This window comes from Balearica regulorum, chromosome 23 (genome assembly GCF_011004875.1).
Source record: "Balearica regulorum gibbericeps isolate bBalReg1 chromosome 23, bBalReg1.pri, whole genome shotgun sequence".
Taxonomy (NCBI): Eukaryota; Metazoa; Chordata; class Aves; order Gruiformes; family Gruidae; genus Balearica; species Balearica regulorum.
Window position 1 is genome coordinate 4,042,707 of NC_046206.1, and position 143,210 is coordinate 4,185,916.

Consider the following 143,210-nt stretch of genomic DNA (forward strand, 5'->3'; position numbering starts at 1 on the left):
CTCAAGGCAATAAAAGCAGGAGATGGATAAAAAATCCCTGGTCCTTAGGGAGTGCTCTGCAGCCCTAATGAATCCTCCCAGAGCCCCAAATCTCATGGCAGAGGTTTGAGGTGAGGTAGATACGGTGAAGGGTGAGAAAGTCCTTCCACAGCCTTCTGGACAAAATACAGAATCCTGTTCTCCTATAAACCAGCTGCTCTTTCTATTTTTAAATACTCTGGAGGGACTCAAATGTTGCGGTGATGAGAGAAGAGGAGGCTCACGTAAGTACCTAGGCAGATGGATGCTCAGCAAAGGAAGGAAACTGTCCCTGTGGGACAGAGCCACAAATAAATGCTCATTCCAGCTCCAGCATCGGAGCCCAAACAGGTAAAATATGTGGACAAAGGTGTTTTAGGCTTTAAGACTAAGCTGCTCTCAGGAATGCTGTTCTTCCGCTTTCCCCAAGGCTCAGCAGTTGTTCCAAACGCGCTCAGATGGGTGTTGGAACACAAAGCCCAAGCGGTCACAAAACACTGCCCACAGAGCAATTACCAGCTACTTCGGAAATGGGCCGAAGTTTGCTGAAGTTTCTTTGGTCTCAGCTTTGCGAAAACTCTGAGCAATAATTTTGACTCAATTTTCATGCTGTTTTGAATCAAGTGTGAGGCAGCTGTTCATTTTTCTCAGTGATAAATCACCGTTTCTTGACATTTGGAAACTCGGGAGACAAAAAAAAAAAGAGGAGAAAAAGTGCTGAGGGTGGACTCATATTTATTTTTAATTATTTAGCGCATGCAGATGCTCAGCCCCAAAGGCGTGTTGACACCACTTCAACATGCAGGCAAATAATCCAAGGATGGACTTGCCAAAGCGAGATAAGGGCTGTAGCCCTCCTTCCCCCCAGCTGCCGATGGGCCGTGTGGAATATCTGGGTATGTAAAATGGCTTAAGCACACAAATCGTTGCAAGATCAGGCTCAAAATCTAGGAAACGGTGATCTTGCCACATCCTTCGTTGTTCAGCTTTTACTCAATGTTTGCCTTGTGGCAGACGACTTTTCTTTTCCCTGGGAGCGGGAGGGAGAAGGCACGGTCCTTTTCCTTGCTGCTCCTACAAAGGAGGTGCTGGCCCAGGAGGAGCTCCACATCCTCTCCTTGTCCCTGTCCCTCCCTCCCTCCCTCCCCCGGGGCAGCGACGCAATTCAATCGGTAATAATTCAAAAGCAGAGTCTTGAACAAGGAGTTTCTGAAAGCATCTGTCCCTTTTTTTTTTTTTTTTTTTTTTTTAAGGAAGGGAAGTTAGGAAGGAGGAAAGCAAACCCCTCACTCTGTTTCCTGCTGTTGTGCTGTTTATTTCAGAATATTTCCATTGTCAGAGAGTAAACCCTTTGCACGCGAACGCGAGGAGGTAGCATCAGGCTGGGAAGACGGCTAAATTTGGCTCAAATTCCTTAGGAGCCTGACCTCTTCCTATTGAAGTATATAGCAACGCTCCCACTCACCGTCCAGTGTGGCATTTTTAAACACTCCCCCCCCTCCCCAATTAATTCTGTGTCGCCTTGAAGGAAGTGATATAAATAATCCCCTAAGAACGCATTTTCCTGTAGGTAAAGGGACAATATTTGAGTTTCACTCAGGAAAATAGTAGAAGAGGAACAGAGACAAGCCTGTTGCTGCAGGAACTCGCACACTTGCCTGGCTTCGGGCACCCGGAAGCTGTTGCAATGAAGTCAGGAAAATAATTAGCAGGAATAAGTTAAACCCACGTATAAATTTCTAGGATGAGGCCGGCAGAGGGAAGGCCACGTGAAAAAAACGAGAAAGGTTTTGTGTGCCAATCTGACGGCATTTTAAAATAAACCGCACAGCACGTGTTTCATACAGGCACAAGTTTTTCATATATTTCAATTTTTTTCACTAAAATTACTGTGAATTTGGGGGACTGAAACACAGTTTTCTGGGTGTTTGCTCTTTCAGAAATTTGCCGTCTACTTTTCTTTCCTTTTCCTATTTGATCACTAAGCTTTCATTTTCAGCTTTCAATCAAAGAAAAAAAAAAAAAAAGGTGGGAGGAAGCATTATTTCAAGGCACATATTTAATTGTTGGGGGAAGAAAAAGGCCTGCTTCCCAATCAAAGGATTTCAACGTAAAAAAGCACAGCCAGATCAAATACGGAGGCACTCACTAAAGTTACAAGGACATGAGGCAGGGCTTGAAAAAATCATTTCAAGCCAGTACGCAGCCGGTTTTACTGACGGACCACGAATTATACACTCAGCTAGCCTACATGTGTAAACATCCTATTTCTGCTCCTTCTTGTTTGTTGTAACATCGTCAATGCTTTCACGGAGTTAGTTGCAGCAATTCATCCAACCAACCAAACTTCAATATTATAATTTCTATAATGGAGTGTTGTTTTTTTTAATTGATCATGTGAATCTGTGACAGCTAGAGGAAAGGGATTCTCATCTGGGCAAAGTCCCTGGAAGCTACTTCCATAGCAAATTACATTTTTATTGTTATTTCCTGATTGAGTAATACAGCTGGAGCAAAAAAAAAACCAACCCAAACACCCCATGCATGAGTGAAGCATATCGAGTTAAGTCAAAACACAACAATCCTCGCAGATTTCTGTTGGCTGCCCATCCCCGTACGTTGATGAGATTCCCCCGGGAATTGCCTGCAGTGCTTGTTTGGGAGGTGGGAGGGTGGGGTCAGTGTTAATTTGGGATTTTCATCTTCCCCTTTCACAGGTCCAGGACTAGCCGTACCTTTGTGGTGCTCTCCTAGCATGACCCGGGTATGGCTTGGTCGGTGACAAACACTTCTGGAGGCTCTGGCAATACACGGTTCGGTGCAAATATTGTTATTAATAATCCTTAGCTCTCCTCCTCTGTTAAAATGGAATAGATTAGACGCCTGATCCTGATTTCATGGCTGCAAAATGTCTACCACGGCTGAAATCCATGACTAAACGCTTCTTGGTTTCCCCCACGGACTTTAATGAAGTTCTTGCCAATTATTAGTGGGGGTAAACGAAAGAATCAGTGCCTCAGCAACATCAAAGGAGTTAAAAGTGACTTCAAGAATGAACAAGTAGCGCTTTGTCCAACGTCCTTCTGGAGCTTTCATTTTCATGGCGTTTGTTAGCTCAGGCAGCGTGAGGATGACTTGCCGGCCTGTCGTCCCAGTGGGAACACAGACCCCAGTGTGGCACGGGAGTGCTGACTGCAGCGTGTGCCCGTTTCTCATCACGCCTTTGGATAAAGCGGCAGAAAATAAACTGGCACAGGAGGGGAACGAGCGGATAGCTGGGAGGGGATTTTTTTTGTTATTTTTTTTTTTTCCCTATCTCTGGCTTCATTGATACAACAAAATGGAAATGGGCTGTTTGTTTTCCCTAATGCTAATAATAACAACCGTAGTGATAGCTTTATCATTGCCAACATTGCCTTTCCTTCCCCAACATAAACTATTGTACTTTTAAAAAAATGCCTCTTAACGGTTCTTATTTATTTGCAAGATTGTAAGTTCACGCTGTTCCCCACAGTCCTGCGAGCTGGGCCCGCGCTGGGAAGATCAGCAGAGGTATCTGCTTGTCTTCAAAAGTGAAGGGGAAAGCAGGGAGGCTGTGGGGCGTGCGGCGGAGGAGGGAAGAAGGGGACAGGCGTCGGAAAAAAGACAAAGGAGGAGGATGCCTCTTGACACACGTAAACCCCTTGGTTTACATACCAAACTGAAATACAAACTGAAATACAACTAGGAAGAGAGCTGCAATATTTGTCCCACCCAGCCCACAGGCAGTTTTCGTGTGGGAGGGGAGCAGAGCTGTGTGTCACAGCGGTCCTCAGGCCGGGAAGGGCAGTCCCTGCCCGGGATCTGACATGCTCTGAGGCCATGTATTCCAAGCGGCGGCCTGGGGAGGGCTGGGAAGGATGCAGAAACACAGGATTGGGGGGGGGGGGGGGGAATTTAGGAGCGCAGCTCTTTTGCCTCTAACTACATCGACTTTAACCACTAGTGCTACCACATCAAAGCGGCGTCAAGCGGCGGACGGAGCCCCCGAAGCCCCAGTGTTTTCATGCAGAGCACCCTACCCTCCTGCAGAGCTAGGTCAATACCGCGCAGAGCTTCTCCTCCTCCCCCCCCCCAAAAAAAAACAACAAACCACCAAAAAACCCCCAAACACCCCCAAAACAATTGTTTGTGCACGTGCTTTTTTTTTTAAAGTAAGCCTTCATTCTCCTCTCTGCTCCAGCAGCGGCCCCGCTCAGCGCATCCCCCCGAGTAGCTCCCGCGGCGGGTGGGCGCCCCGACCCGACCCCCCCCCCCCCACACACACCCCCACCCACCCCCCTCCCTCCCTCCCACGCCCCGAGCCCCCGGGGACGGCGTGGGGCTGGGTGCCGGCTTGGGCTGCCGCTCCACGCCGGGGGCCGCACCCGCCCTCCCGGAGGCGGCTTTAAGAGCGGGGCGGGGGCGGGGGGGGACGGACGGGCTGCGCGGGGGCCGCGGCGCGGGTGGTTTCTCCTCGCCGCCCTCCGATCCTTTGCGAAGTCGCCGGTGGCGGCGTGGGCTTGCGTGGGGCTCGCACGTGTGACGGCTGCCGGAGCCGCGGGTGGGCGAACCGAGCGGCGGGCTGAGCTGGGCTGGGCTGGGCTGGGGGCGGAGGAGGAGGGCCCTGCCCCGGCCCCCCGGCGGGGCGCTGGGCGCTGCGGGGTGTGCATGGCCCTGCGCGGGCGGAGATGGCTGCGTGATGGCCCAGCGCGGGCAGCCCGCACCGCACGCCATGGCTGCCAAAGAGGAGCTGTACAGCAAAGTCATCCCCCGGCGGAACCGGCAGCACCGCGCGGGGACCATCAAACATGGCTCGTCGCTGGAGATCCTGCTGTCAATGGGCTTCCCCAAAGCCCGGGCGTAAGTCGCCGCACGGCCCCTTTTTCCCCGCGGCTCTTCTCCCCCCCACCCCCCTCCCCTTTCGTTTTACGGCGGCGAGAAGCGACGGGCGCCTTTCTGCTTCGCTGCTCCAGACCGCCACAGGCGGGCGGTGCGGCGCGGAGCCTGCGGGAGGGAGCTCCGGCCGCCGGGGGATGCCGGGCAGCGGCCGGGGGATTGGGGGGGGGGGGGGGGGGGGGGATGCGCTCCCGGAGCGGCCCGGGGATGCCTTCTCGGAGCGGCCAGGACAGCGGGGGATGCGGTCCCGGAGCGGTCCGGGATGCTGTACGGGCCGAGGGATGCGCCGGGTCGCATCTCCCGGCGGCCGCCGCAGCCAGACAGGAGCGCAGCCCCGGCTCCGGGAGGGGGAACGGGGACGGGACGGGAACCGGCTCCGGGGGCGGGGGGGGGGGGGAGGCAGGTGCCGTCCCGGGGTGCACCGCATCTCGTCCCCGTCGCCCGCGGGAGCCGGGGTGCTGAAGGGCCCGGAGCAGCCCGCCTGGAAAGTTTGGGATCGGCAGGGAGGCAATGTTTTGCATCCCCAGTTGAAATCAGAGCCCGTGGCTCCCTGTGCTTTGATAGGAAATAGTCCTTGGCGCAATTGCTTTGGCCGACTCGGTCGCCCGGGAGATTTTCTTTAATCCACGTAGAAGTCAACCAAAAAGGAACGGAGCGATAGAAGAAAATTTCCATAGTCCGAAGTGGTAGGGCTTTTTTGCCCAATTTAGCAATGCCCTGGTGTAATCTCCCTGCATGTGCTTATGCTTTAAATTAATTAGGCAGCAACCTAATGATAACTTCATAATGACTCTCCCAGTTTTAAATATAGTGACTCCTGAAGTGGGACTGCGCGCTTCAGGACGCAAATGAAACCAGCGGGGATTTGGATGATTCCTTGATCGGCTTAAGTTTTCCTTTTGTTGTAGATACCAAGCAGAACTCAGTGGTTTTGCAGCCTGTCTTTGTGCAGGTTTTTTATAAATATGGAGATATGCACTGCAGTTTTAGGGGTGTATATCATCTGTGGATGCATGAGATTACCGTGGATCCACTAGCACGTACGGAAAATCTAATGTGTGTTTTCCATTGTCCTACTTACGCTCCTTATGTCTGTCAGTGATCTATAGTTACCTATCAAAATCAACATACAGCATTTATATACAATGCCTGCAAACGCAGACAGTAGGAGACCGGTGACTTCATGCTCTGCTCGTTTGGAAAAACAGATGTGCATCTTTCAGTGTAGCTAGAGAAAAAAACCCAGCTTGATACTATGAATGAAACTAGTTATTACCTGTACAACAGTGCCATCAAGGCTGACGAGTTATCCCCAGCCTTACCTGTTAGCTGAGGAACTAGGTCTATGCTTCATATTCTTGCCCAAGAAAACGCTAACATTTGACAAAAATGGACCCAAAGCTTCCTCACACAAGCTAGGGAAGGTTAAACACAGAGAGCAAGCCAGAGAAAGGCGTAAAATATCCCCAACTGCAAAGCATGCTTATTGCGAATATAACCAGCCAGCCAGGTAAAACCGTCTCGATACTAAAATTCAAGATGCTGCGATATAACCCTGTTTGCCAGACAAGTCAGCTGTCTGCTGGGAGAGGGCCACTCTACCGATCTGAAGTAGCAATTAAGTGCCCCTATTCCAGCCTGCTGGAAATACTACAAATAATTAATCATTAAAATTCAGATAAGAAGCAAAAAGGAAATAAACCCAAATGACTAAGTACTGCCACCAAGGGCACACTATGAAACGGCACGCAGGTTCAGAGGCGTGGGAGACGGGACCGCGTGGCAAAAGGACATTCCCTAAAGGTCACTGCTTCCCAGAAGCTGTTTTTTCACCCACAGCATATTGCTCTGCAAGTGTGAATGAAAGAGATTTCTGAGTTGCCAAGGAGGTAAAAAACACACTGTCTCCCAAAGACGTTATTAAGAAGTAGCCTTAGAGTAAAGCCCTTTCGAGTCTTCTCCCAAAACTCTCCTGCTCCTGTTTTCTACCCCAAAGCCACAGTTACAAGAGGAGACAGAGAATTCAGCGAAACGGGGGAGTTCAGACCTGCGCCTGCGGATCCCGCGTACAAATACAAGCCAGACTGATACTTAGAAGTGGTGACCATCTGTTTGGATGGCTTAGGCAAAACAAAGCGCCAAGTTGTCAGACTAGTCTGTCAGGCACGTCACAAAATGCCATCGCTGTTGGCATCAGTGGCCTCACGGCTTCTTGTTAGAGCTGGGGAGGGGGGGCATTGATTGGGGCAGGGGACAGAGAGGACTGTTGAAGCCAGGGGAAGAGGCACGGGAGCTACCCGGAGATCACCAGAGTGCTGTTTTCAGATGTGGTATTGAGACAGTACTGAGATCTTTGGGGGTACTCGCATTGCCTAACTTCCAGCTTCTAATTCGGCTCAAGTAACTTCACCTACCTCGCACCCCTACCAATGGACAGGTCAGCTTTTGTCTCTTCAAAACCGAAACTGTTCATTATTTGATAATACTTCTCCAAGCTTACAGGTTATAACAGCAGTAAGAGCTCAGATGGCCAGGACGATCCTGGGCTCGCACTGCTTACAGGGGCTCAGGATTCTCATATTCATTTTATTTTCCTGGTTCCGGGTTACTTTGGGCAAGACACTTCCACTCTATGTATGCTAAAATAATCAAAGGTGAAAGATTAAATATGATTTCCAAGTATTACTGGATGGTTAGGACAGTTAGCTCAGTTAAGGGTAGAAAATTATACAAGCCGGGCTGAAACCAAGAAAGGATGTCATAGGCATTTACGCTTCAGGTGTCGAGGGCAAAACTGCCGTGGATCTTTTGTTCAAATCAAGGTGTTATTAAATGAGCCTTTATTTGTCCATCCTACATGTGGCTTATGGGGGACTGGGGATAAAGGGTCCGTCAGAGAAGGACATATCCTTCCTTTCTGAACTAAGATAAATTGAGAGCAGGTCTTGAAATTATCGGAGCTCCACTGATGTCAGTGTACCACAACGCAGACTGAGACGCTGGAGGTTTTCCCCAGGCCCCCACAAAGTCCTTGTCGGCCCAGGTAGAAGAGCAGAGATGTCCATCTGTCTCTTTTCCTCCTTCCCAGCAACAGCTTCAGTTCACCTGGGCTGCTCTGAATTACACGGTGATGCAGTGACGTACAAACCACCTTCGGATGCATTTACTTGTGGATGGCAATTGCTCAAACTACTGTAGTATGTCATCGCTTTGGACTATTACCGTGAACAGTTGTTCTATTTTGGGTTTGGTTGGTTGTTTTTTTTTTTGTCAGCACACAATCATTATTTTTTGATTTTGCAATTAGCCCATTATATTACGTACTGTCTGGTCGCACAGGAGGAGGCTGTCCCTATCCCAAGTTGTTTCTGATTTAAACAAGGAAGGCAAAGGTGATGTTACGATTGCCATTTTGCAATTTGGGCACTGAAACAAACATTTTACCCAGGGTCACACGAAAGTCTAACCAGATCCCCAGTGTCTCAAGACCCTAAATACAAGAACAAGCTTCCTCTAGAAAGAGATTTCACGGAACTGTTTTTTCCCAGTTGCCCCGAAATATCGTGTCTCCTCTTGTTATGGATCTGCTGTCAGTGATTGCACCCACAGATCTAATGTGAGTGCCAGCACCCCTCATCCTTGTGTAATAATCCCTATAAAGCTATTTACTCCTGACAGTAAATAGAGCGGGAAGCACAATGTAGTTTACACGCCATCGAAACCACAGGGGATCGCTTAAAACCGTTATACACGTACAAGCAATTAAAAAAATCTATGTGTAACATGAATATCTGTAAAATACTAAACATAAGAAAATTTAGTGAATGGACTGCTTGGTTTTTTCAGGATGGAAGGAGGCTTTTGACCAAACTTAAGTTATTGGAACTAATGCAGGGATAAGCAGTTGAAATCCTCTAGCCTGCATGGTGCAGAAATCAGTGTGGCTCCAGAATCTGTGAATTCAGTGATTCACAGTTTTAAAAGTTTCAAGTCAGAATTTAAACTCCTCCAAAACATCCTCAAAAAAACAGAAAGTTAAAATTCTAGTCTGAGAAAAAAATCCTGCTTTCTTTGTTTTAATTCTGGGTGCGCATGAATATATAAATATATAAAATTTAAAATGTTACTTGAGTTTCTGCATACAACTCTGAATTCAAGCCACAGCCCCGAGCTACTGTTTTAGAAGAGATCCAGACCTAGAAAAATGAAGATAATTCTCTGGCCCCTGTCATTACTCAAACTGGGTAAATCACTGTCCATAAGCAGAACACTTAAATTAAAGGCATCACGCTTTTTTTAGATGCCATGTTCTATGTTGTGATAAGCGTACGAGATGAGCGCTGGTCTTGACACAGGTGGCAAAGCTTTCCAAAACCAAACTGACGTTCCTTCCCATCATCTCACACTGAAAAAGGGGGACCATGTTCTACAGCCAGGTCCGTAACGTTGGTTCGACACGTAACACTGTGCTCCTGGGTGGATCTGCTGACGCTAGACATAATTGCAAACGCTTCCCCATCATAAAAATGGGATAGACAGGAATATTGTGCAGTTTACCGTGAATCAACTTCACTGCTTCCTCTATGCGACACATTTCCTCCTCCCTCCCACAAAAGACCACCTGGGTTTAACTCTGTGTTCGTGGGCATGAAGAGGAGTTAATTCACAAAGCTGTACCACATTTCCCCTGGTCCTGAATAGAACCAAGCCAGTCTGATTATGATTTGCTTTCTCAGCAACTATGAGAATTTAGGAGTATTAAGAGTTTCATTATTCTCAAAGAAAAGAAGCTCAGATCCAGTTTACAAACAGTAAAATCTTCTCTTGTGTTTTGAAAATGTTTTCTAGGCTGCTAAAACATGTTTTGCCTAGTAACAGACTTAGCAACATAGCAGTATTTCAGCACAGAAAGGCTGCGAAGTCTCTCATTCCTCTACGGTTTGAGCTGGATTTGGGAAAATACTACATGGACAAAAAGTGCTGCGGATAATCTTTTGATTTTGAAGTGGTTTTTGTTCCTCCACAGCCTTGCCTTCAGGGTACTAGATTTCTGCAAATACTCTGGGCTGAAATTCATGCTACCACGAAGGACCAGCCCACAGCGTAGGCATCCCCCAAGTCCCACTTAAGCCCAAGCTTTAGAAGGGTTTCCATGATTCACAGTGACTTGCGTTGGCCTGGGCTGTGAGGGAAACCCCATCCCAAGTGAAGAAGTTGATGGGTGGAAATGCTTCTAGAAGCAACAGTTCAGAAGGCTCCACTGAAAGTGGATTTCTAACTTTGTTAACAGCGCTGGAGGAAATCTTCAGCTACTGGAGAGAAAATCCAGGTGGTGTAGCCACAAGGGCTTAGGCAAAAGCTTCCCCTAATGTTCTGTCTGGGTCCGTCGTTCGAGACTTGTGGGCTTGGACAGAGCCACTGGACCACGCAGTAGAGAAACTGTCTAACCGAAATACTTCCATTTCCAGTACTGCGTATCAGCCATCAGACAGACGTTTTTAAGTCGGAGCTTCGTAGGAAGCGTGTGTGACCAGTTTACACTCTGCAAATAGTGCAAGAGGAAGAACATGCTGGAGGTGCACCCTTTGGTAGATCACTTGGACAAGATCTGCTTCCCCTGCCGTGACCCTCCCTTTCTATGCGCCCGTCGAAGCTTTTGTGAGAAGTTACGGGGCAGGCAGGTCTTTGGCCACCACAGGGTTTAACGGATGAGATTCTGTGTTGTAACTTGAGCAACAGTTTGAGTAATTAACTGGTCTAGTTCATGTATTGCAATTCCTAGGTTCAGCACTGAGGCCTCCGAACAATTTTGTACATCTGTGCTGGAAGGGATCCAACAGGTCTGCATTGCGCAGCGGAACATGGATACTGCGATCGAGTTAGCAGCTGCCAGGAAGGTGCACTGGAGAAAGGCTTGAGCAAACATACATTTGGGACCGAGTCCCATGGCTGCTCTGCATATGGATTTTTTTTAATTTTTTTTTTTTCCATTGGCTTTATTGCAGTTTTCTGCTGTGGGACTGAGCGATGATTACTGCAGTATTCAGACTGTTACGTGCCAGCAGCTCCATTGTGTTTAGTGTGGGGGAGATCTCTATCAAACAGCTCCTTACTTTAAAGATCTAAAGTGATAAAACATAGAGGGCTTTTTATTTTCACTGTATAGTCTGGAAACCGAGGCACAGAGACGCTTAGATATATATGTCAAATCCGTAGTTAGGCTGGCACTTGCACCTAAATCAGTAGCGTTTCAGTCAATTAGTTTAATCAGAAGACTGACTTAACTGGTCTAAGTAGAACATCTATTTCCACGGCATTGTATAAAGTTTTCAAATGGAGAGAGACCTTCTCTTACCAGAGGCTGAAGAAGTCATTCCTGTGATAAGATCACACTCTAAAATGATAATGGCAGCAGTAGCGCTCCATATTACCTCGGTGATTCAGGATACTGTATACGTAACTGCCATTAGCCATATCTGATAGTTGGGAGAAGTGGAACAATCAGATATTCAGGTCTGATATCGACAAAGAAAATGCTTCTGCCACAAACATTGAGAAAATTGTTGAAGGACAGAGCATCCCTAAGATTGCTCACAGTAGAGCCAAGGTCAGTGAGTCACTGCAATGCTAGCTGCCCAGAAAGCAAGCTTGCACGTGTGCAGGGGAGAAAAGAAAAACCCAACACCTTCATAGTACATTCACACGCTGTGCTTCATTGGGATCTCGTATTTAAATGTCTTAAGTAGCATCACCATACGCAGTGAGTTCCTGGTTCAGTGGCAAGTCAGCCAGAGGACAGCAATTCCTGGATTTCTGAGATGTGTTTTGCAGGGCTATCTAACTTTGACAAACACCGTAAGCGATGTCAGATAGCTTCCTGGTCCCCCGGTACTTGGCTCGTTTCGGTAGTAAAATGACATGGTGACAAGAAAACATTTGCTTGTGCCTCTGTCTCTCTGATGACTTTTGTGTCTTGGAGCAAAGGTCCTGAACTTGATCCTACCCTCTGCGCTAGGAAGGAGAGGAGCTTCAGAAAGCGCAACCCAGACCCCACATGTCACTGACAGAGCCTGAAAAACTGCTTTGTGCCTTCTGTGTCAAAACCCCACAGAGTTAATAACTCGATCCTTGGTGTGCAGTTCCCTTTCAAGCTACGTATCAGTTTCGAGTGATACAGATACCACTGTTATCTTCTCCCTTTCTGTCCCTTTTTCTCTTACTTCACAGACCTGATACTCCTGTCAGGAGCCGGTATAAATTTACTGAAGAGATTCTCAAGACAAAGACTCACTAGAGAAACTCCCGATTTCAGATATCCAGCATGGACTATTTGAATGGAGCCTTGTTTGCATAAAATGCTGATTCTTCTCCCCCCTTTGGAGGCTTGGTGGCAGTGGCAGCGTGTTGGCCATTTTTGCAGAATTCTGCAGCGCTTCCTTATAAAGCTCGCTGGAAGTCTACCCCGAGATTACTGCTGCCAATTTGCTATGCAAGAACCCATGCTTGAAGGGTGCTGCCAGCCCTTGGGACTTCCTGAATAAATTCACTGATAAATACACGGGGGGAATCCCGCTCTTTGAAAGATCATGAGCAAAAGTTTCCAAAAAAAAAAAAAAAAAAAATCGGTGCTTTTAAATGTCAAGTGCTAACCCTGCTGTCTCCTGATGAGACTTGCATTTTTAAGTCACCCTTTGAAAGTGAATCTTAGACTCCCAAGTCTTGCTCACACTTGAAAACGTTGCCCTAGGTTTTAACTGGCGCTCATAGTGGATTCACAGCATGCGCTCTGCAATTGCAAAAAGAATAGAGACATCCGTGTGTGTGTCTGTACTGCACCAGTCTAATTATCCTCAACAAGCAGAGTCATCAAAAGAGCTGTAGTTTAGCAGCTGACGGTGTTTTGGATTCCATCGCCAAGACTTGCTGCAGGCTTTGTGCGTTACAATGGGGTGCGACACAGCGCCTTTGTCTTACTCACCCCCTATATAAACAGACCTGAAAAGAATAGGCCTCGGCTTTGCTCGGCATTATTCTGTCCTCACCGTATCCTATGCCGCCCGGTCGTGCACAAAGACTGAATTTAGAGAGCAGCGTAAAGTGGAGGGGGAAAAAAAAAAAAAAGAGCAGCAAGAAATAATAGGATGGGTTGAGGGAATGGCTAAAGGCACCGCGGCAAAGCAGCTGACAACCGACGTAAACAGTGTTTTAGACACCTTGCACCTCTTGTCTATGTTCGTAAGCCACAGGCGCTGCCCTTTCAAGTCCACTCTCCCAATATTTCTCCTGAAGCTTTGACAAGACCCAGCAGCAAAAGGTGCTTTTTAAGGTATCTCTGAAATACCCACAACTCCCAGTGTGCACCTAAGAGGTGTCGATCTCGCACACCTAGGGAGCAGGAGTCATCACTCCTCCATTCCCCCTGGGAAGCCTCAGCCTTCCCTGTTTTGTTTCACTGGGTTTTTTTGTTTGTTTTTTTTTTCACAAGGATGCCCAAAAGAACAAAGATAGGCACGGAGAGCAGAGTTGCGTGTGCAGATATGACAATATCCTGACAGGTATTGTCAGGACCCGAGTGGTTTCTGTCACCCACCGAGCAGCACCATCAAATTGAAACAGAAAGCAAGCAATTATAAACTGGAACCTGGAACGAGCGACAGGAGACGCGTTTGATGTCTTTGCTTTCCCCAGACACCAAATTCAGGTCTTTGGGGCTGAAGCCTCCTGTCATTGCCAGCACGAATACCTCGCAGGCCGGCCCTGTCAGCAGGAGACGAGCGTGAAAACGCTAGCGAAAGGTTACGCACGTGACCGAGCAAACGGCAGCCCTGAGTAAACATTGGGGTATCTGTCTTGGGTGCTAGCAATGTAGAGGCGTACCCAAAGACAGGTAGCTCTGATCAACACCCTGGCCTTCCAGAGCCCGACATCGAAAGGGGTTTTAGCTGTATTTCGCTCGCACCCATCACCCCCCTGCCGTTATCGAATGCAAGGCAAGTGCCACTGTTTTCCCTTTTGCGTAGTATTAGCGAGGCTCTGCAGTTCATGATAGTGCAGAATTAATCATTTGTGGTTGGTGACTGTGAAATAATTGCCAGTGTAGAGGCGGGCGTGTTTCAGAGAGATTTTTCATCTCCTGATTTGTAAAAATGACTATTTTCTTTCTCCTCTACCTAATGAAATATAGCAAGTTCTTAAATGACATAAACCTCATTAATGGCCTGATTGAGCAAAGCCCTTGAGCACGTGCTTCTCTTGAATGGCTGAGATCGAGGTGTTCGATACATTCCTACCGAGCGTGAAGGGGGATGCGTTAAATGGCATTGGAAATACCTGAAATAGATAAAGTGGCACTGTTTTTCTTCTAAGCCGTTCCTCATTTTATTGAGAGCGATTGAATCAGTTCCATGACGCGAATTTCAAGCCCTGAGTTTGTGCCGACGTGAAACGCTAGTACTGTTTGTCCCTTGCATGGCACCGGCGAGTAGAAGCCTGATTTTTATGCACCGCAATCCTGTTGTGCTGGGGGCTGTACAAACAGAAAAGGAAAACATCAGCCCTGCTCCAAGAGCCGGCAATCTGAAAAAAAGCCAGCAAGAGCAAAATGTCTCTAGAGAGGAGGATAGGGAGAGGCCACACGAGGAAGCAGACAGTGTATCATCTCCTCTGACAGGCAGTGATCCCAGCATTGCCTCCAAAATCCTTTACTCCCAGTCGTTACCCATAGTTACGGCGAGTTAGATAGATGGATGAAACTCACAGCTGCATCAGAATGGCACTGTTATGAACAGCTACTTTGAAATAAGTACCGTTCCTATTTTACAGACAGAAAAATTTCACATGAGACGATACATCAAGTCGCTTGATGCCAGAGAGGGCACCTTAATTAACATTTGCCATCCAGTCGAGACAAAGGGCGCTCCAGAATTGCAGGCTGTAAATGGTGTCAATGATGTCCTGCTCCCTTGTTCTACTATTATATTGAATTTATTCTTCGCAATCAATATTTCTTAGAGTAGCTGCCAAGTCCTAGCAAGTGTCAAATCACAATATATTACTCATGGAGAAGTTGCAGTCAGTTCTCCCAGCCACCGTTCAAAGAAATCGCAAACTAAAGAAGAACTGGATCTGGTTCATAATCACACTGGTCCATGGGCAACAGAAACAAGCCTTGGAATAAACGTAAGCTGCACCTTACAAGACACATTTATATTCCCTTTACAGCCCCTGTGACCCCCTCCCATAGCGTAGGTGTATCATAAATACATTCATGTTCTAAAGGGCAAAGCCTCCGGCCGTGTAAATCAGCCCAGCACCATTGACTTTGCTGGAGCGACACTAATACGCACCAGCTGAGGATCTTACCCAGAAATAACTCGACTTTCATTGCTACGAAAGCTCCCTTTAGAGAAGCAGTTCGGGTAATGCAAAGAGCCTGTGTGTAAATAAGAATCGGCACCAAAGCCTCGGGGAGAAAAGTATAAACCTCAGGTGTTTCTCGCCTATTTATGGTGCGTTTATATGTTGGGGCCGCAGAGCCTTTTCTAAATAGCGACTCCAGCTTTGCACCGCAGCGCACCTACTCGCTGCCCAGCTGCTGTGTGCTCGGGGAGCACCGGGTGGGACCTCAGCGCACCCCAGAGCTGGTGCACGTAATAATAATAATAATAATAATAATAATAATATTTTCCCGAGCGGCGCAGGTGCAGCTGGTTTCCCAGGTACCCTGATTATTTGGGTCTGAAACACGTCACCCAAGCGCAGCAGGCTTGGGGAGAGGATGAGTCAGGATGGGTCCACAGAGACCCGAATCGTGCACACAGCAGGCAGATAGCTTGTGCTGCGACGGCACGGGACAGCTGATGCTGTTTCCTCCCAGTGTTAACGGCAATTACAGGTTCGCTGCTCCACCAGCATCCGTCCTCTATCCTGTTTCACCCTCTCTCTTCTCAGAGTTAGCCCTGATGCGTACAGGAGACCTCCTGTGTGGGGTGAGTGGCACAGCTGGGACCCCTTACCCAACCTGAAACCAGCTGTATGGGGGTATTTTAAGTCTCACTTTGATTTTAGAAAAATAGTGCAATTTGGGGGGGGGGGGGACGACACACGAACGACATGAACCACTCCCCCATGGTATTTCCTCTTTTCTCCCTAAGGTAAAACTTTCTAGCTGCAAATGGAAAGGTCAGTATTTATAAGAATTCTCCATTTCATCATCCAGCTTCCCAAAGACGTTCATCAGACGCCATCTCTGAGAGAGGAATTAACTTCCTATGAAGACCCTGACTTTGGGGGTCAATGTATCTTTCCAACTTCCGCCGCTTCCTGCCCCAAAGCTGCTGATCCTCATCGGGATCAAAGGGTTTGAAGCCCTTGGGAATTCTAAGGGAGAGGATGCTGTGCAGAAGCGCATGGTGTGACTGGGCTTTTGTTTGATTCCCTTATGGCTACCAACAACATTTGACGGCGGTCATTCACACCGCCTTTAACTCCTCGGAAAGTGCATCGCACGGAGGGAAATTCTGCTAGCGCATCGCCTTGGCTGTGTCTTCACAACTTGAGCGCCCAAGAAACGTGTCTCACCAGGCTTCTTGCGTGAGTCAGCCTCACCAAGGGCGCTGGGCAGCCTGCTGCGATCCTTTTCATGTTCTCCTAGGAAACTCCTGTGACCAGCTGCTGATTTTTTTTTTTTTTGCTTGTGCTGGGTGTTTAGATAGGCTCATCTGCTGCAAAGCGAACTTTAAAAGGGCAGAGCTGAGGCCACCCAGCTAAAGCGTGCCAACAGGCGGGAAAAAAATGAATAGGTCTTTTAGGATGATGCAGAAATGGGCTGCAAGAGCCTGAGGCCAGATTGACAGAACTACATGTGGATGTAGGTACCAGGATCCTCTGGGTTTAGAGATTGGTTAGCATGGGATTGCCATGTCTTAAAGATCTTTCTTCCCTCCATTCGCCCCACACCTCTGCTCCACCAGTCTGCCCGACAAACGGAGATAAAATTCTCCTGTTGTTGGTGCCGCTGCCTCTTTCCAGCCATAGGACTAGGAGCTTGCCGAGGTGTGATAGGATTTCCCTGGACGACAGCTTAAGAATTTTACATGCTTGCTGTCACCAGCTTGTTCTAGGGGAGAAGGACGGCAGAGACGTCATTTCAGTCCTTCCTGACAGCCAGCGGGGCCATGCAGATATGGGAAGGGATGAGGGCAGCGTATGCCAGAGCACGGCACCCAAGCCTAGCACCTAACACCCTCCCTTACTTCTGTGGGAGTGGGGGGCAGCGGGGAGGACACAGTCACTAGGGTCTGTTTATCATCCTTTCTGACAGCTAAAGGTCAGCGGGAAACTTCTGTCAGATCTAACAGGAAGCTCGAGCGAGCAACGCAGCGAGAGCCGCCGCAGAGCAGCCTGCCCAGCAGACCGGTAACTCCCCGTCTCACAGGCGTTTCAGAGGATAAATACTTTAAAGATTGGGAATATAAAGGTGCGAGCTGCGATAGCGATGGGGCACAGGGGTTGTATATGGACCATAAAAAGGGCATGACTCCCCCCTCAGATCACCAAAAGCCAAAAAAAAAAAAAAAAAAACCCAACCCCAAAAAACCATTACTTAGAACATGGGAGAAAGTTGTATTGCTGGGTTTTGTTTTGGTTGGGTTTTTTGTTTTTTTTTTTTCCTTGCAAATGAGAGTTGATTCACCAAAAGAAACTAACTGTGAAACCCAAGTGCTTTGCTGTGTCTGGAAACCAAGCCCCTTTCAGAGGTCCAAATTGGATTACCTAACGTCAGCAACCACTCTGGAAAATCTTGGCTAACTGATGCTCAGTGTCTCTGCAAATTAAACACCTCCCAACAAGCATGAAAGCATTATAAGGTATTTGCCTGAGGACAGAAACTCTCTTGCAAGAGAGAGTCTGGGTTTAGATCTCGGTAATTTGGATTTGCCATCAGGCCATAAATAACAAAAATGTACTGTTATGTGGCAATTAGATACTGTTCCAGGCATCTAGCTGAACTTTCCACCTACGAAATATTATTTCAATTTTGCTGCAGCATATCCCCAAGTCTTACAGGACCTTTGATGTGACTTTCATTTCAGTAATAGACATGAAATTTTGTGGTTTCATAGGTTGGGTGTAAGTAATGGTAAGGAAGGAATCCTTTTTCCATGCTGCTTTATCTTTCCCTTGCAACACATTAATTTTGAGTGTCAGGTACATGCAGTCAGTTTATTTGTGGAGTATCTTTCTAATCACAAAAGCATTTGAAGCAGTTGAACAATTTAGATGAGATTATGCAAATGGCACTGAATGTTGTGACTAGATAATTGTCCCTTTGCTTCGAGGTATGCGTCAAAGCAGAGACAAGTTTTCGGTTGGAATGCAAAATCCTGAAAACTAGGACTTTTCTGTTATTGCTATCAGTGGTCGGTGCGAAAACAATTGGAGAATCCTAGGAGCATCCCGTCTGTACGCCCTGCAAGGTCTGGGCAGAGTTGTTTCCACTGCCAAAGAGTAGTTTAAAGGTATGCCTAGTGTACAAACACGCCGGCGGCTTTTGAGGTTTAAGGCAAAGTCGAGCTTTGCAGCGGCACGCCAGGCAGAGGGAATGTCATCCTTTGAACAGCGCGCTCTGAGGAACCACGCAGGTTCCCACAGGCTCCCCCGCCGGACCCCACCTTCACAGAGGAAACCGGGATGAATTTAGGTGCCAGTCTGGCAAAGGATTCAAAAAAAAGTGTCGCTTGAGTTCAAACACATAAGTAATTCCATTGGTTTTAATTGAGATTACTCAGGCGGGTAAATGCACGGCTAGCTCGTGCCTTTGAAACAATTTTGGTTTTAAATACTGTGGCGCAGGGTGGAGCTTTGCTGATAGCCCTTTGCTGTTACCATTAGCTAACTGCCATCCCACATTAGAACTGCTCGATTTGGTTATCTGGATTAGCGTCTCTCTAATTTCATTTCCTCTTGCGTGTTAATCAAGAAGTTTTCTTTCTTTTATGTGTATACGTGCATCCTGTTTGTTCTGAAATGCGCAATTCCATTATTTGGCTCTAATTATCTCTGTACCCGCTGCCCATGCTGTTGCCCATGTCCCTGATCTGCAGCTTGTAAAGGAACAGGGTTTCAAGTACAGACATTGCCCCATAAAAACTGTGAATGTTCTGCCACCCACTGCAGTCTAAGGAAGGCAGAGAAATTTCCCGCAGCTTGCTTTGCCATCGGCAGGGTGATAAGTGTTATCGCCATCCCCATTTCACAGATACGGAAACTGCAAGTGCATAAGGATTAAGCTTCTGTTTTCAAAACTGGCTTTCAGTTTTTCAGTTTTGAACATGTAAAAACGGGCATGTGTGAGCGCTCACACATCCGATCCCAGATGCGTCACGCTCGCCGTCTTTGAAAATCCTTGCACAAGTGAAAAGGAAGCATTCAAAATCAACACCTGCTTTTGACAAACTGATTCTGTGCAATTTGTCCAAAGCTAAACTACCAGTCCAATTTGCATAGACAACCTGGCATGACATGTCTAACATAATCTATGAATTCAATTGCTATTTTCAAAGGTGATTTGGGGTTAGATTTTCAAAAGTATTTAGGCATCCAGACACACAACAATTCCACCTTGTTTTCAGCTGTCTTTTTTAGAAGAAACCTCAAGTACAGTCCTGCCCTGGTCCCCATGTGAAACCCAGGACCAGCCCAGGATGGGGTCAGCCATCACCTCCTTTTCGTTCTCAGCAATTCTCCCAGCACCATCTTGGCTGCTACCACGTACCATTCTGCACTTTCCTGCCTGCCAGATTTTGCTGTACATCTGAAATGGCTCCACTCGCACCTGGGGTGTTACATTGCATTAACGCGGCATGTAAGTCAGAAGAAAAAGAGGCTTATATTGTACCTTATTCAGGTTAACCTTTCTTTTTCAATACTAGTGCTTAAGATCTTCTAACCACACGGAGGAGGCAAGGGGATCTGAGATATAACAGAGAGCTTTCTTTAAAGATGTAGATTGCATTATAGGAAATGAGAAGCAATAATCAAAGGAAGTTCTTCATTCTCATTATCAGTTCTCACCGTCTCATTTCTCACAGTAGAGTACTTCTGTATATCCAGCACAGCCCCTCTCAATTGTCTTCATTAGAGACTGGAGCCTGCCTGCGTCTCATCATCGCAACCTCTGCACAGCCACAATCGCCTTCCCCAAGCCAGCATGGATTTTGCCTTTATTTTTAAACAACTCATTTTCAAGCCTAGCAAAAGAGGCAGCTCCTTTCCCTCAAAAATCAATCGCCGTCAAAGCTTGCTTTTGTCTAGCCTCATTCAGAGCACGCTGGCTCGAAGAGGAATCATTCCCTTGGATTCAGCAGCCTTTGAATCGGGTCGTAAGCATTGATTTTCCTCCCTCGCTTGTGTGCTAGTGATATCCGAGTCATCTATAAACTAGCTTCAGCCAGGAAATGTGATTAGCCTGGCCAGCGAGCTTGGCATGGCTTCAGCTGGTCAGAAGACCAGGCTGAGAAGAGAACACGTAAATGTTTGCAATAGTTGGTGACAATGAATCTTCTATGCTGATGGCTAAATGGGATCTATTAAGGAGGACATTTAGGTTCCCATTCAAGAGAGCCCTGAACACATGTTTACATCCCATTGATTGCAGCGAACGGGATGGACTGAGGTGGAAAAATATTTTGCTGTCTCGCTCCCTGCGCGAGCTAAGCACGGCGGGCAGCCTGTCAGCAGAGGAGTCGTTTCCCCACTTTGCATGTGTGCAAAATGGCTGCATAAAGCAAATGGCAGTAGGAAACCCAACCCTCTGGGTTTCAGAGAGCGGCGTGTTTTACCGATACTGGTTAAAGTTTTCAGAAGGCGCTGAAGTAACTAGAGGGCTTGACTTTGAGGAGGTTTCTGAGTCACTGTGAGCATCCAGCTCGGTGCCATTTTCGCCCCGCTGGGCTTTCAGTGCCAGCTGATGTGTTCGCAGAGGTGCGTCTCTGCGAGCGGCGTTTGGGGAAACAAGAAGAGCAGATGTGGAGAGGGCCATCGCCATCGTGACCTCCCCGTCCAGCTGCAAAGCGTATCCCTTGCCGCCTCCCCTCCCTGCAGAGGTTGTTCAGCGTTAGTGTAAATGTGTGGCAAACCTTTCCTCCCCGTCGTGCTAACACTTTCCAGGCACGCTCCATCGGCAGCTTTTGCCGGGGCTGTTGGGCGTATTTTTTCCCCTTCTCAGGGTCACCGCTTTTGCAGAATCTCGTATTCCCATGATGTGATAGCTCACGGCGAAGCAGCATTGAACGCGTCCCAGAAACGCAGTTCCTGGCTTCCTTTCCATCCCTTCCCTCTCCCAGGAGCGTGTTGGACAGAGCGCAGCACGCAACTGTCCTTGCTCTGGGCAGGAAACAAAGGTCAGAAATCTGTAAATGTGCTCAGAAATATACCCTGGTGAAAGGTGATTTCGCTGGCCCACCTTAGGTGAAATGTTGAAATACAGGATTTTTGTGTCTTCCTCTCCCCTCCTCTTTATGACGCATTCAAAGGAGAGAAACACTAATTCTGCCCCCCTGAACTCTGCAAGTTTTAAAACTGCTATGACTTTTTATAAGTCATATTCTTCTGGTTTCTTGCCAGGGCCAGTGCAGCCCCTGGAGCACTTCTGACTTTTACCCATCTCCCTAATCTTTACAAGCCCTAACACAGAGTATCTAGAAGATACTGGAGACCCCTTCCTCCACCCAAACACTGGTACCTGAGTTTTCTCCCCGCTCTGCCCCCCCCACCATCCTGGGGAACTTGTCATGACACAACACGGGCAGTTTGTCTCCTGTGTATTTCTGAATCTGGGAAGGAAAGGAAGGGGCTTCTTCCACCTCTGCAACCCTTCTGCAGCTATCTAGCTCACCCAAAACATCTTAAGGCAATTGCGTATCTATTCAAATACAACATATCCATAATGCTGAAAATCCCCGAGATTACTTAGGGCTGGTAGCTGTAGAAATACACAGCAATATACCTACTTACTATATATATACAGGCATATGCACACATTTATACAGACATACACAAGCATGTGTTCCTACAATATACACAATGAAGTATGCAGGGTGTGTACAGTTGAAGTTAGGCAGCAATTTGTGGCCAACGTGTGGGTTTCTTTTTTCTTTTTTTTTTCCTCTCTACACTACAAACCAAACCATCAGAATTAGCAGTAGAAGCCAGGAGAGCTTGTTGGTTCGGAGAAGAACCTGGAGACTGACGACAAACACCACTTAACAAAAGCCGAATGACACATCCCAACCAGCCAGCGAGCTATTGCGGAGGGTCTGCAGCGTTAAGCGATTCAGACCACAAGCAAACTACGTGCAAGGGCTGGCACTAGAAACACAAACCTGTCCTACAACATACTTGTTCTGATGAGGTATGTCTTCCTGACCACATTTGTAGGAACTCGATGCCTGATTAATAAAATCTTACGTTTGCACAATATATTGCGTTAGTATTTCACCCGTGCTTTGCAAGTTGTGGCCTGGAGTAACAGCGGGCTGTTGTCAAGCAATACATAGGACAGGGCTTAAAAAAGAACGGGACAGTCAGCAAATCACCCTCCGACCCTTAAGGAGATGAACAGTGCTTTGGGGAAAGTGGTGTGTATATATCGTCTTGCAAGGCCTCGTTTTCTGTGGTTTCATCTAAGAGATGCACACCATTGCATGGTTGAACATAGACAGGATGTGAGCCAGTGGTTTCAGGAAATGAATGGGCTTAATTCTGATCACGTTTGCACAAGTGATAAATGAGCAGCCCAAATCCCCTGCTTGCCAGTGGGGCTCTACCACGGTTATCACACTGAACTCAGCGATCAGTGCCGGCCTGCGAGGATACGAGAGATGTCAGAAATCATTCATCCATGCTATAAAGAATAACGGCTTGCCCTTCCTTTAATGTGCACGCATAAAAATATAAGACTTGCACGGCCCATTAGATGAAAGGTTCATTTAGCTTAATGTGCCGCTAAGCAGTTCTTCTGTTCTTAGTCTCTGCCAATCAACAGCTTGGAAATTTCCTGAGCCAAACGTTGCATTTGGCCCAAAATTCTTGAAAACCACCACTAAGCCAATCCTAATTTATATTTCCTTTTCTTAATGCATTTATACTTTGACCTCCACAACACTGTGCGCCAGTAATTTCCACCACTCGGTAACGCATTATCTTAAAAGTACTTGAGTTTGTTTGCTTATGGTTTTAAGCACAACAGACCTTGACTCTTTTAAGCTCAGATCTGTTCAGGTTGCCTGAATAACCATCTAGATCAACTCCAGAGGATGCCCAAGGCTCCTAAGCTTTTATTTTAGGTGGCTCAGTTAAACACACCTAGTTACGTGAAAAGCATCCAAACCTGAGTTTAGCAAACAAGATTCAGCAGAGAGGACTGAATTTTACTGGCAAAAAAAGGCAAACATCTGCTTTCCCACTTCTCCCCCAAAAATACCTAAGCCCTTTATTCCTCAGCCGCTTGTGGGGATGCTGCTTGTATATTTTTAAAATGGATAGACTTGGGAAAAAGCACGGACATGGCACGCCCTTAGTTCTTTTAAATACATTTGACAAAACTTAGTTATTGATCTTAGTAGAAGTTTTGACAGCCCAGAACGTTTTAGATCAGATACCTTTTAATCCTGGCCTTCAACGGGTATTAAGAAACCTATAGTTCATCTGGGCTGGGCATGTGTTTGCTGTAAATCCATCAAGCACTACGCTGAGGCCACGAGCATCTTCTGGAGAGGTTTCAAAGACAATGCCGCAAAGCCACGTGAAGATCGATGGGAGCACAGTTCTGACTTGTAATCAGATCATAGCGAATACAGTTTAGAAGTCCAATCTTATTGATTTTTGAAGGAAATGGAGAGAACCGAGGATGCAAGTTACTGCAAGAGTCCAGACAAACAGGGATCGGTGGCTATTATTTAGCTAAATTCTCTCCTAATGGGAAGCAGAAAGGCATTCAGTAGAAGTGGGAAATCCCCCTTCTCGCTTTTAGATTAAAAAAATGAGCTTAAAGTTTCAGCGTGAGAATCCTGTCTCCCGGCTGCTGCTCGGTATTCCCCTGTTCTCCAGTCTGCAACGAGGGCTGCGTGATGCTTCAGTGTTAAAGTATTCTGAACCCAGCCTAGGTTGAACACCCCCGAAATCAGTGAGCAAGAACAGGAGTGAGCCATTATCAGACAAAGCAGTCGTGTTTCTTCTCTGAGCCAGCTCTGGCCTGAACAGAATTATAAACCAGTTTACAGAACCACGTAAAAGCGTGATATAAGCAAATCCCAGTGCCTAATTCCTTTGATTCTTAGCTGAGTTTATTATTGGATGGATAACGGTTAATTGAACGGGGGGGGGGGGGATGCGACAATACAGGAATAGTTGGAAGCAAAGTCTTCCCCTTTGGTCTGCGTGGTTTATCCAGAAGAAAGTACCCCCATGTGAGCTTACATCTGCACAACCAAGAGACTGGAAGGACCTCAGAATTTGTCCTGCAGTTAACATAGTCTACAATCTGAACAAGAGCCAAATTGTGAAATCACTGGGATCCCTGCCATTCGATTTCCTTCGACCTGAATGGAAAGGTCACAGCCTCTACATTTTAAAAGTGACTAAGACTAATAAACAGCTGGGCTATCTTTTGGTAGCAGAAGAAGGTGTCATTGTATCTGCTATGTGGGTGGGAGAATTCCTTACTTCTATCTGGTGCCTCTTTTGTCCATTCATCCCGGACACCTTATCACGGAGCTTGCTCTAAAAGCTGTGGCTTGTCCCCTGAGCAGCAGGAAGCGTGCAGACCCTCAGCCGGGCGTGCAGGTGAGTGCAACGAAGGCCACAAGATCCCACTGTGACCACCAGTGACTTCGTGCTAGCTGCACTTCTACCCCTCTTTCCTCAGAGCAGGTCACTTCGATTGCAAGAGGATTTCTCCTGAGTATAGTTTGCAATCAGAAAAAAAAAGATGCTCCTTGGCTAAACAGGAGAGGCCAAAAGGTTGAGGGACAGTTGCAGGGCTACCGGGATAAGGACTCTTCCCAGAAGAGCGTGGATGGAAGCACTTTGACAGCGAAGACTTGAATTCTGCATGTGTAGCATGAATGAACCTTTATTCTGCAACCAAATGCGCGCCAGATGTTGGGATTAAAACTGAAACTTTTCCCTGTAGTCCTAGGAAGGCAGAATAAAATCTAAACACGGGCCACTTCAAAGCTCAACGGTGTTTGAAAGCTACTTTGCTGTGATCTCTGGTGGTTCTGCTCTTAGCAGGTGCGGTGGTTGTAGTTGACAGGAGATTCAGCTGCTGACGGGATGGAAAAAGCTTCACACAAACAGGTCACTTTTCAGTTTGGGAGCAAAGCTGAAAGTCATGTGAATGACCAAATATTGGGCAGTTTTACAACCACCGCCTCTCCCCCGCCACAATCACACATCCTGCACACGTCTTAGACCGGGGGGGGCGGGGGGGTTGCCAGAGTCTACAGGATTACAATTTGGGGAAATACTGAAGGGAGAGAATTAGTCCATTGGGTTCCATTACAGCCTGCAGCTAAAACCAGCATCACATAGCCCACATTCTTGGATGTTTGTGCAGAGAGATGATAAATCTCAGTATTTGCCATATAAAGCCCCTCTACCTATTAAGAGCGGTTCCACTGACACACAGTCTTTTATGCAAGAGCCTCAGGGCATTTTACGGTACCTTAAGACAGGGGTGTCGGGGGGCCACCCTATGCGTGCAGAGTGGGGTGTCCTGTGTGAAAGCTGCTTTCCGGACAGAGGAGTTGCCTCCCCCAAGACCCCGACTGCTGCCTGTCCATAAGAACGCTGCAAGCTCCTTTGTTCAAGCTTTGCTTTCAACTCCTTGCAGCAGCTTGAGCCATTACAGATTTACGTACGCGGCGATTCGTGGGGCAGCTGAACGCTGCCAGTATAGCCAAGGGCTGTGCTAGTTAATGTGGAAGGGGAATAACCCAAATGATAGCGCTACTGCAGAAATTACACTGCTTTGTAAAAGAAAAGCTTAGTAAAACAAGGGCTGAGACCTATGCAACACATCTGACCCGCTCCGAGGATGATAATACTGTTTACTCCAGTCTCTGTCTTCTCTGTTTAGGCTGCGAGTACTACTTCAGGGCAGGGATCGTGCTTTATCCTTTGAACAAACAGCACCTCCGGGCCTGAAGGAAGTTAAAGCATCTCGCTCAAGCTGCATATTTTAGCGTGCTTGGGGAGCCTGGCTGTGAAAGCCCTGGGGAACGGCACGCTGGGTTCAGCTCTTAAACTAACAGAATACACGAGATGGGAGAAAGTATAGTAAACAACGCCGGGTTATTACTCTTTATTTGATATGGGGTTTGGGGATGTAGGTGGTGTGATTCTTTTTTTTTTTTTTCCCCAGTCAAATCATAGTTTCTTGACTATTGGGTTGTGCCATGTTATAGTGAGAATTGAGAGTTTGTTCCTGTGGAAATAGATGGAGCATTCGAAGAAACAACACCCTATTAGTTATGAGCAGATTTAACACCCCTGCAAAGCTACCATCTGCCACCGAGAAAGCGAAATTAAAGCAAGATGCCTGAGATTCAGACGGCTGCCAGGGCTTGACTGCCTCCTTGTTTTCCGCTTTCCCTCTAAGCAGTGATTCGATCTGGGTAAGCATCAGCAGAAAAGAAAGAAGACACACAGTTCAGGTGCCGTGCCATTAAAAGAGCATTTCTATAACTTCTTGAAAATGACTGTTGGGTTTGTTTGGGGTTTTGTGTTTGTCACTGATAATTGTCAGCCTTGGGGCTATAATTAGCTTTTCTATACCATGTATTTATACAGGGGAAAACGGTGCTTTAAAGATCATGATTTTCCCTCTGTTAACAAAATGGTTGTACCACATGCTGTTTGCTCTTTGCTGAGTCTTTCAGGGCTCAGATGAATGCAAAACTAGCAGTACTGCTCATCTCGCCCCATCGGTAGCACAGGAAGTGGTTCTCTGAGTATTTCCTAGACAACTACAAGAAGGAAGTACTCACCAAGGCAAGACTCCCCAAATGTCACACTCTGGGTCCAGACCAAAAGTCCCCATTATATTCACATGGGGACACCCACAATATATCCCAGCCTACAGACAAGGGCAGCGCCTATTCCGTAAGGGTCTTACTCTAAGCGTGGAGGCAGAAGAGGGAGCAAGAACCAGGTGGCATTATGCGCATCACGTGAATCGATGGCTGGCAGAAGGAAGAGATACTTTGGTCTCCGTGAAGTCACACGAAGGGGCTGGTGTGAGCAGGGCAGCGTTTAGATAAAGGAGAGAGGAATTTCATAGGACTTGATGAGGAACTTTGCGTGTGTTTATAAATAGGTGTGAGTTTAGACGGTGAGGCTTTTCAGTATTTCCATAGAGAGCTGCCAAACTCCGGCCCTAGCTGGAGACTGAAGGACACATCTGTGGCACTGCACTGGGACGTTATCTCTGCTGCCGTACCTCTGCGGTGCCTCATTGCGCTGGAACGCAGCATCCTACCATGAGGGCGCTGAGCTCTTTCAGGGGGATGGGGAAAATGATGCCAGAAGCATACGCACCAGCTTTTTCTCCCTTTTCTGGGGGTGTACTGTCCCTAGCAAGCTGTAAGCACAGAAATGACCAACCAAGCTTGTTGGGTTTTTTTGGTTCTTTTTCTCTCTTCCAAATCGGTCAACGTAGTACGGTGAAAAAAGCAAGCGCACCAGAACTTGGTTTCGTCAGCTCTCCTGCCCATCGGCAAGGTCAAAACGACTGGGAGCCCACAAACCACACACACACACATTCAGGATTATTCCTGTGCTGATAAAACCGAAATTAATTTCTACAGATGTACTGATATACTCAACACATGAAAATGAGAATTTCCTGGAAATAGCTGGACCAAACCGTGACCATTATGAAGGCAATGGTCTTTACAGAAAAGGATAGACAATTTCAGAGACGTGAACTATTCACCATTATTAATAAAATTCATAACATGACTCGGTCAGATGTTTTCATCTCTAATGAGCTTAGATAATTCCAACATGAAATTTTACTGTATATGCTTCTGTTTTTTTCTTCCTTTATAAATTATGTCCTCCTCATTCTGCCACTAACAAATCTGCTAAACTTTCTGCCCTTAAGTCCCTGAATATATTATTATCTATAAAAAGACAATTCTTAAGACAACAAACAATAGGAGCAGAAAAAAGATGAGAGGGTTTTTTTTTTTCTTCTAATGTTCAGTGAGCGGGACAGGGGAATTATCTTTGTTCCTTGTTCTCTCACTGAATTACCGTGTTCTAAGTTTAGCTACTAAACCCTTTTGTGCCGCGGTTTTCTCTCTGTTAATAAGGGTAATGACTACCTGAGACAGCAGCGTAGAGTTTAATCCACTGAGCGTTGTAAAGCATTCTGAACTTCTCAGAGAACAGGTGTAGGAGTAATGCTTACCTTCAAATTACGGAAAATTCAAATTTATTCCTAAGTGAAATACTGTCCCTTTAAGTCATTAAATATCTAACTGCTATACAGACACAGTTAAATAAATTATTTAAAATATTTCTAGTTGTGTGTGGGAGGTGGGTGGGTGAAGTTGATATTTAGTGGTTAGAGCAGCCTTTAGCCTTTACATTTCTCCCCGCTTTTGCACAAGCATTTTTTTTTTGTCTTTTTAAATAGTCTGTCTGATGCAGACAATTGAGCTGGCTTTGATCAAACTTTTTGGGGGGTTTTGAGAGTTTATTCATGCAACCTTGAAAATGTCGGTTTGCAACAACAGAAAAGCAGCTTTGCACTGTCCCATCGGTGACATGATGAGAGGCCAGGAAGGACTCCTCATGCTTCGGAAGGTTTTTCAGACTCTTGGCTTCTATACTTTTTATTTAAGGATTAAAAAATATCATTTCCATGGGAGCCTAGTGGCTTTTTTCACAAAACTTCATCTGTCTATAACCAAAACTGAAAAATCATTCCTAAGCCTGAATTACAGCCCTGTGAATATTCCTTAACGAACTCAAAATCCAATGCCAATTTCTCTCCCCATCTATCACACGTCTAATCACTGCGGTACCCAGGTACAAACGTTCGCGCTGCAGGAGATGGAGCAAATTACATAAACCTCAGTACTGACTTCTCCCTCTTGCCGCACTCCTTTACCCTCTATTTCCTCTTATAAAAATTATTGGTTGGGAAAAATTGGTAACAGACAATTTGGCCTTTTTCTTTTTAACAAAAAGAAAATATGGACTTTAGCCAATGAATTTAGCATGAATAGGATTTAGTTTCAGAGAGAGGCAGGAAAATAGCAACGCTAGAAGATGAAAAGTGATGATTCTCTGAAAAAAAACTGATCAGAAAGGTTCTACAGGATCAAAAAACAGAGTTGCAGTTGACTTAGATGTGGATTGAGAAGGCACTACGCAGACTCATGCACTGAGGACAGATGCATACACCAGCACCTTGCAAGCTGACTATATAATTCCTGTAAATGGCTTTTAATGTGTATTTGTTTATGACTTGCTTCCCTGAAAGCTATATATGAGCCTAGCATACATTTTCTGTCTTCCTCCACAGCTGTAACCTGCTAGTCCCCATACAGCACGACCACAGTCAGATTTTGTTGACTGGACATAAAAATTGCTTATCATTTTAAAAACAATGAAACAATTTCTCAAGCTAATAAAAAAAATCTACTGAAGCTTTGAAAATGCCAGCATTTTTAAGGAGCTCTAGCTTAGACACAGCAAATACAAATGAAGCAGCTTGATCTATCCTCATAGACCTTGATATACCGTAGTACAAGGGAAGAAAATTCTGGTTCCTCGCAACTAGTTGTTACGATATTTGCATTAATAATGCATATGCTGGTCGAACCAAAAAGCCTCCTTCTGACATGAAGGTCACAAGCTAGTAAAGCACTCGTCTACTGATGCCCTTCACTACAAAAAGCTCCACCTAAGTAACGGAGAGGTAACATCGCGTGACTACAGGCAGGGACAACGCAAGGAAAGATGGGGACTGTAGCACGGGAGGAACGGCCCGTTTCATCCTCCTCCACAGGGACAGGCTTTGCGTTGCAAATGGGCGTGCAGGACTACAAATTGTCTACCCACAGAGCTTCCTAAAAGGACTGAAATGTTAGCCCTTGTGTGGTACCATGTATGTATAATTCTATTTATTTCCCTCTGCAAGTTACTGACCCCACACTGAGCTACGTTTCAGCATGCGCAGCATGGACGTTGTGGATGAGCTCTAACTTAGGAAGTCTTGCAGGGGTGGGGTTTTCAGAGGAGGCTAAAGTAGTTAAGCAATTTAGATCTTTGCCAAACAAGGTGATTCTTAAAACCAATGTTGTTTCGGGAAGCTCACACTTCAGCGTGCCAGAAAACATCCCAGCTCAGGTGCTCCAGAATGCACAGGAAAAAAAAAAATAATCAAAGACTGTTCTGCTGAAGTACCTACAGCAGAGAGCTATCGACAAAGCAACGAAAATCAGAGAAAAGCTGCAATGAATGAATGGAAGGAATAAAATGTACGTTGGCCGAGTGACGGGGATATGAATCTCATGCCCTTGCTGAGCATGGTGCGCTGGGGAAGCGGTTGGTACGTAGGACTGACAGCCCCGTGCTGTTACCAGTTAGTGGACACGTTCCCTTGATGTGAGTGCCAAAGCTCTGTGCTCTGGCTCTGAGGACCCTGGCTTCAAACCCTGCTTTCAATCCAGGCAAAAAAAGTCCTTCCCTAAGCAGCCAGAAGGGAATGCAATTAACGTTGCCTCATAAAGTTCATAAAGGCTAATGCATGAAAACGAGCAAAGACAAATTACAGTGGAATATTAGGAAGAACGTTTCTAATTGTAAGGTCGGCTGGCCTCATTCCTTGAGCCTCTGACTACGGAGCTGAAGAAAGCAAATGAGACCATGCTACCAGGAGCAATTCTGTGCCGTCTGGGAGACGGGCAGGATGAGTAACATGGAAACTCCTTCCCTACAATATAACACACTTTTTCAGCCTTTCTCTAGAAATCCAGCCACAGTTTCTGGCACTTATTTATTAACCTATGCCCTTCAGAAATGAAAACCTTTTTTGTTGTTGTTTTTGCCAAGCTGTTTTCTCTCCTCACTGGCATGTTTCCTTACCATAGGTTAGGATGTCAGCATGGGCTTTACTGATTCAGGAGAAAGAAACATCTCCTATCCTTAAACTCTCAGTCACTGCTGGAATTGGTCTCCAACCCATGTTAAAATATTTGGCTCTCTTTTTTTGGTTTGTTTTCAGAGTTTGGCTGTGACTTGAGCTTGAATTACAAAAATACCACATGCACACAGTAGGAAAAAATAAAAAAAAAAAAACCAACACTGTTCTCAATGTTTCCTGCCATTAAGAGCCAGATACTCTGCCTATTCTGGCCTCCTTTCCAAGCAACTCTCGTGGCTTGTGTGGTTCTTGTAGTTTATTTAAGGAGGGAAGCCTGGGAAACCATCACCTTGAATCTATCCCCAATCTTCTCACTGCTTAGGACCAGCCACTAACTTGTTTTACCCCTATGCCTGTTTCCCAAACTGTAAAATGGGAATATTCCATGAGTAACCCAGGCACTCTAGCAAAAACCAGCAAGCTTTTTCATGAGAGTGTAACTGTGGGAATTAGCCTATTTGTCACAAATGTACCAGTGATTAAAACTTTTTCAGGGTTCATTCATGCCTCAGTGGGGAATGTGAGATGAATATGAATATGCATGTACATTTTTAGTCTGCATCTCATATCTTCCAAGACAGCTGCAGAGTGGGGGGATGGACAAATAGTAGCATTATTCTGAAGTATGCATGTGTGTATATCTCACACGCTCGTGTACTGGGAAAAAAAAATCATAAGATAGTGGTTAAATAAGTCTTTGTGTAATTTTTATCTACGATTTTCCACTATGAGTCACCATAATTTACATGTTATCTAACATTGAGAGTCCCAAGTTTATGTTACTTTCTGTTCTATTCAATGCTCAGTGGGAGAAATCGAGTTCTTGAGGCTTATCCAGCTTGCTTGGAAGAGGTCCTCTGGGGCCGAAGGAGTTAACGGTTTGCTAGAATAACTGTCATCAGACAATTGTGTTATAAAGAGCAGCAGTTACCAAAATACATTTTAGCCTGCAGCATACAAGAACAATACAGCTATTGTATTGTAACCACAGAACTTGGCACACAGATAAGCTTGAAAGGGAATCATGTTTTGTTTATTACGGAAGTGATGGAATCCATTGAAAGGTTATTGTTTGACTGCTTTTGAAGCAAATTCCAGCCCCTTTGTGAAGGGTGTTTGCAATCTTTGGGTCAAAGGCAGAAGGGAGCTTATTCAGTGGTGTTACCTTTCTTCCACCAGAGATGGTCCGGAGGATAACAAAATCAACCTGCGGCCAGGTGACCCTTCAGAAACCCCTGCCAACCCATAATTTCTACCACAAAGGCATGGAAAGGCTGAAACGTTCAGTTAGAAGAGTTTATCAGAATTTTCTGTTTTCATCAGAAAACCCACTCCCTAAAACATAAACCCAAATTTGAAAGCAGAACATTTTCAGCTCTTTTCAGCAACAACAAATGCATGGTTTGTTGGCAAATGTACAGCTCTGAGGCAGGGAAAAAAAAGTTGATTTTCAGGCTACATAAAATGCTTACTGCTCATGGAAACAGACAAAGTATAAGGCTGTCACTTGGCTTTCACCCAGGATAACGTGTTCTGGTCTTAGTCAAGGTCCTCCATCACTTGATCTGTAGCTCCCTAGTGTATTATACTGACGGTCTGAGTTACCATTTTACGCGTTGCTTTGGCCACAAGCAACGTAAGAGCCTGCCCGGATCCTACAGTGGTGCGGGAGGCAAAAAAGCTTAAAACAAACTCAAGGAAGAACTTTTTTTCCCCGCAGCAAAATCTAGTGTGGAAGTCACAGAGGCAGGGTGTTGTAAAGGGGGTAAGTGAAGGTGGGTCCAGAGATCATCTATCAAATCGTTCACATGCGCTTTTTGGCTCAAGAAATACTTAAATTGCCAGTTGCTGAACACTGGGAAGGTGCAAAGGTATGGGCAGAGGAAGACAACTTCTGTGTGCCTGCTTTTATACTGGTTTTAAGTACCCAGCACTGGCCACGGAACAGGAAAAATTAGTCTGCGTGGGCCTTTTACATGATCTAATGTAACGCTTCTCAAATATCGCAAAGATCAAGCGGCAAATACTGCAATAAAAACAAAACAAAAAACCAACAGTGGATCAGAATGCTCTCAGAGAAGGTTTTTTCAGCAAGTACTTGCCTGTTCTGCATGAGTAATGTCTGAATTCTTTCAAGCCACCTCGATTTGAGGGAAGAGAGGAGGAAAATGATGGGGACTTTAATATAGTGAGTAGATTTTTAAACGGTGGTGGATTGCCCCAAAAAATGTTCTTGCAGGTCTCCCTGTAAATGGGATGGAGGAATAGAGAAAATTAGCCACATCCTCGCCTTAAACTGCCGTATATTTTTAATTCCTGTGAGGAACTGCCACAAAGTTTGAGGGATGGAAGAACTGGAGTTTCTGAGCCCGTTTTCTGTCCATCTTGCACCTTCTCCATTAGAGGACTGCAAAAATTAGGGTTTAGGACTAAGGACAGAACCTCATGAGACTGGCTTAAAGACAGTGAGCTTTAATAACCAGAACATTAAAACTTGAAAATTTTTTTCATCATGTTCTCTAAGGTTTTAGGATATACTTAAGTTGTTTTCTTAGGCTTTTCTACCCTGCCAGGAAGGATATGGATTGACTTTGCTTTTTCTAATGAAACTCATTGATTCTGAAATAATCACTTGATATTAGGAGCTGTGCCATTAAAAAAAAAAAAAAAAAGAAAAGAAAAGGAAGTAAAATTACAGGATTGAGGAACTCTAATAATATGAATATGAAAGGGCTTTTAAAATTCTTCAAAGGTTATTATGCCCTCAACACTTCGCTGATTTTTTAAAGTGCGTAATTTTATTTGAGTCACTTCCCCTATAAATTACATGCTTAAAAACCTGCTGATGTTGCCTCCAATAGTTAGAAAAACATCCCATTTTAGACTTTTTTTCCATCCCCCACTGTATCTCAGTTTTACTTCGATAGATATTGTCAGGCTTTTTTTTTTTTTTTTTTTTTTTTTACCTCAGGAGCAGCATAGATGAACTCAATCACAATTAGCTATAATGTACAATGCAGAGCCATCTTAAATCTTCTGTCCTTCTAATTGTTTTTCAACTGAAGGTTTATTTCCTGCGATTTTAATTCACTTTGGACTTGGTATTACTAATTTGAAGCCAAGTTCAGTAGGGACCAGTGGCATTTCATATATTGTGGGATCTAACCCAAAATGCCTACACCTTTAATTAGAAATTTTAAATCCAAAGACATTCAGGCTTGGGTTTGTTAAGTTAAGCAGCAACATCCGTATAAAGCAAAACAAAACCAACCTGGTTTGACAAAAACACTGAGTGCCTGCCGATCCTCAGAGCCACAGATTTTAACAACACATTTGGAAATCAAGGCAATTTACTTTAGGTTCCTATTGAGATGCCTGACCTCAGTGACTGACATTTGCCATTTGTGGCCCAAATAATCAAAATTCGCAGTGCCTTGTGCAGCCCCCAGCTTATAAAACCCTCCTCCATCTTACAGATGCTGAAACCAAACGCAGAGCAGGAGATCCCTCCCTCCCCGTAGCAGTGTTGAACTGGAACACACACACATAAAGCAATTCTTTCGCCTATCCTGAAAGAATCAGACCGTTTTATATAGATGACCCAAAGGCTTTTGTAAGCCACTGGGATTTTCTTCTGGGGACTTCAGCAGATTTTGGAAGAAATGTATGGTGACCTAAAGAATAGCAGCAGCAGCCAGAGACCTCACTACCTCTATTTTGGCCACAATATAAAATGTGCCCAGAAATAAATAGATTTGTCAACATCAACCAGCAAAAGAAAACCAAATCCAGCTACTCAAGTCCCCTCAGGACTTTTGTAGTCACATTTCTCCCTGAGTTTTGCTTGGCCTTCCTTTTCTGCAGTGAAGAAGCTCCTCCATTAGGAAAAAAAGCTACTTCTAATTTCTCTTCCACCCATAGTCCGTCCTTCCTTCCCTCCCTCCCTCCATCCATCCTTCTGGGTACCACAAAGAACTGTGATTTCATGACATGGATGATGTGCAGCAGGAATTCATGAGATCTCATTGGTATTGGTGAGTTATCAAACAATTAAGGTTCTATATTCATGTAAACACCCCAAAGAAAAAAAAAAGAAAAAGGGGGGGGGAACTCAGGAAAGTATAAATGTGTTTATATCCAGAACAGTCTCCACAAAGAATACTTTGTACAGTTTTATTATTGTTTTTTCCCAGAAGCACCAGCAGTTCCTTAGGCATGTAATTTATAAGAAGCTAAAATCTAAATTATGCATCAAAAAGGGAGAGATGCAACTTGAGGGTAATAACGCATTTCAAAAATAACTTCAAATGCGTAGTTCAGAGCAGCATCCTATAGCTGGAAATAAGTGCCCAGTCAGCAAAGGCAGCAGAGGAGTAAAAATGACTCTTCCCTACATGAAAAAACCTGGTAGGGATCATTATTTTTAAATCTGGCAGCAGCAGGGCTATATCCTGGAATCCTGAATCTATTTGAAGGAATTATCTGAGAGGGTGATCCTTCAGAAATACACTAAACAAAATAGACATGTCTTGCATGCGGGCAGCTGGGTTTGCAGTACTGAACTCTTCCGTCATACGTGACTGGATATCCGAAAAGGACACTGCAAATCAACAATGGAGGAACTATCTGAAATTATATTTCAAACCAAAAAGAAAAGAATCCCTTCTGTTTCACAGGCACACGGCTATAATATAGCCCGGGGCAGATGTTCCTACAGATTCCTACGAGTCCCAGAGCCGTCACTTTGAAATCTCAGAGAGCTCTGCAAGAGTACGATCCCTTTTAGTCCGCCGTGAGCTGTTGTACGCCAGTCTACAGCAGGGATATGACTTGCTGCTAAACTTCACTGAAGCCTAGAGATGGGTGATCTTTTACTAATAACGTCTGTCGGGCTTCTTACAAGGGGTGTTTAGTTGAGGATAAAGAAACTGTGAGTCATACGTAAAAGCTGCTTGCATGGCTTAAGGTAAAAGAACTTCCCCCTCAGCTCTTTTGATAGCGTAGAGACCACACTGTGAATAGTTTGTCTCTCTCAACTGATTATTTTTTTTTTCCTGTCTGTATGTACTAATTGGAAAGTGTTGTGCTGTTATTTTTGCGACGGTACTGCTGAAAGATCCCAAGATACCGTCACTCTGACGTCGTGCATTACGAGAGTTTACAGTGCCGAGGGGAATTCGCGATCTAAATATACAGGAGAAAAGGATAGAGCACACCAACAGGAGATGGAGAGCAGGCACAGAAAAAGAGAGGGCAGGAGTACTTTGACACAACCTTACGTGTCAGTAGGTGATGCCCGTGTCTGGACTAGACGTCTCACTCTTCTTCCAGGCAACGGGGAGAAACAGACACTTCTAGAGCGTGAGTCATCTGACCTATCTGAAATGCCTACCCTCGCCAAACGTAAACATGCCCTGCAAGTGCCTCCGCTGACTGTAAGGACAAGTCTAGATGCAGGTAACTACAGTATGAATAACTATATTTACAAGGAAGGATGCCGCCACCACCGCAAGATTCATTCCCTTCACTGAAACGAGCCCCAGGGTGAGCGACTGGTGCCACGGCTGGTGGTTTAACGGAGCAAAGCCCGTCCTTACACTGCTGCCGTATCGCGAGGCTTTTTAACTGCCCACGTTTACTGCCACAAAGGAACAGACTCAACCTGAAAGTCGACTAGACAAAGGAAAGGTGGAGAAATCTAGGCATAAAATGATAAAGAACCACCAGGATGGGATGATACGGATTCTCCTCCCACGTTGCCTTACTCCTTCCCACTAACAGCTGGCACTCAAAACATAAGCCAGATTCTGCTCCTGGCGACCCAGATGGAGTCCCTCCAGATCTGCTGTGAATCCAGCGCAGTTCTTGGGGATTCCTGCCAGGATAACTGAGAAGAGCACATCCTCCCCAGCTCCCTTCACACTGCACTGCAAGAGTAAAAGTGTGAAACACTTGTTTGGGAGGTGACAAAGCTCTGGGCCACCTCACGCTCTCTCGGCAGACCGAAAAAAAGGCCAATTTTTCATTTGGGAGTGCTAGATACAGGGCAACAGCAATAGGGATAGCAATAGCTCTGAGAGAGATGACTTTGGACATGCTATTTCTTATCTCTTGTGCTTTAGTTTCTCGTCAGGGCTGTGTTGCAAATGAACGCCTTGACTATCACAATGAGCAAATTTTTATCCTTTACCGATATCAGGGCTTCAGTTAGGTGTCAGGACCAGGGCTGGAGCTGGTAACAGATTTTTGCCTTCCTCTTTTAATGGAGTTTCTCATTTTCCTCCCGTGACTAGGTTTACTGCTCCCAGGGAACGCAGTCACATTGAAATACTACCTGAATATGTGATCGTAATGTAAGGAGATACAACAATAATCACTGATTAAAAAGGAAGAATGAAAAGAGTAAGAGCTGGTGGCAGAATTGCTAAATGCTGATCAGTGCTGTAAGACAGCCTTTGATTTTTTTAATTAATTATACATTCCCTCATACTTTGTACTGCTGTTGATTTAATTGGACTCCTTATTTTTAGACAACTACAGCAAGAGGAAGATAGCGTACAGCTTTCAGAACCTCAGCTCTAGCCTAATTCTGCCTCATTCAATACCACTGGGAGCAAAATTAGGCTAATGCTGAGCTCTTCTGAAAGTCTTGTGGTCTTGATACAGTTTAGCACACTGCATGTTTATCTGTCTTGCGGGATGCAGTAATTTCAATGCAGTTTAGTCGGTCCACACAGGAATCCAGGCAGAACTGGGCTTAGCATCCACAAACATCCCAAAACGGTCATGCAGGAAAGAGTAAGCGCTGAGCAGCAGAAAACGGTACCAAGGTCTGTCTCCTACCAACACAATTTGCCCTGATATTCTCTTCGGCCTCACCCCATGCAATGTATTTGCACCCTGTATAGAAAGCACGTCTGCCAACGTGCTTTGCGGAGATAAAGCATTAAATGTTAAACTGCAGAAGGAGCAAAGAGGAGTGCACTGAGAAAGGTCTGTTTTCAGCTGCAGTCTGAAATCATGTATTGCCAAAGCAAAGGGGACACGGGGCGGGGGGGAGAGAGAGAGGACCCCTGCACGTACACAGTAATTCATATTTCATGGAACGTCCTTATCTGTGCTTCCCAAGGGCGTTCTGTGAAATTGTAGAGAGTGGTAGGAGCAGCGAGAGGCTAGCAGAAGCAGGTCTGTTCAGAGAACAGGGAAGGACGGAGGAAAGGGTACGTTATCTCACGTGCCCGTACGCACTGGCCGCCAGCACTGGGAGCCCAGGAGCCTGCAGATCTCCAGCTGGGAGGCCATTACCCTGCAATATCGGTTGCCTTTCTCTAAGCCTCAGCTCCTGTAGCTGTGGGATCCCCCAGACACGTATGTCTTGTTGAAAAACACGTTCTGCTCTTCCGGCTTTCCCAGGATAGTAATTTCTGCAAAACTTGACCAATATATCTGCAACTGTGGCAGTATAGAAGTGCTTGCATTGGTACAGTGTATGCACTTTCAGATCTGAACTGCTGTACGGTCCTATTCTTGCTCAGGCTTTCACTGCCTGCACAAAAGCCCTGCCTACCCTGATGAATCTACGGCAGAAAAACGCGTAGAGCGTGCCGTAGCTGCCTTTGAACCTTCACTGTCTTTGAACAACCAGCTCCCGGAATGCCAGAACTCACAAAGCCTCGTTTTGTGCACATGTCTTTCTGATGGTGGATGCTTTTCTTATGACTGCAGCATTTCTTAGGGCTTGCTTCTGTGAGGATTCTCTGATGTCTAATAAGAAGTAAGCTCACCTCACAGTCTTTTCCAGCTGGTGCACTCCTGAGGTTACTTAGGGCTACCCAGGAACCTACTTTTACAGAAGCTGCAAGACATGAAATATCCCTGGTACCTCTATGTCTCTGTCACACTGGGTTTAAATACACTAGCAGGTTCAGAAGTTATTGTAGGAAGTTGGAGAGACTCGCAGACACACACATGGACACAGCACGGTCCTATAAGCCTCAGTTCCTTTGAGAACCAGACTAAAGAAAGATGTTGCTACAGAGAAAAGCTTGAAATGTGTTCCCAGGGTGCCCTCAAATTTAAAACCTAGAAAAAAATGCAAAAAGAAATCACTATGTCTTCCTTTTCAATATTTTTGAGAACTGGATTCCATTTTTTTTTAGGTCCTTCAATTTAAAATTTTGTGTTTTCTCTTTTTGCCTTAATCTGAGGATCTCTAAGCCTGTCTCCTGCCTTTGTGATGGCAAGCCTGCAGCTGACTTGGGCTGCAGACTGCAGGGCAGCGGCTCAAACGGGCATTTGCATCCAGAAGGCAGTGCGGGGCAGGGATAAAAGCAGGGTTGCAGTTTTCTGTTCCTGTGAAACCCACTGGAATGAGTTTGTCTCTTGGAAGAATGGGATTCTGGACTCCAGAAGGGCTCTCCCACCTCTCACAGCACACTTAACACGCACGATTCACCATTCATTCCTTGCTATTGGCCTCTGAAATTTACTGCAAATAATTATTCTTAACTGATACCTAGTATTCTCCTTTCTTGCCTACTTTTCACAAGGTAGCAATTAAATATTTACCAAGGAGGAAGCTCACGTCCGTCTAGATCCTCTACCACAATCACAGGAGCCTGCATAACAAAGTACTCTTTAAAAACCAAGAGGACTTTATAACCAATCCTTACCCACACTAAGCACATGTCATTAATTTAATTTATAGCTCTTTCTTATTTCATCTCCCAAGAGCCCACTCTGACAGGGTAGAGAGGGTGTCTTGCTGTAAAGCATAGCTATTATTTTCCAGTACCAACGTCGCAAGGTGCTCTTCTAGGGTACCGCCGCTGACGTGCCGCACTTGCTAATGCTGCTGTTAGTGACAGCTGCCCGGCTAGCAAAAGCTGAAGTGGGTCAGTGACATACAGCCCAGGACAGGCTACCTCGTCAGCGTGATGGAAAGAAAGGCTGCAATATTATCACCATTCCTTCTGCATTTAAGAAAAAAAAATTTGCACTTCTTAGTGTGCTTTCAAGATATCAGACACACATGCAAAATAGATAAGATGGGGATCAGTTGTAGAAGATTTGCATCATGAGTAATTTTAGAAATACACCCCCACATCGGTACTTACACTCCAGCGCGGGGGAGAGCTACGCTATGGAAATGAGGTGATGCTAGTGTGTATGTGTGTCTGTCTGTCTAACAGTACCTGCACGAAAAGATCAATCTGGATAACAAGGTCTTCAAGGCAAGCATCCAAGACCTGGCCACCTACACAACCCTGGCAATAAGATGAAGTGTGCCTCCACATGGGAGATGCTTCTGGTAAAGTGCTAAGGCGAAGTGCTAGCTGTCTTTGGTGACTGCCAAAGGAAAAAAATCATGAGGAGAAACACTTTGTACTCAGACAACACATCTCATCTAAGAATCCTTATGGTCAAAACGCTTAACTAAAGGGAAGCCCCAATTCTCCCACCATTTAGGTACCCAAGCAATCACAAAACATCATATTGACCAGGCATATGACTATTCAGACATAGGCCAGGCCAGATGATGTCTCTGATCTTCATACACGCACACACACTACAAACTTTTCTCAGGCAAAAGGAGCAAGGACTGTCTCCTTACTTATTCCCAGACCGTTGCTCCCAGTACTTGACTTCCTAGATGTCAGAAATTAAAATGATAATGCCAAGAGGAGGAGAAGGAAGGGCACATAACTAGACGGTGGGACCCGCTTCACATTGATTCTTGATGTGCAACACGTAGTACAGGAGTTGAGCATCTTTAAGGTCAGTGCTGTGAAGTTGGCAGGGTTTCAGCAGTGCTTAGCCCCTGGGAATTCCCATCCCTTGTGGTCTGATGAAACTGTGTGCTGAGCACTTTTAAGACCTAACGCTGCTTGCGTTTACTCAGATGGCTCAGAAGAGACTGAAATGATTGGGGGAGAGACCCGTTGAGCTGATAGTTTATGATCTATACTGTGGTTGTGCCCTACCGAGGTCTGTGAGCCCCGTTGTGCCAGGCACCGGGGAGCGCTGCAGGGACAGAGAGGATTTTACGATGTTAAACAGACGCCCTGGAGCCCAGAAAGGTGAAATTATTCCTCTACAAACATGAGAACTGAGTAACCAGCGCATCACGATACCTGCTAGATTTGGGAGCCTTTAATTGAGGGCTATGAACTGGGTCAAGGAGAGTCCCGTGGTGAGGGGACGGAGTGGGGCCATGCGGGGCGACGTGCCGTGCTGAAGGTCGCAACTGACCTTGGGTCAGGTATGCTGGTTTGGGCTGGTTTTGTGAGGGGATAAGGGTGTTACGTACAGTCCTGCTCCAGCAAATACACGTCTATTTGTTACTTGCTAGCATCACATCCCCAGGTTTTCAGTGAACTGAAAAAAAGATACTTTTATCATGGCAAACACTTAGAAATCCTTAGAAATTCTGCTGGAAGAAAGAATAGACCCAAAGCCTTGATTTGCAATAACCTTTCAGCACACGCTTTGCAGAAGAGCAGTTGGCATGCGCATATGCCTCGCTGAAGTCTCTAAGTACGTGCTTGAAGTTAAATATATGCATAAGTACTCTTTGGTGTAGGGATAATTACTAAATCCATGTCTCATTAAGGTCTTCCTTTTTTTTTTTTTTTCTTTTTTTTTTGTAATTCACTTATTTATTCTGCAAGAATATGATCAGATACAGGAATAAAGACTGTACAGTTAGAACCGACAGGCCATAAGAAAATCAGAAAAGTATGCAGGGAAATATTCCCAGTCTGTGGTAAAGTTTTCTCATTACATTCTCAGATCCTTCTTTATCTCATTGTTTCTCAGTTTATCACAATTCTTCATTTCCTGTTCCCTTTTAGACTTCAAACATATATATTTTTAATGTGGCTTTTTTTAACCCTTCCATAATTAGTATTTAAACTTTTCAGAGACTCTTGGCTAGACCTCATGTACAGATTCCAGATAACTTAACCTGACACTACAAGGACATTTTTAATGCATGATCTGGTATTAGAGTTTAAAGTCTGGCCAAGCGTTTATGACTTCTCATTGTTATTAATGTTATAATAGCAAAATAATTGTACTGTGCATTTTTACAGCTTCTGCCGCTTGAGGCTGGTAAAGGACAGATATTAACGCAGCAATACTTCATTCCAGTTTGGATATCTCACTTTACTTTAGCGCACAGGACTCTCAAAAGCATCCATGTTTGCCTAAATTTCCTCCTCTTGCAATGAGAAGAGGCAAGCCAAACCTGAGCTAACTTAAAAATCTCCACCAAAGTTTTTGTTGCAGCTTCATTTGACTCGAGTTTTCCTGATGTCCCGGTCTGCAGGATTACTTTAGAGAGTTCACCGCAACTAGCAAAGACTTGTGTCAGCTGAGGAGTACGGCACGATCTGAGCGAGACCAAATACAGTTACCCAAATTGAAATTCAGACCAGAGCTTGCAAACTAACTTTTATTTTTTCCCCTAATGGAAACTTTGACATTAGCTTTAGCTTACTGGTTTAACCACACACTTCAAAATCTCTGAGGCAAGAGGTTGAGACCTGTGTGTGATTTCTCACCCCAAGATGGAGCTTCTAGTACCATGGCACTCCCAACCCCAACACTGTTCGGGGGGGGTGTTTTAGCCTTGAGGCAGTGGCAAGTGTGTCTCATCATCTGATGAGATGAGAGATAACCCCACCGTTCCCCCATTTCCTACAGCACTTTGGGGTTCTTGCCCAGGTCTCTCATACAAATACTGACATAACTTGGACCTATCTAGATGGCAAGAAAGAGTAAGCGAGGAATAATATTTGAAATATTTTGAAAGGTTTGTGTTACTGAAAACAGCAAGGCTTCCAAAATTTCCTGAACAGAGCTGTCTAGAGCAGGAGGCTATTTTGAGTATCTCTTTTTGCCTTTAACCCAACTATCTCAGCACCCCACCCTTCTTCCTTCCACCTTCCTTAATTTCTTAGACTTCCTTCTTGTTGCTTTGCGTGAGTCTATTTTAGGTGTGAGATCGTGGTTAGCTGCTCGCTAGGCATCTACTTCCCATTTTCTGTCCCTGGGGTTTGCCTTTTCAGCAAAGTTGTGAGTCCATTAGTACATACAACATGTAAGATTCCTCACAGTAAACAGACATTGCCCATAAAGAGGAGAAAATATTCACTTGAGAAGAAAATAAGGTGTAGAATGAACACAGCTGGGCTCTTCCAAATGCGGGAAACAATGCAAAAACTGACTAGTGCAAAGAATACCAAATTAAAGTTGCCGAGTCCAGCTGTCAGGCCATGGGTGTCTTAACTCCTCCATCTCTGGCAAACAGATATTCAGACTAACCACAAAATATCATTGTTTTGATATTAACCATTGCGTTTCCTCTTGGTAGAAAGTTATTCCATCTCATGCGCTGACCAACTTCAACATTACATTCCAGACAGGCCCATGAAGCCTTACTGTGGAGCCCACAGTGGGATTTAATTGTGATTCCCTTCCCTCTACTAGATGGAAAGGGACTGAAACAGTGAATGGATTTGGCTATGCAAGCCCCACCCTGATGCTTCACCGCCTTTGAACAAAACTTTGGGGGGTGCTTGTTGTTTGCACGTAAGTGGGTGGTATAGTCCAAATCTCATTGCTGTCAGAGCAAGTTCAAACATTCAAACTCTCCGAGGATGCGCATGATACAAAGACCTGGACTCTAACCTAGAAGGAAGTTTGCATCACAAGTTTCATCACAAGATCCAAACCGAGTAGCTCAATGCTTTGTTTTCAGTCTTTAGCTATACCATGTTGACGTTGGTCTATGTTATCTCTACCCGCTTCCTCTCTGTTGGGCTGGGAAAACTTCCCCTTAGCTCTGGGGTTTACTTTGTCTCTGGAGAACGAGTCAACTCTCCACTGGCAGTCAAGAGGAGCTAAAACCACAAGGCTCCTACTAATAGGAGCAGCACATCAAAACCTCGCATCGCACCGAGAATTAGTCCCAGAAAATGAGGAGAGCCTTGGTGGCCTGCACGGCTCAAGTTCCTGGTACAGCCCAGTGTCACCGACTTCACAGAACAGCAGCTTTCTGGCAAATTGTGCAACTGCACCGCCCCCAAACTTCCTGTTTTGAAACCCCAAGAAGCTGGAAAATGTTAACACCGGCACTTTAAAGTGCTAGTTGTGGCTTTTTTTTTTTTCCTCTTCTTCCTAAAGATCTACAATGATACTAAAAAATTCTACATACAAAGGACTAAAGTGGGGCTGCCTTAAGGAACTGGGGGCAGAAAAGCAAGCGCACGTCTCTCCACGGAGCCCCAAGCCAGGCAGAGCACGGCACATCAGAGCATCCGTAACAAAACCATCCCCTCTTCCATGACCTGTGAGATGTTAGGTAGCTCACTGTCTCTCCACCTCCCATCTCGCCCTCTCCGAATGAGGCAGTATGGGTCGTGCTCCATCGCTGCGGCTATTGGTGAAGTTTTACGGTGGCGGGTCCTGGTGCTTCCAGCTGGAGCTGTGCTGGGCACTGCGGACACCTGCTGAAACGGCGGATGCCGAAGACGAGTTGTTCCACTTGGAATAAGCGGCGAGGTGACAGATGGAGAGGCAGGTGCTCGTGAAGTGGCAACAAGACAATTGCGATTCACGTGTCGAGCAGGGCTCACCGGGTACCACGTGCCATGAGCAGCCACCTGGCCCAGCTTCCCGCTCTGGCAAGGCGCGTGGCAGATCCATGCTCTGCCCAAAACCCACCCGTGATAGGAAAAAGAAGCCCTAGCGATAAAAGGACCTTGTTACTGAAAACGAGACATACAGCAAATCTCCGTTCCATCCCAGCTCATTTCTGTATAGGAAGAAGAGCAATTAGAAAGAAGAAAGCATCATGTTTGTCTTGAACGCTGCAAGGGAACTTATTTATTTCCAATCAGCATGACAACTGCTTCCTTTTCTGGCTATCACTGAAACTCCAGATGGTACATTTGAGCATACTTAAACCTCTAACTTGGCTCCTTGCAAAGACATTGTCTTCCTGGTTAGCTAAAAATGTATTAATAGTATTGGGATGGAAGCTCCTGCTCTCCTGCACTGCGCTATTTGAATAATGAAACCTTGGTCATTCTGCAGCATTCTGGCTAGAATTAAAATCAGGCGTTTGCAGGGGATGAGCATCTGCTGAATGTATTCTAGTTATAACCACCTTCTATTTGAATTTATTTGCATTATGTATATTTGACTATTTTGCTAATATTCAGAGTTCTGCAAACCCTTTAGCAGCAGCAGTTATTACCTGTCTCAACCCTGTCACCTTTTTCTAGCAGTTGCTCTGCATCGAAATTTCGAACCTTTCCGAATCAGCCAGCTGAGGTGCTGCCAGCTGTTATGGTTTTGTTAGGGAGTTCTGAGGCATCGTTTTCTTAAATCTCCAGCTTCAGGACTCCTGTTATTTTCAGACACTGCTGCTCTTTGTTTGAGATTCACAGGTAGGGAGAAAAGCTTAAGTGAGCTAGGAAGCCAGACAACAAATGTAATCCAAAACAAAAACTAAAAAGAAAAACAATATCACGATCGTAAGCAAACCTAATGACGAGGGTTTGCACCTGAAGTACAGAATAAAAGGACAGAAGGATGCTGATAATGTGGAAACAATTCAAATCGGCCAAAATGCCTGTGCCTCGTTCTCCTTTGTCACGCAGGGACCTGGTGCAGTGGCTGGCAACTGCGAGCTCAGGACTTTGACATCTAAGCCCATGCCTCATAAATGCCGGTATTGTTCTAAAGAAAATAATATCCTGTTTCCTTTTTAAACTGTGTATCTCTTTAAAAATGGTAAATGGCTGCTACATTCCTGCCTTTATCCCGGACACTTTTTATGAGGCTGTACTTCCCTTTTCTTTTGCTTTAACAAGCTGGCTAAGCAGAGGATTAGGGGAATGACTTTGTGCACGTGTGCTAAAGAAGGGGGGGAAAAAAATCCGCCTTCAAAATCTTACATAACCTAAAAAAAATAAACACATAAAACAGACACACACGCCTAGGCCCTCACTCTTTGCACTTAAAAATCATTATCATCATCATCATGTGGCCAGACTGCAGTTTGCCAGCTGGACCTTCCTCTGAAAAATGACCATTTTAAATTACGGAAACTAGAAACACATAGCAGCGCCTTTCCCAAACTTATTTCTGATGGCGTTTCCCATTTTTCTCTCTCTTTCCCATTACCAGAGCTTGGTATTCAATAGCTGGGAGTAAGCAGCCACCCCTCGGGAAGGAGGAGGAAGAGAACTACCGAGCCCTATCACGCTGTCAGGCACCTTCTATAAATATTTATGTGACCTACAGGATATAGCACGGTTTGAAATCTTGCAGCCTCCGTAGCCACCGTGCAGTCAGGCAGTTCCCCGTAGTCCTCTGAAAGTTCCTGTATTTCAGGCAAGACCTGGGTCTTTACGTAGCCATGATCTGCTTATTGCATCCGCTGACCTATACTGGGGACGTCGTACCGAACGGCGTGTTCCTAAGGGGATCGCGGCGTAAAGCAACGAACTCGCGTTTTTGTGGAGGATGTGGCTGCAATTAGAGTCGCTCGGTTAAACACGAGGAGGACTTTTATGTCCTCCGTCACGTGCAGACAGCAACAGAAAGATAAGCCAAGGTAATGCTTGAAGGATTGAGCTCGGTGAAGGGAAGAATAAGTAATTCTTCTGCCATGCACTCATGTTAGAGGGGTTTCTGTCTTGCGAAAACACCCAGGTTTTTTGGTTATTTTCTTAACCAACTGCATAAAAGGAACCTACCCAACCCCCTACCCTAAACAGGAACTCGATCCCTAGTGATATCTTACAGTCCTGTCCCTATTTATAGAAGTAAGGTCACCCAAATAAGAACCCAAAACGATGTCATGTGATTTTTGGTGACCAACTGAATTCTGCTTATTGAGAATTCAGAGGAACACATTTGAATAACCCACATCGAAAACCACTTGGAAAGAAGACCTCATTGTGGCCATTTTTCTGTGTAGAACAACTAAGCCATTTGCGAGACACGCGGTCAGTTATTTGGCATTTGAGTATCAAATAATCAAGCCATTAGATGGACAGAAATTTTGCTTGCAAAACTGTTCTTCAATGTGCAATTGTTTATTGAAAGCCTAAAATAGACATGTTTCCACTATCGTGCTGTTAATGGTATAAACAGTTGATGAAAACAGCAAAAATGAAGGAATTTGTAAAGGTCATTTGACGGCTAATTTGGAAACAAACACACACCCAAAAAAAAGCTGAGAATTTTACTCTTTGCAAAGAATTTATAACTCCTTCCCAGTATATATTGCTGTCAGCTGGGTTTGAATTCAGGACCTCGTGCACCAGGGCTGAGTTTCACAAGTAAGCTAAGGGGGGGGGGGCGGGGGAGTTCACTATTAGGCTTCTGACCTGTACCTGGACTCACAGGCGTGCTCCAAACAGCAACTGCAGCCACATCTAGAAAAGGCCTATTTTTTTGTCATTCCCTGGAGCCAGACAGCAATTTCGTTTTCTATTCTTTTGCTGCAAACCCAACATAGAGTGAAAAAAGTCAAGCTTTAAATAGATACGTATATACCTGCTTCAATATCTGTTTACATAAACACGCACTTTATACACACACACAAGCAAAAATAAAGGCGCCTATTTTATAATTCTAAGAAAAATATTTGGCAGCATTCTTCTTTCAAACTCAGTTGGCATAAATTATGATCCATAATTCCTATCTTATCACGTCAGGTAGTCCTTTGAACTGAACCTGATGATGAGGAGAGCCAAGTGCTTCCATCACGTTTAATGCAGTTTCCAAAAAAAATCTTTATTTACACAGCTAAATATTTTATGGGCCGAAGATGCAGGGCTCCTGGAGATGATGAATTCATCCCTCTGAGGGGTTTTTGTTCACGGGTAAGAAGTTTGCCTGGGCTTGAGGCACATAATGAAAGGGAAGATTTAGTCATTCCCTTTCTTTTACGGGCTGCCTCCATCCTTCCATTGCTCATTCACAAATCCCTCGGCACGTCCGTAGGCAGACAAGCTGTGGGTGGATCTGAGGTAGAGGCTGCTGCTGGCATTTTCTACCGCCTCTGTGAGCAGCAACGCGCAGCGGAGCAAGCTCCCTCTTACAAACAGAGGCCGGTCGGCTCTGCCGACGGGCAGGGTTTAAATCTCTCCTTATTACAGCAAAGGGAGAGCCGATGGAAACGGGGAAGTTCAGTCCTAAGCGGCAGCCAGAGAGGCCAATTTCCTATGAATTAGACATTGCTGCTGGAGACCAAACAGGCTCTCTGGACCTGAGGGTTCAGACCGGCTGCGTGACTCAGCCTTGGCGTATTTGAACGTGCGAGGAGGAGAGGAGGTTGCCTGCAGCGGTCTCTGCTCTGTAGGTGCCTGAAGGGCTCGAACATCTCGGCCTCTGCAGCCCAGCCTGGCCATGATGGAGCCTGGGGACCCTGCACGGTGCCCAAACGCACTCGCCTTCCCCGCCGCAGCACAGCGCCTTGCACCTCGGCTGAACTCTGCTGTGGGCATCAACACCCCACAGTTTGCATACCTTTTTAGTGATAAAGTACAACGCAGGTGCAGATTAGGAAATATCTCAAAATAGTTCACCCCCGTCACTTGCTTTTGTGCTGTTTGCATTAACTGTCCCGCAGTTCGTTACCCTGCACGCTACGGCACCGCCAGCAGCCATACACACCCTCCGATTTCTAACTGGACTAGAGTAAGAAAGCTGAGCACTCACAGAGGAAGGATTTCTGTGTGGTGCTTCTGAGACTGAAGGTTCTCTTTATGGTTAATGCATCATTCCCCATTACAGTCATTTCCTCTGAAGTAAATGGGATTTTGCCATTATACTTTATGTTTATTGATATATATTTCCTAGCTGAATGACATTCCCCTGTTGCCTTCTTTTTCTACCCTGAAATTGCAGGAAGCCAAAAATCCTTCAACAGTAATGAGTTAAGTTCTGGAGCATGCAGAGCTGTGTGCTCTCCCATTAAGTGGGCTGGGGTTAAAATGGGCACCATTTACATGTTTATATGTATTCCAGGGCAGCAACGCTGGTTCTGCTATAATGTTTCAGGCTAAGGGGTCAACTGTTTAGCTGGGACGCTTCCTAGTAATATTTTGATGCCGTTTAACCAGGTATTGAGTAGAGGAAGACTTTCCTTGTGACCTGACGTTGAAGAGTGTCACAGGGAGGCCTTTGAGGTTGACGAATCAAAACCACCTGATTCTTTGTGGTGGCTAAAATACCTGTAGTGCTTTTGGGAGACACTGCTGTTAGGATCTTCTTTCCCCTTCCCTAAAGCTTCCATCTCCAGACCTGCAGTCGGACGTAACATCTCCCTTGCTCTCTGTTCAAAATTCCTATTACATTTTGCTGTGCATCGTTAAAGCAATTCCCTGTACTTTATCTCAGAGGCAGCAGAAGTTAAGAGATGGAGGCATTGGGTGGCTTGAGGGACTAGTAATGCTGCACAAAGCTCTTCACCTCCTATCTGAATCCAGCTGCAATTTTTGCATGACCAGAAATGATTACTGTGCGATGCTGGTTTGGTAGATTCTGAAAAATAAGCTATTTTCTGGCTTTTTTTTTTTTTCTTTCCTTTTCTGGTGCATCTGCATCACAAAACCACTTCTTACCTTTAGCTGCCAACACTTGCTACCCAGCATGAGTAAATCCGAGCACCTAAGCCATCGCTAGGCACCTAATTAAGTGACCTGATTTTCTCAGGAGCAGACTATGTCTTCCAGCTCCCACTGCACTCAGCAGTTGTGAAAATCAGGCCACTTTTGTAAATGGCCAAACATAGCTGTGACTAGTTTTGAGCACTCAACTTTTAGGTCTCAAGGTCTGGGAGCTGGAGCGCCTGGAGGGTAGGTCCTCTCCTGGCTGGGAGCTGCAGAGGAGGGTGTTTGGGAAGGATGCCGTGCATGCCCTGTTTTGTGACTAACCAGGGGCTACCAGTCATCATCACCATTCCCAGCACTGAATTTAAAAAAAAAAAAAAAAAGTCTCTCAGCTTCAGGTCTCGTGATAAAAATATACCTTGGCTTTTGTTTGCTTTATGCAGTATTTCCTCCTTGCACTGAAAATTAAATTGAAAAGGGAGTTTATTGTCCCTGTGGAAGAGATAGGCACCTTTTGAAATCACGCATGAACAAAAGCATGGGGGGGGCCCAGCCTAATGTTTTCTAACGTCCTTTGGGGTCCCGGGAGCACAAAGGCAGCGGAGAAGGAGCTACAGTCAGTTCCAGCAGAGCTCTATTGTGCGATTTGTTCCAAGGAAACATCAATTCATTAAGCGAACAAGTCAACAAGGGTGGGTGGCAGAACCGTCTGTCCTGCTAGATTGTGCATGACTCCTTCAGAGACCTGCTCTGGGGTCTGGAGAGAGTAAATAACGAGTGAGAGCCAGCTTGTCTGCCCTCGCTTTACAACAGGAGAAGCTGCTCATTTCAAAGCCAGGAGGGCGGTTTTTAATTCACTACCTCGGATGCAGCACAGACAGACGCTTCAGTGACAAGATGTACGATTAGAAGAGTCACATTTTAGTTGTGTTTTAAAGAGCGTAAACAACCCAGGCAAGAGGGGAGGCGAACTCAGCAGAGGCAACACAACAGAAACGGGTGATGAAACCAGGGTAGGGAAAATCCACAGCCGGCCATTGCTCTGCTCAGGGACTGTGCAAGGGGAGAACCTTTTGCTCTTTGCTCTTGTCTGAACTACTTTTCAAAGCAAAGCAGCGGCTGTTTTGCATAGTGCATCTGAGCCAGGCTAGGGGAGGGTCAGCAAGATAAAACAGACCAAACTACAATGTTGACCGCAGAAGATACATCCTTCCAGAAGGCAGGTGCTTGGACCTGCATTCTGCTGATCTCCAATGAATGCTGGCAGATAAGGGCAGCAAAATGCTTCAGGAGGAAGTATTTTCATAATCACACATTTGCAACACAGCCCTTTTTTTTGCAGCATTATCTTTCTGCCTTCCTCTTACTCTCAAAATGAACAAAAATATGTATATTCAAGGGGTGGGGAAGCCAAGGGCAGAGCTGAAACGCAGCTGAGTCAACAACACATGTCTACGAGCTGGTGGGTAACATTGCATATTCCCACATGGTTATCGGAGTGCTTTCGAAAGTCATCGCTGCAGACAGAAAGGGCGACAGAAGCGCAGTAAACATCCTACACAGCACTATGGGCAGAAACAAGAAATGCTGGATGGTCCCAGCTGCCCTAATGCTGGAGCTACGGGTTGGACCTGGAGTCGTGACCCTTTTCCCTCACCTGGATCCACTTCCAATAACCAACCAGCAGCATCTTCTGGCTGCAAAAAACCCAGGGTGCATAGTACGTTGTTCTTGTCCCTTTGGTCAGACACATTCCCTCTAGCTTAAAGATGTCAGCAAGTCTTTTGCGCTATTATCAAGCTGTAACATACCATATTTAGTAAGATAAGGTTACGGGCTTGAGGCTGGCCGGTGTAAACTAGTTGTTTTCCTGTCCTCAGTCAGATTTTCTGTCACTAACAGCAGGCAGAGCTGAGACACGACGTACAACCCACAGAGCAAAAGGGAGGCAGCTGCTTCGGCCAAATTAATAACAGCAGAATACAACTGGCTGTCGCCTTTGTCAGTCCCCGGGCTGTACCCCGGCTTGTGCTTCGCACGCCGAACGGCAGCCGGCGGGGCTTTACCTTCGCTGGGAGCTGCGCTGGTGCCTGAATGCATTCCCTGTTGCCTAACGCCTCTGTCTAGCGGCGCAGGGCGGTGCGTCCGTAGGATGTAGATCCTTTTCTGGCACTGCCCACCTGTAGGATCCCTTCCTCTTCCCTGGCTTCAGGGGACCGCTGCCTGGAGACCCCACTATCTCCTCCTGCAAAGGCTTCTTGCTCTTCAGACCTTCCTCCACCCACACCATTTTGCACGAGCGTGTGCCGCGTAATTAGATTTAACCACCATCCTGTTCATTTTGGCCTCCTTCCTACCGGATCTGTAGCACTCGTTTGAGAGCAATACTGCCCTTCTTCCCTTAAGTGGGAAGCTCTGAAATCACCTATTCATAGGGAATTTGCCTCCTGACATCCAACTGAGAGCCTGAGTTCTGTCCCATGACCCTAACGTTTCTAGCCTTTTCTTCCTCCTTCATTCACAATTTTTTTGCTAAATATTTATGCCATTTGGATTCTGGGTGAATCCCTCATTTTGGCAGTCTCTAGCAGCTACAAAGCTGAGGTGATCCACAGCTGCATTTCAATGCTGACGTCGAGCATTTGAAAACACTTGTTGTAAGTTACACAGCACTGGGCTGGCTTGTTCTGCACCTGGAAAACGTGCTGAATGGAAGAAGACTTGGGACTTCCTAGCTGGAGTGAAAAGGTGTTTGTAGGCATCCTGAAGGGAAATAAGCAAAAGAGCGCTTTCAACGTAGCAAGGGCTGAAGGGAGCTCGCAAATTTGGGCAGGTTATTCTAACTTGAAAAACCTCTGGTTTGTGCCCCCTCGTGGCAGTTGAATTTTTCTTGTCCTCGGTGCTATTGCAACGTCAGCACTTCCAGACCCAAACCTTTTGATTTTCATGCTGAGCAAACGACCAGCAAAGAGGTCATGAAGTGCCAAGAGCCGGTGGTTTCGCTATCCAGAAAAACACCGGGCCAAGCAGGGAAAACCCAGAGGTCCGTATCTCATACTTTGAACAGGCTGCATGACTTTGCTCCTCAAACAGCGCACAGCGATTTGACAGGCGGCACGTCCCAAAGAAAGTCCCGGGGCTAAGAGAATCAGTCTGGAAAGTGTATCCCACTTCTAAACACACTGTTACAACCCTTCCCCGGCAAGGACGCGGGTTCAAGCAATAGATGTCACGATAGCCGTATAAATCCAGCATCACTGAAATATTCTTTTTATTTTGTTCTCTCTTCAGACAAAAAGCACTGGCATCAACAGGTGGAAGAAGTGTTCAAGCAGCATGCGACTGGTTGGTATGAAATAATAAATGTTAAAAAGAGTAGAAGAAATTAGTGAATTTAATGCCTAAAATGTTAGCCATTAGAATGTGGGATGTTTAAACAGGGGCATTATCTGAAATACAATAGCAAAAATATTGTATTTCAATAATAAATTGAAATAATAAATAAAAATTCAAAAATCATTTCAATAATAAAAATTATTTAAGTGCTGTAAATAAACAATCCAGAAACAAGCCTTGTCTGAGAGAGTTGGTGATCTCGAGTAATAGCAAAAAAGGTGAGAGAGAGGAACCACTGCTCTCTCCACCCTAGCACCTAAACAGAAAACTGAGAGCTGCCTTCTCAAAGATGTTGAGCGATTTCTAGTGATCTCCTCCCTATGTTTTGTACACCAAAAGTCAGGAAGACAGCAGCAGTGACCCAGGTTAGATCTTCAGAGCCTCAGTCTGGAACTAAAAACCAATTTTCTATATTACTTAGCAGTGGTAATAGGCTGCAAGCGAGACGGTGCACCTCTCTGCCTGACCTGCCGGAGCTGATTTTTTCCATAAAGGGAGAACAAACGGGAATGAGGACAGGGAAAGATGGTTTTAGGGGAAAAAAAAATAAATGTCTTTATCTGTCAATCTGACACTTCTTTCTCCCTCTCAGGCTGTTCTCCCATGTGGGTGACCCATTCCTAGATGACACCCTGCCCCGGGAATACGTCCTCTACCTGCGCCCCACCGGCCCCCTGGCTCAGAAGCTGTCTGAGTTCTGGCAGCAGTCAAAGCAGATCTGTGGGAAGAACAAAGCCCATAACATTTTCCCACATATCACCCTTTGCCAGTTCTTTATGGTAAACCAGAGCTCCTCTTTCCGTTGCCTTTATGCATGCATTCATGAGCAGCCCTTGCCAGGTCCAGACTGGAGACGTTACACGCTTCATTCAGTAGCTGCAGAAGGGTTTGTGCTGGGGAGTTCGGGGGGGTTGTTACCAGAACTGCCTGATGCCTGGGCTTGTTAAGGAGGTAATTGGTTTTTTAAGTGGGTTTTTTTACAGGGAAGAGCAGCAGCAAAAGACCAAATTCTCATAATCTGAAATGATTGTTAACATTAGAGGGGGGGCGGGTAGGAAGGTGACTTGGGGATAGCTTTGAGGAAAACGGAGGGGCAGATGATTTCTAAACCTACCTTTTTCTACGTCCCCGTGCTTTTTCTCACTGCGTTCAAGCAAAGGTAGACCATTCACGCCTGCCCACCCAAGCCTTTCCTTTCTCTACCGAGCGCGCTAGAGAGCTAAGCAGAGGCATAAGGAATGATTCTCCACCTGAGAAACGCTTGTCCCCTTTCCTTTGGCAGTGTGAGGACAGCAAGGTGGATGCTCTCACTGAAGCTCTGCAGGCCACCGTGATGCGGTGGAAATGTAAATTCCCTGCCCCTCTGCCTTTGGAGCTCTACACATCCTCAAACTTCATTGGGCTTTTTGTCAAGGAAGAAAGTGCTGAGGTGCTCAAGAAGTTTGCTGCAGACTTCGCTGCAGAGGCTGCTTCTAAAGCAGGTGAGTGACTGTGCGGCAGCTACAAAGAGCTCACGGCTTGGTCAAGGCTTGGGCATTTTCAGAAACCAATGTTTTGATGGTATGAAGCAACAAAGCTCACGAAGCCAATACCTGATTTTTAAAAGTGGCCTGAAGGCTAGGAGCCCCAGAGGAACACCCCATTGGGTGCTTTGGGTTTCAGTGCTTTTTCAGTTGAAAGATCACCTCACACTTCATCTCAAGTGTTATCTCCTGAAAGGGAAGTTGACATTTGGTGGTTCCTTAACCTTTCAGATAGACGCTGTCTGCAAGGCTGAGCATTTCCTGCTCCACTCGCTACCTCAAGCCACTGCCACAAAACTTTCCTCAGCCATGTAAAAGCTGCGCGTGGTTTTTTGCTGTATTTCTGAGATGTAAAGAGGACTGCGAGAAGACTCCAAGTGCCCTGGCAGCCTAAGGGGAACCTTTTCAAACCTCGGTACCCACATGGCTGGCTCCGTTGCCTGCTCCTCTACTGCTTCTGGAGGGGTGAACCGATCAGGAGCTGGGAGGGGGGAAAATAACCAGAGCACTCCGTGCTCCGATGGTCTCCACTGCTGAACAGGCTGTCTAGGTGTCCTCTGATTACCTCCAAACTTGGAAGTCAGAACAGCATCGGAGCACTGTAATAGCTCCCTGACTAATCCTCCCCGCCTCTGTCACCGTAGCGCTCACCCCAGACTAGTCACAGCACAACCAGTTTAGTCCTTCGTTATCACAGGCTCATCCTGGAGTTTAAGTGCATCTAGATAAGGCGACTTCTGAGTCCCTGGGGTGTTTCCACGCTAGACAGGCGCACCATGCAGAACAGCTACAGGTCTCTGCCTCGGGTTTAGGGGAGGAGATACAGATGTGTCATAGGTTCATCACACCTCTGAAAGACATTGCTTTCACCTGACAGTGACCTAGAATTGTTCTTCCCTTTAGAAGAAGGAGGAAACGGCCGTTACCTTTACAAATGTGCATTTTGGAAGGCAGCAACAAACACAGGTATACTAGGCTGCTGCGGCCACCTGAGAAGCGGTACAAGTGTTCCCCTGCAGAGCGTAGACGTACCCTCCAAACCGACATAGTCGGAAGGGGCAGTTCTTACCCCCAAAACACACCCAGAAAAAGGAAGCATCAGTGGCTTCCAGCAAGCTTCTGCCCCTGCGACTGCTCCAATTCAAACCAAATTGGTTCTTTCTTAGGGGAACTGCAGTCCACAGCTTGGTCGTGTTATCACATTGAAGTCTCTGGGGCTTTTTCAGAGATCCAGAGCATATTTTTCCTTGCTGATCAAAAAAAAAAGATGGATGAGCTTGCAAAGCTACCCCTGGCTGGCACTTGAGCCAAGTCTCTGAATAGCTGCAATTTTGACTGAATAATCAGTCAAATTTAATTGCAATTTTTGGTTGAATAAGCAAGAATAAATTACATGCGAACAATCTATTTTATGACTTCCACATCTCCTGGACGAGTCCCAATATTGCACGTACTTTCACCTTTCTGCTTCCTGGAAACTTTTCCTAATACAGGTTCTTTTTCTGCAGGAACATTTTGAATCATTATCATATCCATGTCTGTTTCCACAATTTTGGAATACCTCACCCTCAGTGGGCAAACTGGTAATCCAACTAATGTCCAGGGAAAAGATTTAATCAACTTGCATGAACCTGTAAATTCCATGGATTTGTAATTGGTACTGTAGGAGAGAGAACAGAGGAGGGAGGGTAAAAATTATGATTTTTAAACTTCCTAGTTTTGGAGAGATCTGCTAATGAAAGGCAGGCCACCCCCTTCCTGGAAAAGTGTCGGTTCGTTCAAAATTACAATGATTGTTTTCACACCATCCAGAAACCCGTTGTTTTTCGAATGCAAATGAGTTTTGGCAGTTTGGCAAGGATGCCTTGCCTACCACCGTGGCGTGACTCAGAACTGAATCACACCACAAATCTTTAATAACTTGACCCGAGGTGCAACATATATAGGGAACTCATGTTTGACTTCCCCAAAGCCTTTTCAGAAACTGGTCTACAATTTGTTCCACTTAAGCTATCTTTCAAATTTTGCCCCCAGCTCCCATTCAGAGGCAATGGGCACCCTTACGCCTTCGAAAAGCTGCTAATCTTGAGAGGTGCTCGTTGTTAACTGACATCTTCTCGCTGCAGATGTTCACGTGGAGCCCCACAAGAAGCAGCTCCACGTGACGCTGGCCTATCACTTCCAGACCAGCCACCTGCCAACGCTGGAGAAGTTAGCGCAAAACATCGACGTCAAGCTGGGCTGCGACTGGGTCGCCGCGATATTCTCCCGAGACATACGCTTCGTTAATCACGAGGTAAATTTTTGGAGCTTGTTTCAGTCCAAAAATTGTTTAAAAAAAAAAAAAAAGAGGACCTAGCAGAGTCTCGCAGGCTGTTTTAGCTGCGTTTGCAGCTCGAGAGCACTCACAAGCTGTGAGCCGAATGAGGACTCCCATGTCCTCTGCTGAGAGCTGCGCAGATATGCAGCACAGGCTATGCAGATGTGAAGGAATTGGCCTCAGCTCCCACAAGGACACAAGACCTCCCGCATCCCACCGGTCATCTTAACAAACAGACCATCTTGCCTAGTTTTGCTTTTTACTCATACTGTCTAGACTTGCTATTTCACCCACCTCATTTCTTGCTTCTTGCGGGAACAATGTCCTGCTGGATTAATTCATTCTAACAGTGACTCTCCTGTTAGTTCAATGTAAGCTGGTCTGAAATCTCAAGAACCAGGCCAGTATCTATTTTTTTGGTACAGGCTCAACATTATTATTAATCACAGCGTTTACTTTCATCATGTAAGAAACACTTACCCTCATGGCCTATATACTTCATTTCCTCATCTGGATTCTATAACTGCAGTATCTAAGTGTCTTAACATAGTTTTCTTAACAATGTTGTTTTCCAACACAATATACAGGAAAAAAAAATTATTTCTGTTTTGTAGATTGGGATCTTGGGCATAGAGAAACCACGCATGAGATTCATCTCACCTCCCTGTAACTATCCCCACGCATTAGACCTCTAAATCTGAGCCAGTCTGCGGCTCCCTTTGTGCTGAAGCTCAGTGCAGAGAAACAGGTACCCCCAGAACGTGAATCATCTGACCTAAGATGTCTGTCTCGAGACAAGATGAATCAACTTCTGGAGGAGGGAACCTCCAAAAGGTGCCTGCCCAGGCAGCGAGCTAGACTCCTGAGGTTGAGGTGATTAATCCCACTAAAGTGCATTGTCCAGAATGGGACACCCAAAACCTGTGGCGGAGTGGGATAAGGTGATTTTAGTCCGGCACGCAACACAACGCAGAGTAAACAGATGCCGAAGCTTCTGGAGAGCTGGTCTCTCCTGCACGGCACTCGTCCCCAGCCCAGGCCATGCCTCCCATGCGTGAGAGCCGCCTTTCCTATCCGAAGAGTCATCTTGTCCTTTAGAAGCTGCAAGTAGTCAACACTATCAGTGATTGCAAAGGGAGTTGCTGATGAGAACCAGCTCACATCTTTGCGTATCTAACTTCAGGCAGCCGTGTGTGAAAGCTTGGCCCTTGTGGTATCAGGTGATAGTGACTAGTTTCCATCTTCCTTTGAAGATACCACAAATAGTCTAGGATGATTAGTGAGCAAACGGGGTGACACCATCAGGAGATCAGAGCCACTCAGCAGATTATGGTTTTTCTTTGCGTGATGCCATTGCAGAAGTTAGGCTTGGCCAGGGACAATAATACGTTTGTTCTCCTTTTAAATGGGGGACTGCTGTGGCCCTTTTCAAGGAAAGTTACTGACAGACATTTAATATGTGTAGATTCCTTATGCTCCAGTGAAGATTACAGAATCATACTCACCCATCTTTCCCCCACCTTTTAACTTAATCCTGTTCACGTTAGGAAATACAAAGAAAACAGCGTGGCAGCATCCCAGTATTTGTCACTGTGTGTGTTTTGCCCTGTGCGTTCTCATGACAAGTTTTGAGAGTAGGGTGTCACAGAGTCAAACCTGTTGCCCCCCAACAGTGTCTCTGCCTTGTCTTCAAAAGCAACAGCAACAAGGAGAACTGCCCTTTCAGATCAAGCACGAGCAGGTGAACAAAAAATAGTCACTAACCACTAGAGCTGTGGAAATTCCAGGTCCCAATAAGAATTCAGTTCCATTTTTAACAGGGTGCTTATGTTTAAGCACACAGTCATGTTTTTGCTCGCTCTAAAAAATCATCATCCCACCCACCCCCCCCACCCCCCATTCCCTCCTGGATATCAAAGACACGACAGGAATCAAAGAGGGAAGAAGGAGTAAATACCTAGAAAAGCTTTCCAACAGCAAAGAGTGGGAAGCGGCAGGAATTCCCTGAAGGTAAAGCTTTCCTGGATAAAGCACAAAGTGATGCATTACAGGGAGAGCTGCTCACACCTTGCTAAGGTTAAAGGTCCAGTATGGACCTGCCCCGCTCTGCTCAAGGTTCCCTTCCATTAACAATCCTTTCATTCATTTGTGCTTCTCTTTCTCCCCCAGACTCTGCAAGTGATCTATCCTTACACTCCCCAGAATGATGATGAACTGGAGCTGGTCCCGGGGGATTTTATTTTCATGTCCCCAGTGGAACAAACCAGTACAAGTGAGGGCTGGATTTATGGCATTTCCCTTGCAACTGGCTGTTCTGGGCTACTGCCTGAAAATTACATCACGAAGGCGGATGAATGTGGGACCTGGGTGTTTCATGGGTAGGTAAAGCTGCTCCGTCCAGGTTTTGTCACTGCAAAAAGGAGGTTCAGCAGTTGGGATTTCACCTGGGTAAGTGAAGAGTCACCCAGGGCTGCTGAGAAGGTTTGCTGAGGGGAAACGTACTGGCACACAAAGCCCTGTCTTAGAAGTGAAGGAAGAGCAGATGCTGTCCCTGTGCATGGGATTAGAGGACGATGTGATTTATTCAGCTAAGCTGTTACAGCAACTATTACTCATAGGATCACCACTGCTGGTTAACGGAGCTGGAGCAGATGGCCACTGTAGAGCCACTGCTGTGTAGACACCTCTGGGCTGGGACTAGAATCAGGAAGGTTTAAATTTAAGCATTAATTTGGGAAGTGAGATCTGCTGTGTATAATTCCCTGGGGAAGAGGACTTGGGATCAGCAATGTTTCTTAAGATACTCAGCAAGATTTTCAGAAGCAGTTAGTTGCCTGCCTGCCGTTGGCTTCAACGAGAATGCAGACCTCACCTTCTGAATAAGATTATGCCTCTTGATTTTGTTGGGAATTAGTTAAACAGCAATAAAAAACGAGTGCTTGAGGGGTGGGTCTGTGCACTCCTGCATCTCTGAGCACCCAAACACCTCTGCCAAGTGTGAAGCATAGGGAGTAGTTTGTATCTAAGAGCACAAGATGACAAGGAGAGGGGACAGACACATTCCTGCCTGCTGCCCCCCTGCTAAGCACCACGCAGGTACAGAAGTTTGGTTACGGTCACACCGGCGAGCAGGTTAGTTACAAAGGGAAGGGATGGAGATACAGAACACAACAGAGACAGTTCGTATTTCATATTTCAGTGGGCAAACATGACCTGTGGGGAGAGACTGAGCAGAAGGGGAAAGCATTCAGTAACCCGTGCCAGCACAGGACAGCCAGAGGAACCGATCTAACTTGGCACTTAGTAGAAACCAATCCAACAACTCCTCAAATCGAGCAAAATGCAGGAAACAAAGAGGGCAAAAAGGGCAGGCAGTATTTTTCTTTGCCTGTGACTTTTCAGGCTTGACGCATGCAACGTGGTGAATGACGGACGGAAAGCAGGCACAGGGCAGTCGTAGCTAGCAGGCTGGCTTCCAGATGTGACAGCCACCGACCACTGCCCTTCTGTAAACCAGCCCTGGCTTAGCCCTGAGTCCTCCCCAGGCCAGAAGTCCATCAGGGAGGGACAAGCATAGCAAGAGATCACTCATTTACCCCTCTTGTCACAACCATCTATTCTTTTCTTGCCTGTCCTCCTTGAAAGGAACACCACTAATAAACGGCTTTCATCCGTATGTTAGCCAAACAGAACAAACCTATCCATACTGAGTCTGTCACCATCAAACTTCAACTCACCTTCCATTACGAGGAAGGAAAAGACCTCCAGCAACCAGGGCTTAAAGAAATGAAAATCAAGACACATGGGCAAAGTCAATCAGAGTTTGTATGAAGACAGGACTTAATCCAGACCCTCCACTCTCCAATCCAGCAAGACCATCCCTTCTTCACCTAAAATTTGCCAGCTAAAATGGCCTCAGGTCCTTATACACTGCAGCAGCCTGCTCTAGTGGATTCTGCTTTTTTTTTTTTTCTTACAGTGCCTGGAAGAGTTTTGAGGCCTAGGGAATAGCATGGGAAAAAATCACTCTTGCAGCAGCAAGTAAAAGGAAAACCAAATGTTTTGTAACTCCAGCACCTCTGCCTCCAGACAAGCAAAGAACGGAAATGCCCCTTCCCTGATTACCGCTAAAAACTATAAATCATGAATTGGAGCATGCAATATGGAGCATTTATCAAAAACATTATTATATACCCGGAAACAGTCTCATTTTACACAACGGCTTCCCACGGGGAATATTAGGTTACAAAATGTCATTTGGTCAAAACAATATAGCAAGCAAAGGACAACACAAGCCCCACTGCCATCTAGGCCATGGTATTCACAGTAGGATCCTTGTGGTAAGAGAAGAACGGCGCACAGATACGTTCATTTTGTAGACATGAAAGTAAGCATGGCAGTACTCACCAGGACTGCAGGAGAACGGCCGCGGTGCAGGAGATGGGACCCAGCTCAAGGTGTTGGGACCAAGGCTGCTGTCAGCGAGCGATGCCGTGATCCTGGGGGTTGGCTTGTGCTGTCTCTGTGTACACAGCCACGTTCTGTTTCATCCCTGCACAGGAAGAAAGAACTAACAGCCATGGAGCTTTCCCTCCTAGTCACAAGAGACTGCATTCTTCAAGTGAAAATCATGCATTATTGAGATCATCACGAAAATACAGCTCACTCTGGGCTGCAGCACCCTGGCTATACCACGCAAGAGATATGACAGGCAAAATGTTATTCTGGAATATTTGATTGAATCTTTAATGCAGCAAAACTAGATTGCTAGCACATTTCACCTGAAAAAGTTTTCCCTGTTGCCCTGCTCAAGTGAGGCAGAAGCTGCGTCGTGGCCTTTGCAGGACATGGGCTTTATGGCTAATATCCAAATAGTGCCTCAAGAGCCCTGCCCGGCACATAGACCTTCCTCGCTAGCACTGTACAAACATAAAACAGAACTATGTCCCTGCCCTATAGTAAGGTCAGTACCTCAGCTGCAGACCAACAGGCTGCCACCACTAAGAAGACAAGCTTGATGAACTATTTAATAGGGGAGAGCAGGCTTTGCCTTCAGGGCAGAGTTTCTGCCCATGAAACCAGGTTGTGTCTTGAGAGACTCCAGGTCTGAATCCTTTCCCTGTCTACTAAAAATAGGAATGGTATCACTTCTATTCTGCAAGCCCCAAGGATTTTCCGTACACCTAAACTATATTTATTTGCTGGCTGTGGCACATCCCTGCATGATTTCTTCTTATGCCAAGGACTGGACCTGCTGGTAACAGTGAGGAGAAACATTTGGTCTCTGATCAGTGCTATAGGTTGGAAAATACTTGGAAGATAAACTGCTTCAGCATCCCACACAATGCAAGACAGATCCTAAGTCTGTGTAACCCATTCTTGCCATCCCCTCAGTAAGGGTATACGAGTGAAAAACCACCTTTCTGAAACAAGCACTGGACTCTTTTTAGGGGAGGAACTGGTTGTGCTTGCATCAATGTCAGGAGATCTGTTCTGACTGAGCCTAGGAGAGGACCTGCCCATAGGTATGTTAAAAACAAAATACTTTTCTCCCTCTATGGTATCAAGGTGGAAATCCTCTCCTGGTAGCAGCAGAAGCTACTGGTGAGCTGAAACTACTTGGGATGAATCCAAGCTACAGAGCCAGTATTAAAGGTGTATATATATATGTCCACCTTAAGACCTCCCCAGCAAATTGCTTTTCCGGGTATTTTCTAAGTTGCCTTTTGTGCCTGAAGATTAGTGGGCTACCAAGTCAAAAGAAGAAACTCCCCACCCCCAGCACACGGAGCCCAGAGGAAGTGGGAAGCCCAGCAAAGATACAAGAATTTACTTGCCCCACAGAAGCCACAAAAACCAAGCGTTCAAGACATAGGGCCCTTCACACATGCATGTAAAGGTATATGGCAGAAGTGAGCATGCTATCTTTGTATCTGTGGACCCAGCACCGCTCAAAAGCTAAAACTTGTGATGGTTCCCCGCACTGCTTTTCCATTACCAGCAAAGCCAGAAATAGTCACCTCCTCTGCCCCAAAATGGATAGAAGCGCTGTAGATATTACACCGCAGTCTATTTCAGCTCCTCGTGAGATGCCAAAGCTATTCCTTGACCCTTTTAATAAGCCTGGGAAATCAGACTTGGCACAAGTATCAGGGAGAGGAAAAGCAGCCCTAATTTTTCAAGCTATATTTGGGCCTCAGTAGGTTTTTTTCCACTCTGCAACAATGGCTGGTTCATTTTCCCCAGGGATCCCTCTCTCTGGATAATGATGAGTGACGTGGCAGAAGAGTATTTTCCTACACAGAGCTGAGGACCAGCGCTGTTGTGCCATCACAGAGATCCTTTCTCCATCCTCTGCTGCAAGCATCTCCATTCTTCAAGGGGCCTTTCCTGTCTGGGGGGACATTGCCTCCAGGGACACAGCAGTACCACTGATAGAGCAGTGAAGGCAAGGCACCATCCAGAAGACAGCAGATGATGTTGTCTGCCTTCAGTCTCTGCTTGCCAAGCAGAGGAACCACAAGCTTTTGGGAAAAGCTTCCAAACAATGACCTATGCTTAGAAGATGGCTAAGCTGAAATAGCTTCAGCGGTTTCTGTTTTCCAGCAACATCAAGGAGATACCACTGAAGTCAGACTGGTGGCTCTCCTCCAGACACAGCAAGATAGCATGCCTTTGCCTCATCATTATTTGCAGTGAATTCTAGCATCTATAAATAGATAGTTCAGCATCCATGGCCTTTTAATAAGGGCTTAGAGAGAAAGAAAGTCTCAGAAATTGTGCAGCAGCTCCTGGGGGTGAAGGGAAGAGGGGTAATCAAACAAATCCTTAGTATACTGCAGGCCAGCATCCTTAAAAGACTGCCAAATGGGCAAAGCAGGAAAGGGCTGAGATGGGATGAGGGGTTGGAAGCTGCCACACAGAAGTAAGGACAGAGACCTCAGGCTCAACATCCACTTTGTACAGCAATAGAGATAGGTCCTAGCTAATTCTTCTCATACTGAGATATTCAAGTTTTCAGGTCGGTGAGGATGTATCTGTGCTAGCTGCACTCGCACCCCAAGCTGACCACTTAATACAGTGATAAATGTCTGTTCATGCTTCCTGCTCAGGGCTTAGCCACCCCGGGCTTGGCACGCACTAATGCACTCAGGCAGCTTTTGGATCAGGGTTGGCCTTATCTTGCCAGCTGCGTGCTCCAACTGTACTCCTGCCTGCAATATATCACATGCATATATTCTGAGGAGGAGGGTTAGACATGATTTCTCACCCCAGCACCTGGTAATATTTCCCTCAGCTTATCCACAAAGCTGTCCTGCCTACCTTTAACTCCTTTTCAAGATCCACCACCCCTGTCACACCTCAGAGTTGTACTGTGCATAACTCGAGAGTTATTTGCTGCCCTGACCTCTGATGCTCTATCTGCATTTGGGCAGTGAGAGGAACAGCTCCTTGGAGCAAGCTCAGCCCTTACTGGGAACTCACCAAGAATAAAATAAATAGTTATGAAATTGATAGGGCTAGAAGGTCAAGTCAGAAAGAGTAAGAGCAGGAGGCTGGAGAGGTTATCTGCTGCCAAAGGGCTGTGCCCATGGTGGCTGCTGCAAGGCTGCTGCCTCACGCTGTTGGACAGGGATCAATAATGCTGTCCCCAGCACAGCTGGTTCCCACCTCCTGCTCCCCTTCCCCACCGGCGCTTCTCTGCATGGCATCTTCACCAGACCGAGTAAGCCAGTGCGACAGTCTCATCCTTGCACCCTAATTCCACCTGATAAGGGTCTGACATCAGGACCAACAGCGTGGTATTTTTTTTCTTCTTTAAACTGGCGCAAATCACATGATCTCGCAGAAGATCAGTTCTTTACAAAAATGCAGATGACCTAATTTTTGTTCCATTGGTAGAGGCACTTGGTGTTATTTTAACAGCTATGAAACCCCTCTGAGATTTTATCCTAACTAGGTGCTAGTCAGGAAGCATATTCTGACATACTTAAGGCACTGAAAAGTGCAAGCAACGGCAAGTATTTCTGTCAAAGTAAATGACCGTATACATTATCTGACAACATTTTTTTTAATGACTAAGCAAACGTAACCCATACAATGTAACCTAATCAGCAGAGGGTCACTGCAGCTTCTGTAATTGCCTGTCAGAGTTTGCTCCCAAGGGTCTTGGTCAAAGTCCTTGAACATCTGGGCATGAGAGCTTTATTCAGAGGGACCATCATTAGATAAGCCCCTTGAGGGAGAATGGGATCTATTATATCCCTTTGGCTAGACTTAACAGAAAGCACTGGTGAGAATAAATTCCCAATGTAGATGGGAAATGGAACAGACAGCACCGAAAAATGTAGAAACAACAACCCAGGTTGAATATGCCATGTCCCTAACCAGGGGATACAAGCTATTTTGTGAGCAGGAACCCTGAAAACTGCTCCAGCTTTCTACTGAAGCCATAGCTCACGCTACAAAGGTGAGTGAAAACTCTCTGTAGCCATTAGTTTCCAAACTTTGGTCCACAAGACCATGGTAAGTAATGTGCAGCTGGTCCCCAGATGATGTTAGTGAGGAAGGTCTTGGCATTTTCCATGAGAATATTTGAGGGCTGACAGAGCCTCGCAGACCAAAGTTTGGGAAATGTTGTTCTGTGAAACCGTTTCTAAGGAAACAGAAAGCCTGTTGAGATGGGGTTTGTCTTTTCATGTGAGTACATCACCTAGCATGGTGCTCTCTAGGCAGCACTAAAACACAATAATAATGTAATAACATGACAACAGGAATTATCATCAGTTCCTGAATACCTCAGAAATGTCCTTACTACAGCCTGAGTACACAAAGTCCGAAGCATTCCCAAAGCCAACATCTTTCTATTTTTGGCAGGTCCTACTCAATTCTGAATACTACATCTTCCCCGTCCCTTCAAGCCTTCACTGACGGAGCTCTGGAAAGAAGACAGCAGGAAGACCAAGGACCCGGGGATGCGGGGCCACTCACTATCATCTGCCAGAACGTGCAGGTAGGGACCCACACACACGTATAAATAACACACAGGTTTAGTGGCGAGTTTCCAGCAACTGGGTGTTCCCCAACAACTTATCCTCTGGTCTCCTTTGACTGCCTGCATCAGAAGTTACAAGTTAAAAAGTTCTCTATGAGCCTTTGAACAACATGATTAACCACAGGCACAGAAGACATCGCTGTCCCCAAACCTGCTGTTAGCATGGGGCGGCAGGGCCCCATCCTCTGCTCACTGTAGCAGTTTTATACCAGCATAAATTTACCAACTTCAGAAGAGTTTCCTGTACCTGCATTTGCACGAGGGTAAAGCAAGAGGTGCCTGGTCCTGACTCGCGTTCGTAAACCAGATCTCAGAAAAAACCCTCGCGCTTTCACGAAGGTCAAACGTCCTGTAATTTTTCTTCCAGCCCCTGAGACTAACCAGCCAGCCCGGGCCTCAGAAACGCTGCCTGTTTGTCTGCAGACATGGGGAAAGGATGGATGTGGTTTTTGGAAAGTACTGGTTGTCACAGTGTTTTGATGCCAAAGGTGAGTCAGCTCCCGTGGGTCTCTCAGGCTCTAGGGTTGGATGAAGGAAGGAGAGTGGCAACTGCCTGGGGCAAAGCTTAGATGAAAGCTGTGGTTTCTTAACACAAATCATTGCTTTGAGCACAGTAGGGATGCAGTCAGAAGCAGAAACACAAGCCAGGGAGTAAATATTGTATTTGCTAATATTTGGGAAACTACTGCAAGAAAAGGTTCCATCAAAGCAACATCACCAAAGAGCATTTTCACGTGGAAACGAAGTCATGATGTTGGTAGTCAGCGTCCAGTGCAAACATCCACTACAAGCAGGATAAGCCTTTTTTGCACATTTGGCTCCCAGTTACTTCTCAGGAAGTAACACCACTGAAGGTACAGTTCAGAGTGCCTTTTGGGGCATAAACTGGAGTTTGCAACCCAGTCATGTGCTTGAGTTTCAAACTGTAGTTAACAGGCTCTGACTTCAGGCTCTGTTAGCATCAGAGCTGATCAGAAATTTATCAAAATCTTTCTTCGATTCAAAAAAGACCATTATCTTTTAGCCAAAAGCGTTGGAAAAAAGGGTGATTTTACAACTACCTTCTTTCTAAATTGCGTTTGAAGAGCTCTGACTTTTTAGCCTCCTGTAAAAGTGTAACATTTGAGGTTTCATTTGTTGTGGGATGGAAATTATTTTCTTTTGAGGCATTAAATCTATCCTAAAGATAACTTTAAAAACATTAGCAACATTCTCTGCTAATTTCGCACTGGTACTTAATTTTCTCAGATTCCTGATAGCTTTACATGGGAAAAACTGCTTGACAGCCAAGGTCTAGCCAGCGCCTGCAAGGTGCGGACATTGGGGTGAAAGAAGGTAGAAACAGGCGTGATGCTCTCTGATGGAATAATTCCAACAACTGCTCCTAACCTTTCCCTCACAGGAAGGTATATGCGTAGTAACCTGAATATGCCTCACAGCTTACCTCAAAGAAGCGGCGGTTTCAGGGATTATGAGAAAGATGCGCCAATCACCGTGCTGGGCTGTACGCAGGCAAGGCTTGTCGGTAAGTTGTCCTCAGCAGACAAGAGCTTTGCCTTTGCTTTGCTATCTTCCTCCCACGCACCCAGCCAGAGAAAGTGCAAGGCAGGAAAAAAAAAAATGAATCGGGTGCCCTGAACTGACGGCATTTAGGTGGTTGAAGAACCTTTGCAAAGTCCCTTCGCCGGCAAGCCCTCTCTTTCAAAGGAAACCTTGTCTCCTTCAGCTGCTGCAGCTGAAGAAAAGACAAAGCACAAAATCTAGGACGTGGTATGAAATCAGAGCCGTTAGCAGCGCGATTGCAGAGCGTTCGTTACTGCCCTGTAAGCGTGCTGCACTGGAAGATGCTGTCATTAGCAATGATGGTGAGAAACGCAGCGGTGTGAACATCACCTCGTGCAAAATATGTTTTTTTCCTTGATTTTGACAATCTTAATTTTTGATCTGCAGTTTGCTACACCAATATATTTTTATCAGCCTGTCTGGCTGTATGTTTATGTGGCAAAACCACAGTCCAAATAATTTCCAGTGTTCTCCCACACCCTTCCCCCCCCCACCCCATCCTTGTCCCTGACTTCTGAGCCTATTGGTTTGTGTATAGACAGAAAATTATTTGGTAGTCAAGGAGCACTGTGATTAGGGGAGCCCAGCCCCTTAAAGACATCTTCAGAGACTATTACTTAGCATTTTCTCAAATCCTTTAGAGTACTTCGTGTTGGTCACATTCAAACTAGGGCAGCTAAAATTATACTTGCTTTTTAAGCAAAAATAAATCACCGTACAACAGCAGGATGCTCAGACTCCCAGCCACATGGCATCAGGGTTCGCAATATGCACGTAACAGAAGGCGAATCTGGGAGCAATCACAGCACGCTTTGCTGGTATCATTAAATGGGTCCGAGCACGCAACTGCATACGTGACCCAGACGCCATCAACCTGCCAGCGCGGCTGCAGCATGCCAGCCATCTGCAGGCAACCGCTCCCCGCTGCAGCGGCACAGACTCGACCTTGACGATTGCCGGAGCCGTAATTCCTCTGATGACTAAAGCAAATGAGCAGCTTCCCCGTGACGGAGGGCTGTTAGATGTGCCACTCCTTCTAAATTACCCCACTTCTCTCAAGAGATTTATAGATCGGTTTGACATGGTTACAGCCGTCATTAAACATACGAAGTCAAGGTTAATAACCCCTTCTTGCTCCCACTTCTTTGTCCTGCCTCTTCAAATATGACAAAAATACAACTCTTCCTTACTACAAGTCTGTGCAACGCTGAACAGATTCCCGTTCTCATTTGGTTCCCTTAGGCACTGCAAGAATATTAATAACCCTAATAGTGGAGTTGATTCTTATCTCATTTTCAGTGATCTTCCACCTGTGTAATGAAATGGTAATTTATACTAGCGAAGAATCGAGCCAATTGAATTACGTTGGGTTTGAGTAAAGTTGAATCATTCTGATTTACAGCTTATAAATGAAATTAAATTAAATTCAAGCTCTCTACAATTTTTCTTAGCACACAGTTTGCTTTTTGGCTGAATCTAAGAGAAGCAGAAACTGAGCAAAAGCTGCTGCGATTTCTTTGCATACTGGCTAAGTACCTAGATGCACGTGGAGCAACACTCACAGGAAAATGTATCCCGGTTCCACAGCTGTGCACATCACAGCACCCAACACACCACTGAAATAAAATACGAGGAGCGTACATATTTCCCAAAACACAGGCAGTGCAGCTGGGACGCTGCTTTAGGTCCTCGCTGGGTGGCAGAGAGCCTGCACGCTGCTGTCGCTGTTACAATGCCATTTGTCTGGTTTGATTCGTGGGTGTTGCAACTTGCTTGCAGGTGAAGCCTTGCTGGAAACCAACACCATCGTAGACTACATCTACAGCTCCCCATCCCTACGGTGTGTACAGACAGCACACAATATCCTGAAAGGTAAGAACCCAACGGGCAGGAAGGGCTGCATTCTCCTCATTTTTGGGGAGAAACACTGCCAACCAGATAAAAGAGAGCCTGGAATGGGAGACCCGAGTAAATGGTAATTTGCGGTGAGGATTATTTCCATGGGAGTTTGCTTCCCGTAAGTGGAACGCTGTCCGTAAGGAGCCCTTTTCTAATTGCATGGTGTGACAAGTGCTTAGGCAAGCGGCGTGCTGGCCCTAACACCAGCTGCCGGTCAGGGTTGGGTTGCAGAAGCCAGATGTGCATTCGGGATGGGTGGACACGTCCAGCTCAGCACGCCCTGCGCCCTTGCCTGCTAAGGCTCCTGCAGCTGCGTGTTGCTGCGTGCTCCTACAGCGATCGCTGCCCCCAGTAAGAATAAAGTACTGCAGAAACGGGGAAGGGAAATAGTGCTAGAGGCATGAGTTGCCCTGGCATTGGAAACAGTCAAAAACCAGCTCCAAAATACAGTCATGCCTAGGTATGTGTATGGCATGTAGCTGTCGGCCAGAGGTTTACATTCCCTGCCATATCGTATTCCAAGTACATATATTAAATACTTCATCTTTCGTACCTACTATTAATCAACTGACTACTTAGAGAGAAAAAAAAAAAAAATTTACAATCAAACTGCAGTATTAAAGCTGCAAAGCCTTGCTGCCTTCCTCCCCAGCTACTTTCACTGATACCTGGCCTCTTTTCTCCCTTTCTCAGGTATGCAACAGGAGAACAACCTGAAAATTCGAATAGAGCCGGGCTTGTTTGAATGGACCAAGTGGGTCTCTGGGAACACACTACCGGCCTGGATACCCCCTATGGATTTAGCTGCAGCTACTCTAAGCGTTGATACAACCTACAGGTAGTGGACAGCGGGGGTGAGAGGGTCTTGGATTGCTTTTTGGCTTTGTTTTCAAAGAGTGACACTCTGCTGAGTTTTTTCATTTAGGCAGTGACTGGAAGAGCTGCTGAGGCTCCCAGAATAAACTTGGAGCAGGCTTGAGGCTGCTGTCTTGAACACGATCTGAGAATGGCTTATTATAAAACAAATTTCACAGATCACTGGCAAGATCCAGCTATATTGCTGATCATGGAGGTCCTGTTCCCCTTACTCCTTCCATCGTGTGCATCTTTCAGGTGTCCAGGAAACCCTCCAAGTATTTTTGTTTGTTTTAACCCTTTTCCTAAAACTTAGGAGTTTGGGCTCAGCTAGCAGAACTAGATTTGCTGACTCAGTTCCCTGACCATCATGTTCATAGACTGAACTGGATCCTGGGCTCATCCACACCTGCCCTGCCCTTCCCCAGAGGAAAAAGCTTGTCTGTCTCTCTATTAAGATCAGCATGGCGATAGATCTTAATTGTAAATTTTGCAACACCCTGGGGAACATGTTTACATCTGTCAGGAATTCAGGGTCTCCTGTGACATCAAAATTCAGAGGTTTTCTATCAAAGAGCTAAACCCTAAGCATTTATCACTTCTCGGCAGTTACATCTGAAACGTTTCTATTGGAAAAAATCACAGGTTTCTGACTCAGGTTTTCATGTTATTCAACCCAAAAACAGTTGGTGAAAGCAAACAAAGTAAACATCTGGTTAAAAAAACCATTTGAATGACAAATGGATAAGCACTGCTGATCGTTCCTCCTGCTTTGCAGAAAAGGGAAATGCAAAGATAATTCGCCTGGCTTTCAGGGGCCCTGCCAGAGCCGCCCCAAAAGCGCAGAGCTGACCTTCCCCCAGCTCAGCACTTTTGCCAGCCACCCCGCGGCCGCGCAGACCAGTCCTGGTGCCCGGGCAGGCTCCGTATCCCAAACTCACGCCCTTGCTGCCAGCCTCTGCTCCTTTCCTTTTACCCAGCCACACGGCCATACCTCCGCCTTCCCAATATCATTGCCAACAAACACTGCGGGGCTGCTGGGACCAACCTGCAGCCTGAGTCTTTGAGTTGCCCTCCAGACCTCTCCTCTGACTGCCCCGTGAAGCATCGCAGCCGTGCTGCCCTCCAGCCTAACACACAAATGCTTTTTACTGTAAGCTGCAGAGAGAAAGGCTAAATAAAACCCAGCAGAAATAGTCACGTGGCAAAGAACAGACTAGATGATCTGTTCGGGCATCCTACTCTCAAATTTATGATTCATTTATACAAGTCAGACTCAAAGAGCACCCACAAAGAAGGAAACTCCAGAAAGGTCACGCGGTTCCAGTCCTTCACCACACCTCTACTGCTGAAATATCTGTATCGCTATGACTTCTTGCAGAGACAAGACCTTTCTATGTTGCTGTAAGCCTGATCACCAGCTGAGCAATCTCGGTTAAAAACAAAACATTTATAATACACACATAGTATACATACACAGGAATTCCACCTACATAGGCTTGGTAACAAATATTTTGTGGCTGGGCTTTTGTGGTTTATGGTATCACCAGAAACGCTGGTGTTTCCCGGTGTCCCACTGCACCCGTGTGTTTAAGAACACTCAAGTGGAATAAGCAGCTGAAACATTAAAAACGAGAGAAAATTTCAAGGAAAAAAACCCTGATTTTTTTCATACTTAATTATGCCGTAAATTACTTGTGTTGCATCCTTTTGGTCCGCAGCTAAAATTCCAACACTCTGAGGCTATCTAAATAGAAATCCTTACACTGTATTTATCCCTGAAAGGGAATCACATGGCTAACGCTTGGCAGAAGAAGTCTCTGCTTCAGAAAACACATGCCTTCTGGGAAGACCGTAACAAATATCCTCAGCACAAGAAAAGAGCCTGCTTTGGTGTGGTCAGCTGGTTAGGTGGGGGACTGGGAGACAGCCCTCCTGGTGCGCTCTGTCTCCTCTCACAGGGGTAATTCCTCTAGATACATCTGTTCACTGGACGTAAGGAAAAGTTAGGTCTTTTCCTTGCACCGCAGCATGAAAATACAGCCTTCTGCTTCCTACCCCCTTGCTTCTCTGTGCACATCAACCTACTCCAGCTGATAGATTGGCCAGAATCCTGCCAGGCAATTCACTGAAACGCCCTGTCCCGGGAGGATGCCGCCTAATTCCAGGCATTTCCCAGCAATGCAGCTTTACAGTTTGCCCTTCACCATCGAAGCAGGAGGGGCGCAGAGAGCCAGCATCTGCCTTCTGTGGGCTCCACGTTTCTCCCTGTACCTGCCGGCTCTCCTCGGACGGACAGAGATGTTGTCAGCCCAGCCCGTACGCTGGAAGCCATGGCAGCGCAGAGCAGGCCTCAGTCTGGCAAAGGTGGTTTGTCACGCTGCTGGGACCGTCTGTCCCACATCGTCCTTGTCCCGCCGTCCCCTTCCTGCTGGGTACAGATTTTGTTCTCCCGCCACTCATTAACTTAATGTGTGTGTGTGGGGGGGTGAGCCCTGAAATCTGCTCATCGTGCCTAACTGAACACAAAGCGGCATTGTTATCGCTGCGTGCCGTTGCAAAACTAACGCGAGCAGTACGCTGCCTCCACTAGCTGGTCCGCTTCGGAGGAAGCGGTTACCATTTTTTCCCAACTGACTGAAATATCTTAATGCAGGAATGGTAAACACCTCGGTCTTGAAGTTTAACAATCATCATAGTGGTCCTGACTCAAGACGCAGCTCTGGGGATTTGGGGAATTAGAAGAGTTAAAGAAACAGATACTTTCAGATGAATCATAACTTGCACTTAAAACTTTATCGCTTCTCCCAATTTACCACACTTGTTTTTCTGCTCACAGACCTCATATTCCTGTCAGCAAGTTAGTGGTTTCCGAATCTTATGATACATACATAAGTAGAAGCTACCAAGTAACAAAAGAAATCATCAGTGAATGTAAAGGCAAAGGTAAGTGCTACAGAGGGCATGAAAACCAAGGCAGGCTGGGGTGTGAATGCTGATATTCCCCACCAGTCTTTCCCTCTTCACGGAGATGAATCCCCATATCTGCATCTCTCATCCCTCTCCCAGAGGCATTGCAAACTCCAGGTTCAACTGTATGTGTCAGAACTATGAGTTCAGATATGCTCAGTCTACAAGAAAGGTCCATAAACGTCAGTAGCAGAAGTATTTTAGGGATCCCCACCCAATGCAAGCTGTTTCTCCAAGGAATGAACAAGCCATTTGTACCTTGCTGTCTGTCACCAGCATCGGATGGGTCATCTTCCATCCTTATCTGAGCTACTCTTCTTGAAATATATTACCCATAAAGACTGTTGAACATTTCTCCAAATACAACATTGAAATAAATAAATAAATAAACCCCTCTAGCTTCTATTTTTCATTCATAGTGTAAGAATAGGAAGTTTCTAAGTTCTGGTGATTTCACTAATTTCATTTTACTGATCCATCTCTACGTTCTAAGCTTTTGTTTTAATAGTTTGCCCACAAACCTCGATAGCAAAGTGGGACATTGGTTGTAAAGGATCTTGGAAATAGAAAACTAAAGCAATTGCTGTGGAAAACCAGCAACTGAAATTGAAGTGCTTGTTTAAATCAGAATTAATGTGGGGGTAAGAGAAAAGTAAGTGCTTCACAAGACAGCTGAAATCTCGCTGGAAACCTTGTTTTCTTCAGAAAGCCATTTCAAAACTAAGGAGCACTGAGTTAACTATTATCCTCAAAATTGAAAAAATGCTCTAAATATGTTACTAAAGCATGCCTTTTTTCCCCCATATACACGTAGTTTAATGTGCCATTATATGATAAACTGAACCCATTTTGAACATTTTAAACGGTCTGCTCGATCTTGGGCACCAGTCCCAAAAGCCGGTTTCATTTCCCTCCTCAGCCCACGTTTCTCACTTTATTTCAGGAAATAACATCCTGATAGTGGCACACGCATCCTCCCTGGAGGCTTGTACCTGCCAGCTCCAAGGGCTCTCGCCGCAGAACTCCAAGGACTTTGTACAGATGGTCCGAAAGGTAATTACCACCAAGGAAGTAAAGCTCGCTGGCTTTACAAAGAGAAAAGAAATTTGCAATCTGCTTAACCAGGCAGAGGACACTTTGTTCCTCCTGTCTGATGGTTCTGGCTGTTACTGAGTTTCATCCATTTCAGAAGTCGCGAGGGTAAAGCAGATTGGTTTAAGAGGCTTATCTCAACGTGTCACTTCTGTAACAGATAGCGCGGGATCAGATGCCCACCTACAAATGGGCTTGCGGTGACTCTGCTTTAATGCTTGTAGATACCGGGACTGCACAGAGACTCCCACAGTGCCCTCCAGTGCCGAAAACACCCTAACCACAGTTAACAGGGCACTTCTGCCCTACAACACTTCTTTTTCTTATTTCACTCGAAAGAGCTTTTAATGCTCAGGGAAAAGGCCTGAAAATTATCACGGGGTCTTCATTCCTTTACTCCTGCCCTGGCTACGGAGGTGGCATTGTCCACTGCCAGCCTTGCAGACACTCTCTGGGATATTCACAGCTCATATTTGATCTGAAGACCCCTGAGCCAGAGTAGCATCTGTATTTCTCCTCCATAGCTGTGCTGGCCTTCAGGGTTTGGGACCACGTCAGCCAACGGGACGTCTTTGTTTTGAACTGGCCACTATTTAAACTACATTAGAAGGGTGTAATCTGTCTTTCCCAGCATTTTGCACGCACAATGGTGCACAAAGTCTCGCTGTTACACCTGAGTCCTACAATCATCTTTTGAAAATGGACTTTGGGGAGAGGGAAAGAGAGAGAAGAGAGCAAAATGCTTCAGTAGCACAGCAGGACTTCAGCCCGGAGGGGAGCTCCCTCCTTGCACCGCTCGATCCCTGCTCATTGCCTTTATTTCCATCTCTCTTCACACAGATTCCATACTTGGGGTTTTGTTCGTGCGAAGAACTGGGAGACACAGGTGTTTGGCAGCTTACGGATCCCCCCATCCTCCCTCTCACACACGGACCAACTGGAGGCTTTAACTGGAGAGAAACCTTACTACAAGAATAGGCAAAGCCACACGAGCAAGAAAAACCCATGGCCTTTCTAAGCGTTGGAGAATGTCTCTTTCTTGTGTTTATTGACAGTGGAAAAATAGTCATAATATGTTCAGTGGATCATCCAAACAGCTGTTCTAGCATATCTCTCACATAGCCACGGTCATGCAAAAGTTCTTATATACAACTAGGCAAATACAAAAGGGAGTGATTTGAAGGAAAAAAAATTCAAAATACAGATCGAAGCTCTTGCACCGCAGAGAGTCTCTGTTTAGTCGGTAGCTCGGGTAGATTTTCCCACCGTGAACGGAGCTCTGCTAACACCAGTAACTTTCACTGCCTTCTGCACCACGTCAGAAACAACTAGCACTGTGTAAAAGTCGAGCGTTCAGGATGCTGGGGGTTTTTTTCACTACTATTTTTGCAAAGCATTAGCAGGCTTTTTGAGGAGCGCGTGTTGAGACCCCCCCCCTCACGCACAGCACCCAAGTTCTCAGCACCTTCCATAAAGCGTACCACCACCAGCTGGAAATGAGACTCCAGCGTTGCCTCTGCAGGCAGCATCAGATTATTCCTCTCCTCTATTTGAGCACTGCATTAGGTGGTGTGTTGGGCATACCGTGGATGCAAAGATTGATTGATGCTGATCCGCATCAGAAGAAAATGCTGAATTTCACATCAGTTACAGATGAAGTTTGCACATCAAAAGACAGCACTGAAACTGGGAGCAGTTTCTTTTAAGCGGAGGTGAAATAAGCCTTTTCCAACCAAACCCGAAGGATTTAGAAAGTTGGGTGGGATGGTTGGGTTTTTTCCCTTTATTTAGGTTATTGAAATCCACCCTTGTGCACAGACCTAGCTTAAAGTGTTTGTGTCATTTAAATTCCCTTCAGAAGACCTTGGAAAAGGGTTTTCCCTTTTATACTGAGATTTTATGCTGGTCATTTACACAGTGGTGGCTTTCTGTTCCTTGTGAGCTTTTCCATCAGCCCTGGTGAGGTTCTGCAGTAAGCAGCTTGCTTCAGGAGGTAACGATGAAATCAAAAAGATGCTGAAATTCAGCCTCCGCTGCATGCTTTGTTTCCTTTTCCTTAATTCCTAAGTGTTATCTGTCATAAAGACAAAGCAGAGCTGAAAAAACAGTACATTTAAATTTAGGAGCAACATGGTTTGGCCTATAAAAGATGTTATTTATCTGGTGGGGGAAGGGTTAGGGTTCTGGGAGAAGGGTAAGAGAAGGGTTTCTGCCCGTAGCTAAAATCTTTGAGATCATAGGAAGTGTCCTCTTAGTGCAACAGCCTGCACGATCCCACCATCAGCTGCTTCACAGGAGAACGCAAAATACACCGCAGTGGGTAGTTTGTAATATAAACTGGCTTCAGAGCAGATTTCTTTTAGATTAGTATTATCTTAAGTCATCAGCCTTGGGTCAGAGAGTTCCTGGAGATATTTGTACGGGTCTTTATCAGTGTAGGCTCACTTTGAGAAGGTACTTTAAAATGTGCTTAAATGGGATGAAAGAGATTTAGGCATAGTTCTTTCTTGGTTTGGGCCATAACTCTGAGTATTCCCATAAATAGCGTCAAAGGCAGGTTCGGAAGTACCAGGAAAGAAATTCTGGCATCCTAGGTACCCCATTTCTGTCCAGCTTTCCCTCTGCAGAAAGTGTCAGTGTCCTCATTTGAAACGTTTATACGGCACAAAAGGTTACGCTGGCCAACTTTGAACGAAGGTTTATTATTCATAGCAAGATCAAAGTTTGATTTTGCGTTGGTTTCCCTTAACCCATCAAGCCTTCAGTGGGACTAGTCTCACCTTCAGTAGGGTATGACCGAGCTGGACTTTCAGCAGTCAGAACAACTAAAGAGTGATAAACTGCGATCCCTTCTTCCTAAACGAGGCAAAACACTCTGCAACCGCGATATAACAAATCTTCAGGGGTTTTAGCTCGGCTTTGTCTCTGGGTTTTATTGAGCGTGCCAGGAAGAGTACACCAGATTCTGTACAGATTTTGAGTCAGCAGAGAGCTCATCCTGTGCAATACGTATGTTGTCACGATCCATAACGATAGTCCGTTATTTATACATTTATGACTATGTAATACACAGTAGGCCATTCATAAGTGCATTATTATACCAGGGATGTATACTGAGAAGTCAGGGAGATAACTTATGAGATGACAGAAGAAACTGCTCCCGTGCAGTTACATTGCTGTCACTTTAGTTTTTAACTGTAATTTAAACTATTTTTGGCTGTGTACAGACATTCTGAAGAGCATTTCTGGCTTGTTTTCCTCCGTGCTTACTCACTGCAAATTCGCAAAGAGTTTAAAACTAAATAGATGACAATCACACCAAAATCTAATTTGGTTACTGATGCACGCGTAATTCTCCGGACTTTTTTTTGTTTCATGCTATGGGCCAGCAACACGTAATTTGGGACAACAAATCTTGCCTGTACAAAACAGTGGCGGCTGCTCAGGTCCTGTTGCTGTTAGACGGCATTACAAGGAGTTTATTTAGGGGGAAGCATGAACAGAGAGGGAACAAAACCCGAATGCACAATTTGAATATTGTACTAGCTGATATTTGCATATAGTAAGTAATATAGAAAAGAGTGTTCTGTTTGAGAAGGTAGATGTTAAAATATGCTCCTCTTTAAAAAAAAAAAAAGTATATTTTTGGATGCTTGGGAAAGTATTTTGACAATTGTAGTCTTCTCTCAGATTTTTCAGGTGTCAAGACTCTCACAGAAAACTCTTATTTTCTTCTAGCATTTTGATTTCTCATAGGGGTTTTGTGTTAGGTAGTCTCATGTTGATAAGGTTCATGGGGGGGGAAGAAAAAGAGATGTTCCTTTTAAATTTTTAATTGAGATGTTAAGAATATGAAAAAATTGCTGCTTCACTTTCACTCCATTGCTGCTTATTAATGTGTATTTAATGACAGTTGAGTGTTTTGTCCCCAAACAGCATTAGACTTGATCTATGTAAAGTGCGTGCAAGTCTTTTCCTTGCCTTCACTGTGAGCTGCATCGGATCCCAACAGTTTAATTAGGGAATAGGAGGCAAGTAGCAGTTCCTAGATTTTTTCCCTCTCTTCCCAATTAAGGAATAAAGCTGGAAATCTGCCGAGATTAAGTCGTTCATCTGGTATTTTCATTAACTGCAATTTATGGGTTGGGCTAAAAACCAAAAAAATACAAGAATCAAAGCACGGAATCAAATTCTAGCACAGCAGCAGCTGACGGGATGACGCTCGGCACCAGAAGGTCAAAAACAGGGTTATTTGAAAAAGTTAAGGACAAACTCTTGATCAAAACCTGGTCACTGGACTTTGTATCTCCCTCTGCCGAAGCCAACGGGGCTCGAGCTCTGCCTGCGCATACCTTTCCAGTTTAATGCAGGTGCCAGGTCTAAAGTTTGGTGCATTTCCCTTACATTTAGTGCAGTGGCAGCTACAGCCAAACACTTAAACCCTGTGAGCATGGAGCCAGGTTCTCTGTGAGTGTGAATTGACACTGTATAGGCAGATCAACAGCGTTTTCCTTGCTTATGCAAACTGAGGATCCAGGCCATAACTTCAGAAAAAACCCGTATTTCCCTTTTAGCAGTTTCAGGAAGAAGTCAGCTGATGGTAGGAGCCTCCTGCTCTCCTCTGGTGTTAGCTTCTAGTGTCAACATTATTATCAAAGTGATCATTTACATCACCAAATAAGTGGCCATTTACGAGAATTCTGCAGGAATTATCTTTAGCGAAGGCAACGCAAGCGGTTAATTCTGCAAAACAACGAGGGTAGAAGGGATGCTAGAGCGCTGTTTCCCAGCATATCGCGTCGTACCCGCAGCCCTGAGGTCCCCCCCAGGTAGCAACGTCTCAGGGACGTGGGTCCTGTCGTCTTTGTCCGTGTGCTAACTGCAGCTCTTGGATAAAAAGTCAGAGGATGGGGAGGGGGTCACGTACAGCACCGCGACAAACTCAGCCTCAAACGAGGGGACGTAAACTTTTCCCTCCAGGTCCTCGCAATGGCCAGATCCAGAGCCCAGAGAAACAAAGAGGAAGATTCTTCATGATTTCCTCGGGCTTGGGATGAAGCCGTGCAAAGCCAGGTCCTACCACAGGCTGCTCCCCCCCACCCCACAACTGACTTAACGCGGAATCCGGAGGACTCGGATCTGTGCGGGGCTGACTTTAGTCCTGACTGTAGAAGTGCATGCAGAAGTAGAGCGAGATTTAGTGTCTGATTAGATCCACGTTCATTTCAAAAAGAGGGATGCTAGATGGCCGAGTTAGGCTGTAGTCAACTAACCCTCACGTAAACTCAGAGCTGGAAATTAGTTTGCGATGCTTCGCAACTTAAAACATACTGAAATTCCGTATGGAATCTGTTGTTTAGAGAGGAAGCCTTAACAGGTTGGGTTTGTGGGTTTTGAGATGTTTGTTTTTTTTTTAAAGAGAGCCTAAGCGTAGGGGATATTATTTGAACTTTAAAAATACGTGTGAAATGACGGCGGTAGCAGACATGCTTAAAATGGCGAATGAATGAAAAAAATAAATTAAGCAGTAAGTGTGATTGGTTGCACACACTCTAAATCACTACTTACTTCTCACCACTTTCTCAAATACTTGTTCCCTGGGGAATATTCATGAACCATACATGCTACATAACAGAAAATACACAGCCAGTTCCTTTCTATTACTTCCCATTAAAATGTATTTTCTGAAGTTTCTCTCTGTGGACATCTCTTAAAACTTGATGTTATCAATGGATACTTTTTTTTTTTTTTGTCATTTTAAACCTGTTGTATCATTCTGTTTAATATGTTTTTAGTGTAAGCAGATTGTATTTATTTGAGAAAAATGTTTGCTGTTTAAAAAAACCCCAATAATTGTATTGCCAAAAATAGCTGTAATTACCTGTGACATCTGTATTTTTTTATTTTGGGGGGGGGGGGTTGGTTGGTTGTTTTTAATCTCAGTTTCAAGTGCTAACAACTGTTAAAACAACCACTGCATTTTAATTTGCTTATGACATTAAATGGATTTCTCGGAAGTCAGACAAAAACGTCTCGGAGATGATTTAATAAAGATGCCACGCACCCAACACCTTGCCCTTCCTATTTAAATTTTCCTCTGAAATGTGTCGGACTTTGCCGGAGCAAATATTCTGACACAGACCTTTGGTGAAGTGCCCCTTCAGAGGGGTCCGTGCATTGCTGGGCTGCACCTTGAGCAAGTCTTTTCAGTGGCTCCAGCAAGACGCAGGTCAGAACGACGCCAGCACTGGGCACACGCCTGGAGAGCGGCTGCGTGGGGATCCTGAAACAACCAGGGCGTCGGGGCTCTTTCCCAGTTTGGGTCGCAGCGCTGCCCTCACCACATCCCAGTTCGGGATGCCCACCCGGATGGGGCGCAAGCCTCGGAGACATCAAGGGGAAAGGGCAATTTGAGCTACGTTTTCCTTCCCTCCACTGAAGATGAAGTTCATTTGTTAGACAGCAGATGGCACAAAACCATCTCAAGTCTGGTTTTCCGTGGAGTTTTCCCTCTGGGTTGGAGGCAGGTGGCTTCAGTGTCTCTACTGCTTGATGGCTTTTACTGTCAGGTTTAGATGCGCGGGACTGAAAGCACAACTTTCAAACCAAAGCAATGCCTACCTTCACAACACATATCTTCTTTCTTGGTCTGGATTTTTTAATCCAGCAGTAGTTTTATCAGCCAGTGAGACCTTCCTTTCAAACCGTCTACATTAAACTTTATGGCGCTGTTTTCCAGTAAAACTGATTATATTATGATTAACATAAAAGCCATAGCTTTTATCAATCAAATATACACTAATAGAATGACGCACATGCATGCACCTGAAAGTTTAATGGAAGCAGGTTCTAATAAATTAGAAGTGAAATGCATAATGTATTTATAATTAACCATTTTGTCCAGTTCACTTAAACCTATGTGCTGCAAATGCATGTGGTTTTTAAACCATATTTCTTATCTTATTAAAGTCAGCTCATTTTGACAGTATTAGTCATTCGCACTAAGTGTCGGGCAGTTGCAGAGAAATGCCAGAAGAGGATCTGCCAAAGCCTTTTTGGAAATCAGCACCCGTGGCTACATCGTGAGAAGAGGCTCTGCCTACAACGGGCTTGGATAAATCTCGTGATGTTACTGGGCATCACACAGCCAGGAGACACAAAAAGCTTTGCTATGCCCCAGATCACTCCTGAAATAATCAGACCTGCAAGGGGACACGAGAAACCCAGATTCTGCCACCGGTCCTCTGGGACCTCCTTGATGTAGTCATCCCTCCGCCCTGCGCTTCGGTGCTCAGCGAACCTTTCACAACCTCCTCACCAATACTCTCCGTTCCCCGGAGAGCCACAAACCACACGCCTTTCTCTCATTATTTGTTTTGCCAGGATCCTCGCAAGCAGAGCAAAGCAAGCCTGCTGCGCACGTGGCGGCACAAGATCCAGAGTGACGCAAGGTTATTTTTCCAGGAATTTAAATTACACAGCTGGGTTTTCAAGCAAACTTGCCGGTTACTGCACTACAGCGGTGTCCACCAAATAAGCTCTGCCTGCCTGGGTGCCTCCTCATCTTGGGGAATTAAATCTGGCACAGTGCACCCATAGGATCACTGCAGCAGGGGTCCCTGGCGGGGTTAGCCCAGGTCCCCAGGGTCCACGTTTCTCTTAACCTTTACCCGCTTCCTCCTCCATGTACATCTCCCCCCACACAGACACTGAGCGAGACAGAGCTGGAGGGGGTGTGAAGTGGAGTGCCCCCAAGTCCTGTCACCCACCAGTTTCATTTTAGGCACCTGTGAGGTCACTGGTTTCTCAGCAGTCACCAACACATAGGAAACACGAGGTGGGGGAAGAGTGGAACAGCAGAGAGAAGGAAAGGAGGCAGAGACCCCGGCAGTGATGAAGTCATGGTAAATCTGCTCCCCCAGTGCTGAAAAGGGACCGGCTGCACAGCAGCCCCGGCAGGGAGAGGAAGTCAGCACAGACCGCCTGCACCCCACACCACAACATGACTTTCACCAGGGTGCTACACATCGCAGCTCTGTTCCTGATGCAAGGTAAGCGATACGCGTTGCCTTGCACGATCTCCCCCTTGCAAGCAGTCCAGCTTGGAGAACTCGATTTCCAGAGCTTCAGCACACCACGCACAAGGCAGCTTTGCTGCTGTTGTTGTTTTCTTGTGGACAATGCTGTATTGTCACCCAATTTCCAAAGCATGTCGGTGCTGCATTCCAGCTGACTCCTAAACCCGGTATCGGTGAGACCAATTTACCTCCTAGCAGCTGGCGGCATGCTGGAGCTGGGAAATCGAAAGATTCTCCCTTAAAATCTGGACAGCAGATCACTGCTTACTTTCCATGGCTTGGATATCTGTGTATGCCTTTGCTCATGTATTGTGTAAAAAGAGGCTAATATAAGAAGTCAGAGTAACTTAGAAAGCACTTGCAAAGTATTTTGAGAATGAAAAGCACCTTAAATGCTCAATCTCCTTACTCCTACTAGAGGATGTAGCTTATACCTACTTTGCTAATCTCCTTTTTCATACACAGGAGAGCATATGAGGTTCATATTTGACCATGTCAAACAGGCAAAGATTTAAGCCTGGAAGGCAGCAAGACAGCTATCTACAGCTCAGGTTTCTCGCAGGCTTCACTCCCGATCTTTGCGGGAGGAATGCACGCACGAGCCTGCTGCTGGCCGAAGCAACAGTCCCTCTCCCTCCTTAACAAATGCTGGAGCAGAAACCGTAGCAGGGCTATTGCTGACGCTTCGTTAATACTCTCACACACAAAGGTGGTGTTAGCAGAGGCCACGTCAATGCTCGGTGTCCAAACAGCGACAAAACTTTCTGTTATACTATATGCTTAGGATGTTTTATTACCATTGATTGTGTTTACCAGAAGCCAGGCCAGTCAGTTGTATCCTTGCTGAACTAGCACTTGCAGTGCCCTTTAGACTCGCTCCAAATGAGCGGCTTTCCCTCTGTTTCAGTGTACGACCCCTTTTCCCCCCAATATTGCCAGACTTCTGCATGATGAATTTGTACCCGCTGACAGCTGCTAGCTGCTCTTGGCCATCAGAATTCATTTGCACTCCCACTCACAGGTCTGCAGCCAGAGGTCAAAACTGACTTACTAAACAGGACGTCTCTATAGGCTACGGTTTTAAAGATAACTCTGAAATGATGCATTGAGCGCATTATCACCGCAACAAGTTCTCTGTGCGCTTTCTGATGGCTAAAATAACAGCAACCAGAGGCATGAGCCATTCTGCTCAGTTGCATCCCGCAATTTCTAGCAAGAAATTGTTGCCCTGTCTTGGCAAGAAGGCGGATACATCGCCGTGCTTGATGCCAGACTAATTATTCCAGGTAGCCAGGGCACCTGGGATCCACACGGTACAACAGCCACCATCCTCCGGAGCTGGCACGGGAGCACCTCCCACACCCCAGTGACTGTACCGCAGCGTGCTACGGTGGCTCGAAGACCACAGCCACGTCAAACTGCCCCCTGTACAAGGAAAGAAATTTGTCCTGTGAGTCATGGTCTGAATGAAGCCGTGGTCTCTCATGGAAATTACATATATGCTCTGTTCTTGGGGCTGCTTTCTTCTGGTTTAGAAAAGCAAGCAACACCCCCACCTTTTCGTGTTCAGTCTCGCTGCTCTCACCTCAAAAGGTGCGACTTGAAAGACCCCACGCTGCTGTTAGCAACAGGAAACCATCGCTATGAAAAAACGCAGAAGGGCCCCATGGAAAACCACAGACAAGGCCCTCTCTGCTGCCTTAACAACATGCACCTCCTGACACTGGTCTTCACAAGTGGAACCCGTGCAAGGAGCTTTTCCTTTTCTGCTGCTCCTCTGCAAATGGCCCGACGTGGCACAAGCCCCGAGAAAGCAGCTGAGACTCTAGCTCTGGGAAACGGAGGCGGGATCTCGAGGAAACGTAAGCCAAAGGCGCTGATGTGCCATACGTGATGGTAAATCGCTTATGGCCGCTCTGAGGTCAGCAGGACTTCAGCAGCGTACGGCGATTCAGAACCCAGCCCTGCGCGGTGAGGACAGGCAGCACATCCGTACTGCACAGGGTCTCCTTAGCTAAAGCAACATACATCATACTTACAAATTGGGAAGTAAAAATACTGAGATATTACAAGGAAATCTCTTCTGCAAGCTTATAGACTCCAAAGATTAGGTAGTGACGAAAGATGAAAGGTCTGCGGTACGTTTGTTATTTGTGAAGTCACAAGCTGCATCGCTGACCGTTTTTCCATGCCGCCTCTGGCCCAGGAAGCGTCGGGTGTGCTAACGCAAGGGTGAGACACGGCAACAGGTCCCCATGGGAAACTATTGCCTAAGGGGAGACGAGTCCTCCCTCTGATTTTAGTGGGAAACATCAGGTACAGCAAGAACGCCCTACGATAGCTTCATTTCTGGTGTATTTTAAAATGTTTGTAAGAAAATGAAAAGCTTTCCTGAAGCCCAGAAAGATTCATTTCCCCAAACTGCAGTGCTCATGTATGCAGTAGGAACTCGGAGCAGACAGCTACCCGGGAAATAAAATCAAAACACACAAAACAGGAATGAAAAATAAAACCCTCTTACTGCCTATTTACTTAACTCTGACCCAGGCACTACTCTTAGTAATTTCTCCGGGGCGTGCTTTTTTCTGGAGATGGCAATTCATTCCAGGCCATCAAATATTTTCACAAAGTGTATTATATATCCTAGAATGTCTGGAGAGAAAAAACACACTTTACTGCCCATCTATAAAATGAACTGGGAGGAGAGAGAATAAAATTTCATTTTAGTAACCTGTGCCAGGCCACGTTTGTGGATCCTGCCTACAAAAGAAGTTTCAAAGCCAGTTCAAAGCAGCTGCAGCATTACATTTTCGAATAAAAAAAGCCTCATTTTTCAGAGGTGCTGATCATTCACTGCTCAGTCGCACACACTTGCAAATCAGGAATGGAACATGGAATAATGAAAATTAATGTTTGTGTTAACATAGAAGGGGGAACGTGCATTAAATGGGTCTGCTATCAATTCTTTGTTGACTCTTGTGGAATAACATTTAATAACTAAGTCTGGTTGTGCTAGCAGGTAAAGATCACAACTGTTAGTACAAGTCCACAACTGTTAGTACAAGTCTTACCCAGTGACTGTGATGACCTATCTAAAGCCTGTGATTTATATTAGTACAACCACACTGGCAAGTTTCCTCATGTAGAAAAACCTTTACACCCTTGAAAATAAAAAAGAAAATTGACATATTACTCTGTGCGAAACATTGTCACTTTACTTCATGTCACGTTTTAATACTTGGGTTTCCCCCCTCCCCCCATCTCTGGCAGGGGATTTTCCAGGAGCTGGCAGTGAAACCGTAATTCTAAAGGAAGGAGAGGACCTAAATCTCCGCTGCACCCTCAGCAGTGACAAAGGTTCTGCCCGGCAGTGGTTAAACCCTCACGGGTTTGCCATTTTTCTCAACGCCCATCGGGGTAAGTGTGAAAACTGAATGCAGCACTTTCCACGTGGGGCTGGAGGGTCACTCAGAAGTGGGCTTCTCCACTCCCACCCATGGCCAGTCTGACTCACTTGCTACCCAACCACTCGAGATGGTTTCACATTCGGCCCCTTTCTGGCAGGAAACTGATGAAATGGAAACCCCCACAAGAGTGGTCTGGCACTAGAGCTTTTAGCTTTTTAGCCACCGCCAGCACCTAAGAGATTAGCACAAAAACCCACTCTTGCCTTACGAGAGAGACAGGAGCGGATGTGCGTGAAAGCCCTGGGTACTCTTCTGCTCATCAGGGAATTTGACATAGTGCATCAAGAGGAAATTTTTAGAAAACCAGCAGTGTTTTCTAATACGTGCTGACAAAGCCAAAGTTAGAAATCTTATGTTCCCTTCCACTCCCTATACCTGTCTCTCTGTCCTTATCTCTCCTCTTGTTGGTTCAAATTTGACAGGTCTCCAAGATGAGGACTGTCTCGGTCTTCCTCATTTGTACAGTACCTAGTCAGCATCCCTGCTTGTTAAAACCTTTAGGCTTTATTGATAATAATGACTGAAGATTATCCAAATGACATTGAGTACCCGATTCCCACTGAAAGTGGCCAGGAACCGAGGGTCCTCTTTGGTAGCTCTGGAAATCCCAGCCACCAGGTCTTGCCACCCCCCATCAAACCAGCCTACTCGTATTTCCCACAAGTATTGCCAATATTTCTAAATGGAAAATGTCATGAGTAACTGTTGCTCCTATTTACTCACTTAGAAGAGCAAGTGGGATGAGTGTTCATTAGCAATTTTAAATGACTCGCACATTTAAGTATTAGGAACTGTTTCCTGTGGAATCCAGAATCCCAAGTTCTGTACTCTCAGCATAATGCATATGAACCATTAGGTTCAAATGGGATCCAAAAACCCTCAGTGCTGAGCCACTGACAGCTAATCAATATGGGAAACAGGGCTATTGCAGCCCACCTTGCACTGCTTTGACATCCAGGCTTCCAAAAACCACAGCAGGCTATGGCAGGGGTTCCTCTCCCCTGTTGCAGTCTATTAGTCCAATCGTGCACCCAAGAACTGCAAGACCTAAGAGGAAATCACTTCTCCATCAGTTATCTCTATTTTTGGCATACACATATGTTCTCAGTATTTTACACCGTAGAGGTAGGCGAGAGTAGCAAGAATTCCTTCATTTATGCAAGTTCTCTATGACCCTGGCTACAAACACAAACTCTTTCTATTCAAACAATTTTGGACCAAGACATTTTATTCTGCCCATATCCAGTTTTAAATATCTCCATCTTTTAATGGCTCTAGCCCTTTTGACGCTTAAAGTTTTGCTGAGTTGACACAGCAATATAAGGTGGTTAGGGAAAGAACATATCCACTTGTATCTATAGGAGCAGACTCTGCCCAGGGTGAACAAAACAGTCTATCTGTCTTAAATCACCTGAGGATTCAACCCGTACTTTCAACATCCCATGATTATCCTTCAGCAAGTCGCATGATATTAACACCCACAAGGACTAGCGTTTGCAAACCATTTGGATCCTCGGATAAGTCAGGCTGAATATTTCCCTTTTGGAATACAAAAGAAAACGGTCCTCGTTTAGGGAGAAATCAAACTTTACACTGCGCACGGACATTTTCATTTTGTATTCTGAATCACCTCTGAGAATCTGTCACATTGCTTCTCCGATAAACCACTTTGTGAATCAGTTCCCTCCAGTCTCACTGTAGCTAAAAATATGACGAGCTAGCTACAAGTCTTACATCATGGTGATTTCAAAATAATATTTAATAATTTCATAAATTATAGTACTGCTGCAATTTTCTCCCAACTCCCAACTTTTTACAAGACCCCACCTAAAAAAAAAAATTAAAAAGATAGTTTTTGAGGTCTTTTTCTCCCTAATGGCTGATACACATCCCCAGTTTCAGTTCAATTTAAGGGCAGAAAGTTACACTTTCTGTGCTGCGATTGCGGGAAAAGTCCATGTGACTTGCTGGCCTGACCCCAAGGACTCCCATGGGTCACCCAGAAGGAGGAATGAAGCAAAGACTAGAAAGTCAAGAGAGAGAAAGGGGACTGTACAGCAGAGTACAGATATCCCAGGAGATGGTCTCATTAAAAATCAAGGTAATTAGACAAGGACAGGAGAAGCAAACCAGCCAATTAATAAGCAATTAATAAAGAGGCGTGTGCTGGCCATAGCATTCATTTATACATCACAAAACACACCCAAAGAGGGGAAGTGATTTTTTCAAGGCCAAATAAAGGCTTGGGGAATGGGGAAGGGAAAGGTTCTCAGTTCATGCATCTGTGCTCTACGTTCAAAGGTCATAATACTTTTCTCACCACGTATCATTTCCTCACACCCCAATGTTTGCTTGTAATTATCCATCTAGACACTTAAAGAACCCAAATTGCTATAATACCTGGGAACTTCAGAATAAGACCCCCTGAAAATAAAAGCGAGAAAAAACATGTAATTTTCCTCGCTGGCAGCACAGACACCCCCCCCGCCCCTTTCTTCAGTTTCCCGCTGCCTCCTCGCTGGCACAGCACCAGCCGGGAATGCTTTGTGTTAGAACTGCTCCCTTACATCAAGCGATGATGAATTAAAAAAAAAAAAAAGTGATAAAAGAAAACTATCCTCATTCATTATTGCTTTGCTTATCTGTCTTCCTCTTATGTACCAACACGTATAGCATGCTGGGTTTTATTTTCCTTACAGCTTTAAGAGATCAGAGGTACAAACTTATCCATTATTCAAAGGATGAATTAGCCATCCGACTGTCTAACGTAACGGTGCGTGATGAAGGCGTATATAAATGCTTCTACTACGGCATGCCGTTCAAAAGCAAGAACAAGACCGTCAAGGTGTTAGGTAAGTTCCTTCCCCTGCTTTGCTCCAGAGGAGCAGAACAACAAAGCCAGCTTCTCACCTCCAGACCTGCATTTTTGCATGCAATTGTACAGTGCTTAGCACAACATAATCCTGTCATCCCCCCGCAATAACACAGCCGTTCGTAAAACTGAGCAGAAAGATGTGCTGTAACCGAGTCTAAACCCTCTTGCTGCAGCTGCTCCTTCCGATCCAGTACTGGAAGTATCCCGAGACACAGGAAGAAGCATAACGCTGTCATGCCATACCCAGGGATGTAAACCACAGCCCCAGATTACCTGGCTGTTGGACAACGGAATAGAGCTCTCCGGTAAGCGTTAAAGGACCAGGGATTGATTACCAACAGGTTCTTCTTATCAGCCTTGGGCACAGTCAAAAATGCTGGAGGGTGAAACACCTTCTGTAACACATCAGCTGGGACTACCACTCATCCCCCACTCATTTAGTGCAAGCTGACCCCCATGGGGCAGGTTTCGAGAAAAGTCAGCGCTAAATTCCAGTGTTTGTGCAAGGCAGAGGGCTCATCTGCTTTGCACACATTCAGCGCAGAACAACAACGCTTGCAACCAAAATCTCTTGAGAGCCTGGAGTGAAACTCCACTGGGGGGAAAAAAAAAAACAAACACAAACACAAAAAACAACCCAAAAATGAAAGCAAAACTCTGCAGGCACAATTTTCACAGCCCAAGTATAAAGTCAGTTAACAAATCCATTATAACTATTTCCACGTTGTAACCGGTAGGGAATTTTTCTCCTCAGCTTTGCCGAGCAGGTCTGCACGCGTCCACGTGGACGCACGGCAGGAGGAACAGCGTCACCGCGTAGCTCGCTTTAACTATATAATTAGCTGCTTTGAAGGCCTCGTTCTAATAATAACCAGTTTATTAGCTGCAACTGTAGCACAGTGCAGAGGAAATGCACATCCGTATCAAAGTGTGAGGAAAATACCCATAGATGCAAATGTATTTTCTTTCACGTATTAGCAAGCTCTTACTTGTATTTTGTATCATCAAGCAACGTATTCAAAGCTTAGCCTGTAATCTTCAGGGCCCCCCCTCAAGATGGCTTTTTTGAACCAAGAGCTCTAGAAAACAACAGAGAAGCATGCTGGCTTGAGTAGAGCTAGAAATCAAGACTAAAGAAAAAAAAATAAAAATAAAAATATCCAGGCTGCCAGACAGACAGGCATTAATGGAACCGCATAAAACCCTATGCTTCAAGGACTCGCACTCGGGGAAGCGAGCCGCAGGAAAGGCAGGGCAGAGAGCTGGCCACGACTGCAGGGGGAAAGGTGCTCTGGAGCTTGGAAAAGCAGGTTCCAAAACCCAGTGTGTTTTTGGGAAGAGGCGGGCTGCACGTGACAGCTGCAAAGTTAGGAACTCAGGGAAGCAATACATCACCTCTGTGTTTCTATATACATTTTTCCAAGCGTTCTTCTAAAAACTAGGGTTTCCTTAAACTTAAAATGACCTCAGACCTGGCCTGATAAAGTATGTTATTCATAACATCACAACACACAACTGAACACCTCCCACAGCACATAAAGCCAACCATGCATTTCTCTGCTTATTTTACAGAAAACTACTCTTACCTCTGTCTCCTCCTTGCCTTTGTAGCACTAACCCAGTCAGCCATCAGAGCAAGCCATACCAGTGAGAACTACCCAAATTTCCACCCCCACGGGCACCTGGGAATGTAATTAAGCACCGCAGGGCCTGCGTTGTGTCTGCTTGCTTGGTTTCATCTGTGGCTGATTTTCAGAAAAAGGAATATTTGCATGAAGAGGTGCTGATTTCACCACGTGCCTGCTTGTGGCAGGCACGAATTAAAAAGATGGAAAGGAAAATGTAACTGTCCTAATTCAGTGTTTCTCAAACTTTCTGCATGCACTTTTCCTTTTTTGAAGGTGACCGTCTTTTGACTAACACTCCTTTCTCCCCCTTCCATTCTCAGCTTTAATCACTTGCTGCAAATATTTATACTAATCAGAAAATAGATAATACATCTTAATTACTGGCAGCACCTCAGTGCTCAGCAGGGGCGAACCAGCTGTAATTACTGAGCTGTTGCTGACAAAGATTATTTCCTTCCTAGCAAAACCACTCTGAAATCCTTTTGAGCTCTTACGTGACCCTGCTGGGGATGGAAAAGAGCGTTGAGAAAATCTGGTCTATGTGATACAGCAAGTTATCTGTAAAGGCTAATTTGGAAGCAAGGAATTTCTGCCATTTAAGAAATAAAGGTGTTACTAAGGGTAGCAGATTAAGAGAAAGCATCACTTTGTTTCCAGAGAACCTTTACATTATAAGCAGACAGTAGAAATTATTGTGCCACCATGGGCATTTCAGGTAAACATCTAAAACCACCTCCCTCTCCACCAAAGCTATCCAAACATGTCTCTGTGTCACATGAAATACATCTTTATTTTTCTGTGTCGTACCAACGAGTAGAAGTCAGTATTACCTACAGGACTAGGAACTACATCAGACAAGTTACACGGCTCTCTCTAATTCATTATGGCAAGGCAATTAATCTTTGTGTTTAACTTCCCCAGCTGCAAAAGGGGGACAGTCAAGCCTGCATTGTAAGGATGATAGAGGACTTGCACAGGATTTCATAGAGTCGTATGTTTATTTATTACAAATGTAAATGTTGCACATCAATATTTATTGTGCATATTTATCAATATGCACACATACCACATAACTTATTTTTGTTCGGGGTAACACATCCATAGCTATTAAGACACAAATTCAATGCCCTTGGATATCACATAGCAGGATCACAACTTTTCTAGGTCTCGGTTGTGCCAGAAAACAGGAGGTTCTTGCCCCGAGGCTCCCCACCGTGGGCCATGCGTGGCTGTGGCACACAGCAAAGCAATTTATTCCGTTCAGTAAGGACCAAACGTGGGTGTTTGGACATTTCGCCGCAGGGCGCTGTGGGGGAATTTCCCCGCGTGAGTCATGAAACCAAGCAGAGGCTTTGGGGCGAGCGCAGGAGGTGCAGCGAGGTCTGCGCTTCAACAGCTGCTGAGGGAGAAAACGTGACCTCGCTGCCTTCGGGCTCCCATGCAATCCATTTACACAACGAACCACTCCTGCACGGTAATCAGGTGCTGCTTTAGCACAGCAAAGTAATGCAGATTGCGCCTGGAAGCTTTTCCATTAAATTGCTCTTGACTAGAAAGCACTTAAATGTTTTCTTCCAATGGGTGTATAGGTGACACTAAGCACAAGTTAGAAGCTGATGGGAAGAAATGGACCACAACCAGCAGGCTGACCGTCCTCGCTTACAGGCCCAATTCAACAGCCAGTTGCATCGTTCGCCACCAAGCACTAAGAGAAGAGAAGTTGACGGCCTCTTTCCAGTTTGAGGACCTCCCTAGGACAGGTACCGCAGGCTCCTTCAGCCGTGGCTATCCCATTTTACCACTCTGAAACAGTGAGTTATGCAGACACACAGGCAAAGCTGAAGCCCATAGTCTACTGCCCCATATGTGGGATCTATTTTTTAAATGAGAGGGCTACTTGGGGCAAAAGAAGAACTCCCAACTAAGATTTGGGGGCTTTTTTCTGCTTCTTAACTACTTTAAAATTCATTAAACATTAAGCTACAGCAGCCCAAACAGATCAGTTGCCCTATGCTGCTGCTAGAATTCAGGTGATGTTTATCCTACAGCTTTAAAGATAACTCCAAGTTTATGTTCTCAAAATGCTGTGAGCTTCCCATGCCTTCTGCTTTTTAGACACATCCACTTGGAAAGCTAGCAGGGAGTAAATATTGTAAATTAACACTGACGCTGCTTGTCTACTAATTCTAGGAGTAGAGTTTGCCTTCTGCCTAGTTACTCATCTTTTGGATGGATTAATTATTCTTACCTTTGTTCACCCATAGATTGCTTGATTCAACAAATGCTTACGAAGTGCTCTGAAAGTTGTACTGCTGTTGGGTTTTTTTTCAGTGACAAAACCAAATCCTGCGCCAGCTGTGCGAGAGGTGGCTACCGGTGTCTCCGAGAACGAGCAATCTACAGGTAGGCATTAACTGCTCGGCATTTTTTTAATTAATGCACAGGTCAGATAAACACAGCATCTATCGCAAAAAATGCCATCCAGTTCCTTTACCTAGAGCTAGGGCTGCAGAAGAGCAGTTGCCATCAGCACTGAGGGACATTTTGCTTGGCCTTCAGAACCGACTTGGTTTTTTTCCCCCCAGTGACCACAGCAGAGCCAGATCTGAACGGCAGCATCGCCTCCACTCCGAATTACCCACAACATACTGGTAAGGGTTTCGCTTTCATTTTTTTTTCCTCATTTCATAGCGTTAAATATATTCAGAGGACAAGGAAGCTGGAGGCGGGAGGGTAGGACTGTAAGTCTAGCCACCGATCAGACAGAGGACCCACAGAGCACAGAGCACACCAGGGCAGGTTTCATTTTTCATGGATCAGTTCAATCAGATCAAAATGTTTCTTCTGATCTCCGTCTTGGGTTTGGGGGGGGTTTCCTTTAGTAACCAAACAACCAACTAGCCCTTCTGCAATACCACAGGATCCAGTAGCTACCAGTCAACGCCAACCCAGCAAAGCCTCCAACCCAATGTCACATGTCCTTGCAAGTTTGGCCTTAGTTACACGGATTTACCAAACCAGGACAGAAATGCTTACCGAGAACAGCGTTACGCTCCACATTACAAACAAACGTGTAACACAAACCAGAGCATTTCTTGCTTGTGCAGGGAGCCCTCGCTTTCAGAGCCATGAAAGCAGCCAAAGCCTCTCTGGTTGGATGCAGAACATCATGAACGTTAGCAGCAGCAGCCAGACCCGGCCACTATCGCTGCGTGGCCGTGAGCCCCGGGGTTGGGATTTCTCTCTGGATGGTTGCACTAGGTGGCACTGTGCAACAACGGTTGCGGTTAGTGAACTGAGGAGGTGTTTCCAGCAGAATGAAGAGGTCCACTTTTTTTTGACCAAAACCCGCCGAGGTTTGCGCACACACCCGCTCAGGCCATGCAGAGAAAAATCAGTTGGCCGGTTTAGAAATACAGGAACTCTTTGTTTCTATTTGTTTAAAAGTGCTACATCGGTGACTACAAACATCACGGAATGGCAACATCCTGATAAACAATTCATACGGATGTTGATAAACATACATGGGAGAGAGCCTGAGTCTTTCACCAGCACTTTCACTAGATGTGCTTACAGAACCGATAAGGAAGAAAATCTCTTACGAATGGAAATTTTTGGTAGACACAGCACGCGTTGCAATGTTAATTTTACAAATCAGTGTTCGTTATACAGGTATGTTGTCTGTGAGTGTAAGAAAGTCGGAGCTCACCTCTCTGTTTGCGCAGGGTCCGAAGTGACGTCAGCTGCAGCAGGAAAGGAAGGACTGGCTGGTTTGTCAAGTTATCGCATCCCCAACGGTACGACCTTACATCATCAGATGTGGCGTGGGGGTGGCAAAGGATGGGGATTCTCACACCGGGTGACTGCACCACTGTGAGCTGTGAAGGCAGGAAAAGAGTAGTCAGGGATAAGAATACCAAAAAAAAAAAAAAAATTTTTTTTTAAAATCTGCTTTAAGGAAAAGGACACATGCTCATTCCTGGTTTTGCAAGCCAGAGAAGCAAACTGAAGGACAGGGAAAGCGCCAAAATGACCAAAAAGTCAAAGCTCAGCTTTGTTTTAATTTGACTATAAATGGGAACCGCTGAGTTCAACAATGTGTACGAGACTCTGAGGATTTTCTGTTTGTAAAGCTTAGGTGGCCTTCAGATTAAAACAAAATACAGCGTTAAGGAAGGGAGAATATGCATTTCTTAACCATGCCTTTACCCTTCAGAAAAAATACTGTTCTCCTTTGCATTCCTCCAGGGACTGAAACAGCACCCAATGGCAATGTCACAGAAAATGAACTTTCCAGGACAGAAACCCCACTGCCAAGTGAAAACGTATCTGCGATTTCCGTCATCACCTTCGGTACGAACTCTTTAATGACAGCTTCCAACTACGCAATGAGCTTTCTTACGCCAAGCTGGTTCTCTCTGACCGCGTAATGGTAATTACGTGGGTAACGCTTGCAATCTTGGGGAGAGAACACAGAAACACAACCGCTTTTACCATCTAGGAAAAAAAGCTAAATTTTACTGTTTGTTGTACCAGGGCATGAGTCAATCAGTTTTTCTCGTTAATATAAGTAGAAAAAATTTTAATCATGTCCAATAAAGTGACTTGTGCACTCCCACCATGTTCATCTAGCCTGGTCCAGGATCTATCTATCGTTCTTGCCTTAATTACCAGAGACTCACAGGAAGCTATTTAACACCACAAACATACGCCTGCCTCTTTTACAGAGCAAGATCTGAAGTCCGAAGGCATCAACAAGAAAGAGAAGAATCTCCTGCTGCCGATCCTGGTGGCTGCTCTGATTTTCGTGCTGCTCATCATTGTCCTGCTTTTTATGAGGAAGCTGAAAAAAGCTCACGGAGTGTGGAAGAGAGGTGGGTGACAGCCATGTTCGAGCAACTGCTGACGCTGCTTTATTCAGAGGGGCTGGAAAGCTGAGGAGCTTCTTCAGCAGAGACAAGACGTGGCTCCTCCAGCCACCGATTAATTGTCCTTCTCCCATAAAAAGTGACCATGACTTGTTGCAAACAACTGCTGACGAGTCCATGTAACTGACGGCCTCGGGCCACGCTTCGACTGACACGAGGTGCCACAAAAGCCAACAAAATTGTTGTCTTGAGCATATCTCTTAGATGGTCAGGATGATTGAACCCCCATTTTATAACTAGTCTCTCGGGATTCTTACGCTCAAGGCAGAGAGCGAGGAAGAGTCATGGAAAAAACTCAACATCTTAATTACGTTTGTTTTCTGCACAGAAAATGATGTTTCAGAACAGACACTGGAGAGTTATAAATCCAAATCTAATGAAGACAGTCCAGGCCACGAGAAGAACGGACACGGTAAAAGCTTTAACCAACATAAACTAATTCCCGTTAGAGCATTGCTACTGACCACAGCCAGAGCAGATTGCAGTCGATCTTAATATACAGGGATATTTGAAAATTGCATGGTTTAAACCTGAATATTCTAAACCTGAACCTTCCATACCTGGAGGTCCACCACAGATACTATAGCTTCAGTAAGAGTGACGCAGAACTGTACAAAATGAAAATCATTGCTTTTTATTTGATAGGTTAGACTGCATAATCACCATGGGTTTATCTAGTTTCTAAATAGAAGCTACTGAGACACTATTAAAAACAATATGCGTGCTATGTACCAGGAATGCTACTATTGTTAAAGTATCCTGAATGGCTCTTACCTGATCTCACCACCTCCAAAACATCAGTGCTTCATCAGTCCTGTCTTCAGCCAGTGACTACAGATGGAGGGAGGTCTGTCAGCCTCCTCAACTGGGTTATTTCTGCTCCACACTTAGACTTCTCTCTAAACAAAGGCAGCTTTCGGCAGGTGAATAAGCCCAGGTGGCAAGAATGAGGGAGCTTTGCCGAGGTCTTTCAACATGGGTTTATTGCAGCACCTAAACGGTATGAAAAGAGAAGGGGGGCTGGTGGTTATTGTCAAAATATTTTCAAAACTTTCCTTCTTTTTCAAATATTTTGAAATATGAAATATTTAAACCACTTCTAGTACAAACTAGTGCCTTGAGTATCGTGTAACCTGCATTAGATCACATCATGCATCCCCGTCTCTGCTGCGACGGATGCCCTAACAATTTGTAGGAATGCACGCCATCTTTTATTGTTCTATAACACTAATTAATTTGTATTTCAAGCAGGTACACACGCGCCCCTTTACAAAATCAGTACTGAATGTGTGTTTATCTTTCAGTTGTCAATCAGAAGTCCAACGTGCAATATGTAACAGAAGGATATGTGGAAAAAACGCAGAAGAATCCTAGAGAAAAAACCATTGCAATAACTGAGAAAATATTTGGATGCGGAAAGGAAACGGATGTATAGCAATGGCGAATCCCTACAACGTGCGGAAGCCCCCCTGTTTCCTGATATTTACACTGCAGCGTTCAGATAGCAACCTGATTTGAAGGAGCAGAATTACAAGCAGCTACCCTCGATCCACAAGCCGGTTGGGACTGCTTTTCTTTAAACAGTGGGACAGGTAGATAGGACCGGCGCTACCAGAAACCTATTAGCAATGAACACACTGATTTACCTGTAATCCTCAGAGGATTTCATTAACCAGAAACAGAGCTCACCGAGCCCATCTCGGGCCCTGTCAGCAGTTAGGGTCCCGGCAAGGGAACGATCAGCCCCGAGGACTGCAGGCCGTGAAGATATTCACCCAATGCTTTGGCCACTTCCTCCGCAAGCACGGGACCGAGGAGGAAACCCCAGGGAGCTGCAAACCAACTGAGGCCTGTATTATCTCATTCCCAGCCCAAACCTGGACGTTCAGCTGTATTTAACCAAGCAGGAAAGCATCCCGATGCCCAAACCATTAAAAACAAAGGTCGTTCCCCCTCGCTAGGACTTCTGCCTCGGTTTCTCACCCGCGCCACGGTGACGTCGCTCTCGGCCGGTCTGCAAGGGGCTCTGAAACCAAACCGTTTGGGTGCTACGATTGTAGAGTCTCCCACCTCACATGAGCTGCCAGGGGTGTCACTGAGAATACGGAGCGGGTCAAACCAGGGGCCGGGCGGTGAAGAGCAAGGGCGGTGTTACACCTGGGACTCCCCAAATCCGGGGACAAAGTCACTGGCGGGATAGCGGGCGAGCTGAGAGAATCGCCAAGGCGTTACGGCAGCAGAGCCCCGCCGATGCCATCGCCGGGAACCTTTTCTGTCGCAGTAACATAAAACTGAATCCCTGAAGTAAAGTAGATGTACGTTACAACAGAGAGCCGTATTTTATTTTTTATTTTTCATTAGAGATTATTATTTCTCACCAGAAGAAAGAAAAATGCTTTTTTTAAAAAAAAAAAAATTAAATAAATGCCCGTCAACTGACCGCATGGGATAATTTTATTTTTAAGCGGAAGGTGGCTTCGCCCTGCGGCCCCTCGCCCGGCCCGGCCGCTACCACGCTCCCGCGGGGGGGGGGGGGGGGTGGTAAGGACACACGACGCGCTCCCCCCCCCGCCGCCTTCGCGCTTGGTAGGTGCGGCGCGGCGTCCGCCGGTGCAGCCATGGCGACGGCTTGCGGCGGGTCGGGGCTGAGGGACTGGGGACAGAGCTGGGAGCTGGGAGGGTGAGGGGACGGGGCTGGGGGGATTGGGGTGAAGGACTTGGGGGTGAAGGACTCTGGGGGGGACGCACGCCTGGCCTGGCTGCTCTCCGGGGGGGCTGAAAGCCTGCCTTCATGCCGGAGAGAGGCTGCTGGGACACGGGTTACAGGCAAGGCCTGACCTGGAGGCGCTGCGGAGGCTGCTCACGGGGAGGCAGTTTCCAGCGAGAGCTTCCTTGCCGGTGCCAGGCTTTCCTCTCCCGGCTGCAGGGTGTGCGACGCCTCCCGGCAGCGATCCGGCAGCGGGACCAGTGTGTACGGGCTGTAAAAGGCTTCCCAGAGGGTAAACTTGCTTGTGACAAGCAGTGCTAACCCTGAAAAATTAGAAATTGTATTTTGCATTTCCATATCTTAACAGTTGAAACTCACAGTCTACCTTTAAACGTATTGGTCACGCTGTATACACCATTAACTTGACTAATGCATGGTTCTTCACAACCACTGCCTTTTTCCTTCCTCCCAGACACTCCAACTTGTAAGTACCTGGTGGTGCAGGTGACTTACGCACTCTTAAATGCAATCAAGTAAAAAGAAACTTTCTTCCAATTTAAGTCTTCCAGTTCTTTTCACTGTGTTCTTCTCTGTCACACACACGTTCTCGCTGATAACTTACATGTCGAGATGGTAGAAAGTTGAATAAAGAGAACGTCTAAAATTTCTTTTACCTCTCAAAAGTTAACAGATAAGATTTTGATGCTTTGTCTTAGCTTCATGTTCTTTTTCATAAGCTGTTTATACATTATTAGCTTTGTTACCACTAATAGTTTAAGGTACATTTCATAGCAATAAGTTGCGCTTGTGCTGTATAGGGACCTTGATATTAACTGCTTAAAGGAAAATCAGCGTAACAGATGAGAGTAAACAATTGTTTTAACTACAGGTCAAATTCTGAGCCTAAGCCAATGAGACTATCCACAATTCCAACTTTTAACAGCTATAATCATCACAGAGTGAACAGTCTTTTTATGTTTGCTCTCATGTTTTCCAAATACAGGCCTGGGGTATACCAGCAGTGCAAAACACGGAATTAATTCTTCAGATCCAAAGTATATTTCGATTTCTTTTCCACATACTTGCAACATGAGTAAAAAAGATTTTCCCCAAGGCATACTCATGCAACCAGATTTCCACCCTGCGAACTGGAAAAGGCCATCTGTAAGCGAAGAGGGCTTTCCCTCAAGCCTGCGTGACTCCCAAGAGTCTGATTCCGAAAGCCTTGTTCAGGAGAGATGGTATCAGTTAGAACTCCAGCAGCGAATTCATGAAAATGAAGAGCTGGTAGAACTGTATTCTGATGAGTTGGAGAATGACAGCTTAGAAGAAGATAGCTTGGAGGAGATGAGTTTAAAAGAACAAGAAGGAGCTGCGTATGACACAAATCGATATACGAATGGAATACAGAAGAATGATGGAAGGTAAGGCATAGGATTTTAGTAGATGAGTAGAATAGTTCTGACGCTTGAAAACCTTATGCTCCTCAGAATATACATTACATATTCAAGACCAATTTATATTGCCAAAGTGCTATTAAGAGCACCTATGGACTTAGTTACACACAAAGATGTACAGTTTCATCCTGACTACATTGGTAATTATTATGCCCATTTCTCCAACACAGCCTCAACTGTTTATTGGCTAAACCACCAGTGCAGGAGAGTAAGATGGGAAAGAAAACATCCCTCACAGACCTGTATAGGCTCCCCGCGTGCTGGCTCTAGACGCTGCATACAGAGGTGAACGCTACAGGCCTATTTATGTGCCTCTAAAACAGCCAGGCAAGACGGTAGGAAGTGGTGAACAGATATGTGCTAACCCCTACTCTTAAATGTTACTGGCTAAGCTAACGGGGGAGCATTTAACTGCAGTTTCTTCTGGTAAAGGCCTGTTAAATGTAGATCCCCTCCTATTCCTGTCTACCTGATCCAGAACTGCAGTCAGTGGACAGAGTCCAATGACTGTAATGGGCTCTTTAGCAGTACGTGCTGGCTACCATCTCAAATAGGCAACCATTGCCATGTCACTGTCAGACCTTCAGATGGTGCAGCACCTCTGAGATCATGGGCTGGAGGGTTTTGGAGCTGGGCTGTGAAAAAGGACGAGAGAGAAAACAAGGACCAGTCCCAACACATCCTCTTTTCGTTCCTTACAAAAAAGACCTGTGCTGAGCAAACCAGGCCACTTCCTGTAACAAAACTTAGAGGCAAAAATTGGTGGGTTGAGTAAGTGCAGTTTTGTCCTATAGCTGTATAAATCTAAAATTAAAATTTCCAGGGTTACCATCACCTTTAAACATTCTTTAGAAAGTGTTAACTTGGTACATAAAATTTAATTTGCTGTCATACGCATAAAAGGTTTAACACTGTATAAATTGGGAATAATTCTCAAGTTTAAAGGGATTAAATTAAACCTGTAGTAATAATAATGTGCAGTTTCAATTTAATTGTCTACTTAAAATAAAATGGCAAACAAATGAAGGCTAAATGATTAATAGTATGCTTTTATTCACCTCCTCAACAGGCAAAATGGCCAGTTATTGAATATTTTATTGTGAGTGCAAATGATGTTAATTGTACTAGAAACATGCTCTAATTTTTAGTAATTTTTTTGACTGAATACTATGCTGAATGTGAGGCTCTTCATTAAATGGAAATTTGATTTTATTTTGTTTGAACTTAGCCTAGTAAGTACTCAAATACAGTCCATTAACCGGAGCAAATATCACAGCATATACATATGAAACCCCCTCTCTACATCCATTACTAACCTTGGAATTTGAAGAGGAAATGCTGCATCTGTTGTCTACATACAACACTTTTGTTGATGAGTACAGAGTCCATCTAACCTTTATATCAAGTTGGGGGGAGGAATAAAAGGTGCACTTTTTCTCTGCAGATGATTAGAGATGAAGGAGCTCTTCACACTCATTTTGTTCCCGTGTGGTGACCTGGCCTGCGTAATACAATTGAGCTGCTGTGCACACATTTCAGCACAATAGAACTCTTTAGCATTATACTCTGTTATTTGAATCATTGCAATTATATCACATATTTCTGTACTCATTTCAAAATATGGTCACCTATTTCTGTTTACCTGTGGTGTATGACAACTAGGAAGAATATTTTCACCGATGTAAATTATCTAATCACTACTATACAGGATACTATGGCACCAATGCTTATCTGAAATGAAAAGCATTGCTAGAGATTATTTTATTATTAGGAACCACTTGAAATACAGGCATAGGCATGTAACTAATTTAGAAAGGATGAATAAATGATTTGTGGAAATGTTAATATAACTAACTATGCCACGGTTTGGAGAATCCAGCAGATCGGTACATTTCTTTTAATTGAGGCTGAAGAGTCAACCAGGTTTCAGTGCCTATAAATGTCACTTTGAAAGAGTCACCATGTGTCAGTCTCCGAGAAACCAGGACTGTACTGCAGGTCCAGTTAAGATAAAACAGTGTTAAAAGCTTTTTTTCTCCCACGCTCCTTACTCCTGCTACTGCCTGCACATCTCCTGGTAGCCAATTTTTATGTATTTGGCTCCTGTACTTGGTTTTCCTCCTGTTGGATCAGACCATAAATCATAAACAGAATCAGCTGTGGGTTTTATAAGGCAGACCATCTCTCTTTGCTTTATGACAAGTGTAGCTCAGAGCAACGCTTTGGGCACTTGTTGGACAAAAAAAAAAAGCCAAACCCACAAACATTTCTGATTTCTGTTTTTCTATGCTTATCTCAATTATAGGCTGTTTTTTAACAAGAAGTTACTTTAAGTCTTTTATAGAGAGTTTTTTATTGAAACATGATGTTTCAAAGGAATGAGAAGAGAGAATAAAAATACAGAGCTGTAGGCTGTTCTTGCTTAGAACAGTCACTTCTACTGACATTTGAGAGAGCGATTTTACCAGGAGCATCACTTTTCGTTCACACAGCAGTCTTTCAAGAATGAGCAACATACTGTCTTTTGTAGGCTGCATCATTTTAAAGGAAACAGCAGGAGCAGTATGTTACAATAATTTCATCTTTTAGTTGATTCTACTAGTGCTGATGATTTCTATGCTAAATTTAGGATAAAGACTGCATTCTACCGTGATGTGAATGTTAGACCAATTTATCATTCGCTGATAATGAAAATTAAAAATTAAGAGGAGGTCCTGCCTAAATTTTCTGCTAAAAAAATGTTTGATAAAACTGTTCTGACCCTGATCCCACGAATGGCCATACTGTATGCACTCAAATAATTCAGCTGACCGTATTTGCAGGACATTTGTTGGCTCAAATTGCACACTGAAAAAATATAGAAGTTATACAATTTATACATAAATCATTTTGTGTTTCTTTTTTAAATAGGAAAGAACAGTCTGTGGACAAATATTTCAGCCTAAGATACAATCCTAATTGGAAGAACACAGTAGAGGTAGCAGAATTTTCGGTGGCAGAAAAAGCATCTCAAATTGCTGGAGGAAGCAGCGTGGACTTTTCACAAGATTCATTTTACCTCCATTCCAATGGCTCCCCAGAAGAAAAGAATCAACAGAAGGCAGAGTCACAAGATTCGTTCTCAGAGTTTGGTACAGAATTACTAAACTTTCATGAACCAAGTGCAGTGATCAGCAATGAACTTTTTAGGCTGTGTATCAAAGGGAAGGAATCTTCAGATGGCTGTCATTTCAAAGATAGTCCCAGTACATGCAGCAGTGCTTTTTCTCTTCAGATTCAAGAAGATCAACCACAAAGAGCAAAAAAAGACTTTGTGGAAAAAAATAAACGGACTCTAGGATTACGTTCAGAGAAGATAAATTCCTATCTTCAATTACACAATAAAAAGCAAGAAGTTCTTCAAGAGCAGGTAGGTAACTTTTACATGTTTTCTAATTGGTATAACTGAGGACTGTCTAGTGTTAAAATGGAATTAGCTGCAGGATCAGGTTTGCAGAGGAGGTAAGTAGATTTACAATCTATTATGATTTCCAATGAGAATCTTGTTCACCCTTTATGGAATAATTATCAAGTCCTCAGTTACTCACAACACCAGTGATGGCCTTGTTACAAGCCTCGTTAAGCTACTTATATTCTGGGCCATGAAGCATATCTGCATGGTCACAGAGGTGATCTCTCGCTAGCTTTTTAATCTTGATGCTAAAGAAATGCTGTCTTCCTTCCTATGGGATCTACATTGCACTTAATCAGTGGTTCTTTTTTTGCTGCCTCTGATTTTTCTGTGCTTGGCCAACAGGAGTTTGGTAATGATTATCTCTGCTAATAGCATATTCCCAGTAATGCAGGAAATGCAAATTGCTTCTAATAGCAGAACACTCACAATTTTTTAACTGCAGTAGGAAACCCTGATGTTACCGTTTGGCTTAAAAAGCTGTATTAGTGTTTTTCCACCTGCATTGATCATAACAAAAACGTATATGTGAAGTTACAATTGAATCGGAGAACCAGAAAACATGCTGTGGTCACACTGGTTTCAAGGGCCATGCAGGGTCTTGCTTATCACTGTCATTTAGGGCCACACATGTAGGAATATCCAAGAAATATGTGTCAGATTTGGGTGGTCAGACAACCCTTTACCCCTACTTGCTTTCTCAGCCAGACCAAACCTTGTATTTGAAATCAGTCAGCTGATACTAGTCATGTAGAGTACTTGGATTTGAAGGGCCTAGCTTTCTTATGATTGACTGCGACATGTCAGACAGCTTGTATTAAGGATTAAGTGGAAATGTAATTACAGTTCCTAATGAACGATTATACATGAGTTTGTTGCTTTTACTTGCTACTTATTATGCATAATGGAAAGGTGGGAGTCATTGAATCACTCCATGAGTTGTAGTATAGAAAATTCTTACCTTGCAAAACTACAGAGACTTTCTGCTTCAAGCGACACGTTTTCCAAAGCTAATGAACAGTTGACACAACACTAGAGGGCATCTGCTGACTACATTACAATGAGTGTAACGGTGGACAAGCTTTTTTCTACCAGAGCTATTAAGAGCACTTGGTTTTTTCACTTATAATTTGGTTGATGGTAAAAATAATTAGTGTAGATTGATGCTAATTAAAGCTGCGTTGATATGATTATGTTTACTATTTGGGGAATTCTGAAAATGTTTAATATGTAAATATCGAAGCCAGGGATCAGGACTTCATTGTGTAGACACTATTCAAAGATATGTAACAGAAAAAAAAATAATAATTGTTAAAATCAGGGCTATGTTCTAAGATTACCTTGCTGAAGTAGCCATGGGGACAGCAAAGCTGTGACATAGCAGGAGCCAGGCAGCATGTGTGTAGAAAGGTGTCGCTTTTCCCTCGACAAGTTCATACAGCCACAGCAGCATCACCACCTACTGTCAGCTAGCTAGCTTTGTACTTGCTGCAGATAGGCATAGGATGAAGTACTTACCTCTGCTGTTCTTAATCAAGACATCCATTGCTCCATCCTGTTGGAGGGGGTGAAAGAAGGCCTGACAGAAGCATCTTGCTGACCAGAGCTGGCCCATAAGCCAACTTTGGTCACCTCACCTGGAAAACTGTATCAAAAGTGCAAAACCACCAAGTATACAAAGAAGCAAACAAGACACTTGCCTTCTGCTTTGGCAATCTAACATGTTCCAAATACTGTTTTTTTCCTAAACTGGATTACTTTGAGCTTTGCAGGATGTTGAAGCTGTTTTTATTGATATGATCACTGTTGGCTGTCAGGCACTGTGGTAGTGAAATAATATTTACATTGAAGTAAGTACTTTGTGTAGGGCTTTTTTGAACTGACGTAACAATGGGTAAAATATTTTCAGCCTCGTTCTTGGAGATTTACAGCTGTTATCTCTGTGCATACAGAACAGCAGGCTGTATGTACCAAAACATACCCTAAATGTGTGTTGATCTGTATATTTACTAATTTATACAGCATTTTATAAAGCATCAAGTTCTTTGCCGTGTTGTCTGATTCTTTAAGAACCTGATGATGAGTTTCATTGAAAGAGAGAGAGAGAAAGAGAGAGAAGTAGTGGCCCAATCTACCTCAGCTGTACTCAATATGAGTTGCTTTCCTACCTACAAGCCCCTTACTTCAAAGCAAGGAACATAATGTACAATTTTTTAATGGCTCTAGACCAAGGCACTCAGACTCTCTGTGCACTGCGCCTTACCTCAGTGTAAACACCTAATCAAGATTGCCTGCGCTTCAACAATAGCAGCCAAATGCAATTCGAGAACCACAAGCCTTTGAAGTCCTCACTGCAAAGGCCGGTTTTCTAGTCTGGGATAATGACATGCCATGATTGCTGTCTTTGTTGTATCTTTTCAGTAGAGAAGCAATTATGGGCCTCAATTTAACAGAATAGGCATTACACAGCTTATGATGCTCAAAATGCAATTTCATTTGATCATTTTCTCAATTTGATTGGTATTAATAGAATAGTTCACAAAAAATGCTGGCAGAGGTTGTGTCCTGTTCCTCTTTCAAAGAGATAATGTAGAAGTATGCTTTACCTGCCCAGTAAACTATCAATACAGTGAGTCAGTTGGTTCCACCAAAAACATCTTACTGACTGCAAAGCTGTATCCATCCACAGTTCAGGAAACCTGTGCGGTAACTTTTAAATTCGTGAAGTTTTCTAGTCACAGTAGAATCTGCATCACCATTTGGAGCAATGAGATCACCTGAAAACTCAGCAATAGACCCTACCTACCTTTTCCTAGTTGTCCTCATCTCTCACCACTAAAGAAGAGAGGCTCAGCTCCCCAGAAGGATTTAACACTTCCTTCGCACTGATTTCACCGCTATGATTTTCAGTTAATATTTCTCTTGTTCACAAATACTTCTCCGTGCAAGTTCTCTGTCACTCTGCAGCAGTGCATAGGTATTTCTAGCACAAGCATGAGTCCAGCATGTAGTTAGCTGTAGTCTCTACAGTGAGGCTGCCTAACTGCACGCTTAATTGAGGTGACGCCTGCTATAGTACTCAGCAGGATAGTTTGGGACAACACAAGTATAAATAAAAAATAAAAAAACATTGTTTTTCATGAAGTTTTATAGATTGGAAAAAATTCTGATGCTTTCAAGAAAATTTTTTATTATTGCCATGTATATATATGAGGATATCTCGTGGCTTCAAAGCCCGCAGTGCCAGCAGCCATCCTCAAAAAATTTCTCGGATTTGATCTCCAGTCATCATGCTACCACAGCAGTGGCCATGTAAAGATGTTCTTGTTTGTGGGATTGCTATTTTGCACAAGCTGTTTGATATTGTTCCAGGCTATGTATGTTAGATGTTTTATTTCTACAGCTACTCCTTGTACTTTTCTACCAACATTACTATGTTTTGCCATCTTTTTCTGCATGACTCTATTGTTCAAGACCTTGCTATGGTGTGTGTCATCCATCAATATCTTGGTACACTGGCTTATTGCTTAGACAATGATGATTGTCTAGTTGCTTTTCCATTATTAGGTTACATCCACTGGCTCTCAAATAAATGGAGAAGCCCAGACAGTTGAGTTACAAGTAGATTTCTGTGCTGTATACTTCCTGCAATTTTCTTTTCCTCTCTTCTTAAAAGTAGAAGGTTTACTCCCTACTACCACACCACTGCTAAATGGTTTTTTGCTTCCTTTTTCATTTTCTCTTTTAGCTGTTCATTTTCTTGTTATCCATTATACAATGCCTAACTTTAGCATTTTAGCTTTAATAGGAGGCAATTTATTTCTCATTATTTCCCCAAGACTTTTAAATCCTTCCATCTGTTTGGGCTGTGGTCATAAACATTTTTGGTTTTTAGGTTACAGATCCTAAAACTGTTGATGAGGAACCAGTACAGAGTGTCCTGCTGCTCCAGACTGTGAAAATGGAGCCTGAAGACAAATGGTACCTGAAAGCACAGCAGCTCAAGGTTCCTTTTTGATAGAACATGATAATTGAAATATATGTGTAAAAGTATTCAAGTTTGAATATTTAAAGCTGTAATCTCGTTACTTTTAAAGTAGCAATTACTGACAATAAATCCTTAGATATATATCAGTAGATAATCACCAAAATTTAATGCATATGCCACTTTATATACTGAATGATTTTAAATCAAAATAGATCCCAAATCCCAAGAAATTCTGAGCTTAAAGAATCTTATCTATTTAGGACATTGTTTGGTTGATATTAACGTAAAAGCACAAACTAGTACATGGTCATGTTTGATGGTTCATGAGGATTCTGAGCTAGAACTTTACTGTTGCATTACTTGTCCCCTAAAATTCCCAGAACATCAAGGGGTTACCATAAAACAGAAAATGCTACAAGTAGAAAAAAGTTCACTGACGTCCTCCCTACACATTAATCTACAGATCTGTTTTATGCTGGCCTTTCAAACTGATGCAATGGGATAGTCTTTGACCAATAAAAGAGACCAGGTTATCATTACTGCTGAAAAAACAAGAACTTCAGAACCAGAACTTCAAGCCATCTGGAATTATTGGCAAACCAGTAATAGTTACTCTCTTTGTATTACAAGTATTTGAAGTAATTCAGGTAGACTGTTTAAATTCCCTGCTGTTCACTTAAGACTGGAAGCTGCACTTCTGTAAAGGGCAAACAAGATTTTATGCTGCTGTTCATTGTGAGAGATGTGCTTTATATATGGAATTTCAGAATGAAGGAGGTATTTTACAGGGCTGCTCATTCCATTTAAATGGGAAAACATTGGCCTAGTCCCAGTTTGGCAGCAGTTCATGCTTTCCACCAGTGGCACAGTATGCCACAACATTAATTGTTACAGCAGAGGTCGAGCTAACAAATCATCATCTTGGCACCAGGAGTCAGGATTCCCCAGTGCTAAAGCTTTCGCCAAAACATTCTGCTCTATATGTGGATTTAATACCAACCATTAAGTAGTTATTCTGAGTGCATATGCTATGTAGTGATTGCAAGTGTTTCTAACAAAAGAACCCTAGAGAGACAGGAGGATGAAATGGAGGATTTTAGCGCTGACAAAGATTAAATGGACTGAGAATGGATTTGTATATTCCCTAGAAGGAAAGCCATGTCTTACCTCAAAATGGGCAACATCTGATGCTGTAATTGGAAAGTGATAAATCTTAAATAAACTCCAGATCTAGAGTATGTCTGTTTAGCTCAAGACAGTAGTCCTGGTGTGCTTAAATTCTCAAGTTATTTCTTATCATTTGGATAATGTTTTGCAGGATACAGGGCAGGGAGGAGTGCTGGGTTTAGAAATTAAATCATTTAAATCATTGACAACAGTCTATTTCTACTATGGACCAGTCTAATAGTGTGTACATAGCCATCTTTTCCTGAAATGTAGTGCAGTTTACTTTCTTCAGATGATAAAACCCAAGAACTGATTTGATTTTTGAAACATTTTCCCCAGACGGTTAGCAGTGAGCTACCACTTGTCTACAGGATTAGAAACAAGTAGTCCTGTGCGTTTAATTAAGGGCACCTATTTTTGCACCTCATTTAGATAAAACTCCCTTATTCCATATTTACCACAGCATCGTTTCTTAGATATGCTCTGCATCTGTAAGGAACCATTTTTATAGTGTTCTGCTTTGGAATTTGTCTCAGGCTGTTAAGCAAAGTTTTGATGCAGTATTATGCATTGTCTGTGCAGCACCTGAATAGCATCTGTGCTTCTGCTCAGGACTAGGGGTTCCTACATTTTTTAATTTTGGATTAAGTCTAGCCAGGCCATCACCTGGTCTAGCCACAAGCATAATTTACTGAGTCAGGGTTAGATACAAGCAGCACAGAATAATTTAGAGGGGTCTAATTGAACTTGTGTGAACTGGCCCAACTCATTATCAGTACATTAAAGAACTGTTATCATAGCCATGAAGGTCCAATACCGTATCTAGGTCTCTTTAAGGGCCCTTCTATTAGGACGTGGTTTGTTAGTTCAAAAACCCTAAAGCCTTACAAATGCCACAAAGGCAGACTGTTCTCCATACCATACTAGACTTCAGGACGCAGATGCTTTTCCTTTACTTCACTCTCTGCTGAGAGCTCACTTTTAAAACCAATTTCCATCACGATACTCATCCACCCCTATAAAACATTGCTATAACCCTTTTCTAGTTGTGAGTGTACATTAAACAGGGGTGGCTGGCTCCATACATCCCTGATTTTTAAAAGGACAGGTGATTATGCACTCGAGCCCATTCAGACCTGTTCAAGGCACCCACATCAACCCTTGTTCAAAGTTCAGTACATGTTCAGAACTCAACTTCACGGTAGCCTGCCAAGCTATTTAAGGGCTGTCTAAAATAAAAATGTTGTCCTGAATTAGAATTATAGAACATGATGTAATCTAGTCAAAACATCAGTTAATCAGTTAATTTGTAGAATACATGAAAGGCAGGCAATTGTGACAGGCAAACTTACCCATACACATGTATATAGTTGATCTTAATGAGCATATAGAATAGCAGCCACTGAAATTTCACCCCACTTTTGATAACTTGTTTTAGGATCACCAAAATAAGTCCTCCCAGAGAAATAAAATAAAATCCAACCAGAGTCTCAAAAGGAGAGCTTTCCCAAGGAATGACAGCCAACAACCACCAGGAAGACCAGCAGAACCAAAGGCTGGGCACCACAGGCACCACGAAATATCAAAATTTCAGACTGCTCCCATACAGGCAGTGGAGCAAGACAACAGCAGCGCAGAAATGCAGAAATGGCTGCATCCGGGTCCTTCAGTTTGCCCTGACACTAATACAGCAGCAAATTCAGATACTTGCTTAAATAATTTCCCAAATTCAAGACATTTTTGTAATCAGGATTTTACCGCATCTACCTATCCTTTTCATTCAACATTACATAAATTTAACTCAGCAGAAGTTGTATCTCCAGCATATGCCAGCAAGGAGAACAAGAAATATCAGCATGATTCTCCAAATGGACTTCCACGCGACCAGCAACGTTTATACAACCATGTCACCACGCAGCTTTTTGCAAGAGAAAACAGTACCAATGGTCAAGCACATCTAAATCAGAGGAACAGTTCATCCGCTTTTAATGCCAATTTTCAAGAATTGGTGAAGGATCAAGTATCACTTCAGGATTGCAAAAGACACATTTATGCAGATAAAAGTTATCAGAACTCTGCTATCAGTAGTTTATGGTAAGGATGTAAGTGTTGAAACAGTATTATCATAACACTATGGTGCCCAGAAAAAATAGAAATGGACAAGAAAATGTTTTAAAGTCCAAAGTATAAAATTATTTTACTACAAACCTGCCAGTATAGATTACTACTAACTTAAGATTCATTATAACTATTGATTTTTAAATATGGTATTGGAAAAGGACAGTTCTGTACTCCAGGCTCTCTTGCATGTAGAATCTTCCACAATCAAAACTTTCCTTCTGAAAGGCTAGAAGGTGAAGTTTAAAAAATAGGTAGCAAAGACCACAGTGCATAAACTAAGTCTACTGCTAGCTGCATAGAGTTATATCAAAATTTGCCTTGCAGGGTGAATATCCAGAGTCATTCCAGTGCCGATTCTGGCTCACTACACATGGGGAAGGGCATGAAAATCCTTTGTTATGTAGAATTTTACCTGCCTTGATAAAAATGAAGGTTTTATTTCCCATAGGCAATTAATTCTTTCAGTATTCAGCAGGCCCAATCTGAAGCCATTTAAAGGCAGTTTTCATTGGCTTAAGCTAGCTTTGCATCAGGCTGAAAGTTTCGCCATCTATAATTTTTCCGTTTATTTTAAACAGTTTCCATACATTTGGGTACAAGCAAAGTCAGTCATTGTGAAATACCCATCTTTCCATTTCACGTTCCCAGTATATTCTGCGAGCAAGGATCATTCCATGTACAGATTGTTTCTTGAGCTGTCTGCTATATACAAAGAAAGATTCTTATTTTCCCTCCTTTTTCCTTTTTGAGGCCTTCTCGTTCTTCTGTTCACAGTTCACCAACAGCCCCTTGTACAACCTTCCAATTTACACAAACGATGGAGCGACATCACCAAGAAATCACTCGTTTGACAGAAGCTCATTTAGCTGACAGCCATGTGTTCAGCCTACTCCCACCTATAATCCCACAGGTACAAAGTGGTTCAGAGGTAGATCCAGAGAGCAGTGAAGGAAATCAAGTGAAAATAAGTCGCAGCAACTCAGAAGGATATCTCATGCAAATGGAAAAGCAAAAACAGTCTAAAGTCAGCAAGAAGGTAAGAAAATAGATGTGGATTGGATGGTTTTATATTTGTTTCCCCCTCTGATTAATATTTTTTTCTATATAATCCAAAGATCTTCACCAAAAAAAAAAAAAAAAAGGAATGGGGACTGGGAAATATTTTGTTGTTACAGAGACACTCTGACTTGCCCAGAGCATTAAAAGCCAAGGAGCAAAGGTGGAAACAGACACTAAAATCATTTTAGTCTAAAGAGTAAGGTGGTTCACCACCACCTCTCCCTATGTCACTTTCAGTCTTGATTAGCTCTAAGAACACACAGAGCAGTGTTTGTCCTTTAAGTTATCCGGTGATAAAATGATTTAGAATAAAGCTATTTGTATAAAGCAGCAGGTAGCCAGGCCTCAGATCTGAGCAAACCATTATCCTGGTCATGCTCATTTGCTATCCAACTCAAATCTCTTGGTTTCCAAGGGAATCAAACTGCACAAGAACAAACTTAGAGGATTTGTAAAGCTAACGGCATAAACATTATTACAAGTCTCCTGATGATCCCATTTTGGTCCTCATTAAAATTTGGTTCTGTTTGTCTTTTCTGTGTCTCCAGTTTTTCATACTGTAACCAGTTAACACAGATGCAGTGGAACAGCATAGAGATATCCCTGTGTGTCCATGACAAATGAAATGTTTAAGAAGTTAGCCTCAAGTCTCAGGGCAGACAAACTAAGCTGGAATAATTACTCATGTGTTTCATCTAGAAGGCAGTTTGTGTATTGCTGCTTGAATGCGTCTAAGAAGAATTAGCTGGATTATGATAGTAACTGAAGGGCAGATTTCCTTCCCTTTCTGTTCCCCTGAGTTCAAACCATTGTTTCTGTCCTATATTTTCAGTAGCTTTCTCACGTTTCATATGTGAGGAATGCCACAGAGAATAAGACTGTTTACGTCTCACAGTAAAATCTAGCTTTTCCTAATAAACAAATGCAGTCATACTCATCGCATGAAGTGAGAAAACCCTGGTTTTGTTGTAGACAGCTAAATGATTAACTCTTCACAGTACCTTAATCTAAAAGTTAGGTGTAAGTATATCACAAAAGAATAGGGATAGCTGACAAGGAAACATCAAATAGAAAATTCAATGCATAGAATTAGTTTCTCTGCAGTTGAGTTAAACTTGAACGTGCCCGTCGATAAAATGCGCATTTCATTTACATACAGAAATTTCTTGGTATTTCTGCGTTACTCTGTGATTGAAATTACTACAGAGCTGATCACAGTGAGTTTCCACTGATAAGTTGTTAAAATGTAGTCCACTTCAAAAAATTAATCTAGTGTTCTTGAAAGAAATTTAAAATATTCTGGAAATATTGGGGCCTTTGTAGTAATGTCATAAAGTATTGAAATGACATCACCCATCGCTTATCTTCTGTCTTCCCTATGCACTTGTTCAGCTTTTGCTGTGCTGCAAGGCATGTATTTTTCAACTGTCTGCGCAAAATTTTCCATTGTAGTTTTGAGAATGAAGACAGTTTACTATTACTAATAACATTTGCCTAATTTTTTTACCACCAAAATCAGGTGCTTTTATCTGCTTCTCTTATAACAGTTTCTTTGGTGTTTCATCCTAATAACAGTCAAATGGGACACTTTAAGCTGTTTAGAAATAAAGCCCACAAAAGATCATTTTTGACTGAGAAAGTATTGCTTTGTGATTTGGATGATTGGCAATTACCCACCCAGATTCCAAGGAAATACAGTCTAATGTGACTTGTGCAATTAACTCGATCTTTTTGGTTACTCACAATCCTTAAAATGAGACATGCCAGGTAAGACTGAGACTGCAAGTTGAATCCCGCTCTTATCTTGGGTGTCTGCTACAAGAATTGCTTTAGTTATGCTTTCCATGAAATCGTATAAAGGAAAATCTGTCACTGCTGTTTGTTTTTCAGTCACATAGCTCAAAAGCCTACATAAATCTGAATGTGAAGCTTGGAGGCCTTGGACCTGACTATGAAGCAATCAAAGAGAAAGTAAGCAGTCCTTATTATAACGTCTACTTTTCAGTTGTGCAAAGTGAACTTAGGCAGGGGAGAATGGCAAAGAAATCACTGCTGAGAAGCAACTTATGTTGATCTGGTGCTTTTTGTCCTTGACTCTAGGTCTAGCCTGAGATTCTAAGGGAAGACTGAAATAGAAGGAAAGACAACTGTATTGTGGATAATTTTAACCCTCTAATTTTGTAGTTCCAGAAACAGGGAGTAGTTCATATAATTCAACAGGGCTAATTGCAGATCGGTAAATGTGCACTCATGTGACTGAGTTGCATTGTCATTCCCAGAGTAGAAGGTTTGTCTAACCTCCAAAGTGGAAGTAAAAGAAGAAGCGATGTAAACACAAGAAGAAAATAGCTGGATGCACTTTACCCTGTTCAAATGGAGACAGATTGTTCAGAACAAGTATCTGAACAATTGGTATCTTTTGACCTGTTCTCTGCTGATAAGGAGGGGCTGGCAGCAGGTGTCTATCTAAGGTGCTGCAAACTCCATCTTACGTGCTTTGAGACCCTATTAATCTGCCAACAGGTGCTTTATATGGGATTCTTTACAGAAACATTGAAGGACAGCAGGGAGGAAAACTGGTAAAATTATCATCCTTTGGAGTCTTTGAGAAGCCCCTGTATTTTCTTCCTCCTTGCCATAAATGAAACAGATTAGAGACCTGAAACTGGAATGGACAGAGTGGTGCGTAGCCCAGGACTCTGCATTTTGAACACCATCATAACACTTCTGGAACCTGGCATACCACTGGGGTATTGTTGCATTGAAAAGAAATAATTGACATTGGCTGATAACAGGAGCAAGGTAGAGCATACTGCTGAATTTGAGCATAATGAATTGCTAGAAATATAAAGACACAGAATATCAGTACATCAGTAAGTACAGAGGTTTTAAAAGTCATTGCAAAAGCTGAAAGAAATTAGCACAGCCATTTTAGAACTGAACAGATATATTGAAACATTCAGAATAAAGAGGCATCTGTCACATATCTGTTGAGCTCTATCCTCGATACAGTCCAAGAAAAAGCTCTTAAAAATGAAGAGTGACTAAAAAAGCTGTGCCATTTATCAGGATTTCCTGTTGTGTTCTGCTGAGGAATGATCAATAGCATAGCCAGGTTCAACAACAACAGAGGTGTAAATGGAAGACTCCGGTGGAAAAAGTGTTTCATTGATGGATCCACTGAGACATTTAATCAACCACACATTTTTTCCTTTGGTCAGAAAGAGAAGTTAAAGCAACAAAAGGAATATGCAAAGCAAATTCAGGAACACAATATGAAAAGCATTGCTTCGGTTCAGAGGTCACCTACAAAACCCCAGGTCTTATCTTCAGTGTCAAGACAGAAGGTAAGAGCAGAGTCCCTGTAAAATGCTTGCAGGGAGAGATTCTGGACTTCGCACAACGAAAAAGCATAAATTTAACTCACAGTAGGCTAAAATAGTTTCTCCATTTTTATTTTCCTTTTAACAACTCTAAGGACTTCTACTCTCATGGGATCCTGGCAAGTGCACATCCGTGCGTCTATTCTGTTATGGCTGTAGATGTATGCCAAAAGTTGCTGATTTCTTTGCGAACGGCAGTCTTCAGTCTGTGCATCTGCCGTGCTCTTCCTGAGAGTCTACCAAGTGGAAATGGAGCAGTCCTCCCTCCAAGCTACCAGCACTTGACTTGGCTTAAACAGCTAGTGACGTTTTCCTGGGGAAAGGGTGGGAATAAAGGAGAGTGGGACCCCCCTAGGAACATTGCCCGGTGCAGCACATGCTTCACATCAGCGGTAGAGGCCACACTACTGCAGAGTGCACTCTTCTAATGGACCACAGATATCCTCTTGTTAGTCTATTATTCACCTGCCTGTCAGTCTCACTCACAAACTCTTTTCACTTCAGTTGCATAGCTACAGTAATTGGTCTTATTTTTCAAGCCCATACAACATCACTTTAGCCTTCACTGGCCTTCAAAAATAGCCCAAATGAGCAACGACTGACTACTTGACAGTGGCATACATAAACAAACAAAGGGAGCACCTTTTCCCTATTGCAGGAAGTAATAAAGCTCTGGAAATAGCATATATTTTATCCAATCAGTTCTGCAGGAGCTCACCTGCCTGGTGCTGAAAGCATGCTAACAGGTATTTCTCGGAGGTGATGAATGAGAACCGCATGCTCCAGGAAAAAAGTTTTGGAGTTTAATATCAGTTGAATTCTTCAGTTACTTGCCTTTATTCCCAAACCTCACATAAACCACAAAGAGATCAAACTGCATTCTTTGTATGTCAAAAGGGTTTTGGATTCCTTCAGAAGACTTCCCAGACACTCTTTCACCAAGAACATGAGATATTACAACTTCCACTTGAGACAAAACAGGTGTTTCCAAATACATGCAACTGAAACACTGAAACACAGACACCAAAAAATGTCCCAGGTTAAACCAAGACTCTCTCCGTTTCAAGATTTCAGTAATACCGTTTCCATTCCCTCTGCAAGACAGCCTTTCAGGTTGCATACATCATTCCATACTATTTGACACTCTTACAGGTATCTGCTTTGCATTCCTCTTTCAGCATGGCCCTGCTCAGCTTCAGTGAGACATAGAACAACAGCTTGAGTACTCCCATTTTTCTTTTTAATTTTGATAGGTTCTACTGCATGATAGGCTTACCTAAGCCCAGTTAAACAGAACTTACATGCTACTTGTTTGCACAATATAGTCTTTCCCTATGTCTCATATTCACACATGCAAGTTTACTTACATACTGCTACAGAAATACGTACTTGGAAAAGCATGTGATAAAAGGGAACATTCGGCCAGTGTGGGAAGTACAGTTCTTCAGGATATGCCGTCCCTGTCAGTATTCCATTACTGCCCTCCTTTCCCTTTGCTTCATGGTATAATTGCTCAGCATATGTGCATTCAGAGTGTCTGAAGTAGAAAAGAATTGGAATGGTGGTTTACTTCATGCTGCTGTTCGTATTCTCAGCCTGTGTGGGTCCTGTGCAGACTGGGTGTTACTGGTAAAGAAATTCCTAGTCACAATAGAATATGCATGGTTAGAACTCTGGGAACTCTGTGAGAGGCAATTCTTTGTTTTACTCTGAAGCAGTTATCTGTTAAGGGTTGGCATGTCTGATACCATCCTCACTTGTTCAGAAATCTTTTCTTGTTCGGAACTATGTTAGCTTTGAAATTAACCGAAAAGGAATTTGGCAAGGGATGATATAAAATCAGGTTCCAGAGAATTTAAAACAATTACCTAGAATTCATTTCAAAACTTGTTTTAACATTTTAGGCCTTTCAATACATCAATTCCTTTGAATTTGTCATAGGAGCACTCTATGTGCTTTCCATCCTTGTCATATTAACCTGCAGAACTCCCTGCTATAAGATATGACTGAGGACAAGAGCTTAATGAGACTGAAAAACAAACAAAAAAAAATTATAAACTTAGACTTGTGTTGCTTTTTCTTTTTTAAAGAAAAAATACTGCTTCACTATTTAAGATGGCCTCTAATGGTGTCAGAAAGCAAATCTCCTTGAGGTGGGTTATTTTGCCCACTGCAGAGGTTTCTTGCAGTCACCACTGAAGCATCTAGTAATGGACACTGTCAAAAACAAGATCCGGAGTTAGGAGAACTATTAATTTGACTCAACATAGAAACACCTATGTTTTCTTGGAAATATTGGTCAAGTTTTCACTTAATCAGTTACCCCAATTTTCATGTTTCTAGGCACTGGAATACGCTAAGAAGATTCCTAGACCAAAGACTTTCACGGCAAGACAATCAGGCGAAGAGGTGAAAGAGGAAAGAGTTCTGCCACAGACTTTAAATGGAGACAGTTTACCTCAAATCGCATCCTTGGAAACTTTGCAAAATAGACACGAGAAGGAGAAGCAAGTTGTAGCGGCTTTCAGAACCCTTCATATCTTATAAGTATTTTGAAATTATTAGGGATATCTGCAATGCAAAAATGTCTGAACTGTTTAATTATGAGCTGTGACCATCACATACTGATTTACCATTCCATTGAAATATAAATTGGCTTAAGTTTAATCATTGTTAAATTTTAGAATCTGTTCTACTATACCTAATTTTTAAAAATGTAAACAGTTGCATATGTAGCGTTTTAAATATGGTAATCTCTGTTGTTGTTGTTCTTTGAAATCAACTGATCTACCAGTTGCATCTTTCAGACTAATCAGTTGCCACAGCTGGATCATTTTTAGACATGTCAAACATATGGGCATATCTGCAAAACATTAAAAAGAAATATTACTTTTGTTTGATGATCTTAATATCAGCAATGTTTTCTCTTTGAAGTGCAGGGGAGACTTTGGCAGACTGTCCAGAAATAAAGCCAAAAATAATTCATTGCTGGTAAGAAAGAGAACAAAAATGTGCAACCAAACATAGCAGTTGGTAGCGATACAATACTGATTTTTCAAATGTTACTCTGTTAGTGAAGAGTTGTCACATCAAGACCAAAATTTTGAAGCTTCATCTGGGACAAGAAAATTCAAAACAAGTACTGGCTGATCAGGCAGACAATCTGTTATTAGCCAGAAGCAGTTGGAAAATATGTTTAGTAACTAAGGATAATTGAGAGCTACATGTTTGAGAGGAAACAGCTTTTAACAGATTAAACCTATAAAAATAGCAACAAACAGATGGGTTTCGTACGATGGTTCCATTTCTTTAACTTAGTAAATTATGAATTGAGTCAACATATGAAATGTGATTAGAACACACAGCAAGGGAATTTTGAAGAAAACACACTGAAATGTCTTAGCAAATAGGCTAGTTAAAAGGAAAAAAAAAAAAAACCAACCACCACCTTGTGATTATGTGTAATTGCTTTATCTAGTTTATTAGGTCCCCTTTTGTATGGGAGGAGAGAGAGGATTAGTCTTTGGGCAAAAAAAAGGGTTCGAGTCTCCTTGAAGGAGGCTAGCAATGGAAAGGTAAGGTGGGGAATAAAAGAGAGAATATCTTTGAAATGGCTTTCTCTTTTTCCAGATGCAGCTTTTGTTAAAGACAGAAATGTGTTAAGACTTAACAAGTTTCTGTGTTAACATTTCATTGGCTGGATGTCTCACAGGAAAGATAATTTTCCAGTAGGTGTACAGTGATGTCAAGGCATTGGAGGTATGACATATATTGCTGCAAAAGTCCTGTACCTTTCATTTTATAGAGTCCTGGGTGAGATTGACCTGATCCTACAGTCCTCAGGATGCCTCAGTCCTCCTGAAAGTGGATTAGTTGCTTAAATAAACCCTGCAGGATCTCCAGTCTGGCTCCCAACCTAATGTGGGAAAAACTGATCACCATACCACATCTGTCCATAATGGAAAAGGGACATGTTGCTTTCTTTAAAGCCCTCCTGACCCACCTGAGAGATAAGAAGCTCTCCACCCTGTTGGTTGCTTCCCCCCACACATGCTGAATTTAGACTGTTAGACTTCGCAGGCAGAACTTTGTGACATAGATAATCTTTGGGGAAAACCTGGTGGAAGAAGTGTCTTCCAACACGGGGAACGTGGGCCAGGTTGCAGGGGAAATGTTTTGCATATCTAAGTGCAGCAGTGGACATCGTCAAATGTCCACTGCAACTTGTGGAACAGGACCATCCTCTGCCTCAGCCTCCTTCCTCCTCGCCTTGGGGAACTGCATTTGCCCCCTCTTTGTAGAATGTGGATGCCTGTGGTATGACCCATCAAGCTAGGCTGGGTAAATGTTTCCATGCTCTGCCAGTTGCTGCTTTTCTACTTTTATTTTTAAACCAAATGGTAACACTTTGAAGCATTTCTGATTAGGGAACCTCAACTTGTTGTTTCTGCTTAAAAGTGATAATCCCCCCTTAATACAAACCTCAAGTACCTATTTTAATGAAACCTTCAGATGAATATCAAAGAGCTATTTACTCGTATCTAATATTTTAATTAGATTATATTCTCAATTTAACCCATTAAACCCCCTTTGATGATCTCCATGTTTAGTGTTTAGCCCCAGATGCTGGAGGTAATGAATATTGGACCTTTGATTTAATGAGAACTTCTGCCTTTCCAGCCTGACTCCCTTTGTATCCCCCTTTTTTATTTTCTGAGCTATAGAATTCAGTTAATTGAAGAAGTCTCTTACCACCACACATTAAGGAACCTAAATTAGCATCCCTTTTCTGATTAGAAAATGCAAGCAGACATTTTCTCTTTGATCTGAGGATTGAGTTGAAGTAGGCAACAGCCCCCTGAAAATGAGCTGATGGCCTTATTATTTGGCTGACATGCAGATGCGTCCATGTGGTGCAAAATGCTTAATGTCTTAATTGATCACCTTCCTCCCTATCTGTCATCCTACTACCTTTTAAAGCTCCCATAAATTAGGGTGATCCTTCTGGGTGGGCGGTGTGTATTGTTTGGGGTTTTTTTAATAAAACAATGAACTTTTAGGAAACATTTAAATACTAAACCCATGCTAAATTAGAAGCCATATATACTTATATGATGCTGCATCTGGTGGGAGGGGGGGATAGATTTAAACAAACAAAAAAAACCCCAACACCGATCATGATCATCTTGCAAACCATTTGGAAAGGACTGATTTGGTTTTGGTTTTTTTTTTTTTTTTTCTCCCAGAAAAAGACATTATTTGCAGCATATGTGGAAGGAAAATCTTTTGATCTACCTTAATACTAATGCAAATTTTCCCTGCACCTAACAGATATGGTGGCACAAAAAGGGACCATACAAGTAAATGATGAGCACCCATCTGCTTAAAAGCAAAGGCCAAAACTTAATGTCTTTCAAATTAGGAAGGCACGGAATTTAAATAAGAAATAGGCCTTGAATTTTGCATTAAGTATTCAGGGAGAGATTGAGCTGGAGTAGAACCTGCCTGCCATAGTCCTGTGGCTCCAGCACAGCTATCACAGAGCACAGTGCTACTCACCGTGAGCACAGCCTGCCTTCACAGGGGCAGAAATGTATTTGTGTACACCACTCAACAGAAGTTCTCAACATTTACTTGGCAGGCCCTTTCTAGTGCCACCATTTCTTAATATTTTAGATTTAGGAAGTGTAGAAGCTGAGACCACCTTCAGTGGTCAAAGACCCGGGGTCAGTACTACTTAGGAGCAACGCTGCTGCAATAACATCACCATCGCGTTTCTTTCTAAGATAACTGAAGTCGGCTCCCCACCACCATCTCACAAAAGGTATGAACAGCTGGCTCATAGGCTGCTGACTCTGACAAAACCATATTGTTTTATCATTTAAAAACATTAAATAAGGCAGAGCCTAAAAGCCATGTCCCATCATTGCATCTCTAAAGACAAACTGTCAAAGGCGAGGATTGTAAACCAGACGAGATTATGTCTAACTCCTGCAGTCATTGACTACTTCAAATAGGCATGAACAAGCTAATGTCCAAACAGCCCACAAGCCAAGCATTTGATCATTATCATCTCCCGTTAGGGATCAATTCTATAGTAAATTATAATAGCACAAAGAATAGGCCTTTTTTTTTTTTTTTTTAATTTTGCATGTCGCCCAAACCTAAGTGCTTTCCGCGTGAGAATAAGCAGGCATGTGAAGAAAGGACCGACTCTGGTGACTGCCTCCGTGGTGTGAGAAAGAGCTCTAGATGCACAAAATCACAGGGATAGGTAAAGGCGGTGAACCTCCACCGGTGACAGCTGGCAAGGGTGAGTTAAATCAGCCTTCCTTACAGAAGAGCCTGCTTTGAACAGAAGTGATACTGAGCCAAAAACCTGGATAGAGCAGATGCTAAAGAAGCATCCAGCAGCTCAGCAAGAGCTTTGCATAATCGTGAGTGCAAAGCGGGCAGCTGCAGGTAATACCGCAGGGCTAGTTTTCTGCGTGTCATAGGGGCACTTAAGGGTTTGTTCCAGCGGTCACAGCAAAGCCAATGAGATCCACAACACTGGACAATATTGAGTCTTTAGGAAAGCAAGTTGAGCGGTCTCGGCAATGGCTGAACAAAGTGAGTCACAGAATTCGGTCAGCTTGCCTTTCCTCCTGGCATTTCAGAAACCTCTGTCAGAGAGTTACCTCATTATCGTGAGTTAAAACCAACTTCTTCCTTGAAAGACTATCTGTACCCTAACGTAGAAAAGGCAACGCAGCTAGAAGTGTTTCACCTAAGCTTATTATGCTATAGAAACAAAATAAATCCAAGACAGAAATAAGCCACTTTTTCAGCCAAGTAAGACCATCTGAGCAGGAGTTTGCAATTAATTAAGATGATGCTGTTTGTTATTGCAACTAGAAGAGAGGAAGGACAGAGTCATCAGTTCAGGAGGCTACAACACTCAGTTCGCCGTGCTGCAGTCAGCATCCTCTCTACGTTCACCTCCTCTGCTCCTCAGCATGGCCCACGCCTGCAGAAACTTCACTTCAGAAAACCAGTGAAAAAAATTGCACCGAGTCCATCAGCCAGCAGAGAGAAACAACAAGAGGAGATCGTAGAAAAAATTTTACATTGCGCACGCAATGCCTGGATCACTCTTTGGGCCTGGCCACAAGTTATTTCCTCTTTCAGCGAGCGACAGCCTGTGGTACTTTCAGGGCTGACACCACGCACATTTTTAATAGCAAGACTTTGCAAATAATTTGCTCTATAACTGCCCGTACAGCTGCATATCAGATCTGCTCTTATGTAGCTCTGGCCATAGAAGGAAAAAAACTTGGGTTGGAACTGCTTTCCAGTTCCATAACGGTTAAAATTGCTAAGGGCAGCAGACAGGAAAATGCTCAAAATCAAAACAGAAAGCAAAGCTTCATGGAAGGATTTTCTAGACAATTTTTTAATTTTCTTTAATAAAGACAACAACAAACATCAGCCACTTAGGTGTTAAAATAAATTAACGAGAAACAACTTCATTTAAAAAAAAAACCCACAGAAGGATTTTAATGAAAATCAATACTTCAGTGGATTTCTTGAAAAATAGGAAATCCATCAAGATTTCCTATTTCCAGCAATTATTTCCTGCAAGCTGTTTCCATCCCAGGATTTCCCAAAAAACGCATAAATATTGAAAAAAAAAACAACAACCAACCACACACATGCAAAACAACAGAGACCCAGCTCTAAACAATCTCTCCCCTGCTCCTCAAGCTTCTTGGGGAGAGCAGCAGCAGGAAAAAGTCAGCAGTTGGCACTGACTAAGTCAGGACCTGGGAGTAAACACTCATTGCACTTATTCTAAGAGAAAAATCTCTGAAATAAACAAACAAAGCATCTCCCCAAGCCCTTCCTCCTTCCCAGGACCCTCTCCGCTCTCCAAACACATGATAACCTCTTCCCAAAATCTTGCCCGCACTGTCTAGAAACTGTCACCAGCCCAGCAGGTTCCCAGCCTGGAAGGAGCTGGTGAGGGAGGGGATGTCTTGGGTAGCAACTATTTCCTTCCTCGGTCTCAATCTCAGCGGGTTTTGCACCAAATTTTCTGGGATAAGCAGCCTGTTCCCAAAGCCTTCTCCCGTCACCTGCAAGGCTCAGCGCACGCCACGGCAGTCTCCGGGCTGGGATGGGAACTTCCCCGGGGTTGCCTGTTTCCCGTTCTGCGTGTATTTGTCACGCAGGTTGCTAGCGATCAGTGACTCTTGTTTTAAACGTGATCGTAATTTTAAACGTTAGCCAAGGTGCCTAGAATCGCGGAGAGGTGAAGATAGGTGGGTATTTGTGGATTTTATTTTATTGATCGGCATAAATACTTGGTGAAGAAGAAAGTTCCTGTAGTGGCAGGGGAGAGGCAGCGGAGACTTTGGTGTTTTTTGATTCGTATTCTGACCCTTCCTCGTAGACCTGGCACGTCCTAAGTGTGATAATGCTGGTGGCAGAAAGGGGAACAGACTTTTTGTCACATCTCTGTGCCCTAGAGAAACTGCGGCACCTCTCTACTAAAGGGGTCCCACAAACATGGCCCTGCCCATGGGACAGGGCTGAGGATACCTGCAGGTTTTAGCTGCCCCAACCTCACTTGCTGTCACCTGCAGCGCTGTCTGGGTTGTGGCACTACAAAGTCAAACCCAGGACGCCTGTTCCTGGACATACTCCCAGTGCCTGCGCCTGAATCCCAGGATCCTTCCCTCCTTGAGAACCACCACCGGACTATAAATATCGCCAGCCCACGGGCGTGCAAATGTCCTGAGCCCTGCTACCACAACAGAAACGAGCACTGACTTTTAGGGTGTTTGCTGCAGCTACTTGGTTACAAAGCCCCTGACCAGGCTCCCTGACCTGGCAGTACCCGCCGGCTGACACCACCATTTTCTTGACATCCACCAGGCACCTTGCAAAAGAGCGGTGTAAATGCAGAGGAGGAAAAAATTGCTTTTGCATGTCTGTGGCTGAAAACTTCTGTCACTTGTGCGTCTTAATCTTCTGCTTTCATTTTCTCCTGCCTTGTTTCTTTGCGTCCTCCCCAGCTCAGAGTATTTTTACATGCCTTTGTCTTTAGTAATATTAATAAGAGAAAATGAACAATTCTTTGCACAAGTAAAAGCAATCACACACAAACATACAGAAACAGAATTTTCAATATCTCTTTTCATTCAGATGCGATTTTTTTTAAAATGATTACCTCTTTATACTTGCTCCTAACATTCTCTCCCATGAAACTAAAGGGATTTCTCTTGTGCTTCTCTAAATACTTTGCTGCCCAATCCTATTACCAAAGGCAAATCCACCTGTGTGAGTAGCGTGAAGTCACTGACCTCCGCAGCAGAGTGCGATTGGCCAGGCTGGCTGCGAGACGGGCGTCCGTACCGCACGCTGCGGTGCACAGCGCCTGGCCCCGGCAACGCCGGTGGTAGATGCGGCCAGAAAAAAAATTATCATGCAAACACCACGGTAAAGCTTCTCTTTTATATCACTTTTAATAGTTTCTAATGAAGCACGCACTCTGGGGAAGGGGGCTGACAATCAGCACAGAGCAAAACGAACAAAATACTTAGTGGGCGACTGAGTACAGATGCAGACAAACGACGGCATCGAATCGAAAGGTTTTCAAGACAATTTCCATCACCTCCCTGCCTACGGCCGGGTAGGTGTTGAGAGAAGGGAAGAGCCACGGAGCTGGGAGAAGTGTTTCCAGCCAGCGACGTGGTGATGTGAAATGACCTGCTGTACCCTGCGCTTTGGCTCACCACGGTGCTTCAAATCACAGCAAGGCTTTCGGAGGAAATCGGTTGGGTTTACTTTCTGAATTGTAATTTTTAGGGAGGTGGAGGGCATAGTAGTGAAGTTTGTTGATGAAAAATATTGTCCTGGAAGTATTTATAAACATCATGTAAAAGACCACTAGCCATTTTCTGGACAGGTGGTTGGGTATTGGGTATTCCCCCCCACAACGTGTGATTTTTATTATTTTACATGTAAAAACCATAAAGGGAAACCCACAAAAAGGAAGCAAACGTACACATTTCAATCATCTATATTTTATATATTAAACAGGGACACATTTCCCCTCGCAAAATCACATCCCATAATCCAAAATGCCCTGAAAGTGCTAACGACACCAGACAACCAAATTAACTTCCCGTTAAAAAAAAAATTAAAGGAAAAAAAATTTAAATAACCTAACGAGACACCGACATGCCACTGGGCTGCACAGACAACGTCGGAGCGAGCATAGCCTCTGCTCCAGGTTTTTACGGAGGAAAGCCTCAGCCCTCCCTTGGAGATGGGAATCTCCGCAGCGCTCCCAGCACATTTGCCAGCAGCAGCTCACCCCAGAGGAGGGAAAAAAAAAAAAAAAAAAAATTAAAATCTGAATTTACCTGGAAATTAAAACCATTTCCCTGGCAGGAAGATAAAGGCAAAGCAAGCACGGACGGTGACTGCTCTGTCTGACTGCAGTGCGGAGCTCAGAGAGGCGTTGGGGCAGATGCAGGCGGGGGGGGAAACAGGAGCCAAAGGCGGGACCAGCTTTGGGGCTCTTCGATAGGAAAAGAAAAGTATCCGGAAGGTGATTCACACCTGGAAGCCGTGAAGGAATCAGGCTGCCCGTGCAGGTGGTTCTCCAAGCTGTAGAAAATCTCGTTTGCTCGCTGGGACTGCATTTGTTCTGAGCAGCCCTGGCAGGATCCAGTTATTCGTGATGCTTCCCCCCTTCCCTTCCCCATATCGGAATTAAATAAATGGTAATTTTTGTCTTACCTGTTTCTTTGGAGGGCGTTTCTATAATTTTTTTTTTTAATTTTTTTTTTTTTTTTTTGAGTACATGCGTGTCCGGGAAGCCCTGCCCGGGATCAAACCCGACCTTACCGCACTACGGAGGGTGCCGGCGAGCATCACCCCAGCTCGCTGGTGCATTTAAAGGGTGGCGAGGTTTAACGGGGAGAGGCAATGCCCTGCCTGCCGCTCTCAGTAACGACAACATGCTAGCACGGGTATACGTTTATTTTAAAATCGAGAAGATTTCGAGGAACGGAGAAAAGTCCAATGCTTCGAAGGGAAGGGGAAACTTAAGGGAAAACTCGCCTTGTTTTGCTCTTCCCCCCTATCAGATTTGCAGGCAAAGCTCAGACTTGGGGTGATGCTGGGGGGGAAGCCGGCGGTACCGCGGGGCCCCCGGTCCCCTCCGGGGCATCGCTGCCTTCACCCCGGGCCCGCCCGCCGGGGAGGGGGCTCCCCCCCGCATCAACACCTCCTTCCAAAAACGTGACCCCCTTCCCTCTTGGGCTCCGGCACTACTCAAGGCTGGGGAGGTAGGGGCGACTTGCGGGACCGGGGCAAAGCCGCCCCGGAGAGGCAGGTGAGCCCGGGCCGGACCCCGGCGCTCCTAGAGGCGGTGGGGGCCGGCGCAGAGGTCCCCCTCTTCCAGGATGTCCACTTCATCCTCGGGGTCCTGGAGCAGGAAGGGGCCGGGGGGGCCCTTGCGGGGTTCGGCACCGGCCGCCTCGGGCAGCTCGGGCTCGGGGGAGCTCTGCTCCCGGCTCTCCTCGCCGCCCGGGTGCTTGGGGTCGTCCTGGCTTTTCCGCAGCTGCTTTTTGTGCTTCATCCGCCGGTTCTGGAACCAGGTTTTCACCTGAGGAGAGCAGGAGTAGGGGGCGGAAAGAAGGAGGAGAAAAAGAAGGAATAAAAATTAAAAAGAAAAAGTGGGGATGCTGCGTGGGATACGGGGTGGGGACAGGTGCCAGACCCCTTCCCGGCGGGGTGGTGCCGGTCCCCGCCGCCCCGGTACCTGGGTCTCGGAGAGGCTGAGGGCCGTGGCCAGCTCCACCCGTTCGGGTGTGGAGAGGTAGCGCTGGATCTCAAATCTCTTCTCCAGACCGGAGAGCTGCGAGTCGGAGAAAACGGTGCGGGCTTTGCGGCGACGGCAGTGCTTCCCGGGCAGCTCGGCGTGAGCGTGGTGCTGGAAGAGGGCTGGCACCGGCACTCCTGGGGGGACACACGGCGGACACTCGGGCAGGGGGGGCCGGGGCCAGGTGGGCTGCAGCGGCGTGAGGGTGGACTCTCCCCCTACCTCTTTTTATTTATTTATTTTTTTATTATTATTATTGTTTCGTTTATTTCGTTTTCGAAGTCGTTTTATTGGTTTGGTTTGGGGGGAATTTGTTGCTCTGCAAACACAGGGTTTGCAAAGGGCTTCGCTTCTGCTGAACCGGCCCCAGCAAGGCAGAGGCAGCCCGGGGCAGTGCCCGCAGCCTTTGCACCGCCGCTGCGGCGGGAGGGGTCAGCCCAGCCAGGCGACCGGGCAGGGGGGAAAAAAAAACCAAAACAAACCCTTCACCCTCCTGGCAATTAAACCAAAACGACATAGACATGGAAAAAAAATGGAGAGTCCTGGAAAAGGCTGGGAGGAGAGCGGGCGGGAGGAGAGAGGTCCTCCGCGGCCGCCCCGGTGCACAACTCGGGCTGCCCGGTGAGAAACTTGGGCGGAGGGTGTCCCTCCAGAGCAAGGAACGGGCCGGGGAAGGGCTGAGCACCGACGGCTGCGCCCGCAGAGCCCGGGGCTCCGGCCGGGCGGGGGGAGCCTCTCCCAGCCCCGGGGAGCAGCGGGCAGCGCTGCTGGAGGTGGAAAAGCGAAACCTGCTCACCGTCGGGAGGGACAACGCAAGAAAAAAGAAATGTTATCGGTGTAACAATAATAATACCAACAACAACAATTACAGAGAGGGAGAGGGAAACCCTGGGATAGCTGGGTTCAAGATCTCGGGTAACCGAGGGAATGCCGAGCTGCAGCGCGGTGGGCTCCTTTCCCCGGTAACGAACCCGGCGCTGCCCGGGGCTCCCCGGGGCCGGAGCCTGCGGCCGGCGGGGCTCGGGCAGCCGGGGCTGCCCCGCGGGGAAGGGCGCTCCGTGGGAGGGGGGACACACACCCACACCCCCCGCCACGATTTCGGCGAGGGATGTAGAAAGGTGCCCCGCAGCCCCAGAGAGGCTTGTCTGTCACTGCTGGAGCATGGCCCGTCCGGAGCTGCGGGACTCTTGTCCCCCATCCAAGTCCCCACCTCGACGCCACCTGGCCACAAACTCCGCAGGTTCCTCCTGCGAAGGGGGCTGCACTTACCCGAGGTGGTGAGGAAGTAGGGGTGGTGGTGATGCTCCGGCTTGTGCAGGGCAGGGTGCGGGTGAGGCGCCAGGAGGGTCGGGGTTGGCATCAGGGGGTACCCATAGTCCAAGAGGGGGACGCGGGAGGCCAAGGAGCCGGGGAAGTGCTCGGGGGGCACCTCCCGCAAGGGCTTGGGCTTGTGCAGCAGGATATCCTCGATGAAGAAGGAGGTGGGCCTGGGAGCGGAGACGGGGTGCACGGGCGAGGTGAAGTTGAGGTTCATTTCGGTTGTCCTCCCCTCGGGCAGCGGGGAAGGAGCGAGCCGGGCTGAACGCTGGCTGCCGGAGAAGAGAGGGCAACCGGCTGCACGTCCCGGGGCCGAAGATAACAGATAAAAATACTGATAATAAATAAATAACAAATTAAAAAAAAAAATCCGGAGCAAAAATAAATAATAATAATTTAAAAAAAAAAAATATTCCTCCAGCCAGAAATAAACCGAAAGAGCCGGGGGATGCGAAGCGGGTGGGTTGGGGCTGCGCGGGTTGCTGCGCGCCTTTGAGGCGCGGTGGGCAGGGGGGTCTCCAGCGAGCCAATAGCGATCGGCCGGGGGGGGCCGGGCCCGCCGGGCCACCCAAACCGCCGCCGCGGCGCGGAGGGGGCGCGGAGCCGCTGCGGAGCCGCGCAGAGCGGGCGCACCGCCCCGGGGAGCGCGGCAGCCCTTAGCCCCGGTCCCGCCAGTGGGGTTGGGGTGTTTTCCCAAATTTGAGAGTTTTCTTCTTCTTCTTCTTTTTTTTTTTTTTTTAAAGGCCAAAAACTTGGGCGGGGGGAGGAAAAAAACCTAATGGCGTTTCCCGACCTGTCCCACGCTCCGCTCCTAACTTGTCCCCCCGCACGCAGCTTGTGCCTTTCCGCTCAGGTTATCACCCCGTTGGGGTTTTGTTCCCATCCATTCCGCGCTCAGTGTTGTGCTAACACTCTTTTTTTTTTTTTTTTATCTTTCCTCTGTTTGTCTTTTTTTTTTTTTTTTCCTCCCCCCTCCCCCAAATCTGTAACATTCATTTCCCCGGAGTCAATTTGCTAAAATGAGGGTGATATACCACATCATAGCGGAGATAATTTCGGTTCGTATCTCAGAAAATTGCTCTAATTATTGATGTTAAACTCAGGGAAATTAAAAGAAGGCACTTCTCCTTCATCTCCTGATTTTAAGCTCTAATTTGTTGAAATCGAGTTGTCATCACAATTCCAATCACTACCGTTAATAGTAAAAGTGTTCTAATAGAGCCAGAATTCGCGCAACCCATGCTATTAGATAATTAAGAAAGATGTTAGAAAGGCAAGTGCTAATCCTTGGGCACACGGACAGCATTTCCATCTGATCCAGCAGGTAGAACAAATTAATTACCAGAATCAATTAGTCCTAAAAGTACAGTTCTCAGGGAGGTGTAAGCCATGCCTTCCATATGGATGAGCTGGTAAATGGTAAATAGATGAGGAAAAACCTTGAAAAGAATAGAAATGGCAATCGTCCCGTTTTAATGAATCTGGAACTCGGAGTGCTCGAGTTTTCCAGCAGTGCCGTCTATTCGCCGCCACCGGCGGGCACAGTCACGCGTGGGTGAGGTCATGGGCACCCACACTTACACACACACACACACACACACACACCCCCCCACGGCGGGCAGAGCAGCGGATTGTGCCCTCTCGGGGGTTTAAGGACAACTCGTTATAACGCCAGGTAGTTTTTAAAATCCAAATGTGGCTCCTTCATCGGTTCCACCGGACCGAAACTCAGAGAGGGGGGACCAGAGAGCTCCCCGTCTCACCGGGAAAACCCACGGGAGCATTTTTCTCTACAAACACAGGCAGTGCATTTTACAGCCGCGCACACACTTTGTTTTACACGTGTAGCGCCCACGCGGAGGCACGCACCGCTGCGCTCATCACGCACCTAAGCGGCAGATATATAGATATATACATACGCACACCCACCCGTGCCGGCACAGTATGGATGCAGGTGCACCGCAGCATGGAGGCAGGAGTGCTTCGGGGGGATCAGAGCTGGGGGAAAGACTCCCTCGCCGCGGAGCTGCCTCTCCCGGTGCTGCTGGCAAAACTCCCTCTTTCTCTCCAGGAAAAAAAGGAAAGGGGAAAAAAAAAAAAAAAGAAAGAAAAGAAAAAAAAAAAATCTGTTGCAGCATCTCCTCCTGAAAGGCCCATTTTGGCATCAGCACGGGATTTTGGCTGGGGGTTTAAAAATACAACAGGCTAACAACTTTCTCTGAGGAGAAAATGAGTAAGCAAATGAATTAACAGTGATGAAAGGGGTCTAGTGCCTGACTTGTTAATGGAAGGAACGCAGCCAGGGGCGTGTAAGCTGCTTGACTGGACATTTCATCAGCTGAGATTGCTTCTCTGGGAGGGCTGGGGCTTTACTCATCACTAGGGTATGTGTGTATATATATATTTAAAGCAGATCTGAAAGATTAAAGACGTGTTACTTGAACCAGATTGGGTCACAGCTTTAGGAGTCAGGCAAGAGCTTGCTTGCCTGACAGCCACATTGAGAGGGGCTGCTTTTTGGAGTCCCTCCTTATTTAGGGTACAGCCGGGGAGGGGGAAATGGAGCTGCTGACTTGGTGTTACCTTGCAGCAGCGGCAGCAAAACCTGGCTTCGAATTGGGCAGTGGCACTTGAGGCACTGCAGCATCTCCCTAGCGCTAATTCAAGGGCAAGGAGCAGAAAGCGATAACCTCCCGTCCGTGGAGAAGCCCCCTGAAAGGGAGGTAACCCCCAGGAAGGGGGGACCTCTGCACTGCAGTCCTCACACCCAGGGGATTTTTTAAACTTAACATTTCCTGGCTTTCTGTGACAGGAAGGGAGTGCCACGTTCTTCCCGCCGGTGGACGGTGTTGGCAGGGTGGCCTCTTCGCCCCACAAGCCTCTTACCTCTTTTCCCCCTTTTGGCCCTCTCTTGCAGGTCCTCCCGGTGATGAGGACCCAGCAGTATGGATCTCACCCCGGGGCTCCCAAACGCTCCTAGCCCCGGCTGCACCCTCAGCCCTATCTGAGGACCAGCCCCCACACCACAGATGAGCCCTTTTTTTCTGGCTGGCCAGGCATATGCACACACGAGATATTCCTATGTATTTTTGTGTACACGTGCGGTTCCATTTGCTGCCAAATTCATGGGTGAGTCTGTGGCCTCCTCTCGATGGAGCAGGGTCCCCTGTTGAGGTGGTCCCACAGCTTTTCCCACAAACCTGGGCAGAAGCTGATGTCTTGCTGGGCTGAGGGACACATCTAGGAGAGAAAACGAGAGGGACCGGGGTCAGTGCAAGGTAGGGAGAAGCAGCAGCTTTGGCTGGTTTACTCTCTGTGTGTTTCCCTTGCCATGGGTGGGGACCCAGAATTGCCCCTCGACTCTGCACTCTTGCATCTTCCCCTAAACACCTTGCGGGACCGCGTAACATCTCAGCCTGCGACCCCAAACAATTCAGACCGCCTCCAGAGGCACGCGTCTGTGAACCCGGGTACCCGCGCTACTGTGGAGTTTGTTCGTTGTTCCTTCGATACAATAAAATGATTTCTACAGGCTCAAAGAGCTTTATAATCTTTGCTGGTAGCGATGCATGCATATCCCCCCCATATACGTATACACCCCCCCACCCCTCCCTTTCACGATTTAATAACATACATAACACAGATGGGCTTTGCTTGCATAAACACCAGTTGTCATTGCTTGCACACGTAAGATCATTTGAAGGTATTACGGGGAAATTTTGCCCAGCAAACCAGAAATTTATTGGACTTAAAACCTAGAGGGTCATTTAAAAGGTCGGTGCAGCTACATTGATGTTAGTAGCTTTATTTCAGTGTGTTGCATTAGGGATAAATTTGGTGCAGTTTAAAAATACATGCACTTACCTTCCCGTGGCTCTTGAAGAGGTAAGGTAGCTTGGGAGCCCAGCCTTTTCATGCCTTTCAAGACAAATCCACTCAAAAAGGAAGGGTTAAATTAAAAACAGACAGCCTTGATATGATCAAAATGGGAGCCTGGCTGCAGGAAAGAGGTCTGAAGAGCTCAGTTTGAGTAGCCACACACGTAACATAGAGAGAGGTCTTTTGAACACAAAGCGTGGCTTAATGGAGAATGTTCCATGCATGATGCTTCAGGCAAAACCGCTCCCCACCTCAAAGGAGCGGGGTGCCTCTGCCCAGAGGGTCACTGGGTGCTGCTGGCGAGAGGGAAAAACACTTTTGTCTTTCACTGCAGCCGCTTTCCCCATCTACAGCCCGCCTGCCTTTGCCTACGGCTCCCGTTTCTCCGCAGGTCTCCGAAACCCATCTCACCCGGTGCCCAACCCTGCAAACTCACTGTGGAAAATCGTGGCTCCCAGGGGCCCAGCGACACCGTGTTCCCGACAAGAGAGGTTTTTAAAATCCATCTTAATCGATGTGACGTCAGAGTGCAGTTAGAGGCAGTGGTGGGAAGCCCCTTCGGTACTAAGTTAGGTCTGCACTGGAGGTTTTTACTGGCTTTTCAGCGCGGCCAGAGATAATATTTTAACCTTGGCAACCCTCTAGTATGCTTTGACACCAGCTCAAGTTCGAGGAGGGCTCGGTGGGTGGGCTTTGAGGTTACGCTCTGCCTAAAACAAGAGGGCCTAGCAGGTTGTCTCGGGACGGAGAGTGCAAACGACAGGGCTGAGAGAGGGTGGGAGAGGAAAGAAAGCGTCAGAGAAGAGTTTACCTCCTAACCAGGGCTGATGGCAGCACCAGGAGAAGATCCGGGTCTTCCAAGGGTCATAACTCTGCCATCCCTTGGCTCCTGCTGCCTCGAAAATAGGTCGTCCTGCAGCCCACGGACTGGCACTCTCCTTCATTTGTAGCTGAGATGAAGAGAAGACAGAATGAGGAACAGAGAAGTAATCAGCCTGTTGATTTTATTGCAAGACAATAAACGCTCAGGTTAAAAGCTGGGTCTGTGTTATCCTGATGGAATCACTGAATCTGCCCACAAACATCACAGTAATTTCAGGGCTACGGCTCCAGGTAAAAAGCACGGAGGAGTGTGGGGGTGTGGGAGTGTTGCTGATGCGAGGGGACCAACATCGCAAAAACCTGGGCGGTAAAAAGAGATATGGCAAATATCAATGACAATGATATATCAATGATAGGCAAAATAAAATTTAAAGAGTAAAAGCTTAGACTGTAGATTCTTTATACAGCGCCCAAACTCAACTGTCTATGCATGGGCTAGCGGGTTTCATTCCTAAATCCAGAATTTTATCTCTGTACTGAACATTTTCCCCATTAGCTGATAATCCTGAGCATTTTCTGAAGGCAAGGTACTTACAAAAAGAGAACAAAAGTACTAACATCAACAGGTTTGTTCTAAACGCCTCCCCTAAAATAGTGACTCTTATCTTTTTAATGATCTAATCTTTGTTTTCAACTTCAGCAGGGTTATCTGCACTGTTCCAAAACACAGCAAGATTATTCCTTCTTTCTTTCTTTTTGGAATGAGTCAGAAATTGGGAGGGAGGCTTAGAAGTTTCCCTGGGACCTGCTTTCAATTAGTCTTCATCTCCTTACGTATCAGTTCCTCCTCATCGTGTGACCAACCCGTGGGCATTGCTTACTCCCTCGAGGCGAAGGTGATTATTTCACCCAAGGCCATCTGTACTTTGGGATCTCGGCTAATCCTTTGCTCTCAAAAAAAATCCATTCTTGCTGCTATAGTCGCTGCTTTGCTGTTGCCTTTAGCGCATTAATGCTTATTCATTTTCTTTCGTTCCAGCTGTGTAACAATCATCTGCACAACTCAACATTTTGATTCACTCGTTTGCGCTAATGACTCCGAACCTCCCTTGTTTCCCTAATTTCATGACATATGAACCTTGTACATCCTCGCTTTTAACCTTCGGGGCCGGATAATCCTCCTTTTCCCTTTCTTATCCATGCAGCCTTTATTTTACTCCCATTGTTTTCCTACAGTTCCTCGTGGGTTTTCTCTCATTATTTGTCATACTCTTTCCGTAGCTCCAGGTTCCTCATGAAAACCTCATTTGCCTTTTCTACGTAGAGGAACGCTTTGAATATATAATTCCCGAGTCTGATCTCGGGCTGGCGTAAGTCAGAAGTAACTTCTAGAAAAACCAGTGGAGCACATAAATCTAAACGAGGCAGATACTTTGATTCTTTTCAATTCCACTCTTGCTCTCCAAGTTTCAAGTGTCTCATTTTGAAGCCTTAAAAATAAAAAGCATACCAATGACGCGCTCCGAGGTCAGAGGAAGCTATTGCGACCACCCGGTCTGACCTCCTGAATCACATGAGCCAGAGTTTCATCCAGTAATTCCTGTACGAAACTCAGAAAAAACGTCCAACCTAGGTAGCCTGTGGAATAAGAATACCGGTTGGTAACTCTTTAAATTATATTTGATACATCACAATGTATACATAGGAAATAGGTGTTTGTAAAGAGGGTGAATGAGCAGCTTTCTCTTATCTCTAGATCTCTAGCGAGCCTCTCCATTCTTCTGTATTTATATTTTGACTAACTCCCTTGAACTATTTACAAACTCTACACTAAGCTTTTGTAAACGTGAATCAACTTAAAAGGTCAATCTCTACTAGAGAGTAGATTTTGTAAATCACTTAGGACAAGCCTCACCATACCGGCTTAGTTTTTCCTCCCAGTTTAACTACACATATTGCTCTATTACCTTACGCTGAGGTAGGAGATGTACAAAAATGTCACGTCTTACGTGCACCTCTCACACCACGAGAGTCACGGGCACGGCGATGGTCACAAACTGATGCTGTCTTAGCCGATCATTTTGTTAAAAGAAAAGGAATCATTCTTTATGGAAAGATAATTAAACCTTTTTCTTTCATGTTTGCTCCAAACAGATGGCAAAACTAGTTGGACCTAGTTTACAAAAAGATAACCTTTTTGATGATCAAAGGAAGAGATTGGTTCCATTACTTGCATTAGTCAGAGTTGTCCGTGCTGTGGCCTTCAGAATAAAGGGAGAAATGTACTTTAGAAAGATCTGAGTAACACACTTTACTCGAAACATTTTTGTATTATATTGCTTCTTGACTGTTTCAGCTTTACTCTGTATCTGTGCACTTTATTTTAAGCACTCCAGAAGTGGATGACAGGTCTGGGGGAAAAAAAAGATAGAATCTAGTCAGCATCTCGCAAATGCATCTTCAAATAATGCTTTAAAACTGGAAATTACATTTTGAAATGGTATTTTGTACATTTCCAAGGATGAGGTATTCAAATGGCGATCTGATGTAATATAATATTGTCTAATGTTAAAAACACTTTCACATTTGCCAATTTTATTTTTAAATGGCAATATTAAAATGCTCTAGGTCATCTGAAACAAGCCATGATGCAGGTGGATGCCTCATCATAAATTAGTAAGGTAAGATTTGCATGATTTTTCCACACTTCAAAAAAGAAACCGAATTTATTTAGTTGGGTAATTCAGTCCAGGTATTCCTCGCTCTTTCTGATATTTTATTTTAATATGATTTCCTGCTTAAAAAAAAAAAAAAAGAGGCTTGTACATCCCTCTCTAACTCTCCTCTTTCCCCTTACCACGATAAGGTTTCAACAGAGCAGCCGATTTCAGTCAAATTAGTTGGACAATTAGCAGTCTCAAATACACACTTTCCCAAAATGTTTCGGAAGTGGCTGACCAGAAGGCAGTAAGTTCACGAACGCAGCGGGAGCCTGATCTGCGAGGCTGGAGGAACCACACAGGCTCTCAGTCACTGACCCCCCCCTCGTTGCCCCCCAAAATCCGATTGCATCTTTTGGGTCTGGTGTAGCAAAAAAACGCCCCAAAATTAGATACTACGGGGATTATAACAGTTTCCACAGCAGGTGAGAGAAATCCAACTGACTATAAAGCTGACCATTGTTTCTAATGTTGAAAAAAAAAAAAAAAATCAGGGATCCCCTTGTAGCCGTTCCCCGCTGCCGAAATGTGGGCACCTAACGCAGCCAGCGCGCTGCCTCTGCAGCTGCTGGAGAAAGCGAGGCTCCTCCGGGGGACAGGGGATCTACGGCCAGGGACTAGTCAGGCAACGGGACGGTGCTATGGGATCATTTTTAATTACGCATTAAAGTCTATAGGTGCTTCGAGGGGGAATGGTAACTTTCTGACAAAGGGGACTACAGGGTCAGCTCTGCATCTTGGATGCATGCTGAAGAATTGTTCATACGGGCTAACCGCATTCTGGATAACAAAAAGACTTAGATGTTACAAGTATTTCAAGACTTTCTCAATTTGGAGAAAAATTATTACATGCAGAGTTTGGCGCTTTTTTTTTTTTTTTAGAACAGGAGAAACGTGATGGAAAACCGTAGAGGTTTAGAAACACGCTACGATTGCTTACTTACGGGATGCACAAATTTGATTTTTTGGGGGTCTTGATTTAGTTTCCAACCAGGTAGTATTTTTAATAATGAGTTATGGGGTTTCCTATTTCATAAATATGTTATCTTCTCTTCAAAACTGATGTTAGAAACAACCAATGCAATGTAATCACCAGGTTCACCAATGCAAAGAAAGTATTAATTCTCTGCCAAAATCTGCTTTTGTTTTCTTTTGACTACAGCGGGATCAAGACTTGGCATTCAACAGCCTACAACCGTCTGTGCAAATGAGTTTGCTATTTGTTATTATACATGGAAAATTAAACCTAGACGTCCAACAGGTCAAGAGCCATAAGCTTGAATGGAGGAAAACAGCAGCATAATTACGGGAAACAACATATCATACAAAATGTCCTCACGGCTAAGGGGGTATTTTAGAATATTATAAGCTTGTGCATCTTTCTAACAGGGTCCCAAATAAGAGACGTGTGTGCGCACGCTTGCGTGTCTGCTCGTCTGTGCGTTTCTGTCCAACCGAGATCGGCACTTGAGTCTCAAAATAAGTACAAAAAGGAGAATTTTCCAGTTCGTATCCTCTGGCAAATGCAATTTCCCCCCCAACACACATTAAATTCATTTAGCCTAGTGCATTTTTAATAGACATTATTCATCTATTACCTTAATGAGCTTGTGGTGAAAGCATATTGCCTCCCAATTTTAACAAAAGCAGTCTAATATTGCTGCAGCTTTTTCCCCTTTTGCCTTCTAAGGCAGCAGCGCGGCGGGGGGAAGAAAAAAAGCTATAGAGACAGATAAGGTTTTTATTCTGTGTCACAACACTACATTAAGAATAAAACCTTCCACTTAAACACTTAAATGAAAACATCGAGAAACTAATTTACCATTTGTAACCACATGATTTAAGTAGGAGCAGCTTTAATTTTCTTCCCATTTTCCTCATATTCAATGTGAGCCCACATTAGATTTCACTGGCTCAAATCACAACACTTAAAGCCACTTTCATTTTCTTTTTGATTAAATAATTGAAATTCCTGTCACTGCCTGCACTTTACTAGCACACAAATTTTATGTGTAAAGATAAATACTCTTTCTTTCTCCCTTCCCTGGCTGTAGGCTTTTTTTTCTGCTTTTTTTTTTTTTTTCAGTTTAATCTTAAAAGCAGGCAAGGTTTAGTTTATTGATGGTTCCATAAAATGGATCAGTACTCCATTCACCTATTTCGTGGAATTATACCGCTCCCATTAAGTGATTGTTTGGAGAAATTATGGAAAGCCATCTTCTCTAATTTAGCTGTCATTGTTGTAAGGTTATTGCTATCCAATCCTAAAAGGACAGGAAGCCCAGTTACTCGCGTGCTGTTCCCTCTCCCACACGCGCATCCATTAACGGCCGAAGCCTTGATTTTTATTTAAGTATTTGTTTCAATTAGGGTAACAAGTTTTATTAATGCTCCCTAATAAGTTACTCTGACAAAATTCAAGACGCTTTCCGTTGCAGCTCGGTGAATGGCCCAGTCAATACGCAGCATCAATTGGCGCTGCCCGTAACAAGCCGTGGACTCAAACGCCGCTTCCAGCTCAAGGCAGAAACACCTGCAAGACTCGCCGGCCTCAGCCGCTTCTGAAACATCTCTTAGGGCTGTGGCAAAGCCCATTTCCGTTTCTTTTGCTTTTCCCCTTAAGCCATGGGTGGGAATTAGCACCCTTTAAAACTAACGGATCCTACCGGTGAGCGCGCTGAAGAGGCTGGCGGCAGCTTGTCGTCTTTGTCCCACCTGGGCTTGGGCCATGAGGGTGGGCGGTTGTCACATCCCCGGGGGACGGGGACAGCGGAGGTGCTCGAGCAGGGCACTTTCATGAACCCCGGGCTTCATTATCATTTCTGGCTTTGGAGCAGGCAACTCTGCACAAGCTGCTTTGCTCCGGGTCCTCCGAAGGATGGAGGGGTCTAACTCCGATTATCAGGATTTAGATTTGCATACCTTGGTGTCTCTGTGCTTCAGTTCCTTATATATGAAGCATATATATATATATCTCACGGGGGCTCTGTACTTTTCAGCATCAGCCTCACAATTTAACTCTTAACCCTTTTTCATGGCTACCAACCACAGGACATTTGACACAAAACGATAGATGTTGCCTGAAGGCCACAGCAAAAGAAAGACCTACACAAGACATTTAAGTGGATTCAGAGATACGCCGTCACTTCCTTTACCTAAGTGACAAAGGCTCGTATAAAACTTCATGCGTCCCCCTTCACGGGCCCCTGGAAGCAAACAGAGGAGACAGAACCTGGCCGGATCCACGCTCGGTCCTGCTGTTCTCATCTGCTTCCCAAAGGCATCGGGTGCTGATCAGCAGGTCCTGCGGGGTCATGAAGGATGCAGGAGAGGAGCGAGGCTACCGCCACGATGAGGGATAGGGGATATAGAGGTAAATCGATAAGGAACGGGACCTCCATGAACAACCAGCTTCCATAAGAAACACACATCATGTTTCCCAGCAAGAACCATTTTGCCATCGCATTGCTGTGAGTTCTCTCCTAATCTGACACTTTGATTTTTCCTGGGCGACGCTTACAAAGTGTAGAGGCCCTTACAGCATCATGCAGGAGAAGCAGCTACCGGGAAGGGTCATGAGGTGCAGGAAGATTTCTTCCTCTTCTGCAGCAGCACAAATAAGAAGGGCAACGTGCGTTGCCTCTAGAGTGAGCTTTTTCACTGATGTGAAATAATACGGAGCACGGAGAGACGTGGCCTGAAATCGCAACGGGCAACGCGGACGTAGCCGTATCACCCAGCCGAGCACGACGCGAGCTCTCAGAGCCGCAAACCCCACCAAGAACACGGGTGTCTCTGCAGTGGTTATAAACGAAGATAGAAATTAGACTGCGAGTCTAAATCGAGACAGATCATAGGACTGGCAAAGATTAGGGCAATCGAACTGCCCAAATGATACCCCAGCCGTGCAAACAGCTTTGTACTAAGTAGGACTGGCAGCCAGCTCAAGAGCACATCTAATCCATCTCCCTGCCCAAAATGTGCCCTGCGCTTCCCACCTGGAAAGGGACGGGTCTGTCAGCCTGGCCGCTGAATTCCTCCGATTCCTGCTCCCATAATCACCGTGATTTTTAGATGCTCTGTATCAGCAGTACCAACCTAATCAGAAGTTTCACACAGCAACGCCCTCCTAATTTCTTAGAAGGAAAAGTCAGGATATTTTTTACGATTCCCGCAGAACAGCAATATCTTACTGCTGACCTCGTGCCCCCGCCGAAGCAGTGATGGCTTTGCATTTCTTATCGAGTTCTTGGAGAAAAGGTTTGTGAGCTTCGAGGGGTGTCCAGGTTTTCTAACTCTGTCTGCTGAGCTAGTGAAAGACGCTGCCTTGCACTACCAACCTGGCCAAGGAAAAACGAGAAAGTTGACTTATATTTTTATATAACGCATCAATTCCATTCCACACAATTGAGAAGCCTTCCTGACAGTGTTGAATATGCATTTTCTAATGAGGGGGGAAAAAACCCCAAACACTCCCCCCCCAAACCCCAAACAACCAAACCCCAAACTTCCAGAGGAAAATTTGCCACCAGCATTTGCAAGTACGTTAGGTGCAGAAGTTAGGGACCTTTCCGTGAATAAGGCAATGCAATAGGTCAGCCACAGCTTTTAATTCTGAAAGGAGGTCCAAGAAACAGAAGAAAAACATCTTTGTGGTTGCCCCTCCCTCTCCCTCTAACTATTCACCCTAGAGGACATTGTTAACATATAATAACTAGGCATGTCAGAATCAATTAGGCAACTCATAATAAAGCAGATGCTGCTATTGTGAAGACGATGCAGTGAAAGTATGGGTATAGGAAGGCCCTCAGCGCAGTCTGGGCTAAGCAGATATGATGCTAATTGAATTCTTGCTGGCAATTTTTCACCCCTAAATGAACAAGAAAGAGAGGAATCTTAGAGTCTCATCTGTTTAGCTTGTGAACGGGAAAATGTTTTCAAGCCCCGTAAATGAGCAACCTAATCCACAGGGATGTCAGCAGGAGGGGTTTCTTTAAAAAAAAAAAAAAAAAGCAACGCCCCAAACCCCTGATATGATGAATATGAGTTGTGCCCTGTTCCCACAACACCAGCAGAGAGCAGGGAGTTGCTTATTTTATTTAACTTTAAGGAAACTAAGCGTTTCTGTAGGTTTTTTTCCTTGCTCAGAGGCTGGAGATCCCACGCAAGGCAGCGAGAGGGCTTTTCACGGTGCCACGGGCTCACCAGCCTGCGGCTTGCACCGGCGTGCTTTGAGAGCATTAAGGAGGCTCTGACGGCGCAAATATTTCAAATACGAACAGGAGGAGGACTTAATTGGACCCTGGGCACCTGAATTAAAAACCACTCCTCTCTGTGCCCCTTTACTGCCAAACCCACGCCCAGAAACCTCCCTCTTAAACCTTGCCAATTCTCTCCCCTTTTCATTTATAATTCCGCTAGGAAGAGGGAAACTCAGCTTCAAGCCCTGGCGTCTAAACCCCCTCGGATGTCCCTGAAGCACCCCCTGACCGCCGACCGTACCTGTTGGGCAGGAAAGTTGGGGTACACCGGGACCCCTGGCTCTCCCTGCCAAGTGCTCAGCCTCCCCCCCCGAGCCCGGAAAAGAGAAACGAGACCTTTCCCTGGAGGTTTATGTGCCAGTTTGCAAGTTAAGCCTCACTAAACCGAAGGTGAGGACTCTCAGCTTTTTACATGGACTGAATCCTAAACTCCAGGGTTAAACCTGCTGGGTATTATATTTTGGCTAACAGCCTTGCTTTTTATTACTACTGGCACAAAAGATGTGATTTCTCCACCTCGTAGTTATCAACGAGTAATTAAGCCTCTTCTAGTAACCCTATGCCGAGAAGGCCTTTTAAATTAAAATATTTTCCATTCGATTTTGTTAGCCGTTAAAGGAAAATCAGGAAAAATAGGCTAATTACGGCTATCCTAATTAAGCTCCTACAATAAGCCATAATTACAGCCATATTTATCACCTTTGTGCTGGACACTTTAACCTGTTGTGGTTTGTAATTAGCACGTCTGCGTTGGGGGCTGTAAGCTAACATCTACTCTCCCCCCCAGGTCCGGCTAGAGTTTTGATTGGAAGTGCAGAAACAAACTCTCTGTTTGTGAAACTGTAATTGGGGTAATTTATGAGGCTTTCTTATTAGCAGCACACCTAGGTTAGAGAGCTGGGCTGAGGTTTGGCATGCTAGGTGATTCTAAGTGGATTTTATTAAAAAGAAATTGTAGCATTACTGCTCGAACGTGGCCTTTTTGGAAGAGAGAGGAGGCAGAGTTTGATCTCGGATGAATACCTGAGCTTCTGGCAGCCCCGCTCTCAGAGCCTTAGCAAGTCACATTTAGAGGTGGAAAAAAAAAAAAAAAATAAAAAAAAAAAAATCTCCTTGTGCCTCAGTTTCCCCTCCCGTACAAAGGAGATAGGCCAGTGATTCAGGGGGTTGAGGCATCACCCACACAACATCCCTCCTTCACCCCGCTTTGCCTTATCCCCACAGCCTGGCACCCCCTCAGCACCCCGGTTATCCACACCAAAGACGTGCCCACGCTGCATCGACAGCGAGCTGCCGCCTTGCCAGGCGAGCCCAAAAAAAGCACAGCCTGCCCAGAGGAAAGGGAAAACCACGGTGCTTACAGCTACTCCAGGACACCCCGCTCTCCGTACAGCGGCTGGCGGGTTTCTTCTCGTTCCCGACGCACGCAGCAAGCGTTTGCCTCCATCCTTGGGTTGGGAAGGTGCAGGTGGGGGGGGTCAGGCAAGGTGAGCGCACCCCAAGCAACCCCACGTACTCGTTCACATCCTCGGAGGCACCAGAGGGTGGTTTAGGTGCGTAGCTGCACACGGGCATGTGTTTCTGAGCAGGGCTAGTTCCGGTGTTTCCAATTTTTCCCCTGGTTTTAATCTCCTCTTGCCTTAAAGCACCGTCAGGCTAAGGAGAGCAGAGCTCAGGCATCTGTGTGCCCGCCCGGAGCTGGTAACACTTTATTTCAGGCAGTTTGGGTTTTTTTTCCTGTAACAAGGGGGTAATAAAAAGAAAAGAAACCCCTCACATCCACACCCTAACCCAGAATAATATTGGGGCAGAAAAACTAGGTCCAAATACCCCAGAAACGCTGGGAAACGCAGCCACTGCGTGCGATGCCAGCGCCGTTTGGAGGAGCGGAGTTGGGGTTGCGCTTTCGCCACCAGCTGTCCTGCGCGGAGGGGGAAGATGTACAAGTTGCAAGCGCTTTCCTCCGGCCGAGAACGCCCGTTTTAACGGGGAGACAAACGTGTTTTCAGGGGAAAAAGCCTCGCCGGGGACAGAGGCGTGTACCCCCCGCACCCCGGGATGGATGCTACCGGCTGGCGGTTAAACAGTGGCTTAACAGCGTGAAGGCTGCGAGTTCAGAGCACGCCGCAGAAACAGGACTGGTATTTCCTAAATTCAACCTGTGCTGACTGCAAGGGAGAAACAAATATAAATCTCTTTCTCGGAGGAGCTGCTGGTTTTTCTAGGGAAACCTCCCCAGTTACCAGCAGGTACCTGGAAACCTGCGGCAGAGCCGCGCTGGGTACCGTCCCCAGCAGAGATACGCTTCCCTGGTGCCTGCCTCTGCGAGAAACCTGAGGGCTCAAAGGCTCCCGTGGTGTAAAACTGCAAAGTAGGGGTTTTTTGGGTTTGTTTTTTTTTTTTTTGTGGCTAAAATGTTAGTATTTCACAGGCCCAGAGAGCTGTGGTGACAGGAATGATTCGTCAGGGTGCTGCAAGTCCTCAAGGGGAAAAACTGCCCTTCCCTAGATGAAGGTTCCCCGGCTAAAAACCAGTGAGCTCCCTAGCCTGCTCAAAA

The 143,210-nt window shown here is 45.1% G+C and overlaps 4 protein-coding genes across 4 annotated transcripts; 3 read left to right on the top strand and 1 right to left on the bottom strand.

Moving 5' to 3' along the window:
* Positions 1–4,623: 4,623 nt before the first annotated feature.
* On the top strand, positions 4,624–79,048 carry UBASH3B (ubiquitin associated and SH3 domain containing B). The gene is made up of 14 exons (XM_075774628.1): positions 4,624–4,899; positions 53,086–53,139; positions 53,783–53,969; positions 54,473–54,671; positions 56,840–57,009; positions 59,203–59,411; positions 65,911–66,046; positions 66,456–66,576; positions 67,491–67,613; positions 69,431–69,523; positions 70,244–70,388; positions 73,245–73,351; positions 74,319–74,428; positions 75,308–79,048. The coding sequence occupies exons 1-14, from the start codon at positions 4,739–4,741 to the stop codon at positions 75,443–75,445; spliced, it is 1,953 nt and encodes a 650-aa protein (XP_075630743.1). The 5' UTR covers positions 4,624–4,738; the 3' UTR covers positions 75,446–79,048.
* A 3,372-nt stretch (positions 79,049–82,420) lies between these two features.
* CRTAM (cytotoxic and regulatory T cell molecule) lies at positions 82,421–97,112 on the top strand. The gene is made up of 12 exons (XM_010305133.2): positions 82,421–82,518; positions 85,816–85,962; positions 88,712–88,864; positions 89,061–89,192; positions 92,105–92,275; positions 92,847–92,918; positions 93,101–93,166; positions 94,241–94,312; positions 94,764–94,868; positions 95,243–95,389; positions 95,772–95,855; positions 96,748–97,112. Exons 1-12 carry the CDS (start codon positions 82,470–82,472, stop codon positions 96,876–96,878), a joined length of 1,329 nt encoding a protein of 442 aa, XP_010303435.1. The 5' UTR covers positions 82,421–82,469; the 3' UTR covers positions 96,879–97,112.
* A 2,047-nt stretch (positions 97,113–99,159) lies between these two features.
* JHY (junctional cadherin complex regulator) lies at positions 99,160–117,682 on the top strand. The gene is made up of 8 exons (XM_075774521.1): positions 99,160–99,574; positions 102,518–103,016; positions 106,954–107,064; positions 109,652–110,307; positions 111,109–111,370; positions 113,284–113,364; positions 114,615–114,740; positions 117,120–117,682. The coding sequence occupies exons 1-8, from the start codon at positions 99,240–99,242 to the stop codon at positions 117,321–117,323; spliced, it is 2,274 nt and encodes a 757-aa protein (XP_075630636.1). The 5' UTR covers positions 99,160–99,239; the 3' UTR covers positions 117,324–117,682.
* Positions 117,683–126,067: 8,385 nt separating this feature from the next.
* BSX (brain specific homeobox) lies at positions 126,068–128,651 on the bottom strand. Its single transcript, XM_075774648.1, has 3 exons — positions 127,924–128,651; positions 126,595–126,791; positions 126,068–126,438 (listed from the first exon to the last, which is right to left on the bottom strand). Exons 1-3 carry the CDS (start codon positions 128,186–128,188, stop codon positions 126,193–126,195), a joined length of 708 nt encoding a protein of 235 aa, XP_075630763.1. The 5' UTR covers positions 128,189–128,651; the 3' UTR covers positions 126,068–126,192.
* Positions 128,652–143,210: the final 14,559 nt, after the last annotated feature.

What these genes read in the sequence shown, in the direction of transcription:
- UBASH3B (XM_075774628.1), top strand. Translation starts at nt 4,739, where the DNA reads ATGGCCCAGCGCGGGCAGCCCGCACCGCACGCCATGGCTGCCAAAGAG. An exon ending in CCCTTTGCCAGTTCTTTATG is followed by an intron (nt 53,970 to 54,472) that starts GTAAACCAGAGC and finishes TTCCTTTGGCAG; the next exon opens with TGTGAGGACAGCAAGGTGGA. An exon ending in AGCGTTGATACAACCTACAG is followed by an intron (nt 70,389 to 73,244) that starts GTAGTGGACAGC and finishes TTCTGCTCACAG; the next exon opens with ACCTCATATTCCTGTCAGCA.
- CRTAM (XM_010305133.2), top strand. Translation starts at nt 82,470, where the DNA reads ATGACTTTCACCAGGGTGCTACACATCGCAGCTCTGTTCCTGATGCAA. An exon ending in CAAGACCGTCAAGGTGTTAG is followed by an intron (nt 88,865 to 89,060) that starts GTAAGTTCCTTC and finishes CTCTTGCTGCAG; the next exon opens with CTGCTCCTTCCGATCCAGTA. An exon ending in CAACGGAATAGAGCTCTCCG is followed by an intron (nt 89,193 to 92,104) that starts GTAAGCGTTAAA and finishes ATGGGTGTATAG; the next exon opens with GTGACACTAAGCACAAGTTA.
- JHY (XM_075774521.1), top strand. Translation starts at nt 99,240, where the DNA reads ATGAGTAAAAAAGATTTTCCCCAAGGCATACTCATGCAACCAGATTTC. An exon ending in TGAAAGCACAGCAGCTCAAG is followed by an intron (nt 107,065 to 109,651) that starts GTTCCTTTTTGA and finishes AACTTGTTTTAG; the next exon opens with GATCACCAAAATAAGTCCTC. An exon ending in ATGAAGCAATCAAAGAGAAA is followed by an intron (nt 113,365 to 114,614) that starts GTAAGCAGTCCT and finishes TCCTTTGGTCAG; the next exon opens with AAAGAGAAGTTAAAGCAACA.
- BSX (XM_075774648.1), bottom strand. Translation starts at nt 128,188, where the DNA reads ATGAACCTCAACTTCACCTCGCCCGTGCACCCCGTCTCCGCTCCCAGG. An exon ending in CTACTTCCTCACCACCTCGG is followed by an intron (nt 126,792 to 127,923) that starts GTAAGTGCAGCC and finishes GTGTCCCCCCAG; the next exon opens with GAGTGCCGGTGCCAGCCCTC. An exon ending in TCAGCCTCTCCGAGACCCAG is followed by an intron (nt 126,439 to 126,594) that starts GTACCGGGGCGG and finishes TGCTCTCCTCAG; the next exon opens with GTGAAAACCTGGTTCCAGAA.